Source organism: Halichoerus grypus, chromosome 5, assembly GCF_964656455.1.
Source record: "Halichoerus grypus chromosome 5, mHalGry1.hap1.1, whole genome shotgun sequence".
Lineage (NCBI taxonomy): Eukaryota > Metazoa > Chordata > Mammalia > Carnivora > Phocidae > Halichoerus > Halichoerus grypus.
Window position 1 is genome coordinate 8665851 of NC_135716.1, and position 141945 is coordinate 8807795.

A 141945-nucleotide genomic window follows, 5' to 3' on the forward strand; every position below is an offset into this window, starting at 1 on the left:
TTTCAGGGATGCAGCCTTGAGAGAGCCAAGTGTTGCTGAGACCACCTGGATGGTGTGTATGACTGAACCTCATTAAGACCTCTCTATAAACTTTTAAGATTCTAGAAGGTAGGTTCAGAGGTCTACTCATCTTGAGGCCCCCAAGATAAGACTTTACAAGTAAGTTCTCTTGCTTATTAAACCTGCCACTCACCAATCTCTTTCTTCCATCTCTCCCTGTCTTCTGTGCATGGGGCCAGTTTCAGATTTCACCCCAGTTAGCTCCTGAGCTCATGAACCAACACCCTCTAAGTGCCCACCTGTTAGCCTATCACAGCATGGCCCCAATGTGCTGAAATTCCCAGCAACTTCAGTCCCTTGAAAGATTGTGGGCTCCCGGAGGGTGGGGGCTGTGTTCTGTCCATCTCCACATCCCCAGCACTTAGCAGAGTATCTGGTAGATTAGGGTGGCCCTAAGTATCAGATAGCAGAGTATCTGGTAGATTAGGGTGGCCCTAAGCCAGAGCCAGAGTTAGAAAGACCAGCTGTCTGGTAATGACCACTGTCCTTACCAGAGGAGAAGATAGACAGACACATACACACACATACACATATAGACACATGCAGTCATGTGAAAAGGGAGACAGACATCAAGGGGATCATTTACAAGCCAAAGAAGGCCAAGGACTGCCAGGAGCCACCAGAAGCTGGGAGAGAGGCACGGGGCGGATTCTCTCTCAGAGCTCCCAAAGGAGCCAAGCCTGGTGGCACCTTGATTTCAGACTTCCGGCCTCCTGAACTGTGAGAAAATGTATTTCTGCTGCTTGGGGCCACCCAGTTTGTAGTAATTTGTTACCGCAGCACTAGGAAATGAACACATTCAGGAAGACTGGACCCAAGGACAAAAGTGTTCCCAGGTCTGGCAACCCAGAACAGCAAAGGCTCTACTGATACAGTGAGGACTGCTAGGAAGCAGAGTTCCCACACACCAGGCCTTGCATGAGACCTCCAGATATTTATATACTGCAGGGGTTGAAGAGCCCCATGATGGCTGTTAGTGAAATCTTCACCGGCCCAGCAAGATGGAGATCCATGTTAATTTCAAGGACATACATGTCATTTAACCAGAACTTCTGGGCTGCATCATGTCTGTTACACAGGGCTCATAAAGAGAAATATTGGGAGAAAATGAATAAAAAACCTACATTGGGACCATATCAAGGAGGACCTTCACTGCTAGACTCAGAAGTTTGGATTTGCATCCTTAGACAATGGTAACCATTGAAGTTTTAAGGGTTTTGAGCTTGGGAATGTCTTGTAGCTTCGGGAAAAATGATCTGGCTATAGTTATGTATCAGTTATCAAGCATCTGGCAGCAAGTAACAGGACCATGATATAAAGTGGCTTAAACAAAAGAACTGTACTGACTAATACAGCAGAAAGACTAGAATTATGCTTCAGGTATGGTGTGATCAGGGCTCTAGATCTAAGCTTCAATTTGGCTCCCCTCATGGGCACAAGATGTCTTCCGGAGGAACTGAGTTACTGAGTTAAAAATACTTTCATATTCATGTACGGTTGGAAATAAAGAGAAGCTTCCCAGGACTCTTGAGGACTCCTTTCCTAGAAGACACAAGTATATTTCTCTCTGTATCTTCTTGATCCAAACAGGGATTAAATCTACATCTTCCCAAGCCAAATTCTGGCAAAGAGATGAGGGTGGTCATGATTGGACACGATTAATCAGCTGCCTTAGCATGGACGCTGGGTGTAACATGTTAGTGTAGAGAGTGATTCTGGGTTAGTTCTACTGGCTCAGATGCCCCCAAGATTCCCAGGGGTGGAAAGGGGCTTAAGGGTCCTGCATCCGGCATTCCCTGTGATGCAAAATATACAACTCTCCTTCCACATGCTTACTCTTGAGATGGGCACACGATTGCTGACCCATGACCCAGTGAGGCCTGTCAGTCAGATTCCTCTTCCGGAAAAACTCAACCCCAGAACAGATGAACAGGGGGAAGTGAAACTGGAAGGAGTGTTACGACAGTCATCACGACGTAGAAGGGCTGGGGCTGCAACCACCAGGAAAATGGTAGGGCAGACCCCAGGGCTTAACAGAGGAAGACTGTGGGCAGGGAGAGAACAGAGCAGAGAGGGGGCGAGAGGAGGGAGAAAAAGGCGAGGGGTGGGGGGGAAGGAGGGCCACAGAGCCAGAGCCAGAGTTAGAAAGACCGGCTGTCTTTCTCCTTCCAGCTTCTGTCAGTCCCTCCCTCTGTTACTCCTTTCATCTAAGGAAAGTTGGGTCCCCCAAACCGTGATAAGTAAAACACTGCCCCAAACAAACCTCCATGTGTGCACCAGCCCGGAACTCACCGCTGACAAGCCAGGCAGCCCTTTTCTGCCCAATCACCCAGATGGCATCAGGGCCCATTAGGATCCTTCCATTCTGATGCGTGAAGAAAGGGGGTTGGGGGGGAGGGAAATCAATTTCTTTCACCATTATTACTGAGAGCCTTGCAGTTGCTCGGAGTACGTGGGGGAGGGTGTGTGTGTGAGCATTAAATCAATGTCAGTGCTCCCTGGGGAGACTCACCGTGCAGACACTCCCAGCAATGACTATGACTGCTATTCCTGGGCAGGGTATGTCCGGAGACACACTCAGGGTGACAGTGGGGAATGCCCTGACACACAGCCCCGGATGCGGGCTCCCGGAAAGGTCCAGGGGTCTCAGAAGTGCTGTCTCCATGGCCTATCACAACACTAGAATAAACAGGAGGGGGGGGGGGGCCCTCTCTCCTACCTGGTAAGAACATTAAAACAGAAAGGATGTGGGCCAGAAAAAGCCTTGCCAGGTTACCCCATCGGAGCCTGGGATGCACATCTTTATAGATAAGGTGATGATTTATGCATGTTTCACCATGGAGTCACTTAATTAGGAATTCCCATCTCACTGTGGAGTCACCTAGGGGAACTGCCAAGAACCTGGGGCTGAAATTAAGAGCTGACTTTGGTTCTTGGCTGCAAAGTGGAACAAACCTGGATAATCAGCGTCCACTTACTTGCCCAATCTGGTCTTCTCTCCAGACTCCGCTAGGAAAAGATGGCACAGTCCTAATTACTAAATGGTTAATTTTCTAGTGGTGAATTTTCTCACTCTCTCCTCCCCCTCTTTTTCAGTCTGCTGCTTTTCTACTTCTCTCTGCTCTGAATAGCTCCCCTTTCCTCCCCCAAGGAAGGCTGAGAAGTCTCCTGGACCAGCCTTCACCCATTCCCTGGGGCAGGCCACCTCTCCGCCAGGGGTGGGGGCCCAGGTTGGAGGCCCACCATCAAAACAACTAATTTTCACTGGGCGCTTACTACATGATTGGCATAGTTTTAAGGGTTCAGCATGTATGAATTCACTTGATTATTACAACAACCTATGGGATAGACATTATTAGGCCCATTTTCACAGAAGAGGAAACTGGGGCACAGGGCTACCTAAACTAGTCTAAGATCACACATCCAATGAGGGTAAGGCAGGATCGGAAGCTGGAAGTCCCATTCAGCTGGCCCTGGTCTGAAGTACACACTACAGTGTCCCTCTGATGAATGATGTGCTAGGGAGCTATCCCCCTTCCGCCGCAAACGGCTGACCTCTCCAAGGAAAGCAATGGAAGCTGGAAGAATTAAGTGCCCTCCAGAACACACTGTGCCTCTTTCCTCTTAGCATTGCTCAGAAAAGTTGCAAAAGAGGTACAATCCCTGTAAGGGGATAAAAGCTGTAGTCACATTTTTTTTTAATGCCTCTTAAACCTTGTGTCCAGCATTTAGTCTCTAAGACTGGCCTTCTGCCATTGAGCAAGATGTCTCCAATGCCCCCACTTCCCTCTAAAGGAGAAAGGGCAAACCCTCCCCCCCAAACCTGAGCCCGAAACGGGGTCCGGTCCCAGAAGCCCCAGCCCCCGGCCGCCCCGGGCCCGGCCCCTGCCTGGAGTCCCCAGGCCTGGCGCTCGCCCTGCTCTGGACCGCGGTGCAGCCTCCGCATCCGGGAGGAAAAAGCGGTGGCGGGCAGGCGAGCCAGGGCGGGGGCCGCGCCGCGGGGGCCGCTCTGCGGCTCGGGACTGGGCCCCGGGCTCGGGCCTTACCAGCGCCCCAGCCCCGCCGCGCTCCTCCCCTCCCCCTCCCCGAATCCCACCTCTAGTCCCGCGCCCTTAGAGGAAGTCGGCGGCTTTGCCCGGTCGCCAGCAGGGGATCGGCCCCTTCTTGCTACGGTGCGCGCCCATCTCGGGCTCTTCGGGGCACCGCCACGTCCATCTCCTCCCGGGGGCTGACCGCCCGGGTTCCCCGGAGGTTCTTCCCTGGTCTCGCCAGCCTGTGGGCGGCGGCCTCGGCGCGGAGTGTGGCGGAGCTGTCCCCGCAGAGCCCTCTCCGGGCGGCGATCCGGTCCCCGCGCCGCCTCCGGCGTCTCCCCAGTCTGGCCTCCGCTAGCCGGCTGCGGTCCACGTGGCTCCGGAGCTCGCAGGAAGCCCTGAGCGAGCGGAAAGCCGAGCCGAGAGCTGGCGGAGGGCGCGCGGGGGGAGCGCGGGCCCGGGGGGCGGGCGCTGGGCGGAGGAAGGGGAGGGCCACGCGCCGCCGAGGCGCCCGCCCCGCTCCGGCGCGCCCCGCTCCCGGCCCCGGCCGGCCAGGGAAGCGGCCCCTCCCCGGCCGCCCGCCCGCCCCTCCCGTTACACCCGGGGGAAGGTGTTCCCGAGACCGCTCCCATCCTCACCCCGCCTCCCCGCCTCCCCGGCTCCAGCCTCCGCCGGCGGAGCTCCACTATGCCAGACAGTTTCGACACTTTGCAAAGACAAAGACCAGAGGGAGGAGGAAGAGGAGGACGAAGAGGAAGAGGAGGAGGGAGAGGAGGACGGAGCGATGTGAGCTGGGAAGGGGGCGAGTGTTCGGGACACCCCCCCCTTTATTCTCCTCGGAGCCCCTCATCCCCAAAGCCGCGGAAACTCCAGCGTGTCTCCAGCTGCGGTGAGCGAGCGCGCCGAGCCCAACGCTGCCGGGGTGCGCGGGGGGCTGCGTCCGCCGGAGTTGGGGCTCGGGCAGTTTCGAGTGTGTTCTCCGAGTGGAGGGGTGAGTGCCCGGAGCCGGGAACAGAAGTGGTCGGGAGAGGTCTAGGAGGATGTCACACTGGAGGTGGGGACTGAAGACCCCAGGCGCCCGGAGGAAGACACACGTAGGGAGACCCCTTCCCCAGCCACAGCGTCACCGGGGTCTTTGGGAGAGGGAGGAGGTCCAGGAGGAGGCTGGAGCTCCGGGATCTTCAGCCGTTATTAGAAGAGCTGCTGGGACCTCGGCGGGGAGCCTGCGCCAGGTCCGGAGCAGCGGTCCCTGGGTGGCCCCAGTGACACTGCACCGGCGCCAGGCTACAGTCTCCTGGGTCGGGGCCGCCAGAGGGCGAAGCGGCCAGCGGGGCCGCGGGTGGGATGAGTCCCCTCTGGGCGGCTGGCTCTGGCGCTTCCGAGTGGAGCGAGGGGCGCGGGGGCGCGCGGAGGCTGCCGGTGATCCGGTCCCGCGGCGGCGGGACGGGGTTGCGATCGAGCCTCCAAATCCGCTGCGAGCAGGAGCACATCCGGGAGGTGGCCATTGCCCCCGGGGACGCCGCCGGCCCACGTTGCTCCGGAGATGGTGGAGAAGTTGGCGCGGTAGCTGGACGTGGCGTGGTGGGCAGGGAGCGATTGGGTGGGCGCAGGGGAGGCAACTCGAAACTCTTGAGTCCGCCCCAACCCCGTTAGGCGCCGCAGCTGCAGCGACATAATCTGACAAAAGTTAGCAACTTGTCTGTGTTTCTCGGGTGTGTGACCTGCGCGGGGCAGAGGCCGCTCCTCGGGAGAGCGCGGGGGCTGGCAGCCGCGGTACTGGGGCAGAGCGCCCGGATGGGGCTATGGCTAGATTCGGGATCGGGACCGTGGCGCAACTTTGGGCTCCTCCTTTCGCCGAGCGTGTGTTTGAGCGTGACCTTGCGGGAGGAAGCGCGGCTGAACTTGAGATGGGGGTTGAGGCTGCGCCGGGTCTGCCTTCTCCTTGCCCCGAGGCCCCGTCTCTGGGGAAGGGCGTCTGCAGAGTCTGGGTTCTGCTCGGCGGCTGGCGCCCGGAGTCCCTCCAGCCTGCCGCCCCAAGGTCCTGGCCAGCGCCTGCCACTCGCGGGGCTTGGTGGGGGCGCTCGGCGGGTGGACACGTGCGCGCCCAGAAGTGCACGGGTGGTGGGGGCTGGGCGGGTCACTGCGTCTCGCGGGCTCTGCGTGTCCCGCAGCTGGAGACGGCCCCGTCCCTGAGGGCAGTGACCCCTTTGCCGCGGGGCCGCGTCAGGCATCCCCCTGGCTTTCGCGTGCCCACCTCCAGGGACTCCTCGCGTCTTCTGGCTCACCCTCCTCGCGGGCCCCTTCGCCCCGCGGATTTGGGCCGAGATGGGCCCCCAGGGAGACAGCGAGCGCGCACCCCTGCTGGAGGCCGAGTGTGTGTGTTGGGACGGGGGGAATGCGGGGAGAACGAGGTTAGCAGGGAATGAGGTTGTCCAAGAGTTTTCGCCACAGCGCCTGACACACAGTAGGGAAAGGCTGTTTGCAAAGGCCTGTAGATGGAAATGCGTTGGCAGGGGCCTGACGTCCCCTTCTCTCCTTGTTCTCCTTATTTCTACTACGGAATTCACGTTCATCCAACGAATCAAGCCCTTTAGGCTTCTAGACGTGCCTTGAGCACCTACTACGTGCCAGGTTCAAAGCTGGGCTGTTCTTAGAAGCGGAGGGCGGAGCCGCCTGGTGTTCTTGCCCAGGAGCTGCGTAAGGGCACCCGGGACTTTCGCAAAAGGCAAGGTGCAGTGCCCCCTTCCGGCTGCTTTGGAAACTGCCGCTTGGCTCCGAGGTGGGGAAGGGGCGCCAGAGGCAGGGTGCCTGGGCTCCCTCCAGGTCCCTCCTTGCACCTCCCCTTCCTGCCCCAAATACCATGGCCTGGCCATTTTCAGAAATCCCGTGGTTGGCTGAAAAGACCGTCCAGAGTTCACCATTCCAGCCTTCCCCGCCCTCGCCCAGCTCCCGGTCTTCCACCGTCTCCCTCTCTGATGTTCAGGCGTGAGACTTGAACTCTCTGAATCTCAGTTTCCATATCTGTAAAATGGGGTCATTACTATTACCTTACAGATGTGTGGCACAGAGTGTTACATATAATTGTGTGAATGTGTGTGCACGGAGGGATATACATGTTCACACGTTCACAACATATGTACATATTCATGCGACCTTTGACTTCAAGTCTGGGAAAAGGAATCTCATCTTACAAAAAATTTAATTTTGCTGAATAAATAAATAACAATGAGTAGGGAGCTCCTTCCTCCATCTTTGGACAACCCTACAAGCCTGGAAATGTGCTGCCCCTGCGTTCTGCTGGTCCCGCATTTGCTGTCCAGGCTTTACCCGTGCGACAAGGCGAGGGCCTGGGCAGAAGCAGGGTCTTCCCCTCACCTCACTGGGTTGGCAGGCCACAGGGCGCCTCTTGAACACTGCCCTGAGAATGGAAACGGGAAATGTTGCCAGAAGTGAGGGCAGAGGGCTCTCTAGGGGGCGTGGATTCTGCTCCTCCAGGCTCTGCCTCAGCTGCGGAAGCTGACTTCTGAGCAGCCTTCTTGCTGACCGGAGGGCCGTGTTCCCACCTGGAGGCACAGACTGGGCATTCCCTCAGCTGGGTTTACCAGCACGCCGCTAAAGTTGGGAACCTCCATAGAATTGGCTGTCTGGAGCCTTTGTCCCCGAGGTATGGTGGGGTGGATCCATCTGTGGGCCTGGTAGTGAGGGATCCTTGCAGGTCCTGGAGCCTCAGGGGTGTGTGTGGCTTTGTGCCAGGTGGGTCTCTGTCGCCCCTCTGCACCAAGCAGCCCCCCAAGCCAGGATATCTCCTGGAGGCAAGCTCTCAGCAGTCTCCCATCCCCCAGGAAGGGGCCTCTTTGAATCGCTGGGTCAGTTCACCTTGCTTGAGTCCCTTGCTTTGTGGCAGGCTGCTGACTCAGAGGAGTTATATTTGAACAGGGCTTTTTGCCTTATGGGATTTAAACCTTAACCCTCTCCCTAGGCTCCCTCCCACACCATGAAAAGCAACCAAAGTAAAGTAAAAAAAAAAAAAAAAAAAAATCCACCAGTCATCTGCTTATCCTGCTTCCTAGTAAATCCTATATGCACTAAGGATGAACGCCACTGGCCAGTGGAAGAGCTGCTGGCCCGGTCACAGAAAATTCTAGAATAAGGTTCACAGGCACTTTGTTCAGTTGTGGAGCACATGTAGACCCAAGGATCTGAGGGCTCTCTCCTCTAATTTGGGCACACGAGCCCAACCTTGGGCCCCAGAGGAAACCCGTTCTAGTCCTAGGGCTAGTGCTCAATTTGCTTTGTAACTTGGCACCCACACTGTTCCAGGCTCTGGTCTCAGTTTCACTCTCTGCAAAATGAGAGGCTTGGAGTTCTGCTGACATAGCTTTGGGGCCTTTAAAGCCTTTCTTCAGGAAGACAGCCTGCACCCTACTTGCTTATGCTCCAGCTCCATCCTTAGAACCTTCCAGATATTCCTGGCATCGCAGACAATAGGGCCATCCATGCAGGGATGCCTCCCTTCCCTTACTTACTCACAGAGAGTTCTCCAGACGCGCAGAGCCCATGCCCATTTGGTGAAGTCACTCGCCAGCAATTCTCAGCACTGGACCTTGAGAGATGGCCCAGAAGTTTCAGACTCTGGGGTCTGAAAGTTGGCAGAGCCGGTAACATTTGTGGGGATCCCCAATGATGTGTGTGGCCAGTAAGAACCTTGGTGACTTCACCAGGACCAATTTGCTTCCCACTCCAAGAGCTGAGAATGTTCATAGAAATAATTTCATTCAATCTTTCATATTAATGAAAACAATACGGAGGCCCAGAGGGGAAATCATGGGACGCTGGGTGACAGAGCTGACCTAGAACGCTCGCAGGTCTCCTAAACTCCCAAGTAGGTGAGACCTCTCTGTTTCCCCTTCCCCACACCCATATTCTTTTCTGCATATTTAAGTTTCCTCATTGGAAACTGGCATTCCTTGGGAACCCTGGGGTTTTATTGTTTCTTGGGTCTTGTTGGTTGCATTGTTTTGATTTCAGTTGAACCAACATTTATTAGGAACTTATTATGTTCTGGTCACCATGCAAGATGCTGAAAATATAGGGTTGGAAGAACATGTGATGGATCCTTCTGCCTTCCCCCCACCTCTGGCCTGCCCCTCAGAGGTCACCGTGTGGTGGGGGGGGGCGCCCGGGGCATGAAGAGCATTTCGCAGGTGTTTGTACAGGGTGGACACGTGCGTGTGCTGACAGCTGGGACAGAGAAGGGAACGGGTTCCTGCGCCTTGTGGGACCCACGGAAGGATTCACTGAGGAGACAAAGCCTAAATACCTAGGAGAATCAGACTGCGGGAAAGTAAAGTTATTTTCTTGAATGCTTTGAACTGATGTCTAATCAAAGTGGTGTGCACCCTGCCAAGAAAAATTAAAGTAAAATAAAATAACAGACTGGGTGTTGGTCTGTCTGTTCTGCGTGGTTCTGCAGGGGTGAGGGAACTGGGATTTTAGGGGCTCAACGATATGGCCCCGTTCCTGTAGTAGGTGCCGATCTCTGGTTTACTTTGGTGGGATTTATCATTGCTGCTCAGCCAGAGTGCAGGTCCCCGAATTATGATCTTCCAAGGGTTATGGGCATTGCAGTGATGGTATGTAAGATAGAGATTAGCTGCTTTGCTTTCGCTTTAAGAAAAATAAAATTCGGTGCTTTAGCTTTAATCCTTGTCCTTATACTTGATCTCAGATTTAAATGGCTGCCTGGGGAGACGGGGTTAAAGGCATGGCAGGCAGTGTGTGTGGGGACAGTGCCCAGGTTTTCAGGCACAGGACTGTGTCCAGCTGGGTGAGCTCAGGCAAGCCCTGTAGCTCAGGGGCTAGGGTTCAAGTGCAGGTGGGTGATTATCTCCGGATGCACGGTGAGGATTAAAATTCATGCACGGGAGAGTGCCCCAGGAGGGGCCTCCTCATATCCCAGCTAAGAGCCTGTGCAGGAGGGTTAGCAGGGAAAGTGCTGAATGCTGGAGGCATGGTATCCGAACAGAGCATGTGGGAAATAGAAGAGTTGACGGAAGGCGGAACGTTCTGGAAAGCTCGTGGAGAAACACTTGACGTACAGGGCTGGAGTTAATGTTTAATGGTTTGTTAGTAACCCCCACTGGAAGGAGCAAGGCCGAATGACTGGGTTAGAGTAGCAGCTTGCTCTTCTCATTTCTGTGGATTGCATAAAGCTGACAGTTTCTTTATCCCTAGGGCATGACACAGGGAATTGCCAGGAGCAGGGGTATCTGGGGGCAGAGGGGAGTGCACAAGTGAGGGTGCTGTGTACCCTGAGCCCCTCCTGTGTGGCCTGGCTGGCTTAGCAACGGGTGTGATCTGTGTCAGGGTTGAAGGCACCCGGAGGAGACTCGGTCTGTCGTGGTTCACACTGGGATGAGTGTTAGGGACAGGACACTGGGGTCAGGGTATTTCCTACTGAGTCAGGTGGATCCAGACAGGGCAACCACTGGCCTAGGACTCTGAACTCCTAGCTCCTGGTCCTGATACTCCACCTGCTCCTGGCTGAGGACCCTGGGTACGTCCCTGAACCTCTGAAGAGTCTCCCGTTTGCTCAGTCCGTAGATGGCACTGTATAATTCCCACCCTTGCCGGGAGAGTTGGGAGGGGTCCACAGGATGAGGCCAGGGACCTGCCTTATTGTAATAAATACAGTAGCTTCGAATTTTTATTAAGCATTTAGGGTATGCCCAGAACAGTGGCAAGTATTTTAAACATTGACTCGTCCCGGGTTCCGGTAGGAAACATACACTCACAAATGGAGCAGAGTTTAATAAAGGGAATGTCTCCAGAGCTGGGAGCGGTATTTAGGGAAGTCAGCAAGGGATGTAGCAGGACCTGAGCCCAGTTACCACCCCCCACCGTCCCCTACCCAACCCCCCAAGGGGCAGATGGAGGGATGGGTGAGCGGGACCAGGACTGTGGCAATAGGAGCTGATCGAAGCCTCTGAAGAAAGCCTCTCTCCTCAGCCTGGAGGGGAAGAGCCAGGAGGATAAGGCTGCCACCTTGCTCTGTCCTGCCTGCTTTTCACAATCCTTGTGCCACCAAGAGCTGAGCTCACCCAGCAGCCAGAGGCCAGGGAGTTCCTTGTTGGAGCTTCTCGGGGACTGGACAGGACTGGAGGCTGATCCTGCACTCACCTGTCATCTCCTTTGATTCTACAGCAGCCAGGGGCGTGGGTGGTCACAGGATCCACAAAGGACAGAGCTGGAGGCAGGAAGGGAACTCCCTTCCTCGGGGCCATACCGCTGGTGGGAGCCCAAGTTTTAACCTCTGTGCTCTGTTCCCCTAGTAAGATGCAAGAATCAAGAGTAAGATGTTATTATTAAGACCTTTATGTTTTCAGGGCACCTGGGTGGCTCAGTCGGTTAAGCATCTGCCTTCAGCTCAGGTCATGATCCCAGGATCCGGGGATCATCCGGCTCCCTGCTCAGGAGGGCGTCTGTTTCTCTCCCCCCCCCACCCTTCCCCCATCCCCTCCCTCAAATAAATAAAAAAATCTTTAAAAAATAAAAAAGACATTTACAATTTCAGTACCGTCTTTGAGAAGCAGAGTAGCCTCAGTATTAAGGTTTCGGGGTCTGAGACTTATCACTTATTGCTCAGTGATCACGTCACTTACCTTTCCTGGGTCTCAGTTTCCTCTTTTGTCATGGGGATGATACTCCGTACAGTTGATGTGAAAAATGAACGAGTCACTGAACAGATGTTAGCTTTTGTTCCCGAGAGGGCCAAGGTTGTGAGTGTGTGTGTGTGGGGGGGTGGCGGGTTGTGCTCCCTCTTGTCCTTCTGGTCTCTTCCATATTCAGATAATACTGTTTGAATATTTTTGTCTTAAAAGTTTTTTCCTTCCAAAAATATCTGGGGATGTTTGGACCATTTCTCCTGACCCTATGTGTGTGTATTTTTTCTTCCTCCTCTAAAGTATGTAAAAGTTATCTAACCAAGTCTGATTCTGGAGCCCTTAAGAGAATATAAAATGCAAGTTAAAAATCTCAGTAATTCAGAGAAGTTGAGAAGGAAAGAACATTCATTCCAAATTACTGGCAGAATTAAAAAGGGGGTTTCAGATGACTTTTGGTAGGTCCACATGTGGGTATGCAAAGAAAATCGTTTCTTTGGATTTCACCAGCTATCTTCAAAAACTTCAAACCCAAATAGATATCACTGTGATAGATTTTGCTACATTAAAAAAAAAAAAAATCCATTTGAGTGGATTTATGGACTAACAGACCATAGTGGCTAAAAATTCTCTTCATGAATATTTACTTAGCAGAGGGCTGTTGAGAAAAACCCAACCAAAAAAAAAAAAGAAAGAAAAACCACAACCAAAGCAGACCCAGCTTCTTCTCTAACTGAGAGGGTGGAATGACTCCAAAATATTGTTTCATGCTCAAAGAGCCTAAAACAACTCCACATGAAAGATGAAAATCCATCTAATTGGGCATTTACCTTTTCAGAAATAAAAGGCTCAGCGGAAAGAAAAGAAAAGGAAAGAAGAAAAGAAAACCTCTTTCCTTGGAAGGCTAGACTGGAGCCCAAAATAAACCTCCCGAATCGCTTGGCCCAGTAACGATGGGCTGTGTCCCCACTCCCTGTCTTTAGTGTGATAGCCTCAGAGAGCCGCCCTCGGTCTGAGAGCTCAAAGCCCTCCTGAAAGCCCCGAGCTCTGCGTTCACAGCCCTTGGCATCTGCAGCCCTGACCCTGTTTGAACTCCGTTCCAGCTCGTCTAGGTGCTGGGCTAGGATGAGGGTCCTCCCCATGTTGCAGAGGAAGTGGCTGACCCAAGGTCACACGGTCTCTTGCACGCAGATCTTCCTTCCATGTGCCCCAAATTTCCTCTGTGCAGAGTGGGGAGTCATAAGCCCATGCCTCCAACAGCCTGGCTACCCCAGCACACATCTTCCTCAACTTACCCCTCACAGCCCCCACCTTCCCACCTGAACTGTCCAGATGAGTCGGATGACCTGGTCCACTCAAGGGCCTGTGCTTGGGAAAAGGCAGATCCAGGCCTCTGACCCTGATGGGGCCACCTCCCTTCATCCTCGCCCCTGGGGGCCTTGCTCTCTCCACCTCACCCTAGGCTCCCCCGATCTGCGTGGCTGAGTCTGAGAATAGTGGCAAAGGAACATAATCGAAGTCTTGGTTTCCTAAGTAGATCTTAGAGTCAACTTAAGGAGCCCAGCCTTTATCATCATAATACAACACAGCACAGGACAGCACAAGACCACATAACATCAGATAGCAGCCATGGCGAGTGCTTACTGTTCCTGTAAAGTCGGCCCAGAGAACCAGAAGCCGACTTGGTGGAGGACCAGCTTGGGCTTTAGGAAGCCAGAGTGAGCGCTCCATCACCGGGGGAGGCCTGGGGGAGAGGCCCAGGGCAGGTTCTGCTGGTGAGGTCCAGGGAGGCAGATCACAGAGTGGAAGCCCCAGGAAGAACCTGTCAACAAATACCTTGGACATTCAGTTAGGGGATTTCCCAACCATGTACTTATTTTGCATGTAAATACTCTTGTCAAGGGGAGGAAGTCAGCGAGGACATGGGGTCAAAGGCAAGGAACAAAGGCATAAACAGGATTTATGAGAGAAGGGGAGAGAAACAACCAGCAGAGCCTGAGAACTGGGACTCTTGCTTGTAAGTCTTTTGCAGGGTAAACTGATGAACAGAGCAAAGAGATTGTGTGCATTCTGTCCTTGAGGCTTTCAAAGAATATCCTTTCAGTTGATGGAGTTTCTAGAAAACCGCAAGAGTTGAACTGTGGAGCCTCCGTGATGGCTGTCTTGGGTTGCCTGTGGCCGGGGTCTACCGTCAGCATCTCCACGTGGGGCTGGGCCAGGGTGTGCTCTTTCCATCAGCAGGCTTGACCCTTCCTTTAATATTACTTTCCTGGTCTCCATAATAGCCCTATAAAATCACTGCTCGTACATTTTTCCCTAATCCCATTTTACAAATGTGGAAATTGAGGCTCAAAGAAGTGAAGCCACTTGCCCCAAGTCACATAGCTAGAAAGTGGCAGAGCCGGAATCCCTAACTGCCTCCTTTCTGCCCAAAGCCCCAAATCTCAGGCACCATGCTGTGTAATTCCCGGGATCATCCCATACCTCTACATGGGGGGACTGGGAAGGGTGGGACAGCCTCCCTAAGAGGTGCAGGTAGAGAACACATCACACTGAGTATCTGTCCCCAAGCCCAGCCCGCGGGTGGGGCTCCAGACCTCTTCCCGGATTCCCCATTTGGTGCTGGTTGGATGGATTTATTTAGCTAACCTTGGCAGTCTGGTGGGAGTTTAAATCTCTGCGCCGGGTCCCTGTGTTGGCTGATTACAAGCACTCATCTTTGGGGTTGTTGTCATACATTGAATTCAGAGAGCCCCACGGTGCCTGGGGATTGAGGAAGGGCTGGGAGCCAGCCGCAGAGACAGGACTGTGAGCAGAAAGGCTTAGTCAGTTTGTCACCAGGCGTGTAAACCCACCCAACTCCCAGGGCCTGCTCTGAGTAAAATGATTAGTAAAAGTTGCTCTTGCAACATTGGAAAATTCCCTTTTAATAACATCGTCACAATGGAGAGAAAGGTCTGCTTGCTGTTCTTCCTTGAAAACACTGTTAATCCTACCACCTGGTGGAGAGTCTGATGAAGAAAGACGGTTGCTTGGGAAACATAGGAGCTACCACAAACAAGAATGTCCTTGTGGGGGGTATTCCTGGTTGTTCCTAAAGCAAAATCTGAAATTTCAAACCTCAGTCTTTCGGCAAAAAAGGAAATTAAACCAAAGGGGGAGTTGAGAAGCCCGTGAGATCGTGCACCACTGCCTACGAGAAATTTCAAATGAAAAACACGCTTTTCTCGGAGTGGCTTGAAGAATTGGTTCCAACAGAAGGTCTGCTGTTATTTTTCCGTCTCTACCTGTGACCGGGAGTAAACGGAACTGAGCAAAACCGATCTGCGAACTCTAGGATTAGAAAAATTAAGCCGATGCCTAGATCTGCCATGCCAAACAACAGTTTTGGATATCGGAGTATGCCTGCCTCATTGGGAATCTGCCCTTGGGATGAAGTAAAGGAGGTTTCTCTTTTCTCTGAGCAGGAGCCCTGGTGTCCTAAGCTGTGACCATTACCGGAGGGAGGTTGGGGGGGAGGGGTGTGTGAGTAGATTGAATGATAACGAATGACAGAGTTCATGCATTTGCAGAGCATGAAACAAGAAAGAATTGTAGAATCCGAGCGTTTGCAAAGAGGCTTAGCAGTGCCCTTGTTCAACCTTCCCCTAGTCCAAGATTTCAATTATTCATCTACTAAGTCATTCATTGGTTGGCCCAATAAAAAATACTGGCTCTGCCACTTCTTAGCTGTGTGACCTTGAGTGAGTTGCTTTACCTTTCTGTGCCCCCATTTCCTTATCTACCTCCCACGGGGTACTAAAATGAGCACTAAAGGAGTTGAGCTGGTACTTGGAAAGGGTTTAGAACAGTGCCCTGCAGAGTGCCCACCCTAAGGGCTTGCTGAGTGTGTGCTCTGATCATCATCATCATCATCATCATCATCATCATTCAAGTTTAGAAACCCTTTGCTCAGTCTCCCACGAATTGGCTCCTCACTTCCACTCTCCCATGTGGTGGTTATTCTGTCCTCTTGATTGCGAGATCTGTGCCCCACACAGTGGCCTTTTGTCCTGGACACCTCTGTGGATAAAGAAGCTCTTCCTCACACAGAGCTTCCAACCATGGAGGACTGCCTGGAGGAGGTAGTAGGATGCAACTCTCCCAGGCTATCTGAATTTAAGGCTGAGAGAGTGGCCTGGGCTGTGGTGTGGCCACTGGACCATAGAGGCAGGTGAGCACACCTAAGACGAGACATTTTGGATATTCCCTGCCCTCTGTCTTACAGCTAAGCAGATGGCTCAGAGGCCCGACCTATGCAGTTCCTCAGCCTGTTAGCGGTCAGAGCCAGGGCTGGAAGCCAGCCCACAGTTTCGAGCTGCCAAGTCCTGCCTTCATGGCTGGGTTTCCGCCCGACTTGGGAAGCTCAGGGTGTCCTAGAGAGCGAGCCTCCCACGCCCTCCCCAGGCCCGCAGCCAGGGACCCCAGCGGCCGGGTCTCCCGCCTGACCCCCTGCACCAGGTTGTTGGCGTGGTGCTTACACCCCCATCTCCCAGACCACCCGCGCCCACGGGCTCCTGTAGACCTCCCTCTGAGCAAGTCTGTGCTGGGTTTTATGAATTCTGGTGGCTGTCTGCCCTTTTACCCTTCCTGAGTTTCTGCCCAGGAAATACCATGTACTGGACGTTTTGGACTCCTTTTAACCTTCTAAACAGGGCTCTGTGGTCATTCTTATTATCAGTATTTTGACAGTTGGAAAAACCGAAGTTCATTGGCATTGGCCATTTGACCTAAGGTCCCCCAGGTTGGGTCGAGTTGGGGGCTGTTATGCCCCCTCCCACACCACCATGGCTCGCTCTCGAAGGCCCATGGGCCAGAAGGTTCCCGGGCCCAGTGTGTCTGCCCTCACTGCCCATACCAACAGCCTGTCACCAACCTCCCTCCCACCTCCCTTCCCTTTGTTCCTGAGAATCAGGTAAGAGGCCAAAAGAACAAAGCCCCCCCTCCTTCCCCAGCCGTATTTCAAAGGGCTATAAATAGGATGGTTCTTGGTGGCGCTCTGGTCACATTCAGCACAGACAGACTTTGTGTGATGCCAGCCCTGTCCTCTGGCTCAAGGTTTTCCTGATCAGCACAAGCTTCCTTCTGCCCTCTCATCCACAAAATCTTGTTCAAAAGTCCGTGGTCAGGCCTCCTGAATTAGGCCCTGCTTGCCTGGCAAACAAACCCATGCGTTGTGGCTCCCAGTTCCTCCCAGATCGGAGCGCGGTTCTGGGCAGCCCCTAGGAGGCGGTGCAGCCCCCAGCGTCCCCCTGCTCCGAGGGCAAGTTCAGTGTCCTCGGCAGGGAAGGCCTGGGGGCCGAGGGGGCAGCCAGGGCCAGGAGAACACAGGCTCTGGGGCAACTGTGGGACTGGGGCAAGTGACTTCCATGTCCGAGCCTCAGTCTCTCCACTTGTCTCTGGGGTAGCACTGCCTGGCCTCCTGGCCAGGAGTTGCATGAAATAAAATAGGAGAGGACGGGGGAGAGCCCCAGAGAACAGACGGTCTTCCAGCTGGAAGACGGTGGGACCTGGTGGCAGCGGCGGTGAGGGTGGACAGGGCCAGTGCCCATGGGACCCGAGACAGAACCAGGGCCCCTCCCCATCACGTGCTCAGAGGAAGGGGGTGTAAGAGGAAAAACGGCAAAGCTGTGGTTTGGGAGTGCTGCACGGCCTGCATTCTTTCAGTAATGAGGTGTGGCCGAGGTATCCCTTGCTGCACGTAGGAGAGGTTCAGACAGACCCACGCTGGAGGAACCCCAGAAGGTGGAGGCTGGCGGCGGCTGGTGCACGTGGGAGTAATCACCAGCCGTGTTGGCGCGTCTGCCCCCCATGCGAGTAGCACCCACGTCTTCATTTCTCTGGGCTTTGAGAGCTGACTGTGCTTGGCGCTGGGAACCCGAAGTTGAAGCTGCTTGGAGAGAGCTGGGAGCGCAGAGCAGAGGTGCAAACCAGTAAACTGCACCGCCCCCAACTAGGGATCTGTGGGGGGGGGGCGAGGGGGACACGGACTGATGACCTTCTAGAGCCCAGCCAGGCTAGAAGGGGAGGAGAAGGGCCTGTGTACCTGGAGGAGGCAGCCCTGGCTTTGAACCGCACCTTGGCCCGTTTCCTGCCCTGTGGCCTTGGGCAGAGGACCTGACTCTTTCAGAGCCGCAGTTTGCACATCTGTAAAATGGGAGTCAGCCTGCACACCCCCGCCCCCCAGAGGACTGCTGCAAAGATTGCATGAAGTCATGCACCCGGTGCTGGCCTCCTCGTCCACACTCATCCATCCACCGTTGGTAGTGATAACCTCTGCCCTGGAGAAGCACCTAGCCTCCGAATCCAGAAATCCACTCAGGCCGAGGGCTGTCCCTGGGTGAAGCCCTTTCCGAGGGGGCGGGTCCGCATGGGAGGACAGCTTTCCTGCCAGCAAGCACATGTGCTTCCTGCCCCAGTTGGTGCTTTTCATATCAGTCCTCCAGGCCGGGTGGGGGGTGGAGGTGCGGCAGCACCGGGAAGGGGCCGCTCAGCCCCTCCACCCTCGAGTCAGCCCCTGCACCCCTGGGGCTCCCCTGCCCTGCGCCCTGCTCCCCTCACCGAGCCTGGCCAGCAGCCCTGCTCCGGGCATCCCAGCTCCTACTCCAGGTGTTTCTGGGTCATCTCACCGCTGGCTCCTGATCTGCCCCTGCACCTCCTACGTCTGGGTCACCTGTCCCCTCTGCAGACAGATCTGCCAGACAGTCTCCGTGCTGATCTCACTCTCCGCGGTCATTGTGTTCTGGACAGGAATTCAGATTAAGAAACTACCCACCTGTGTGCTGACCGTCTCCCCCTCCCCCCAGTGCAGGGTGGTGCGGCCGCTGGCTTGTGTGCCAAGAGCGGAGAGTGTGCTGTTGTCCCCGCCAGGGCAGGGCGTGGAGCCCGCAGGGCGCACCAGAGAGAGGCTCAGTGAGCGCCGCTGTGAAGTGCACCTCGCTCCACCGGGGAGGAATTGGTTTATCATTCAGGCTCCGATCTTGGCCATGACCTTGAGTAAGTTGCTTACCCTCTTCAAGCCTCTACTTACTCATCTGCAAAATGATACACATAACAGCTGAGGTCACATCACTGTGAAGATTAGCAGAGCTTTTGAGAACAAAGGGCTTAGTTTGGGAAAGCGCCAGCCAGCCCTTTAAAGTGATATCTGCCCCAATTCCTACTACTAGTTTCACTTTACAATTTTTGTTTTTAAAGTGCTTTCATGTTGGTTTTTACCCACTTGTTTTTCAGTACGGCCTTGCAAAGTAGTAGAAGCAGGAACGGCGTCTGTTTTAGCAAGGCGCAAACTAAGATTCAGAGCAAGACCGTTCGCAGTCACACAGCCTGGCTTGAGCAGCCTCTCCTGGTCGGCACAGCCAGCCGCTGGGCACCCTGTTTTGGGATAGGACATGACCACAGGCCTCTGAGAAAAGACGTCTGTATATTGAAAGGGCAGCACTATTATTCAGCGGGGCCCAGTGTTCACAATGATCCAGATGATCACCTCTCTAGTGGAGGAGGGAGAGGCTAGGATTTCTAAGCAATCTGGCAGCACTCCTCTGGGAGTGATGTGGAATTTCGCGTCTAGTCCTCTGCTCCGCTCCCCAAAGAACCAAAATCAGAGAACAGAATCTCTCAGGAGATTTGTCATGTTCTAGTGCATGATGGTGCGGGGAGCCTGCCGATGGGGATGTTTTAGTAGGGGCGAAGAAGGAATGATTTATGGGCTCCCAATCTCCTGTGCCGCAGATAGAGTTGGTGGAAATGTTTCTTGCTTCCGAGTCTCTGGGTTTAAGCCCAGCGGTTGGCTGCTGACGGCCTGGGCTGGTACCTGGTGGCTGCTGGTTATACGGATAGAAATGAAGGGGCGAACGGCCGGGGAAGGAAGGGAGGGAAACAGGTGGGGTCTCGGGAGATGAAGGATGGCAAGGCACGGGAAGAGAGCCACGGTATGGCATTCCAGAAGAAGTTTTCAGGGTGCGTGTTAAAAAGCAAAAGGCAGGGGCACCTGGGTGTCTCAGTCGGTTAAGCATTTGCCTTCGGCTCAGGTCACGATCTCAGGGTCCTGGGGTCAGGCTCCCTGCTCAATGGGGAGTCTGCTTCTCCCTCTCCTCCCTGCTTGTGCTCTCTCTTGCTATTTCTCTCTCTCTCTCAAATAAATAAATAAAATAAAATAAAATAAAAAAGCAAAAGGCAAGGAGAGTCTCAGTAGATCATTAGGCTGCCCCCTGGGATGAGCAGATAATAGAGTGGGATAATTACGTTTTCTGTGCATTTAGCATCCCAGCGCTGTGTTAGGAGCCGAGACACCTAGGGCCTGGAAGGTGCGTGACACCTGGGGAACGGTTCTAGCTTATGAAATCCCATAGTCGCCAGCATGCCAGTCGGGGTTGGGAATCCAGTGCAAAGGACTGAAGATAAGCACAGGAAGCCATGGGCAGCCGAAGGTGAGGTGGCTAATTCGGCTTGGCGTGTGCAAGGGAGTAGGCGAAAGAAAACATCTTGGGCGCGTGACACGTGAACGAATTGTTTTGTTCATTCTCTCATTCAGGAAATAGGAACCGACTTTCTCCCACGTGGCCAGTGGTGTGTGGGTGGTGGTGGCAGAGTGCGTGTGTGGGACAGGCACGCTCGTGCTCCCGTGGGGTTATCAGGCTAGTGACACATGCTCTCTGGGAGTGCAAGGACTCCTGGGTAGTGACAGTGCCTGGCCCCGTCTGGGCGGTCAGCAAAGATGTCCCTGGGAAGGGCCATTGATAGTGAAATCTAACGGGTGAGTAGGCAGTGCCCAGGGAAAGGGGACGGTGTGAGCTGGGGTTGGGAGGGAGGAAGGTCTGGGTTACAGTTTACAAAGGTCCTTCTGGGGGCTGCTACAAGCAGGGGTTGGCCTCAGGGGAGGTGGCAGGGGCAGGTCGGAGGCTGGGGCTGTGAGCGCCCCGTCTTCATTCTTCTGTCAAATATCAGGGGCTGAAAAGAAAGTTTCATTCCGGGAGCTTGCCTTTTCTGTGACACTGAGCCCTGACTGCTCTGGCTCAGGCCACGTTGTGTGTCTTCCGTGGAAACATCCCACTCCCTCAGCGAGCTCCAAATAGAATCTATTTATTGTCAACACCAGGCGCCTTTAGACAAATCTTGGGTCGGTCTGTAACTAAATCCTGTTGACTTTGCATCTAAAATAGCTCTTGAATCTTCCATCTCTCCTCCATCCCACAGCCGCCCTGCCTTAGTCCTGGCCCTCCACATCTCACAGAATCACCAACTCGGGGCTGATCTTTCTCTCCAAGTTGTGAGTTTATTGTGTTTTATCACCATTGCTGTGTGTGTAACGATTACTTGGTGGTTGTATCAGTGAGCTTTCTCTGCATAACAAACAGCTCCAAGCCTTCGTGCCTAAAACAACGAACATTTGTTATTTCTCCTGATTCTGTGGGTTGACTGGACATTTCTTGTGTCTGGGCAGTGTGGCTGGGACTCAGTGGTGTGGTCTGTGCACCAGGGGACCAGCTCAGCTGGGGTAATGTGGCTGCAGAATGATTCCTAGCAGCGAAAAACGGGGATATTCTGGACATAAGCACTGTTGAAGCTTTTATTTGTGTCTTTTGTTATTGGCTCATTGGCCAAAGCAAGTTACATGGCCAAGTTCAGATTCAGAGGGTGGAGAAGTGGACCTCAATTCATGTGGGGACAGGGAGCAAAGACACACTGCTAAGGAGGATGTGTACAAGGTGGCCTGAGCAAATGGGGGCCGTTACTCTATGAACCTGTCCCAGGGGCTAAGATGAGGACTGTGGAACTGGACAGAATGGGGGCGTCCCGTTGGGGGCTGTTCTCTACCACTTAACTGCCTTTGTCATCCTGGTCAGGGTTGTTCACAGGAGCTCTCCAAACCCCAGCTGCCCATCCATAAAATGGGATAGTCATTGAGACCACCTCAGGGATTTCGTGAGAAAACGTGTGGTCTGTCCATCTCTCAGTGCTTGAGACACAGTAAGAGCTCAACCAGGGGTCTCTGTTCTTTCTCTCAGGTGGGGCCTTCCAAAGCCTTCTCCCACCTGGCCTCAGCCTGGTGGTGCATCCCAACCCTGATCTCACATGTTCACTATTGTTCACTATTTGCATTTTTCCCTATCCTCTTCCTCAGAGACACATTCCTCCAGTTTTTTTCTTTTTGTCACACAGCATTTCACTCGAGTGAGGAGCAACTAAAAACCCACCTGCTCTTCTCATACTGAATTAGTCATTTCTCCCTTAGCTCTCCCAAATATCACTCACATCCTCGTATCACATTGCCCTGAGTTATTTATTTGTCTGTTTTCTCCACCAGGCTGAGCTTCTTGAGGGTATGAACTATGGTCTCCTCACCTTTCTGTCTCTGGTACTTGGCTGTGTGCATGCAACAGGATAGGTGTCTATTTAAAAAAAATACTTGATGTATAAATCATTGGGTGAGTTGGTGGAGCGATGGGCGAATGCCTTTGAATTGTCTTGAGTCATCTTCAAAAGACAGTGGATGAACTAAAGATCAAAACTGACTTGAACTTTTCTCCTCTTCCCTTCCAGCTGGGACCATTTTCAGAATCAAACTTTCTGACCTGGAAATACCAATAGAAGTAATAATCATCGCCAGGACCTGTGGTGAGCAAACACTTTGAGCTTTGTGGCCAGGACAGTTTCCTCTGAGGACCTGAGATGGACAGTCCCTCAGCCCCCTGAGGTAAATGACTACCCTCTCCGCCAGCACGAGTGAGAGGTGTTGCCTTTTCTGGTTTCTTCCATAGATTAACTTGAGTAGCGGGGGAGAGATGTCCCCCTATGTCTTGGTCTCTTTGTAATTTGGCCTGCTCTCCCAGGGATATGCCATTAAGAGGGAACACTTTCTACCTCAGGGAAAAATGCAGGGTCATTAGAATATCAAACAACCTCATTTTCTTAAAAGGAAAGCCTTCTGTGTTCTCATTAAACAAGTAGGTAGAAACTGGATTAGGAACAGCCTCGTATGACCAGTGCGGGCCACCCCAAAGAAGGTCTGGAATGACACTGTCCTGGAATGAGGGTTAGCACTCAACTCTGACCCACAGGACAAAACTGGCCCAGTCATTTTTTATAAACAAGCTTCTGTTGGTACCCAGCCACACTCTTTCCTTCAGCTATGCGTCACACCGCAACAACAGTGGTGACAGGGGCTGTGTGGCCTGGAAGCCACAAATATTTACAGTCCGGTCCTTCATGGAAAGAGTCTGCCAGCCCCTGGTCTAGAGCTAAGCTGCCCACATGTAGCCACTCCATGTGTGGCTATTTAAATTTTAATTCATTGAAATTAATCACAATTAAAAATTCAACCCTCAGTCACGCTCACCACGTTTCAAGTGCTCAATAGCCGTATGTGACTTATGGCTACCATTTTGGACAGTGCACATTGAGGAAGTTTCCATCAGTGAGGAAAGCTGGCTTGGGGAAACCTGTGGTCACCCTGGAATGCCTCTCTTCGCCCTGAGTGTCTCACTCAGTTTGGATGCAATTGCCACCATTGTGGAAGAAGGAAGGTTGGTCCATGTACGTGTGTGTGTGGCTGTTCTATATGATTATTGGTGAGGACATCGATCTATTTATCTACCTACCTATCCATAAAAATGGAATTACTTCTAAAATTTCTTTGGGCAGCCAAACTATGGCCACTGTATATGAGTCCATGTAAAAACTAAGCCACTTGGACCTTGAGTTATATCAGTTTTATATATGCAAATAGGTTGATACAAATATGAGCCTTTCCATGGTCATGGGAAGATCAGATACAGTATAGGGCCTCCTGTAAAGGGAACGAAGCAATGGCCATAGTGTTCCCCATGGGCTCAAGATGGGGCAAGAGAGATAAGAAACAGGGAGAGGAAGAAAGTGAGCTAAAGATACGGTGTTCGTGAGTCTTGGAAGAATGAGGAATGACGGAGACAAAAGATAACCGTGGGTTTACTTTCAAAGAATGTGTTAAACAGAGTAATGATGATTGGGACCTTATCCCATCTCAGAATCGGGCTGAGCACAACCAGTTCTATATAGCAGACCCATGGGGAGAAGCTTGGACTTGGCAATAGTCCCGCCATCTTGGATGGGTCAGGACTGGGGGCATAATAGGAGGTTCTACTTGTTGAATAAGGCAAAGTGCAGTGTAGAATAAGAGGGCCAGTCACTGAGCTGCACAGCATTTATGGGTGGGTCCCAAGAGGCAACAGAGAAGAAACTCTAGGTGGCCAGGAGGCCTATAGGCAAAGGCCCCACGTTGTGTCTTTAGGAGCTGGGCTTTCTCGGCCTTTGGTTGCACAAGAACTAGCAAGAACAAAGCAGAGATTCAGATGATGGAAAAGGATTGAATTGATATGTATCTGTACATCTAGATCTGAAATGGGCCCTGCCTCTCTTCTCTTGGTTGGTTTTTAAGCTCTTCAACATTGCTGGTGAGTGCTGGAAGCACTCGAAACAGGTGTTTCCATAGTGGACCTTCAAACAATGGAGCTTAATGCAGATATGAAGTAATTAGAAGTAACGATAAGAAAAGGTATTGATTTTTAGTATATAGTACCGAGCGTATCAGGGACAACAGTGGTGGTGATGAGGGTGATATTAACAGCGATGATATCGTCCATCCATTTCAAGCTTGTTATGTGCCACATGCACGATTCTGGTAATAATAATTATCGTTATAATAGCTTCAAATTATTGTGCTAAGCACTATATTCACTTTTTCTCAGTACATGAACCCAGAGTATGCTTTTCAATTACATTTTTTTTTTCAATTGCTCAATTTTGATATAATTGCAAATTTACAGATAAGTTGCAAGAAGAGCCAAAAAATTCCTGGATACCCTTCACTCGGATTCCTTAAGTGTTGACATTTTACCCTATATCCATTCTATCCTTTCCTCTCTCTTTTTTTTCTGAAATCTGAAGATTCTTATAACGACAGTAGAACCAAGTCAGAAACTTAGCATTGGTTTACTACTGTTACCTGATCCTCAGACCTTATTCTGATTTCACCAAGGGCCCCCAGTGAAATCCTTCCCAGCAAAAGAAAATCCATTTGGCACGTGGCCTTGTTGAAAAACTTCCTTAGTCTTGTATTTTGTGACATTCATGTTTTTGACATGTTTAAGCCAATTATTTTTCAGAGCGTCTCTCAGCTGGTGTTTGTCTGATGCTCCCGCATGATTACATTTAGATTTCATGCTTTTGCTGGGCATCCTGCAGAATTCATGTGGTGTTCTCGGTGCCTCATAATTGGAAGGCCGGTGCTGGTCTGTCCCACTACTGTGATGTTGGCTTTATCACTTGGTTAATGATGGAATCAGCCATTTGTCAAGGGGCCCTGGCTCCTTTCCATGGAGAGTGGTATCTAGAAATACCTTTTGGTCATGAGGTATGTCCGTTGCTACTGAGATACGTTGCCTCTAGGCCCTCTGAGCAGACAGAGCTGGGAAGTAGGGAGTGTGAGTGTGTGTGCATGCACACGTGTGTGAGTATATACCCATGCGCGTGCGCACGCGCACCTCCGTATTTGTAGACCCGTGTATACATAGCCGCATATACATGCATACCCATCATATACATGTGTGAGTATACATATAGGCACATCATCTAGATCATTTCTAAATCAGCCTACATATATATTAAAACCACCGTGAGCGCACACTGGTGATGCTGGCCTCAACATTCTTGAAATCCACATCTGTCTTAATGATGCTGACCCAGTCCCACTGCCAATACCCCAGACCACCGCATTTATTAAACCGTGGGTCAGGCCCTGTTTCAGATCCTTCCCTCACTGTTACTGCTCATAACAACCCAGCGGCCCGAGTACAGACGAGGAAACGAGACTCCAAAAAAGTAATTAGCTTCTGCAAAGTTGTACAACTAGCAGATGTGGTAAGCTTACAGTGAGTGCCTGTCCCTCATCTGCCAGCGTTGGATCCAGTGGCCCGCGGAGACACCGCTACCCCAGAAGAAAACCCGAGCGAAAGGGGAGGGAAGTGTTTGTCCCCATGGACCCACGGCCACTGCGGCTCCTAGCAGCAGGAAGGCGACGGCATGTCGGTGGACGCCCACGTCCTTCACTCCCGGCACGTGTTTGTGGCCTGCATCTCTGATGGGGTCCCGAAGCCCATCACACAGGGTGTGCAGAGACGCACAGGTGCAGGAAGGTGCGACCGTGGGCCACTGCGTGCGCGCGCGAGCGTTGTCCTGGGGGGAGGGGCGGTGCCTGGCCATCACCCTGTGCTTGCAAAGCCCTCGGTCAGGTTGAGGGCGTGAATGCAGAAGTGGGCCTCTCTGGGGAGAGGGCATTTCCTCTCTTGCCGTGGGGTATTCCCCCTGAGCCTCTGCTTCCCAGAGGCCTTAACCGAGAACACATTTGTATCCCTGGCTCCCAGCAGAGCATTTGTAGGAGGCGAACTTGATAAATGCTAGTTCCGTTCGTGCATCAACAACTATTTCTGAGCTCTTTCTCTGTGCCAGGCACTGTCCTGGGCAGCCAGAGACCCAGGGAGCTCACGTGCTGGCCGGGGGCGAGGAAGGGGAAGAGATGGACGATAAGCAGGAACCGAAATACACAGCGGCAGGGTGGGTGGGGTGGAGAGTGCCAGGCGGGGACTGGGTGAGGTGGGGTGGGGTGGGGAGCACAATGTGGCGTGCTGGTCCAGGAGGGGCGCTCGGAGGAGCCGTGGCTAGAATCCAGTCACACTACCCAGAGGAGGGAGCGCACAGTGAAGACGAGGAGCCTGGGCTGCTGATCAGAGGATGGATGGGGAACTCATTACCCTCCCCGAGGGACTGTGGCCTTCACCCTGGAAAGCCAGGCCTGCCTGCTCCAGTGGATCTTTTAAGGCCTCAGGAGTCAACGCACGTGGGCACTCTCCCTCAGAACTCAAACTGTTATCAGCTGGCCCAGAGGCGAACTGGAGGCCAAGGGCTCTGAGTAGATAAGAAGTGGTCTTGGTGGTCAAAGATATGGAAACGGGCAGCAGTGAGATGCGGGTGAAATTTCTGTTGCTGATCACCTTAAAGGAAAGAGCAACGGTTGTGGGCACAGGGACCGTTGCTCTGGAAGAGAGGAGACCTGGGGGCCAGCTTCGAGGAGCTGAAGGGCTGGCAGGTGCAAAAAGGTGAGCTCGTCCTGGGTGGTTTTAAGGAGGGAATCCACATGGAGTGAGTGGAATTAGCAGAGAGGTTCCAGTTCAGGCCGTGGTATTCCTTCCTTCCTTCTCATCCATTCGTTCATTCATTCAGGCAGCAGATACTCCTGGGTGCCCGGCACTGTGCCGAGGACCGGGGATGAAACACAGTGAGACAAGAGCTCTGTCCTCGAGATAGTAGTGATTCAGTGGGAGAAACAGACAAATTAACTGATCAGCGGTAGCACAGATGCAGTTCTGAGTTTGGGGAGGCCTCTTTAAGAAATAATGATACAAGTTAGGGATTTAAAATGAAAGACAAGCCCTAGGGGCACCTGGGTGGCTCCGTTGGTTAAGCGTCTGCCTACGGCTCAGGTCATGATCTCAGGGTCCTGGGATCAAGTCCCCGCATCGGGTTCCCTGCTCTGGGGGAAGCCTGCTTCTCCCTCTCCCTCTGCCTGCCATTCCCCCTGCTTGTGCGCACTCTCTCTCTCTCTGTGTCAAATAAATAAATAAAACCTTAAAAAACAAAAAAGAAACACAAGCCCTAGTTAAGTGGGGTGCAGCCAGGGGCTGGAGCTTAAGCTTCCCTGGTGTGGGCCAGGCCGCCTGCCGGGTGGGGGAGAATGCCTTTTCTCCGGGGGTACCTGGAGCCACAGGGGTGACTGGGCACAAGGGGTTCTTTGCAGCAGAAGGCTGAGGACGGAGACTTGGCGGGAATGCTGGTAGTGGGGATTCTGGTGGGGTCTTACCTTCGAGGTCCTCCAAGCCCTTGTTCTTGGGCTAACCAATGAGAGCTAAAGACTTTTGTGCTTCTGAGTGCTGCTGGGACTTTCAAAGGCACTTTCCTGGCCATTCTGCCAGGGGGTCTACCTTATGATCCCACTTCCGGGACTGCCTTCTGAGCAATCACCTGAACCTTGGGGTTAGCGGGGCTGGCAGAGTGTCTGCCAGCACTTGCAAAGGTCTGCTGTGGGTCACGTGCTCTTCTAAGAGCCCCAAGCGTCGACACATTTAACCCCCGCAGGCACCCTGGGAGCTTCCGTCCTTCTCCTTGTTTCACCAGTGATGGAGGCACGGAGTGGTTACGGAACTCAGCCGCAGAGGCGAGCTGTCAGTGAGTGGAGGAGGCGGGCTCTGTGCCTCTGGAGCCCAGGCCCCTCGCTGTTCCGCCCGTCCGGGATCCTTGCCGCCTGACTCTTAGAGCAGTGCGCCGGAGACGGTGCGAGGGGCCGAGGTTAGAAGGGCCGAAGGACATGCACAGAACGGGATAACGTGTGAGGGACCTGCACACGGAGCTTTACCAGCGCGCCGCAGGGCTCGCTAGCAGGTGAGGAGGGGGACACACGGAAAACCAGAGTACATGGTAACTGCGTGTTCACAGGGCTGGAAACCCCGCTCGGCCCTCCCCTGCTTCCCGGACAGTCCCCCAGGCTCATCTGTCCACACATCATCCGCAGGCGGTTTCTGAGAGCCGGACACAGGAGAACCAGCGCTGAGGAACGGAGACCTGGTTTCTGCTCTCGTACCACTAACAGTGCGGGCTTCTGCCTGCTCGCTCTGCTTGCACTTTCTCCCACCCTGTGGCAGGGCTGTATCTTCCGGCAGCAGCCCTCCTTGGTCCCTCACTGGTCCCAGCGCCCTCGGAGCCCGTGCCCCCCTGCACCTGTCACCTCGTTTGGAGAACGGAGCGGGGGACCCACAGACCCTCCTGGACTTGAGAGCACACGCTCTTCACCATGGCCGCAGGAGGCTTTGCAGGCATATGTCGCATCATTAGCATCTGCTAGAAAGGCCAGGCACCCTGCCTGAGACCGGGGCAGTTGACAACGGTGCATGCCCTCCCAGGGGGCTCAAAGATCCAGCCCTGGTTGACAACCGGGCTGGAAGTGGGAAAGCAACAAGCCTCAGCACAAGCTCACGCTGACTCCACTTACCAGCTGCGGGTCCCTAAGCTGATGAGCCTGGCTCCCCTGGGAGGATGGAGCCAGTCCCACCCACCAGGGGAGAGGGACCCCACAGGGATATGTGAGCTTTAAGGGTTCACCAGAATAGGTCTCGGCGTGAGGAGGGCCTGGAGGCTTCTCCATCTGCATCTCTCCGGCTCTGCCACCCTGATTCCCAGCCGTAAGGGAGACAGAGCCCCCCACCTGCGAGGGCCTGTCAGGGTGAGACGCTGCGCACAAAGCCGCGCCCGGTGCCTGGCCCGTAGTCAATGTGACACGTCACCCGTGTTGTTATTCCTAGCTGAGCCACCCTGGCGGGCCATGGATGAGCTGTCGCACAGCTCCGCTCCACCGCCCAAGCTTGGGGCAGGTGTCTGGCTGCAGCCGAGACATTTCTTCCATGGCAGGACGAACGTTCCAGAATAACCATATCTTCCATGGCAGGACGAATGTTCCGGAATAACCACTGCGGCCAGGCCTTGAGGCCTTGATGACATGCGTGGGGGGGCCACCAGACCACCAGAAGCATGGAAATTTCCTTTGTGCTTCTGGAAGCCATGCCCACAGATTGAGTCGACCTCAAATGACTAATTTTTATTCCAGTCATGCCTGGATGATAAGCATTTGGACATTTACTAATAACCTTTGTTCCCCAACGGCATCCAGTCATGTCCTTCCTCTTTTCAGTGTCCATGTCGCTCCTGGCCCCGGCACAGAGTCCAGATTCCACAGCAGGACGGACAAGGCTCACCATGACCTGGGCCCCACCCAGGACCCCGGCCTTATCACCACGCTCCTACGAACCACGGAGAAATTTTTAGAGTAGTATGGAGAGTGTAAACTGTTAAGACAGAAGGCCTGAGTTGAGATCCAAGTTCTGTGGCCTACTGTACCATGTTGGACAAGCCACGGCACCTGCCTTGATCTGTGTTTTCTCATGGGCAAAACAGACCCAAGAGATGACAATAGTGCCATCCTCATAGGGGTGTTGTGAGGATCAAATGTGTTGATATATGTAAAGATGCTTAGGATCCTTCCAGACACACAGCAGTCCTGACTTCCAATGCTGTGTTCCAAGTACTGTTCTGGGTCGGGCTAAGCCCTCGGACTGCTGGGGGCGCTCCCTTGGGGGATGCTCCCCTGGGCCCCGCCCCTTGTGGTGAGCCCCTGTGGTCATTGGGACATTGCCCCAGATCCGAGCCAGTGAGGGGACTGGGGTCCTGCCTTTACTGGGGTTGAGGGGTGGGGTGCCAGGTTTTTGCAGGCTTACTCTTTATTGGTGAATTGAAAACATAAAAGCAGGAATGAGGGCGTGGGAAGGGAAGAGTGGGGTCACTTCAAGCTGTCACCTTCGGCTTTCTAAAAGGGGAACTCCGTGGGTGGGGCGGTGTGCTGTTGATCTCGTTGTGTCGCTGGTGTTGCATGTCTTGGAGATGGATGTCTTTATTTTTATTTATTTGTTTGTTTTTAATTTAAATTTTACTTAGTTAACAGACAGGGCAATATTGGTTTCTGGAGTCGAATTCAGTGATTCATCCCTTACCTACAACACCCGGTGCTCATCACAACAAGTGCCCTCCTTAATGCCCATCACCCATCTAGCCAGAGAGAGAGGGATGTCTTCAAAGTGAATGTTTTGGCAATCAAAAGTTTAATGTCAGGCGCTTACTTACATCACAATCGAAAAAGCTAATTGTCAGGCGCTTGAATTATAGTACTTAGTATAGATGTGGCTTTGGCTGTGGGTATAGATGTCCCTATACAGATCTAGGCATGTTCTGTGTTTATCATAAATAGCATTCATTCTAAATGAAGTAATTTTCACGTCCCCAGGATTTGGAACGTGTGGTTTGCATGTGCTCATCCCTCCACCTGAACACCCTCCTCTTTGTACCTTCCTGTTGAAATCATCCGTCTTCATGCCTCAAGTGTCACCTCTTCTGGGAATCCCTTCCCCCAACTTGTCCCCTGACCTCCCCCTGGCTCCCCCAGAGCACCCCCGTGTGTGACTTGACCACATTGCCCATCATGCGGGTGCCCATGTGTGTTTTCTCTGTTAGATTGGCAGCTCCTTGGGGAGCAGGATTGGGATTCGCTCTTCAAGGGGACTTACTGAAAACCCACCTGTGCCAGGTCCAGCTCTGCATGCGCAGAGCCAAGAATGGATATATGAAGGCAGGCACAGTTGACCGCCTGTCTCGGCCACACAGAACCAGCCCCAGCTGCTGGGTTGATAAACATGATGTCCAGCTAGCTGACCGCTCAGCTGGGCTAGACGCAGACTTGGGCCCCCTGGGGGATTATTTCTCTCTTCTTCAGTTCTCTGGGGCATCCACCAGCCTTCCACACTTCTTGTGACTTCCGCCTCCAGCTTCTGAAGAACTGGAAATGGGGGGGATCCCATGTCTGGGAGCTCACGGTCCTTTCACTTTGGGACTAGCCACTGTTCCTGAGCTGCTCTCAGCTCCGCCTGTATGCTCGCTGGAAGAGCTGTTTATGATGCGCATGCCTCAGGTTAAGTTAAGCAAGCACACCTGGCAAAGTAGCCAACCACCCTTTCTGATCTGGGTAATGGGGAGAAGGAAGAAGAGTGTGGACGAGAACCAAAGCCAGCCTGTCTGAAATCCATTTGGTAAGCACTGCCTTGCATGGGACGTCCCAGGGCCATGCCACCATGTTGCTCAATGGCCTTCATGTAAACACTTCCTCCCAGGTGCTAAAAATATCCTCTGTGTTGGGGGATTGGCCAGCAGAAAACAAGAAGGAAGGGAAGGCTTTGGGGCAGGAGCCATGGATTTGTTTTCTGTTGGTTGAATAGAATGGCATTGGCTCTCTGCCCTTCAGAGACGCGCAGAGGGACAGTTAACTGGAACCTCCTTGAGGGCAGGGGCCGTGTCCTTCCCCATTTGCAGCCCTGGTACCTGGATGGAGTTGGGGTCTCTCAGGGAGTGCTTCTGGAGGTGACGTGAAGGGTTGTCACATTATGTGGCTGTGTGATGTTTCACCAGGTGGTGGTACCGAAGGACTTAACCATTTCTGTTACTGCGTATTTCTCTATGATGGGAGGAGGACGGTGCTCTCGGCTGAGTGCAGGTGGGACTGGAGCTGGAGGCGCCTCTCATGTTCATGTGTAAAGCTGGGATATTGGTAATTCACAGGGAAAAATATATTCCTGCAGCACGAACAGGGATGTTGACGTTCTGGGTGTCGGCAACATCTGCAAATCCTTTGCTCTGGTTCCTGGACCCTATAGGCTTCAGGAATTTTGCAGAACTCCAGGGTTTGAAAGTTCCATGGGTCTCCTTGGAACTCAGAGTGCCATTGGACTGTGAGGGGCACAGTATGCCTGCATTCCATGGAACCCTGGGGGCTCCCAGCATTCCAGCATCCAGTGGGAAGCCACAGAGCTATGGCCCGGAAGTCATCCCTCCGCAATAAAAGGAGTCAAGAATGGCAAATTAATGGACAGCGGCTGCACCAGCTCCTGCCCAGCTCCTACTTAGTTCCTCGGTGGTTTGAATGAATGGATACGAGAATGAGTGAGGGAGGGAAGACAAGATATCCTTTCAAAGCTGTGCTTCTCAGCCACACACACACATGAACACCAGTGAACACACACACACACACACACACACACACACACACACAGCGGGGAGAGGCATATTGACTGTCTCGGCACCTGGGTTATCTTCGGGCATTTTGCAGGTAGGGGCTTGGGAGGCTCTACCTCCTATAGCAGGCAGAAGGAGTCCTGTCCAAACCGCCAAGGGTGCCCTCTCCAGGACCCTGTGGGACGAGGCGTGGAGCCTCGTCGCCTGGGCTGTCCTGCAGTGGTTCTCAAGCTGCTTGTGTTCCGGACTCCTTTCTAGTCTTAAACATTACCGATGGCCCCAAACAGCTTTTCTTGACGTGGCTTCTCTCTCGTAACATGTCTCGCTTAGTTATGAACATTGAGAAGTGCTTTTCAGATGTATGCCTTCCTTGAAAAATAACAATAATAAATGAATCACGCGGTAACATACAGGTGATGAAAAACATGCCAAAACAGAACATTAGTGAGAAGACTGGTGTTTTACCGATCTCTCCAGTGTCTGGCTTAAATGAGAACAGCTGGGTTCTCCTGTCTGCTTCTGCATTCTATCTGTGCTGAAATCCCTTGTCACTTGCCTCTGGGAGACTCCCCTGTGCATTTGTAAGACACGGAAAAGGAGATAATGTCTTAGTAGTAGTATGAAAATGGTTTGCATCATGAACTCCCTGGAAGGGACATGGTGACCTCCGGAGGTCCCGGGAACATAATTTCAGAAGTGTAGGTGCGGTGGTTGAGAAGATGGCTTTTTAAGCAGCTTAGGCAGCCTAGGGGAGAAGGGAGCTTCTATCCCGGGTCCACCTGCCACCAGCTGAGTGGCCTTAGACGAGATTACTTTTCTGTGCCTCACTTCCATCCTCTATAAAATGGGATAATAGGACCCACTGCATAGGATTACTATGGGCATTAAATGAGTGGATATGTATACTCTTAGAATAGTGCCAGGCACATATTAAATGCTATGTGTGCTATCTATCTATACACACACATGCAGATGCATGCATATATGTGTATATATGTGTATACTCTATGCTAACATGCATGTGTTTGTGTGTGTAGGTACTATAAATAGCATATGCTATACATATACTAATGCCAATAAAATATTTTTTTAAGTTACTACAGCAAAAGTCACCCATTTCACATCATTTCTAAGAAACTGAATTTTTAACACAGCTATTTCTTAAGGCAGCATTTCTGTCCCCTCGCCAGCCAAGGCTGTGTGCAACGAGTGCCTCATGGAGCAGAACCGAAAGTGCAGGACCCAGATGAGAGGTCAGCTGTGCAGACCCCAGGGGGGCCGGCAGACTGTTCCCCTCCTCTTAGCTTCCCTGGAAACCAGATCAAGGGCTTGGTGACAACTTTTGACGACGTTCCTCATTTTCTCTTCCTCTGTTTACTGATGACATGACCATCTTCATTTAGCCACCCGATTGAGAACATCTGGCCACTGGGCAGGGCCGAAATCAAAGAAGGAGCCCACAGCGCCTGGGCCCAGGGATTTCCTGAAACCCCAGCTGCACGTCATGGGCAGCGCTGTGCTCGGTCAAGGGCGCAACTCACGCTGGGAGCCTTGTCCTGAAATACTTTTGTCTGGAAGCTCGCAGCATGAGCTTTACAAAGGCACATGCATCCTCTTAGTCTTTGAAAATACACAGAAGTTCAAAAAATAAAAAGATAAAAGGTTGGCTTGGATTATGTCGCCGTAGCATGGGACCCGCGTGAAGGAATCCGGGAGATCTCACGCTGAAATGCTGGCTCCTCTTCCATCTGCGCCGGTGTGGACTGTGGCTCCCCACTCTGGCATATTCCTTAATTCAATTAGCAAGTATCGACTGAATGCCTCTTCGTGCCAGGTGGGCTTCGGAGAGCTGGGAAGAAGGCCTCAGTAACTCACAAGCAATCCCTTGTGAAATGTACATTCGGGTGGGGGAACTTCTGGTAAACTCCGAAGTTAGCAAGTGGAGTCTAGCATTTGTAGGAGGGTGAGAAGTGCTGAGGGAGAGAGCTGCCAGTGGAGGGTGGCTGGGGCTGGCTGCTCTCAGGAGGCTTGGAGGAGGTGACAGCCTTGTCCACGTGGCACCTGGGGGACAGCCATTGCCAAACCCTAAGCGGGCAGGAGCATCCCTGGGCCATCTGAGCAGCAGACACCAGGGCTGCCGAGCAAGTGAGGGGCTAGCAGATGGTGAGGGAGGAAGGGGGAAGGCCCGTCGTGGTGGCCGCGTTGGGCTTTAGGTGACTGGCATCTCCCAAGTGTGACACTGTGCCTCTCAATGGACGGCAGTGACATCCTACGGCTAATTCCCTAAGCTCCTCAAATCACAGCATCGCCTCCTCTGGAAAACTACGCCTGCACCCATCACTGGGCCTGGACCCCTCCTCTGGGTGCCTATGCCATCCTGCGTAGGCAGGTTAATCTGCCTGCCCGTCTGTCTCCCCATTAGCTGGGTCTTTCAGTTTTCTACCTGCCAAGTGGGACAGCCCGCCGGTCCTGAGATTCATGAACTCTTACCTTTGTTCGGGAGCACCACCCCCAACATCTGAGCTCCTAGGGCCCTCCTCAAATGCTGGCTCTCCCCTGGGACCCTTTTTATCTTGGTCCCAAATGGACCCATCTCCTCCTTCCTCAGAACCCCGCTCACATTCTCTCTGTGCCCTTCCCAGGCACTCAGCTCATCTTGCCTGGCATTTGCCTGTCAGATTCCCCTGCTAGATGCTAAATTCTACAGGGCAAAGACTAGGTACACCTCTGAAACCGTGGCCTGAACTCCATGTATGTCACCTGCACTAGGCTAGAGAGCTGGGAAGTCCTTCGCTGGCTGCTCTGTTCCATCCGGATGGGGACTGGCGGCTCCAGGTTTGCCCCAGAGGCCTTGGTGCCTGGTTCCTGAGCATTAGCTGTCCCGCACCGCCCACGGGCCCCACTCTGCCTGCACCGTAGGTGCAACCAGCTCAGCGTTGGCACAGTCCACGTGTCCTCAGGCGAGCCGTCCCTCTGCCGGGAGTGCCAAACCCCTATTTCTTCAGCCAGCAAGTGTGTCTGCCCAGCCCTTACCTCCTCAACAGGAGGGCCACCTCCTTGGGCAACTGTCACGGATGCCCCATCTGCTTCCACGCAGGGCCCTGCCCCTGTCCCTGTCCTGGTGGAATGTTCTCGTCTAAACACAGTGGAGTGTGCCAGAGGGATTCAGGTGGCCCCACGCTTGCAGGGGCAGCCAACTTGGTCTCTAAAGGGCCAGACTGTAAATATTCTCGGCGTTGCGGGCCTGATGGTCTCGGGTTTGACTGTTCGGTTCTGCCACTGTGGAGGAAAAGAAGCTGCGGGCGGTGCTTAAGTGAGTGGGTGTACGTAAGACGGCATTTACAGAGACAGGAGGCAGGACAGGTTTGACCGTGGGCTGTGGTTTACTGGCCCTTGGTCTTGACTCCTTCTAGGCTGTAGAGGGAAAGAGTTGGATTAGCCTGTGTATGTACTGTCTGCTAATTCCTATGGCCCCTCGCGGGACAGGGGGCTCTTGGGGAACGTACGTTGTGCTGCACTCAGCTTTGCGTCCTCGGGGACTAGCCCGGTGCCGGGCACAGTGAGCCCGGGGATGGGTCAGCGAGCGTGGGGATGACCTTTCCGCAGCTACTGAGCCTAGTCTTCTAGGCTAGACCCGCCCCTTCCCTCTAGGCACCTAAGCTGCCCCCCCCACCTCTGCACTAGACTCAATCCCCCCCTCCAGCTGCACCATTTCTGGAATGAGTTTAATGAGCCCTGGGTGGGGATGGGCGCAGTCCCCTCGAGGTTCCCCTGGGAGGATTCGGCTCAGCCCTCTAGACTCTGACATCCTGGGAATGCCTCCCTTCTGGAAGCCCAGTGGACAAACCCACAGATTTCTAAGCACCCAGCCTTGACCAGCGCCCACCTGGATTGACCTGTCCACGGAGCTGGGATGAGGGTCGGGGCAGATGGAGCTTCCTGTCTGCTGTTAGTCCCCCAGAAAGGAGGCACTGAGGTGTGAGACCCCCAGCAGGCAAGCTGTTTCCCTCCTGCATTGAGATTGTCCTGGGCTCTGCGTGGCCCTGCCTTGAGTCCTGACATACACTGAGGCAGGCTCTGGAAAACCCCACGTGCTCCACACATATTATCTCACTTAATTGTCATTACAGCCTAGGCCCCGGATATCATTATCCTCATTTTATACAGGGCAGACTGAGTCACAGGAAAGTGACTTGCTTGAGCTCACTTAATGCAGGGGCAGAGTCGGGACTTGAACCTACAGACTGGACGCTGGGGCCTTTGCTCATAACCCTCAATGCCAAGCTGACATGAAGTAGATAGGATCCAGAGCTGGAGGGAACCATGTAGATCGAACAAGCTACCACTCCAACCCCCTCTCTCTGGCTGAGGACACCATTGCACAGAGAACTGAAGTCATCTGCCCAAGATCACACAGCATTCATAGTAGAGGCAAGATTTCTTTTTAAGGATTTTATTTATTTATTTATTTGAGAGGGAGAGAGAGCACGAGCAGGGGTGGGAAGGAGAAGCAGACTCCCCGCTGAACAGGGAGCCCATCCCGGGACCCTGAGATCATGACCTGAGCCGAAGGTAGACGCTTAACCGACTGAACCACCCAGGTATCCCTCATCGTAGAGGCGAGATTTAAAGCTGCGTGATTCGATTCCTAATCCAGTGCTTTATCCACACACTCAAACCCCTTCTTTGACTTTTGACCTATAAATAAACAGAGCCAAGGTCCCTCCCTCCACCTAGAGTAAAACAACCTCTCACCTCATCCTTTGCTAAAAAGCAGCCCCTTCTCCTGGGGGTGACAGTGCAGATATACACCTTAGTTGCTATGGGTGGGTGTCCTGGGATCTGGTTTCCAGATCTGGGTTCAAGAATCAGTACTCGGGTGGGCTTGGACAGGTCCACTTGCCTCTCTGGCCCTCTCTTTTCTCTTCTGGCTCCTGGGGCTGCCAGGCCCACCTTGCCGAGGTGTTCTGAGAATTAAGTCCCCCGATGTACCTGAGTGTCCAGCCATCCCGACGCCCTGGGTTTTCAGCAAATGTGGCCTCTTGTCCCCACTTCCTGTCTCCCTCCCGAAGCTCCCCCCGCCCACGGTGCCCTGAGGAACGGCAGCACATCCCACCCACTGCACTCAGCTGCAGAACTTCATGCGGAGACTCCTTGAGAGCAACCACTCTGACCTCTTCCGGGCAGTGTTGCAAGTCTAGGAAACCACATTGGGCTCTCTCCACCCCGGAGGCTGTGGCAGCTCCGTGTTTTTGCTCAGCCTGTAATTGGCAGGGTTTTACGTGGTTTCTCTGTTGCCGGAAAGTCCCAGTCTTCTCTCGTTTCTCTCTGACATGTAATCGTATCTCAGTAACCCAAGCGGTGAGGCTCCTGGCCCCTCAGTGGAGGTCTTTTTCTCTGGAGACAGATGTCTGGGTAAAAAGGAAGACATTAGCTGATGGAAGCCAACGCTATGATTAGCCAGACCCTTTAATGAGAACGCCACATGGATTGGCTGGCTCTGGATGTGGGGAGTCTTAAAGTTCTTCATCGGCTCTGTCTTTTTCTTCCTGATCTCGAATAATCTACGGGAGCCCAGACCCTGAGTGCCGGCTGGGGAGTGGATGATAGGAGAGGGAACAGCAGGGGTGAGGGTTTCCGGCATCCAGGAGCCTCCAGGGCTGGGGTGAGTTGTCATGTGTGAGGCCAGGAAGGGATCCTCAGCTCAGGAGCTCGCCCCACTGCAGGCCGCCCGGAGCCCAGGCTGGCCTTCCCACTCAGCGCTGACGTTGGGAGAAGCGGCGGGATCCACTCGCCTGCAGAACAGTGCTGTCCACCGGGGGTGGTCGTGTTGCCTGGTGGTTAAGAGCTCTGTCCTGGGGGCACTGCCTGGGTCTGTGTCCTGGCTGGGCCGAGTACAGGCCGGGTGACCTTGGACGAGTTCTTCACTTCTTCTTGTGTTTCTGATTTTCATCTGAACAATTGGGATGATTACAACTTGTTCAAGCCTCATTAAAGACAGATATTTTTTGAGCGGTCCACAGTCCATTACGTGGGGAGAGTGCCGACCCTGCTGCTGGCCCTAGGGAGGTCCTGGGAATCCCAGGAGAGCGGACTGTGCATTTGACACAGAGCAGGAGAGGTGACTGCCCTGCCGATCTCTCCCCTCCCTTCCCCCTCCCATCCGCCCACCCCATGGCATGCCTCTTCTAAGTCTTGGCATAAACTCTCTGGCTCGTTGAAATGCGGCTTCGTTTCAGCATGGCCACGCCTGCTTTACAGAGGAGGACAAGGATGCAGAGATGGGAAGACACTTGCCCAGTGGTCCCAGCAAAGATTTGGCAGAGCCAGAATCAGACTCAGGCAGCATGGCCCTCATCCACGTGCCCTCATCCATCTTGGCGTGTGGGGAGAAACAGGCTTACACCCGTATGGTGGTTGTCACCTGATCGTGTGGGACAGAGACACGCCTGGGGGATGGGGTCTGTTCATCCTTCGGCTAATGCAGGTCTAGATCCCCCGTCTCTGCCTCTGTGGTGTTAGGAGGAGCCAGCAAGCCCTCAGAAAGGGCTGTCCCTCCCCCGACCCTGCGCAGCAACCCCCCCCAGTCTGGTCAGAGGCAGGAGGCCCCTGGAGCAAGGGGGGAGGGAGGGGTGGGAGGCCACGGAGGAGGAGTGGGGGCAGGGCACAGACCCATCTGTTTGGAATTAGGCATTGAACACAGTTGGCCAGCAACCGGCTCTATTAGGCCAGAAAGCAGTGTGGAAACAGCCTGCCAAATGTCTAAGTGCAGCCAACTCTCCTCCTGAGATTCCATCCCGGTCTCTTTGCTCTAACGCCCGTTTGCCCGGCACCTTGTCTATGCTGAACGGGGGACCTCCAGTTCGCAGATGAAACCTGGTCTCCTGGGGGCTAATGGGCAAGGCCCACAGCCGCCGAGCGACCCTCTGACCTGGATCTGATCCCAGGCTTTTGGATGCCAGTGCGTGGTTCCTGGGCCAGCTGTGCTGTGGGTTAGAGTACCTCCGGGTCAGATCAGGAGGCCTGAGTCCCATTTCCTGCTCCGTCCCTGACCAGCTGTGTGGCCTCGGGCAAGTGGGATGACCTCTCTGAGCCGGACCTTCAGCTCTGACCTATAACATGTGACATCGTGTAACGTCCCCACCAGGAGGGCATGAGGAGGTGCAACCACAGTGAGCCTGGGCCGCAGTGTTCAAAGTCTGGGAAGGACCTGTCTACATTCCTGAGGGGCAGCGCCGCCTCCCACAGACTTTCCAGCTGGGGAGCATGGGGGTCCGGGACAATCTTTCCAAGCCCTCATTCCTGGGAGCCATTTGTATTTTTTTTTTTTTTTTAATTTAGAAAATTCTGCTGGGTCTGTGCGGTCACACGTCCCTTACCTTCTGTCCCTGTTGGTCTTCTTTACCGCTCCCTGCTTTTCCTTCTTTGCTTTGGGCCTAAGTCCCTGGAAATGAAATCCCAAATCCTGGGAGGCTTTCTCCTTAAATACAGCCCTTGGGAGCTTGCTAGGTCAAGGTTCTGGGGAGACGCCAGCCCAGCATTGGGATGCGAGAGAAGGTTTTAAAGGTGCCATTATTTGTTGAGGGTTTTTTGGTTTTGGTCTCCGTATTTTACAACCACGAAAGCAGCCATGACCACTGAAGAAAATCCTGAAAATAGAGAAAAGTATAATGGCCTGGAGGAAAACAAAGCAAAACAAAACAAAACAAAACAAAGCAAAACAAAACTGTCCCAGAAAGTACTGATTTTAGCATTTTAGAGTATTTCCTTTCTCTCCATTTTTGGTTCCTTTGTTGTTAAGACTATAATTCTGATTCTGGTATTGTTTCTTTTGTTTGTTTGTTTTTTCCAATTTAACAGTACAGCAGATATTTCCCCGTGTTATTTTAAATTCTTCATGAGCATTCTTAATGACGGAGACTTCTCCGTCAGAGGACGGGTACTTGAACATACCACGCTGCTCTTCATGCTCTTCTTCAGGTGGGGCACGCTGGAGCCCTCTGGCATTTCACTATTAAAAATAACATGGTGATAAATCTCTTTGGGCACAAAACCGCACGTCAGGCCATTTCCTGGAGCAGAGATTCCTGGAGGAAATTACAGAGTGGAAGCCAGAACCGTCTGAGGCCTTCGATGCCCCACATGAACGTCCTTTTGTTCTGGACAGAAGGCTGTGGTCTTGCACAGCAGGCAAGAGCAAGGCCGCCTCCTCTGCGGGGGAGGGAGGGGCTCTCGTGATGCCCCTAAGCGAGGTCAGAATCCAAGGGAAGGCTCGGGAAGGCTCCAGGTGGGGCCAGGCTCAAGCTCTTTTCTCGAAGCAGCTCTGGGAGTCATGGTGGTCCAGGTTAAGTTCCGCCCGAAGCTGGGACGACTGGTAGTGGTTGGAAGGCAGAAGCATCAGGACACGGAAGGTTCTGTGATGCTGGCATAGGCTTGCTGTAGGAGCTCCCCGGAGACTATGCACGAAAAGGCACGCACCCCCAAGCCGCGGGCTCCTTCTGGGCCCTACTCTTCACTCTTCGTCACTGGTCTCTGCACCTCTGACCGATCACGCATTTGCTTCTTTGTTGAGTCTCTGGAACACCGCGCATCTAAGCTGCTTCATCCACTTGGCTCCCTGCTGCCCTCCTCCCGCCCGGCGCATTACCTGGTGCTCAGTAGGTGTGCACTCCGTATGTACGGAATGAATGAACGGTGAGTGGGGGCGAACGTAAAGACCTTCTGGCAGGCCCCCAAGCACGAGTGTTGGAAGTAACAATCCTTGCCTGCATTCCTTTCTCGAGTTCTTCTTCTGGGCCTGGCATCCAGTCCCGGACACCTCCTGGGCCATCCTACAAGGGATGCAGGATGTTATCAGCCTGTTTCCTGACTCCTGCCGCCTTAACATTATAACAGAAACATTTTCCTCATTTTTTTTAAAAAAAAATTTTCTATGAACCATGATTTTTCTTCCTCTCACACATGGAAGAACATTCTGGAATGCACTTCGTACTCTCCTTCATACGCTGGAAGGCTCTGGCGTTCACCTTAGAGTAGGATTGCTGGGGCGTAGAGCCTACCTCTGTGTCGCTTGCCCCAATACTGCCGGTGGCTTCTGGTATGGCTGACGAGTCTACCTTCCCGTTAGCCCGGCATGAGGTTCTGTGTCTACACGTACCCTGGACACTTGGCATCACAGCGCCTGCTAATTCGTGCCAGGCTCATCGCTGTCAAGTGATGCCTCCTCCTGTCTGCATGTGCGTTTCTTGGATTGCTAAGGAGGTCCCGGACTTCTGTGCCTGCCCTGCCCTCAGCCCAGCCGCGCCCCCACCCCAAGCTCACTCGCTCTTCTGTTTGTCCTTCAAGAGAAGTGTAGACATTTGCCCCTTCAGCAGGCTCTGGTCCCAGGCCTCTCCTTTCTGCTCCCCGCGCTGCCCTTCCGGAAGAGCAGGATAAAGTCGTGTGTACAAATCCAGTTCTGGAGTCTCACATCACTGGGATCAAAGTCTGCTCCAGCACCCTACGGGCTGTGCAACCTCCACCAAGGGCCTTAACCTCTCTGAGCCTTAGAGTCCTCCCTTGCAAACCAAGTATGAAAAATGGCACCTCCTGGGAGAGTTTTCTTGAGAATTAGGGGAGATTATTTACGGGCAGTGTTTGGCCCCTCATATGGCTGAGTGCCTGGTAGCTGTGGGGTCCCAGAGCCCTTGTAATCCTGCACTGTCATTACCTGTTTATTTTCCTGGCCTCCGCAGCTTGGGAGGACTCCGGGGCGGGGGGAGGGCTCCTTTTGCCGCATCTTAAATTTTTCAGCTCCCAGCGTGCTGGCCCAACAGCAAGACAGTAATGATGGGTTGGTCTAGATGCCATTTTAAAGTCCCTTCCAACCCTGAAATTCTATGATCAGGAAATGGAAAAAGCCCTCCTTCCTAAGGTCTCTCAATGGGGCTTGATTACAGGCTGCAGGTCATTATAGAGGCCGCAGCGGCGGCTGGAGCTCTGCGTGGCCCTATGGCTGCTTGGTACGCTCAGGAGCTATCCTCTTTCCGCTGACCAGGGGATGGGAATCCTGGCAAAGGCAGGGCCTCAGCCTTCAGACCCACGAGAGACAGCCCTCCGCTCCCTACCCCAAGGGATGGCAGGGCGGCCTCTGGTGGCGTGTGAATATCAGGAACGTCACGGAAAGCGAGAGCAGAGGGGGCCTTTAGAATATCCAGTCCAGGGGTCACAGTCTCCTGGGTCCGCAGGGGCCGTGTGGAGAGTACAGACGGATAAAGAGGCCTGGTCAGCAATAGGGAGTAGTGGGGTCTGTGACAGACCGGCAGACTGACCAGGTTCTGACCAAAGGAGATGACTGTTGCTTAGCCCCGGGGGAATGTGAGCCCCGGGCTTCTGCATCTTCTCTTCCTTTAGCAAAGGAAGCCAGAGGTCCAGATTTTTATGTGAAGTTTTCTGATTTTTAAAAGTGTTAGCAGGACGCCTGGGTGGCTCAGTGGGCTAAGCGTCTGCCTTTGGCTCAGGTCATGATCCCAGGGTCTGGGGATCGAGTCCTGCATCGGGCTCCTTGCTCAGCGGGGAGCCTTCTTCTCCCTCTGCCTGCCACTCCCCCTGCTTGTGTTCTCTCTCTCTCTCTCTCTCTGACAAATAAATAAAATCTTTAAAAAGATAAAAGTGTTCGCTAATTCAGAGTTTTGTCAATTGCTGTATGGCCCAGACAAAACAGGCCCATGAGACAGCAGTTTCAACACCCTCTGATTTAACACCAGATTTGACAGAGTGGGAAACCGAGGCTCAGAATTTGGGAACTTGCCAAGGTCCCCCAGGGGGTGGTGACCCGAGGGATATAAAACACAGTCCTTTGTGGCTTAGTGTAGGCGCATTTTCCACCACCCTGAGGGGCCCCTCGGTGCTACCTTTCTCTGAGGCAGGAACTGAAGCCCAGAGAGGGATCGGGCCTGTCTCTAAGTCACACAGCTTTGCAATGGCAGAGTCCGGAGGAGGGCTGGGGCTTCTGAGCCCTCCTGCATGGGACTACCCAGCCACTGTGCTGCCAGAAATGACCCTGGAATGGTTCCAGCAAAAGCCTGGCCAGGAGCTTGGCACAGGGCACATTCTGAGTGGCAGCCAGTCAACAGGAAGCGGCTGGCCCACCCGTGGGCAGTCATGGCGAGGTCCTGCTGCAGCCTGGAGAGCAGTTTGTGGGCAGTCTGTAGGCTCGCGGAGCTACTGATCTCAGCCCGACAGTGCAGAGAATGCCTTTGGCCTCTTTCTGAAGGGTCCCACCAACTGTGTGCCTGGAGTCTGATTGAAGGACGTGTCCTTACCCTGGAACCGGCATTCTTAAAGAGTCTGCCTGTGGGGGAGTGGGGGATGTTTATTCTCCTTTGTGGCCAGCCTCGTGGCCTAGGAAAATGAACCTGGGCTTCGAATTATGAGAGTTGTGAGCAGTTCCAGTTCACGATGTCCTAGCCGTGACACTGGCTGGCCATTATAGTAATTGTTGCCCTGCTGACCTCACAGAGCTATTTATTATGAGAGTGTAGTCTGGCAGATGGATCCAGATTGCCAAAGAAAATGCTAGAGAAATGGAAATTATTTTCGGCCTTAAATTCCTCTTGAACTGGAGCAGGAATAATAGGAGTCAGAGCATTCAGCAGGTGCAAAGGCCCTGAGGCAAGAATGAGCTTGGAGCATTCAAGAACAGGTATGGAGTTAGTAGGATTGGAACAGAGAGGACAAGGGAGAATGTGGGAGATAAAGCAGAAAGAGGTGGCCCATGGACAGGCAGGAGCAGGGTGCAGTTTCTGGAGGGAGGGCCAGCTGGCTGGTGGCATCTCATGGGAGGGTGCTGCCCCCCAAGATGGTGGGGAGGCGCTCACCCCTCTGAGGCACACCTTTCTACTGGGGCCTGCCGGGCAGGAGAACAGAGAGGTCCAGAAAATGGAGAAGACAGTAGGGTGGGGGAGGGGGATCACCCTGAAAGACATTGAGGAATAGGGGGTGGATCATCTGGGCTGTGAAGTGGGAGTAGGGTTTAGCTGGATGGTGAGAGGTAGATAGATTTCCCAGGTAGGGCTTGGTATTAGCTACGGAGCCAGTATGGAAATGAGCAGGCTTGCTTCCCTCTCTGGGAAAGCTGTCGTGAGATGCAGGAGTGAGGACAAAGCATAGAGAGCCCTGGATTGGAAAGGCCAAGAACCCGGAGGACCTCGGGGGTCCTAACAGGCACACCCATGTCATATCTGGACTCCACGTGTCCACCTGTGCCCCGAGAATGCAGGGCCCCCCCATTTCTTCCAGCCTCACTTATTTGCTCCAAAGTCACAACCCCAGGAGGGTATCTCACTGCCTGAGAACGCAGAAGTCTGAGGAGCCTCCTGGGACCCTTCCACTCCTGCCGTGGAGAGGCAGCCTGTGTAGTGACCGTCCCACAGAGCAGGCACGCAAGGGAGAGAGGGGACTCACCGGAAGGAGACTGGGCACTTGCTAGAAGGAAGAAGGGCAGCCACAAGTGGCCCCTTCTTTCCTGACCCCAGGCCATTTGCTTCCCTTCCACAGCATGGAAGGCGCATCTGCTCTGTGCGCCATGCTGGCAACACGAGAGAGAGCCAGTGTATGTGGCTCTGGGGCACTCTGAGCTTCCTGGTGACCCTGAAACTACAGCAAAACACACCCATTCTCTGTTGCCTGGGAGCATGCTGTACCCGACGGGAGACGGGCAGAAGAAGGATGAACTAAGGGTTGGCCAGTCCTGTGGATCATTCTTGAATCCTTGAGATTCCCGTAGGTAAGAAATGACATCTCCTTATTGTGTGTATCACTTCGATTATTAGTGACCTGGAGCCACTCTTTATAGCTAATTGGTCACTTGCATTTCTTCTCTGTTGATCTGCCTTTTTTGTCCTTTCCTCATTTTTAGAAATTGTGTGCGTATCCTTATTTTGTAAGCGCTCTTTATGTATTATGAATATTAGCCAGGTGCCTGGCAGGCTGCAAATAGGCTTCTTGGTTCGCCTTTATTTTTCACTGTTGCTCAGGGCGTTTGATCCCATATCAGGCACCAGACACCTTTTTCTTTAGAGGGTCAGGTCGTAGCTATTTTAGGCTTTGAGAGCCACAGCCTTTCTGTCACAGCTATTCGCCTGTCGTCATAGCAAAAAAGCCACCACAGGCACTATGGAAATAAATGTGCACAACTCTGTTCCAATAAAACTTTATTTACAAAGACGGGGCCAGACTCCAGTTTACAGCTCCTGCCTTAGGGAAGTTTGCATTTCTAATGTGTTCCATCTTTTCCTTTATGTAAATATGGAATTTTATGCTCAACAGAGGACTTTCCCACTCCAAGATAAAATGGGGCGGGGGGAGCTAGAATAAGAAAAAAATACTCAAAAGTAGTGTGAGCCAAATGCCCCATGAGTGATTAATTCCGTCAGTTGGTTCTAGACAGAGCATCCTGGACGTGCCGACACGGCCCTGCACCTTGGCCAGTCCCAAGTCCCCTGCAGGGAGAGGCACAGGACTGGGTCAGGGCCAGCGGCATCGGGACCCCAAGCACGGTGGCCCAGAGTGGAGGATGGCACTCCAGAGGGGTTTCCTCTGCCCCGTGCCCTCCTCTCTGACCTTTGCTCTCACCACTGACCTTGAAAAGTGTGTTCTCAGGGGACACTTGAGAGACCTGTCCAGTCAACTAGCTAGTCCTAGGCAGCCCCAATGGGACCCCAAGTGAGAACCCCCAACTTCCACAGAAGCAGCCAGTCCCCTTTGCCCCCTCTCCTCCCCCCAGATCTGGACCCTTCTGTGGACCGGGTTGTCAGCCTGATGTTAAAGGATCGCATGTGAATTTTATACCAAGCCAGAGGAGACTGATTCCTCTAGCCTTTTCTTCCGATCTCGCAGTTATTTTTTACACCCAGTGCTGCACGTAGGATACAGCTTGTCTGTCAAAAATTTTAATTAAAAACTCATAAACCCCACCTGGTGTTGCAAAGAGCAAACGGGGAGATGTATTTACTTCCCTGGATTTGCGGGGTCCGTGGCTTTTCTCCTCCTTCCCTCCCTGCTTACCTCCCACCCCCTTGGCTTGCTTAGCCTCAGGGCCCCCTGCAGACCCGAGGCTTGGGGTTGAGGCTCTGAGGACACTCACAGACAGATCCTTCACCTTTCTGCACCTCAGTGGGCACTCCTTAAGAATTTAAGTGATCATGTGGAACTCTGTAGGTCTGTGGCCAAGGGGAAGGGAGATTAACTAAGGTCATGTATCCCTGCTGGCGTCAGTCCCAGAGCCTGGCAATCTGGATTCAGGCACTGACTCTGCCACCTGCTGGCCGCGTGACCTTGGACCAGTGACTTCCCCTCTCTGTGCTTGCCTAATGTGCAGGGTCACTAGGCCCCGAATGCTAGGTTGTTCGGAAGATGAAATGGCTTAATCCACATCAAGTGTTTGTAACGGTGCACGTGGGAGTAGGTAGTAAGTGGCAGGTGTTGTATGTGACGTGCTGGGCACATAGTAGCTGATCACTAAAGACAGTCGCCCTTCTGTGGTACCAGGTATGCCGGAATGTTTCCACCATCTTCAGCTTCGCCGCCTCCCCAGGGATTTCAGATCCCCTGCCTATCTACCTCCTCATACACCTGGATAACCTTGCTTCTCTGTCCTTAGCAGGCTTTGGCTTGATGAGAATTTCCAAACCGTGTTTGCTGATCTTTTAAAACCCCTGAGATGAGTATTTACTGCCAAAATGGGCAAGTCTATCAGAAGGATTTAATTTGGGCACGGGATAATAATGCTGGAGACCGAAGGAGGGAGAACGGCAAGGGTTTCCTTCCTTTGCCCTCTGAGGCCACAAGCCACGAGCACCTCTGTTGATCACTTAAAATCCTATTTGAAAAGGTTACTGGTTATTATGGAAGAATTGCACAGCGTAAGGACTCAGGAAGAAAGAACCGGAGGCTGGCCTCCTCAGACTCCTCCTCCATCCCCAGTCTTCCCTCATGAGGGATTTCACCCTGCATCCCCAAGCTGCTCCCAGCCATGGTGGCCGCCCCTGGGCAGAGGAGGAGCCCCCCGCTCCCGGGCCCAGGCACGCGATGCTGTCAGTGGTGATGAGACCAGGCTCCTGTGCCCCGTGTGCCGAGTCCATGAGCTGCCTTCACTCCACTCTGTCAAGGTTACTGGTGTGCCCATTTTCCAGAGGAGGAGACTGAGGCTTCTGACGCTCTCAGCACTGGTTTCAGGTTGTCTGGCAAGCAAATGGCAAAAGGTACAGCTAGCTGCCTTCTGATAGCCTCGGGCCCCTCCCAAAGTCCACCCTCTGCCTCAGCTCATCTCCGATGACTTCCAGCCGGTCTTCCCCATGCCTCCTGCAGCCGTGTCTCATTTGATGTGGGATGAAATGAAGGATGATGAAATATTTATTGGCCTCGTGTCTGATGGGCACCTTCCCAGGAAAGCCCGGAGAAGCAGTTTGGAACATGGAGCTGGTGCTCAAAATTGCTCAAAAGGCTACTAACTGGTTTATTCACGAGGCTTAATCTCTGGTATTGAAAATGCGATGTGAGAGGTGGTCTTGGCCTGGGAGCTCCAGTGGGAATGGGTGAGTCTCCTGGTTTCCCAAGGACGGAGCCAACTCAGAGGAAGTGACTGGAAAAGGGAATCCAGAGGAGTCACCTTTGCCCATTTGTTGGCTGACAGGTCCCTGCACTCCCGGGCTGACATGATCAGGTCCTGTTTCGCTGTCTGACCTCGTCTCGTAAAATCACCCCTTCTGCTGGGCACACTCACACTGCACTGGCCCCCGCGCTGAGGACGGCCGGCTTGTTTCTGCCCTGTGATCTCGCTCTGCCTCTCCCCTCTGCCTGAACTCTGCTTCCCTCACCCCTGCCTTTGCACAGCCGACTCATTCGGAGGCTCGGTTGAGCGTTCACTCCAGTGCCACCTCCCTGTCGTCCATGGTCTCGCTGTCTGCTTTTGTTTTCGTTTTCTTTTTTTTTTTTAAAGATTTTATTTATTTATTCATGAGAGACAGAGAGAGAGAGAGAGGCAGAGGGAGAAGCAGGCTCCCAAGGAGCAGGAAGCCCAATGTGGGACTCGATCCCAGGACCCTGAGATCATGACCTGAGCCGAAGGCAGACGCTTAACCGACTGAGCCACCCAGGCGCCCCTGCTTTTGTTTTCTGCAGAAGTGTTCGCCATGCTCTGCTGTTTGATTTGATGCATGAGCTTCAAGAGGAGAGGGGCTTTGTCTTGTTCACCATTGTATCACCCATATCCAAAACAGGGCCTGGCACATTCTGGGCCCCGAGGAGTCCTTGTTAAATGACCGATGGCTCCTGGTTGCTCATTATATAAAGCCAAGGGCTTGAACCAGGTGGTTGCAGAAGAGATTCCTTGCTCTTGACAAGTTCTGGGCACTTGAGAGCATTTCACTCCTGAGGCTTTCTCTTACTGGCAGTCACTACTCGGACCAGCCTCATGCAGGGATCTCAGTTCCCTGCTAGCAGAGCCTGAGGCAAGCATTCGGTGTGCGTGGATTACTAAGGAGGTGCTCCAGGAGAAGGCGGGGTGAGGGAGACAGGGGAGGGCAGGGAGAGGAGAGAAGCCGAGCAGGGACGTGCCTCCAGCTGCAGTCAATCCTCAGCTGACTCCACGGGAACCCTGAGCACAAAGTGTGCCCACGACAGGTTTGGCTCCAACACGGAGGCAAACGATGCCAGCATCGTGTAATCACAGGCACCTCAGTCATTCCGGGGGCTGCCCAGGGTGAAGGGGGCCAGGCTGTGGGTTCCTCCCAGACAAGGTGGCTCCTGTCTAGCTGGGACAGTCCTCTGGAGCCAATAGCCACAGCAGTTGAGGGGGAATGGCCATTCAGGCTGGGTGCCAACAGCATCTCTGCTCTACAGGGACCCAGAGCCTTCCAAGTAGCCTGACCCCAGCTAGGCAAATGAAAACCTGAAACCTGCCTTTCCAGGTGAAGGGAGTCCAGAGGTCACTGGGAGTAATCTGCTACCTAAGGAAAGCCCAGCAGCTCTTGGTTACCATCACCTGCCCCTTGGCGCCACTCAGGTTTCCTGCTCATCCTCCAGGCCAGCCTTTCTCTCCAGAGAGGAAAAAAGGAATGGAGTTTCTTTCCTTAGTGTCCCTACTGTGTGCCAGAAACTGTTCTGAGAGTTTTGCACATGGTACCTCACTTAACCCTCTCAGTAACCCATCGGGGTGGGTCTTACAATGCCGGTGTCTGCAAGGCATAAGCCCTGGCTCTCGAGGTCCGACGCTTTGCCCAGGGCCTCACAGCTCAGAGGTGGTAGTGGGAGAATCTCGCCCATGTCCTCTGCGCCAAAGTCTGTGATCTGCCTTCTCCCCACACTGCCTCGGTGAGCTTGGGTAGGGCGAGAAGAGGCATCCCTCTGCCCACAATCTTCGAAGGCTCCCACTTGCCTTTGGGGTAAGGCCAAACCTCTGGGCCTGGCTTCCTATGCCCCTCTGTATTTTGCCACCTTCCTTCCTGTTCCATCGTATCCCTCGTGTTGCCCGCCGCCACCCTCCCTGTGGTGTGAAGGGGCAACTGGCATTTGCTCAGTGCCTCAAAATGTTAGCTCTTGTTTGGGGAGCCCTCCCCATAGGCCCAGGCTAGGTATACTTTGTAGGGGTTGTTTTTTGGAATCCTCCCAAGAACCCACGAGATCAGCCCTGTTTTTCTGGTCTTAGAGATGAGGAAGAGGAACTCAGAGAGGTGACGTAGCTTGCTCACATTCTCATGGCCAGCAAGTGGTAGGAGGAAGGATTGAGCCCCACACCCTGAGCTCTTATCTACTAGACCAGGGCTCACCGAGAGAACTTTCCCAGGCATGGGAATGATCCATAGCCGTACTGTTTAGTCTAGTAGCCACCAACCACCTAAAGCCAGGAAGTGCTAGAAATTTGGTTAATATACCTGAGGAACTATATTTTACGTTATATTTAATTTTAATTAAAAGTCGCCACATGTGGCCAGTGGCCATGCAGAACTGTGAAAATCTTGAGGTGTTACTCTGCTTGCTGCCTAAGACATCAGCCTGATGGCAGATATGGGCAGAAGACATGAGTTTCCTGGATCAGAGACAAAGGACTTTATCACTCCCAGCACAGCTGGGCAGCCTGAGCTTCATGTTTGCGTCATTTCAACTTGCTCCCCAAGTCCCGTGGCTTTGCTTCACAGCTAAGGGACCGTGATCTTTTATAATGGCCCACAAGCAGACCTCCCCAGCTTTTCCCCCTGGAGGGAGACATTATGATACTGGATGGTAAGCAGATCTGAGTTCTGCTCCAGAGAGACCCACGACCTCTACCTTCCGTTCTCTATACATCTTGGAGTTGGCCTCAGTTTCCCCCATTTTTCAGATGAATAAACTGAAGCTCACTTCAGTTACGCTCCCTGAAAGTTGAAATTGTGGACTGTTCTATCTGTTACTCATTGTCAGCTCTGCCCCTACCCTGCAAAATAAAAACGAAAACAAAAACTTGAGACCTTTGTCCTCCTTGCTCCCTTTCAAAACTTTACCCTACAAGATTCTGGAATTCCTTTTCTCTTTGGCCTTGTCATGTTCTTCCCATCTTTCTAGAGCCAGGGCCAGGGTTGCCTCCTCCCTGAAGCCCTCCCTGTCCAGCACAGTCTGTTTCTTCTCTAAAATAGAGCATCCAACTCTGGAAAACAGTATGGAGGTTCCTCAAAAAGTTGAAAATAGAGCTACCATATGATCCAGCAATTGCACTTCTGGGTATTTACCCCAAAGATACAAAAGTAGGGACCCGAAAGGCTACGTGCACCCCGATGTTTATAGCAGCAATGTCCACAATAGCCAAACTATGGAAAGAGCCAAGATGTCCATCAACAGATGAATGGATAAAGAAGATGTGGTATATATATACAATGGAATATTATGCAGCCATCAAAAGGAATAAGATCTTGCCATTTGCAACGACGTGGATGGAACTGGAGGGTATTATGCTGAGCGAAATAAGTCAAACAGAGAAAGACATGTATCATATGACCTCACTGATATGAGGAATTCTTAATCCCAGGAAACAAACTGAGGGTTGCTGGAGTGGGGGGTGGGGTGGGAGGGATGGGGTGACTGGGTGATGGACACTGGGGAGGGTATGTGTTCTGGTAAGTGCTGTGAATTGTGCAAGACTGTTGAATCTCAGATCTGTACCTCTGAAACAAATAATGCAATATATGTTAGGAAAGAAAAAAAGAAGAAGAATTATGTAGCAGGAGGGGAAGAATGAAGGGGGGGAAATCGGAGGGGGAGAAGAACCATGAGAGACGATGGACTCTGAAAAACAAACTGAGGGTTCTAGAGGGGAGGGGGTTGGGAGGATGGGTTAGCCTGGTGATGGGTATTGAGGAGGGCACGTTCTGCATGGAGCACTGGGTGTTATGCACAAACAATGAATCATGGAACAGTATATCTAAAACTAATGATGTAATGTATGGGGATTAACATAACAATAAAAAAATTAAAAAAAAAAAAAATAAATAAAATAAAATAGAGCATCCAGTCTCATACTCCTGACTGGCAGCTCTGGACAGCAGAGCCTTACCTTCCTGTGCTGAATTTCCTTGCACAGTGCCTGTTGAAAGCCTTGGGGAAAGCAAACCAGTAAACAGAGACCCCCCCCCCAAAAAAAAAATAAATCTAGCAACCACCAACTCCTGCTTTATGCCCTGAACAGTATTCACAGCAGATTACCCCACTGCCTACTCCAGGAGCCAGGGTGTGTGAAGAGGACTGAGTTTCCCAGAAAGAGAAGGGGGAGTTTTGAAGTGACTTAAAGAAAAGCTTGTTGAATTGTGGAGTTCTAGTAAATCCACCCACGAGGATAGAGAAACTTGACATTTGTCTCCTGAGCCAGCGCAAAGAATGAGTCTCATTTCTTCCTAAATGAGCAGGAGGCAGTGGAATGATGCCCAAGCTGGTCTCAGGAGACCAAGGTTCTAGTCCAAGTTCTGATGCTAACCAGCTGTATGACCGTGGGGAAGACACTCCCCTTTCTGGGCCTCAGTTTCTCCTCTAAGAAGTGGGACAGGAATGAGAGAAGAGGAACCAGCCCCTCAAAGTACCTTTTTCCCACCCTTCTTTTCAATTCGTGCTTCCACAACTCTGGGCCTAGGAGAGCACATCTTCCCCTTCATAAGAACCAAGGGCCTCCCTCCTCCCCCCTCATCCTGCTTCCTGCTGCCTCCCTGAGCAGGACCAGCCTCTGGCCCTCCTCCTGTAGAACATGGACCTCCACAGTGGCTGGCCGAGGGAGCACTAGCTGTAAGATGGGCTGAAAAAGGAGCACTTGATTTGAACCCAGGCATGTTTCTTCAGCTTTAACACATCACGCCGTCATCCTACGTGGCAACCGTGGTCATAGTGGGCCTTTACTGTGTTAGGCACTGTGCTGAGAACTTCATATCATCTCCTGCAGAATCCTTGCAAGAACCCCAGGATGCAGGTGCTATTATTACCCCGATTTTGCAGATGAATAAACTGAGGCCCAGAGAAGTGAAAGCCACGGAGCTGGTGAAGGACAGAGCCTGTTCTGGAAGTCCGATCTCATGAGCACCTACTGCATTCTTACAAATGGAATGTGGGTTGGTTGGTTGGAGATAGGAAAATTATAGAATGAGCCCTAGATGTGTCCACTCTGCTGCATAACAAATAATCCTCAAGTCTCAGTGACTTACAACAAATGTATATTTCTTGTTCGTATTACAAGTAGACTGTGGGTCAACTGCAGGCCAGCAATGTGCCTTGAGTTATCTCTAAGGCCCGGGCTAAAGGTAGTCATTTTTTAGGGCATGCCACAATCATGCCAGAGCTGAAAAATCCACATAAAAAACCCTCACATAATCAAATTTAAATCTTCTGCTTCGAGATGGTACACATCATACCTCTTCACATCCCACTGGCCAAAGCAAGAGATAGGGCCAAACCCAACATCAATGGAGTGGGGAGGTATAGCCTTCTCGCCGTGACAGGGAGGGGGCAGGGAGGGGGAAAATAAATATTTGCATAATACAGTTGGCCATCAACTATTGGGCTCTGCAGCCAGATGCATAAGTCTGACCACCTGGCTCTACCACTTAGTAGTTGTGTGGCCTTCAGGAAGGTATGTCTCCTCCTGATGCCTCAGCTTCTTCATCTGCAAAATGGGGATGGTTATTACAGCCCTGCGTGAGTCTCCTGGGGCTGCCATCCCAGAGTTCTACAACTGGGTGACTTAAACAACAGAAGCTTATTTTCTCCCAGTTCTGGAGGCTGGAAGTCCAAGATCAAGGTGCTGTCCAAGTCGGTGTCTCTTGAGACTTCTCTTCCTGGCTAGCAGACAGTTACTTTCCCACTGTGTCCTCACTGGCCTTTCTTGTGTGGGTGCACTGTGAGTGCTCTTCGGTGTCTCTTCCTTTTCTTACAAGGCTACCCGTCTGTGGGCTTAGGGTCCTACCCTTATGACCTCATCTAACCTCAGTTACCTCCCCATGGGCCCTGTCTCCAAATACAGTCACATGGGGGAGTAGAGCTTCACAAGGAAGCACTGAACAGAACCTAGGTTGCTCTTAGTGCTTGGTTGTTGCTTGTCCCCCATTATACTGATTGCGTATTTCCCCATAGTGGTGAATCCTCATTCCATTTATCTTTATGTCCTTGGCACCTATCCCTTGGTACAGACCAGGTGCTCAGAAAATACTTCTTGGAATCCTACAGGGAAGCGGTAGGCAGTTACTGGGAGCCACCCAGGTTTGGGGAACCCTGGGTGTTGCTAACCTGCTGTGACTTGAGGCACATCATTGTCTTGTGCCAACCAGGATCCAACACATCAAGGCAAGTGTTTTGCAAATGGCAAGATTTCGTTCTTTTTATGGCCAAGGAGTATTCCATTGTGTATATATACCACATCTTCTTTCTCTGTTCTTCTATTGATGGACACTTGGGCTGCTTCCATGATTTGGCTATTGTAAATAATGCTGCACAGAGTAATGTAGAGAATTGTTGAATCACTACATTGTACATCTGAAACTAATATAACACTGTATGGTAACTACACTGGAATTTTTTTTTTTTTTAAAGAAAAAGGCCAAAGGTTGTGCCAGCAAAATCTAAGCAGATTTCATTTTCTCAGGGCCTTTGATGCCTACACCAAGGCAACTGGGCAACGTTCGGAACCAAAATTGACTCCAAGAGATTCTTTTTACAAAGATGCTTTTGTAAACTCCAAAGTGGTAGTATTTCGGCAACCCCCTCCCACAGGTACTGTCTCCCACCAATAAAGCACCATAATGACCCCGCATGACAGTGCTGGGTGTGGATGGGCATCAGGAGAACTCACTCTTACTGCCTTGTGTCCAGGAAAGTTTCTGGGTCTTGCTCATGAGTCTGGGTATTCATCTTGAGTAGCCACTCAGAGACAGAACCACCAGGCTCAGAGCCACCTCTTGGGATTCAGTGGTGACACTCCAAACTCCATGTTTGTTTCTTCTTCCCAATTCACATCTGGCTTTGCTTCGGAAGAGCTGTGTCTGAGGGTGTTTGTTTAGCAGAGGGATCCACCAGCTAAGGAGAAAAAGATCACAGGACATAGGGACAGCCCGCCTTTCGAAGTTCTCTGCCTGATGTGGCTCAACTCAGCTCAGCTTAACAGTGTCAGGGTGGATGGCACCATGTGAAGTTCTCGGCTTCCTCCCAGCTCACTGCTAATTAATTATTGGCATGATGAATAATTCAGTGCATTTTGACTCTCTCAAAGGCTCAATTTCCTCATCTGGGAAATGGGAGCAAAATGACACTTTCCATAAGATGTGTCGCATCTGGCCCAGAGTAGATGATCATGATGGTGATGGTGACGGTGTGTGATGATGATGATGGTGATGATATGATGATGTTGATGATATGATGTTAGTGATGGTCGTGTGATGCTTATGGTGATAATATGATGATGATGTTGGTAGAGACAGTGAGGGATGATGGTGATGGTAATGACGGTGATGGTGATGGTGGTGGTGATGATGATGATGATGGTAATGGTGGTGGTGATGATGGTGAGGACGGTGATGATGATGTTGATGATGGAGATGATGATGATAGTGATGGTGGTGGTGATGATGATGATGGTGATGAAGATGATGATGTTGATGGAGATGATGATGATGGTGATGGTGGTGGTGATGATGATGTTGATGGTGATGGTGATGATGATGGTGATGATGATGGAAATGATGATAATGATGGAGATGATGGTGATGATGATGGTGATGGTGGTGATGGTAATGATGGTGATGATGGCAGCTTAGCCCTTAGAGAGCACTTACTACCAGCCAGGCATGCCTTAAACACTTCGTATGTGTTGACCATATTAATCTTCTCAGCAACCCAGGAGCTAGGCACTATCCTTCTCCCCACTTTACAGATGAGGAAACTGAGGCACAGTGGAGTAAGTGGCTCACCGAAGGATGCACGGCCAGGAGTGACAGGCTGGTGGTCCCCCAGCCACTGGCTCGATGGGTGAGGCTCACCAGTGTTACTTATGCAGGGCTGCGTTCCCTTCAATGGTCCCCTGCATGCGGCGGGAGAGAGGGTGTCCCCAACCCATGTTGCTTATTCTGGAAAGTAACTACTTTTAATTAAACTGTTTTATAGTTCTTAAAAATGTCTCCTTTCATGTTGTGTCCATGGAGAGTCAGAGGCAGGCCAGCCCATCCTGGGCACTGACTCCCTCCTGCTGGCCGGGGCGGCTGCTATGTACTATTAACATCCATGGGCTTCTGGGTCATCCATTATTGATGTGCAGAGGTCAGCGAGCTCAGGTCCACGGACGCAGGTGCGCTCAGGTGAGAGGGAGAGAAAGAAGCCCAGGTGGTCTTAACTATTCAGGAAGTGCTTTTCTTGCTTGCCTTGGCAGCACACATACTAAAATTGGAACGCTACAGAAAGTTCTCTTCAACCCCACTCCCAGAGGGAAAGCATTTTGCATGCCTCACAGGTGACAAGAGCCAAGACAGCATGCGGCTGAAGCTGCTGCAAGCTGGGGGTTATTATTCATCCCACGGGCAGAGTGGGTATTTTCATCCGTCCTTATTACTGTTTAGGAAGGGCCCTCCCCCCACTCGGCATCTAGGAAAAAAAGGCTAAAACACCTCCCTACTTCTCAGATTCAAGTAACTTCTCCCTTTGCAAAATGCCCAGCTGTCTGATTCCTGCCAATTAGAATATTCTAGAATCAGACCTTCCCCCACTGCCATGTGATCTGGGACTCGCCACTAGTCCCGTTGCAGGTGCACCTGAAAATCCTCTGTCCTCTGTCATCCGGGCAGAATGGCTTCCAGCCCCGTCCTGTGGCCCCACCAGGCCACTCTGCATGAGCCTCAGTTTCCTCCCCGGTCTGCCGGGAGGCTGGAACTGCCTCAGGGACTGCCGGGAGCGGCGGGTGCAGAGCAGCTAACCCTGCCAGGTGCACGAGAGATGGCCGAATGAGCACACACCACCCCCCCAGTCCTCCACCTGGGGCAGGAAGTGGTCTCAGAGATCAGGCAGTATGGGGCTCTCACTTCTCCGCTCGGAGCACAGTCTTGCACTCGTTCTCCTGACTCGGACCCTGCGCACTGAAGGTGACTTGTTCTCTCCCCTCACCAGGGGCCTGCCGGGGCTTGGCCATCAAAAGAGCACTTCATGCGTACTCTGTGCGTGTGAGCTGAGCACGTTGCCGGCATTCTCTGGAGAGATTGTCATGCCTTCTCCCTGCAGTGAGTCTGAGTATTTTTTTCCCTGTTTTTCAGATGAAGAAACGGAGTCTCAGAGAGGTTAAGGAATTCCCCCGAGGTCGCACAGCGGGTAAGTGACAGAGCTGGGATTCGAATCCCGCTCTCTGTGACTCCAGAACCCGTGTTCTCAATTGCTTGCTCTCTCTGCCTTAAACTGTGTTGAAATGGTTGTCCCCCCGCCACGCATGTGGGGGAGACCTGTGACCTGGTTTTTGTATCTCTCGCTGTTTCTCCTGGGGTACCCAGAACACAGTAGGCTCTCCAGACAGACAGGATGTTTCGAAGGCAGAGTGCTTTCTTACCCCAAGCGGTTGGGCAGTGCTCGGGGAATGGGAGGTTCCTCTCATCATTGGAAAGTTCTGGTTAACCGAGTGTGTGCCCTTTTTGCTACGTTCAAATGCATCAACAGGTCACCAACAAATACAGCACGAGAAATGCATTCTGCGCTGATTATAAAGCATGTCTCCCGTCCCACATGCACACTGTAGCGGTAGATTATTTCGGCCGTGGATGTGTCTTTGTGATTCAGAAAGTAGGACACTTGACTTCGTGGTGAGAAGGAGGGCAGGGCGGGTGGCAGAGGTGGGGTCCGGCCTGGGGCGGACACCCACTGGGGCCCCCAGCACCCTCCTCCCACATGCCGTTGGGGGCCGGCCAGAGCCTAACCCTCTCCCTCAGCCTTTTCTGCATCGTCCCCGTGGCTCTGACCCTCCCTGTTTTCTCCTGGTCCTGCTGCTTCTCACGTCCCCTCCCTCCCGTCACTAGGGGTACCCGTCTCCACGTCCTCATCCTTGAAACCCACTCTTTTGTTTTCAGAAGTTTTCCTAGAACCTGTTTCCTAGAACCTGAGAATGAACAAGACCCATTTAGTAACATGACCCCAGATGAACTGCCTGATTTGGTCTCCTGAATCCTCAGAGAACCCTCTGGACTGGGGGTAAAGGGGGTGTGACTTTGATTTGCAAACCAGCTTCGGGGGTGGTGAGACCCAGCAGCTGGGCTGGGAGTTCCCACCCCCACCTCACCCGGAAACGCTGTTTAAGTGGCTAGTTTCTGCTTGGGGGAGATTCCAGTTTAAAGAAAATTTGAAAACCACAAGCTAACAAATGTCCTCTTCCTGAAGTCTGGAAAGCTGGTTCTAGGCCTGGCTCTTACACATCACAGTGTGTGAATTTGTAAAAATTTTTTATTTTATTTTATTTTATTTATTTATTTTTTTGCCAAGTGCTTTCCCTTTGGAAGTCACTTCGAGGCTCCAAGCTCTCTGGGAACCAGGCCTGTGGGCCCCCCAGCAGAGCAGGTGTCCCCGTCCCATGCTGTGTGCCCCACATCCTGCCGCAGCCACAGAGGACCGACCCCAGGAAGCAGGACTCGGGCTTGTGTGCCACCTCCCTCGGCAACTGCACAGATGCACAGTGTGGTTTTGTAATATTTTTGGTTTTGTTGTTTTTGCAAAAGCCAAAGGAAGTCCATAGGCTGAGCTCTGCCTTCCCTTCCTGGGGGTGGCTGATCTGCTCGGTCAGGGACAAAGAGGCCCCCAAGACAAGGTCCCAGGTTGAGAGGGCACCTGCCCTGAGCTGGACACTGCCCTGGGCCATCCGTGGGCAGGACTGGTTTGAGGTTGTCACTGTCACCATCCCATTTCCCATGTGAGGACACTGAGGCACAGAAATGACCAAGGGCCGCCCCCCCTTCTCCCACTACACACAAACCCAAATGAACCTCTGCTTCCTGAGCTCTGAGCACTTTTCACCCTGCCTCCAGCCTGTACACATTGTGGAGAGCCCACTGTTGTCCTCTGCATGGGGGACCCAGCAGGCAGGGACACCGGTGACGTTCCTGCCCTCCTGGTACAGGGAGACAGGCACACAAAGAAGGAATTCTGTATACAGTGAAGTGTCATTTTGTGATTAAGTCTGTGATGGAAAATGCAGCTGAGCAAGCGGACAGTGACAGCGATGCTATTTTAGGTTGATCAGGGAAGGCCCCTCCAAGGAGGGCATTTGGGCAGAACCATGAATATAGCCAGGGAGCAAACCATGTGGATTCTAGCGTAAGAATGTTCTAGGCAGGGGGAACAGCGTGTGCAAAGGCCCTGGGGCCAACACAGCTACCAGTCTCTATTGTTTCCTCCATCTGCCACCCTCCATGTGTCTGCGGGGTGAGGCAGGGGGTTGTGGCTGTGTAGCGAGAAAAGTCAAACAGAACTGGATGGGGCAGAAGGAAGGTGTATATCTAATAGGAAACTACTTGTCTCGTTCCTTAATCCTCTTTGTACCGTCAACTCTTGGGTGACATTTGAAATAGTTCCATAGTTCCAATAGTGCCTTGCTTGGTATTCTTTTCTCAAACCGTATGTTTGAACCAGGACTCTGATCCACTACTTCAGGCTTGTCTTTCTAAGCAGGGCGGGAGCCTGGATTCCAAAACTACAGAAACAGAGCAAGAAATTGTGCTGGGGCTGTACCACTGACCTTGAACTGACCTCGGGAGAGGGAAGTCCAGCAAGCAGAACCTGGGGTGGGGGTGGGGCTGGGGGAGGGGCAGAGGCAGACACATCTGTGTCCCGGCAGGGCTGGTAGTGGGCTGTGATCTCGGACAGACTCGTCCTGCCTGGGGGTCACTTCTTCTGCCATCTGTGTGGATACTGACACCTGTCTGGCGCCTGTTGGAGCAGCTCATTGACCAGGTGTGCTGGAAGGGACATGTTTGGAGAGTTAGGGACCCCAGGTTTTAGTCTTGGGGCCAACACAGACTCATGTACAACCTTGGGCAAGTCGTGTCCCCTCCCTGAGCCCTGGTTTCCCTACCTGGAAAAGGAAGCAGAGAGGTATGGTCCTTCCTACGTTCCTCTGTGATCCTGAAATGCCGCAAGCCTTTGCCTCCGAGGCAGGAGGCAGCCAGGCACTGAGACCGAGCCTTCCAGGAACTCTCCTTTGATTAGGTAGGCCTGGGGCTCTCAGCAGAGGGATGCCCAATGCTGAGGGCATGACCTTGGCGATCCTGCCTCAGGCATTCAGTTAAGAGCTTCAAGCAGTCCTCACCTCTCCCTGATCTGAGCTCTGTGGCTGTGGAACCAGAAATTCATTTCCAGGAGCAGAGAAATGTCTCTCTTTCCTTGGGGCCCAGAAGGACTTATTAAGTGTTCCATTAACTGAATCTCATCCAGCCGGATAAAGAATAATTAGAGAGCAGTTCTGCCTGGTTCCTGGCCTGTGAACCCCTTGAAAGTTTCCCAAAAGGAATTCTCAAAAACGCATAAGACAGCCCAGCCCCTCCTGCTGGTAAGGAGCAGGTAATCTGCGGGTCGACCAGCAAGCCTGTCGCGAGTCAGCATCGTTGACTCATCCCTCTGTCCATCTACCCATTAAGCAGGCCCCCATGTGGGTACAGTACCAGAGACCTTGAACAAAATGAGACACGGTCTGTGCTCTCAGTGGCAGGTTAGGCTCAGCCTGATCAGCTTCTTCATTTGATCGAACTCCAGAGAGTTCATGGCTGAGCCGCTCTCAAGGTCACAAAAATGTGAACATTCAAAACTTTCTCCTCTCTGTGTTAATTTGTCTTCTACAGTGTCTGCCCCAAATTCATTGGCTTAGCCTTCTTCGATCAAATCAAATTTTCTTTTGCTCCCTTCCTTCCAATACATAGTCGTCTCACATGAATTTGAGGGGAAGGGAGGGGGAGGGAACCAGGGAAGTGTTCCTGGGCAGGTGGCACTTGAGACACAGAGTTCACCAGCCAGGGGATGCATGAGCCAGAAAAGTGGCTCCGTCAGCAACGGCATTTTCCTGATTATAAAATTCAGCATTTTGTAGCAAACAGTAAGCGAGCCATCTTTTGGTCCCAGAGAAAGATATTACCTCATGTTTTGCAATTGGTTGGTTGCAGATGCAATGCTGAAGAATGATCCAGATATAGGACTGGTGGGGCCTTGCATTCTTAGCCTGCCCAGTAAGACACATGGGAATGCCAGAGACCCATGAAGTAGCATCTCTTGACAATAGGGTGGCATTGAAAATGTCTGGATTTGAATCCTGGGTCTATCACCTACTAATCGTGAGATTAGGTAAATTGCAATTGCTCAACGTCTTTTAGCCTCAGTTTTATCATCTGTAAAATGGGATAGTACCTACCTTTCAGGTGATTATTCAAGATTATATAAGATCGATGTTCTAGGAACATGTTGGGGAACAAAAACAGAGTTTGAGTTCAAGGAACCTAGTTGCATGGAGAATCTTTTCAGATGTTCATAAGTATATAATGTTGGAAAACAGGTGGGCGAAATGCAGAGTGTGATAGACATCATTATTCAGGGATGCAGAAGGTGCAGGGATAGTCTCTCCAAGGAGTTGACATGGGACCCAGCATCCTGCGTTAAGTGATGGCTAGCCTCCTATCTGTGGGAGGAGCATCTGGGCAGTGCACATAGCCTGTCCCCACGTCGTGTGCTTGTCATCTTGTGGAGGGCACGGGGCTGGTAAATAGAGTGAGCAAAGAAAAGGCATGGAGAGTGGAGTCAGAAAGTAGGCAAGGGCCAGCTCTAGTAGGATCTTGCAGGCTGTGGCCAGAGCCTTGGATTTCATTCTTGGCATGGAGGGAACTGTTGGAGACTTTTGGGTAGTGTGAGGCATGTGCAGAGAGGGGCGTGGAGGGGCTGGAAAGCTATGGTCCAAGCTTTGCGTTTATCCTGTCTCCCTCTTGCTGACTGAGAAGCTAGCCTGTTCGTGTGTCATGGATCCTGGCAGGTGCCATGAGGCTCCGGGGTATGGGCAAGGGCTGTTGTGAAGGGGAGGGGGAGTGCGGAGATCTCACACCTTTCACGCCCGGAGTCAGGGCTCAGAGTGACCCCTTCTAAATTTGGGGGAAGATGACAGCTCAGTCAACACTCACAGATTCTGAGCTCCAGAAACAGGAAGGAGTGAAGGTTCTTGGGGCTGGATCCAGGTCACGGCTTATCAGAAAGCCCCCATCTCTCTATGTCTACCTGTCAAATAGGGAGAAAATTAGCAGCCAGGCATACTGTGTGAGCCTCGTAAATATAAGTTGAATCTGAAGATGGTGTGCTTATTTTCTGCATTGGCCAGAATATTTTACTCAAGGCAAATTATGCTCGGAGACTGAGATGCTCTTTGGCAATAATTTAACACAGGTTCACTGCGGGAATGGTAATTTATAATAGTAGTATTTCACAAGCCAGTAGTCTATAGGATGATGTCTCTTAATAAGCCATTAAAGAAATAACATGCTCAGAAGCAGTGATTGATTACACTGTTGTTTCAGGCAGAGTCAAGTCCGAATTTAGTTGAGGTGTACCTTTCTACGAGCTGTGTGTCTGTGGAGTCAGTCCTTCCAAGTAAAAGCTGCCGGCTTGGGTCCCTCGATGCTGGGGCACGTGGCTAGTGGGCGACAGGTGGGCTGCGCCGAAGGTTAGTGCCCCAGGGACTGGTACCCGGCCGGCGCCCCTGCCCACGGGGGAGCCTCGCCAAGGCAGGAACAGGCGCCCTTCTCCTCCGGAGACCACCGAGCGGGTTAATGCCACTGCCAACCAGAAATGGCCTGGTCAAGGCAGAAGCAAGTGTCCCAAGGTCCCTGGAGAGCGACTCAGGTCAGCAAAGAGGAGCCTCGCCCGGACCACACACTCAGGGAGTCCTCACAACTCTTGGCATTTACAGTTCAAAGGTCCATTATGTCACAACCACTGCTCCACGTGTCCTTATCACCACGTCCCCAGCATCTCGGCCACCAGGCACCGGGCTCCCGAGCGCCAGCGGAACCAGATGTCCATGGCGATATCCTGACACATCCTGACACGGCTTCCTCAGCGGAAGTGGCTCACCCCGAGATCAAAACAACTGCACTGAAGTCCTAAAGAAGTAGAGTTGAAATCCTAACAAACCACAACACAGCAAAGAGGAAGGGAGCTCAGCCCAATGGTTCATCATTCTGGGTTTTTGATTATTCGTTTTCTTTGCAGAACATAGCAATGTTTGATATGTAGCTCTAACAAACTCTAACAACACACACACACACACAGACACACGCACACACGCACACACAGACACACACACACACACACACTGATGCAAAATTCACCCACCAGTGTCTTCCATGGCAAAGGATGCTGTTAGTCACTCACTAAGGCAGGGAAGGAGAAGGTGTAAAGGGTCGGGACCCCAAAAGGCCAAAGAAAAGAGCAAAAGGAAGCCTGTGGGACACCCTGTCTCGGGATCTGGTCCTTTGCCCCATGCCGTGCTGTCCATATGGAGGGAGCGAGGCTTATCTCGGCGTCCCTCACACACAAGCTCGTGTGCTCCCTGCGTCGGCCCAGGATGCTCAAAGACAAGGAAGGCTTCGTGAGGTCCCCCAGCGGGCAAAAGAGAAGTGCTGATAACTCGGATCGCGAGTCCTGCCGCACACTGTGTATGCACCACTACACCCGGGTTTGCGCCAAGGCCAGCCTGTCTAGCCTCGGTCTCTGCGACCCCAGGATAGCAGGCAGCCTTTCCGAAGCTCACCTCTCTCCAGTGCACTGTAGGAGATCAAAGGGCACCTGTTTTAGAGCAAATTGGGCAGAGTAAGAAAGTGCCATAAAGGTGCTGTGTTCCCCAAGTGGGGGGGGGCCCTTTGATGGGGAGCCGGGGACAAGCTGTGCAGTCTCCCACCCCAGCACTCAGCAGAGATGCAGGTGGGGGTGCGCGGAAGACTCCCAGTGTTGAATGCCCACTCGGCGGCCGGCTCTGCTGGGGCAGGGGCACCCCGGCCTCAAGGGCATTCACTGTCCTGTGGGTCATCGGGACTCACTCATTCCCTCTCTCCCGCTCGACCTGCCTCCTCCGTTGATAGAGGGTGAGTAGCGGTTGTGTGCACCTTGCAGGGGTCAGGGAGAGCAGGGCTGAGTGGGGACAGTCCCCCTGCTGGTGTGGGCACACCCTCAGGGGAGGTCATAGACTCCATCACCTGAAGGGCAGACACTTAGCTTGAAAAGCTCCATTTTGTGGCTTCCCTTGGCTTGGACCACCTTTGAGCTTCACTCTTACACAATGTATGATCCTGGCTTAACCTCCCTGGGCCTCCATTTTCTCATCTGTAAGGTGGACAGATTAACAGATTCAGTGAGTTACCAGGAATAGAGCTCTTCGGCCAGCTTTTAGAGCTGCACTGGGCAGAAGTCAGTGAGCTGGAAATGCCTGCTTTCAAGATCCATACAGAGAAGGGATCAGATAGATCCCAGAGCTCTACACTGGCTCATGTTCTTTCCCAGAACTCACAGGGCATGTGCTGTTACTGTTCTGGTTTTGCGCACAGGGGCAGGGGATGGCTCAGTGTGGTCAAGTGGCTTGTCCAAGGTCACACAGCTAATCAGCCTTTGGAGCTGCAACCCCCGTTGACTCTCCACTTTCCCACATGGCATCTAGACCTGAGGTCTCTGCCTCCATCCGCTGTTTCCCAGGTGAGTGACCCTGAGTGGGTCCTCTAACCTGTCTGAGCCCGAGTGGCCAGCAGGTGCTAGATGATGAGGCATCTTCATGATGGCTAACGACACGAGGCAGGAAGTAATGCCGAGGGGAGAGAGCTGCCTGGATGTTCCCCAGGCCCCAGCATCCCTACGTGCTTTAAAATACAAACACCAGGGGCGCCTGGGTGGCTCAGATGGTTAAGTGACTGCCTTTGGCTCAGGTCATGATCCCGGGGTCCTGGGATCGAGCCCCGCATCGGGCTCCCTGCTCTGCGGGGTGTCTGCTTCTCCCCCTCCTTCCTGCTCGAGCTCTCTCTCACTATCTCTGTCTCTCTCAAATAAATAAATGAAATATTTTAAAATACAAACCCGGCAGGGGATCAGCAGCACCATAGGTGCTTCGCATGTGCGCCCAGCCCAGGCTGACTCCGGGTTGAATCTGGAGCCCGTCCCTCGCTGTGTGCCCTTGAGCTCATCCCCTCGGCCTTTGCTACGCGAGACGAAGTGTCATCCCCTTGCAAAGCTGTTGTGATGACTGAATGAGCCCTAGGAGAAGCGTCCAGCTGGATGCTGGCACCCAGTTGTGGACATTAGGGACAGGTGCCCATGCCTCCTTCCCTGACATGCTTGTGCATGGATTTCTCCAGGACTCACCAGCTCTGGGATGCCAAGACTAGTATCTCCTTCTCTCCCTGGCTCTAAGCCCTCCTGTTCCCTTGGCTGCTCCCAGCTCTGGGGACGCCTCCCACACGCTCACCCCACGTGCCAGGTCACCACTGGCCACTGCGCCCTACTCGCTGGGCCCCCGCTGACCAGGCTTGCCCTGTGCTGTTGTATTTGCTGCCCTGAGCCTCACAGGGCTGGCTGGTTTCAACTGCTCTGAAAGCTCCCCAGCCCATGATGTGAGCCTTGCCCATCTGCTTCAGGCACCCACGTTCCCGGTCCCCCCAGTGGGCTCTTCCAAAGTCCCTTGTCAACGAGGCAAGATGTCCCTCCTTTCCCAGTGTGGGCTCAGGAAGGCCCCACACAGGTGGCTTGGGCGCAGAGTGCTGGGAGTTGAACAGGCAGCTCTTTCTGATGGTAGCTGCCCTTCTTCTCCTCCCGAGTGGGCTCTGGGGGTCTAGGTCAGGACAGCGGTATCCCAGTAACCCCACTGGACATCATGACACCCCTTCAACCCTTGGTTGCTGGGATGGTTCATACCAGACTCATGCTTGCCGTCTGGGGCTCCTGCCCATTTCCAAACCCTGGAGGGTGCTGGGCTCCTCCCACCATATTAGCCACTGCATTGATCCTGCAATCGGAATCCCCATTCTGGACATCACCAGAGATCGTCCCCCCTCGACCTCTTCAGGAGCCTACTGGATGCCCCTATAAATGGTTAAAAAAAATCTCTCCTTGGAAGTCGGGGGCCTGGGAGGGACCTTACCTCAACTATCTAAACCTTCACTCTACACCAGCCAGGACTCCAGCCTGTCACTTACCCGGGAGCCCTTTAAAACCAGCGGCAGACCCCCGAGGCAGGGCTGGGGTGGGGGTCTGGGTCTCAGAGTTCTGAATAGTCTTTCCTTTGCCATGACTTAGACACCACTGAAATCGGGGAAGTCCCCCCTTTTTTTCCGGGGTCGGAGGTGGGCTCAGTTATCAGCCTGGCCACGCAGATGCAGTCCTGACCACATTACATGCCCTGCATGTTGTAAGGGTGTCTTCAGACTCTGAATTTAGCACCGCTCAAGCTACACACATAAGAAGATTTGTGGATTTAAATTCCTTTTGTGCAGCTCAAAATATGAAGGTATATCCACTGCTTCTCATATGACCCTAATCCTGCTTAATCACGTTTCTCAGACGCGCTTCTCAAAACCGCCCGCTCTGAACCCCTCACTATTACTGCTGCGGGGAGTCTTTGTTTTCCCCTCCAGCAAGCAAGAGGTACCAGGGTAAGGAGAGGAGGATTGTCGAGCCCAAGAAGGGGGCTCTCTCAAGCGGTCAGCACCGCCTGGGTGTGGGGGACCTGGGCAGACAGATGGTCAGGTCAGCACAGGAAGGAGTCAGGAAACAGGTCCCGAAGGAGATAGGCTTCCCAAGGCACCAGGATGGACACAGGGCTGGTCTCAGACTCCACCCCGTCCAGTCTAGCTTCCTGATGCCGGTTGCCTGTCACTGCTGTGTGCTGCTCACAAACCATCAGTAGCTCGCCGATGCCTTTATCCCAAAGTCCACGTTCCTAAAGACTTCCAGGAGCTCGCCCCACCCACTCAGGGCACCCTGATTCCCGAAACTGTGCCAGGCGCCCCCTATCACCGCGGCCGCCGCCACCATGCACTTTTGGGAAACTGCCTGCTCTACTCCACCCTCTCTACCTCCCTCAGTCTCCACGACCACCTCCTCCATGGAGCCCTCCCTCTTCTCCAGTTATCATCGGCCCGCCACTTCCGAGTCTCCAGGGCCCTTGGGGTTCATGTCTTGGAGGTGCATGTGCCTTAGGAGCAGGCAGGTCCATGTGTGAACTGCCATGTGCTGGTTCCCGGCGCTGGCGCAGCCTGGCTTCACTGGCTCAAGGTGAAGATCGACATGCCGCTGGGGTGTGCAGGGCAGTTCAGGTGTCCTCACAGGTGAGAGGTAAGAGGCCGGGTGAGAGGTGCGCAGGTGAGGGGCCAGCCGGAGCAGCACTGAAGAGCAGACTCGGGAATCCACCCTGCCCTTCCTAGCCGTGTGACCTTGAGAAAGTATCCTGAGGCCACGGGCCTCAGCTTTCCCATCTATAATATGGGACTGATAGTACTGCCTTCCCCATAGGACCTGGAACTGCCTCTCTCACCCCCTGGCTAGTCCCGAAGAAGTTGTGTAGCCTCTCAGAGCCCAATGGCCTCCTCCCCCCAAAGCAGAGGGAAGGGTACCTGTGCCAAAGATCCTCTGGGCACCTTGCTAGGAGTCCAGCACAAAAACGTGCCAGATATTGACACTGCCGATTGGGCAGACTGTGCATGGGGAAGATTGGGAGGCGGTTGAGGCTGCCAAACCATTATCGAGATAAGGAGGAGACCCCGCCAGTGGCCACCGAGCCGGTTAGAGATGTCCTGTGGGCCTTTGTCCGCCGGCAAAACCAGCTTGATATTGAAGTCTAGCGGGAGTCCGAGGGCCGGCGGATGGGAGAGGCAGGGGAATGGGTGGCAGAGAGGGGCTGTGCAGTGGCTGGGGGTCAGGCTGCCGTCAGCACCGGGAGCCGCCCTGGGCTGCAGGGGCCTGGCCCTGTGTCTTGCCTACAGTCAGCTGTGGGTTCCTGTGGGAGGCGGGCCCTGGAAGCAGCTGGTGGTTGTCACCTGCCGGGGCCTGTTAGAGGGCCCCCTAGTGGGACCTGGAATGTGGTGAGTCTGGAACCTGAAGGGAGCCCAGGGGGAGCCTCTGGCTCTGTGGCTGCTCCAGACCATCTCAGTGGAAGACCTCCTGATGGGTGAGTTCCTGGGCTGCAGGGTTGGGAAGTTTCCAGAAAGATCAGCTACCCAAGGCGGGAGGGGAGCCAGGGCTCTGGGCGTCCAGCTGGCCCAAACCAGCTCTTCGTGCGAATCCTCGGAGGCTGCCAGGGCTGTTCCTAGAGATGCAGGGCTGGCGCCTGCAACAGGCAGGACCCTGGGGCCACCCGCGCCACTCAGCAGCATGCAGATGGTGTCCTCAGCATGGGCCACGGGGGGCAGCTTGTGAAAGGGGGGTTTATGAGGACGTGGTCTGGGGCAGAGAAACCACAGGGACGGGGCCATCCCTGGCGATGGAGACCGTGGGATGTTTCCAGCCCTAGGGCTAAGGAGGCGAGAGGATGAGATCAGAGGTGTTGCTAAGACCCCGAGACACAGCCAGTGTATGCAGGGAGGGGCCGGAGCCCCCAGTCCCTGTCCCCTTTCTCTCCAGTCTCCCACCGCGTTCCCATGGGCCAAACCCACAGGAAGCCAGCCAGAGTGGGAGCCCACTGATGCAAGCACTAAGGCTAGCCCCTGGGTACGGAGCAAGGCGGGAAAGGTGGAGGGGCCCCCCAGATGCCCAGCTTCCCGCCGGAACCCCCCGAAGGCATGGGTGCACACATCCAGCCCTCCCCGACAGGCTGGGCCGTGGGAGGCTGCTGCTGTGGGAGGAGCCATTTCTCAGCCCTGACTCTGCATCCTGGCAGCCTGATGTGGGCAAGCCTTGACCTCCCTGAGCCTGATCTGGAAACCTCACTGTGTCCAACCCTGCTGGGACTTCCTGTGGCCCCAGCCCACTGGCCAGCTGCACCTTGCATCTTTCTCTCTGGGGTTCTGCTTGGCGTGGCCTCTCTCTCTTTCAGTTCCTTCAGACTCACCTGCTATCCCCGACAGACCTCTTGCACCTGCAGCTTCCCCAGCCCAGAGCTTCCCCAGCCCGGAGCCTCTTGTCTTCTCTGCCGTGCAGGCCTCAGGCCATTACCACTTCCTAGGGCACCTGCCAGCCCCACCCCATGCCCACTTTCCTGTAGCACTGAAGACGGTTGTATCAGTCAGGGTTCTCTAGGGAAACAGACCCCGTAGAGTATAGGTGTATGCATGTTAAGAGATTCATTTTCAGGAATTGGCTTATGTACTGTGGAATGGGCAGCTTCAAAATCCATAGGGCAGGACAGCAGGCTGTAGACTCAGGCAGGATTTGATTTCTCTGTTGCAGTTTTGAGACAAAATTCCTTCTCCGGGAAGCCTCAATTTTTGCCCTTCAGGCCTTCAACTGATTAGATGGGGCCCACCCACATTTTGGCAGATCGTCTCCTTAAAGCCAACTGATTATAGATGGCAACCACATAGATTAAATGCCTTCACAGCCACACCTAGACTAGAGCTGGATCAACCGACTGGGCGCCATGGCCTAGCTGAGTCGGCCCACAGAATTGATCCATCACAGCCTTTCTTAATTCTTCGTGTGAGCCCTTAATGATCTCAGCCTCTGCCCCGCTCTGTAAAGTTAGGTTTCAGGAGGGCAAGGATGAAGGCCATTTACTTTCTCTAACCGTTGTTTTGCCCAGCACTGGACAGAGCTGCTGCTGCATGCCCAGTGCACAGTAATGGTTGTGTGAGAGAATCAAAGGGAGAGAGAGAATCTGCAGAGGGAGTGGCGGGGTGCAGATCAAAGGGGGGTGTCTGTCTGGTGCACGGTAACTGCGTGGTAAGCGCTCCGCTTCGCACAGGCCTTCATCCTGAACCCTGCCTCCTCCCTGCAGCGCACACACATGCTTCTTAGTTGCCCAAATGTACGCTGACACCAGGGCAAGGTGAAATTTCCTCAACATTAATGTTGATGACAGCCATCGTTTACTGAAGGTCAGGATCATTCTAGACACTTTTCTAGGTCCATAAACCCTTAGCATTGATTCTGATGCATGTTACACATTCAGTACTCTAGGTAACATTCTTATTACGTGGGGGCTACCTGTTATGGTCCATTTGGAAAGTGACCGTCAGTGCTAAGCATGTCATATGCATTAACTTTTTTTCTCTTAGCGGAGTCTGGGGTGAGCAGGGGCTGCCATCGTCGTCCCATTGTACAGAGGAGGTGCTGAGGCCCAGAGATGAGCACTGGCCTAAAGTCCTGAGGTGCCTCCGTGTCGCTGCCAGACCACAGGGTTGCTGCCCCAGGGCGGGGGCTGTCTCCTTTGTCCCTCGTCCCCTGGGAGGCACAGGGAGGAGAGAGGCCTCAGGGTCAGCGCACCTGCTGGCTGGGTTAATTAGAGACCTAGTTTTTCCTCTGGAAGGAGAGAAGCAGCCACTCCCCACTCTGCAGTGTCCGGGAGCCTGTCACCCCTATTTACGTCTGCGTGCCCGGGGCCACCTCTCGGGCCTCACCTCACTGTGGCCAGGTTTCTCTCGGGTGATGTTTTGTGCCGGGAACAGGGTCGGGGTGCAGCGTGGCTGGTCCTTCCTGGCCCAGGGGAGGAATGAGACATTGAGGGCATCCAGGTCTGGGCCAGGCCGTGGGGATCCAGCTGCCAGCTTCGGGGCTGACTCACAGCGGGTGGAGCTGAGCTGGAGCGAGCCCACCAGGAAGAGAACCAAACAAGCAGGGAAGGCCCGAGCTCGCCCCGAGCCAGCTGCTGAGCTGGGCCCCATGCAGACCCCGTTGGGACTGCCCGGTGGGGCTCCTCACCTCTCCTGCGGCTCAGATGCCAGGTCCAGGGCAGGGCAGACCCCTGGACACCCCCCACTAGGCTCTGCCTCGCCTGCAACTCCTCTTCACCACCTACCAGTGGAGGGTCTTGGGCGGGGAACTTGACCGCTGGGGCCTTTGTTCCCACCTCTGAAAGATGGAGGTAATCCCCGGTTCCAGCACCACGACTGTCGTGGGCTCAGGCAGTGTGATCTACAGTCCTGCTTAGAATAGGGTCTGCCAGAGAGAACCCCTCCTTCCTGTTGACAGATTAACTATTGCCCTGCAGCTCCCTCAGAGGCAAGGGCGGTGTTTACCCCCCGTTTATGGACGAGGGACTCGAAGCTCAGGCAGCTGAGGTGCCGTCCCTGGGGTCACACTGCCAGGGGCTCAGGACCTTCGGACTTTCCTGCAGGGCCTCACCCCGGGCCGCAGCAGCTGGACCAGCTCCCAGACCTCTCTTGCTCTGTTTGGGCTCAGCCCGTGACGCCTTCCCAGCCCCTTCCCGGGGAAGTGTGCCAACAGCCCCGCCAGGGGCAGCCGTGGGAACAGAGTGGTTCCATCTCTGAGGCCAGGCGTGTCGTGGAATCCGGGGCCTGGCTCCCCTCTCAGCTCTGGCGCCATATCTCTGGGTCACTGGACAAGTCATTTCCCCTCTCTGAGCTCAGCCTCCAATCTGTCAGCAGAAATGGGGCAGAAATGTAGGGGTGGGGTGTTGGCGCTCCATGCGGGAAAACAGAACCCGCGGCAATAATAACACCCCACACTCAGGAGCATTCGGGGTGTGCCAGGCGCTGCTCTACACAATTGACCTACCTTGACTCATGTTTTTCTCGATCCAACCCTGGGAAGTGGGTACCATTCTTATCCTCGTGCTACGGACGAAGAAACTGAGGCAGAAACTTTAAGCTGAAGGATTGGATTCAGGGGATCTGGTGCTTGCAAAGTTGTTGGAAAGGTGACAGGAGAGAAGTCCTCGTCCTACTACTCTAGGCCGAGGTCCTGAGGCTGGGAAACTACAGGAAGCCAGCTCGGAGGTGAGGGAGGCAGGTGGTTCTGGGTCCAGCACTCGGAGCACGAAGCAGCCTCCACCGCGGTGGGAGGGAGGACGGCCCTGCCTCCCTTTTGCCAGTCCAACGAATCGCAGCTGCATCCAGAGCCCTCCGGGCAGGGGAAGCCGGGAAATGTGGTTTCCAGACTTTCAGGCCCTGCAGTAGGGGAGAGGGCACAGAGGAGGGATGGAAGAGTCCTCACTGCTGTAGACTGTATCCAGCCTAGGGGCCTTGCAAGCTGCAGGAAACAGGATGTCCTAACGCCCCCAGGGGCAGACGAGGTCGGCACTCTGAGCATTAACCTTTGCACAGAGAACTTGGGCCACATGAACTGCACGTACTCTGCTAACCCCTAGCCCCTTCATTACTTAGGGGCCCCTTCCGTGCAGGTTCTCAGAGGTCATGGCCAGTAGAACAGGAAGCAGTCCCTGGATGGATGGAAGCAACTCATGGAGCAAGGTGGGATCATCATTGTCATAATGCCCCTCGGTGCTTTCATGCCTGATTTCATTTGTTCTTTTAAATAATCCTGCCAGGAAGGCAAGCCGGGGGTCCTGTTGGATTTTTTTTTTTTTCCCATAATGAGGGCCTAGACCTTGGGGAGGGGCAGAGAACTGGCATTTAGAACCAACTCTGTGCCACATTTAGAACCAACTCTGTGCCAGACTGGCTGGTCACTTCTGGGCACGTCCTTTAAATCTACCACAACCCTCCAGGTGGGTGCTATTAGTCCCGCTTCTTGGATTCAGAAACCGATATCAGAGTGACGGAGTGCCTTTCCCATGAGCCCACAGCTAGGAATGGGAGGAATCGGGATTTGAACCCTGGTCTGTCTGCGCCATTTTCTTTTCTGACAGCTGTTGACCATGACCCAGTAGCAGGTGCCTCACAGAACCAGACTAGGTGGATGCCGTGTGTCTAGGGAACAGGCCAGGGCTGGATAGCAGTTCAGGAAAGAATAGATCTTCTTTGATAGAAAGCTTAAGGTCAGTTCTTATTCCATGCCACCCTGGGCCACCATGTGAAGCAGCCAGGACGCCAAAAGCCAGGACATAGTGGGATCAATGATCAGCAGGCTCCTGGATGCTAAATCCCCGTAACTACTCATAGTGTTCTCAGGATGCGTTGAGCTGGGAAGTCATCCTTCCTTGTGTCCTGAAGCTGGTGTGTGTGGAGACAAAGTGAAAGCAGATGGAGCTGGGGGTGGGCAGGTGGTGACAGACGAGAGGCTGCGGCTGACGCCCTCCGCCTGTTGATTTGCTGCCTTCCCTCCCACCATCTGCTCGCTTGGCTGGTGTGACGCGATTTGCTTTGCGTGGCACCTTCGGGGCTTCTCTGGGCCCCGCCCTCTACTCCGGATTTTCCAAGCTCCCCCCACACCCAGGACTCCATTCCAGGCACCGGGCATCCAGAGAGGCAGAGGAAAGCGAGTGTGGCCTCCACGTCCAGCAGTGGCAGAGGCTTGTAGACCATTTCTCCCACCAAGGACTAAAAAAGCTGAATGAGCTAGAAATCCAGCTCTTTGGAGGCATTAAGAGAACAGCCAAGGCAGCCAGGACTTGAGAGGTGAAGATCCATGAGAGAAGGGCGATGAATGGGAGGCGGAGCCCGATACTCCAGCTCCCTTCTTGCATGAGGGATGTGCTGGCTCGTAGGAGGCTCCAAAAGCAGGCAGAGAGCACGGCAGCTCAGTGCTGGACTGTCTCACGAGGCTGGGAGTAAAGCAAATTAAATTACATTAAAAATAGAACTCAGGACTTCCGGGTCAGCACAAACCTAAGCGACCAAGAACCTAGAGCAAAGGGAACCACAGAGAAAAGAGGGAATGCTCTGCATCTCTTCTTCCTTCCAAGGCATCTACCAGTATTTCAGCTGCCTGGGACCAGAGCCTGAGAATCCAAGCTACAAACAGCAGCGGAGAGACTAAAAGGCTAGACCCAGCTTTTGACAACCTCACAGTGCAGAGGAGATCAGAGGTGAGAACATGCAAGGAGGATGCGCCTCGGTAGGCATCCCAGCTATCCTTTGAGAAGGGCTGTGGCCTATTAGTGGGGGCAAACCAGAAATAAGTGGGAGCAAATTGGAAATAACCAGTCACTGTGAAAACTGAAGTGTGGCCCCAGTCACCCTGGTACCTGGAACAAAGTAACATGCCCCTGCTCCACCTGCCGACCAGGAGAAAGCACCTTCCTCTCTGAATAAGGACAGCCTGCTCCAGAGTCTCTACGCTTTTGGCTCACACAGTATGCATCGTTACCAGGCATGCCAGGGGACAGAACCAAATGACCAAAGAGAGATAAAGAGAGAAAACAGACAATAGAAATAGACCCCTATGCTATCCAGATGTCACAAGGTGCAGACATAATCTTTAAAATAACTGTGATGAATAATTTCAGGAAGATGGACAAGGTGGGGAATTTCACCTGAAAAGAACTAGAGCTTATAAAAATTTTGCTCAGGTGGAAATTCTAGAACTGAGAAAGACAATAACCAAAATGAACGCAATACCCTAATTCACACAGCAGAAGAGGATGTGAACAATGTAGTATCTGTCTCAAGAAATTGGAAAGATGACAGATTTCAAGCCCAAAGGAATGACAAGAAAGGAGATAATGAAGATGAGAGCAGGTATTAATGAATTAGAGGGTCAGCTATGGCTACGTAGAAAGATCCGGGAGGAGGCAGAAGCCTGGGTCAGAGTGCTGGCTCTGCCACTGTCTCGCTGTGTGACCTTAGTCGAGTCACTTGCCTTCTCTGGGCTTCAGTTTTGTATGTCAGGGAAATAAGCATGATTATCCATTTTGCCCAGTTGATGTGAGGATCACACGGATGACAGTTGCAGCACCTCCTTATTAGACCTAAGTGCTGATGTTACCAGCAGCCCTCGTGCAGGGGACTCTGCAGAGGGCTAGGAGGGCATCCCAGCCTGGGGAGAGTCGTGCACTTGAGCAGGTGTGAACTAAACATTCAGAAACCCATGCTGTTCATTCACCTCGTTTTCCAAGCATTTGAAACAGCTTATCTATCAGTGGCTGGTCATTGCCAATGTCTCCCTGTTGCCCGGGTGGGTTTATCTTTGTTAGGGACCCTCTTTTGAGAAATCTTGACTTTCTGGACCCTTGAAAGGGTGCTAATGTGTGTTCAACTTTGTGCCGGTGACCCCGTTAGACTGTCACATACGCATTCTCCGTGCCTCCTCCAGGACAGGCGGACCTTGGAGATAATCGTGGGTTCAGTTCCAGACCACCGCAATAAAGTGGACATTGTAACGAAGCGAGTCAAATGAATTTTCTGGTTTCCCACTGCATTCAGAAGTTGCGTTTGGGGCATCTGGGTGGCTCAGTCGGTTAAGTGTCTGCCTTTGGCTCAGGTCACGATCCCAGGGTCCTGGGATCGAGCTCCACGTCAGGCTCCCTGTTCGTTCGGCGGGGAGCCTGCTTCTCCCTCTCCCTCTGCCTGCCGCTCTGCCTACTTGTGCTCTCTCTGTATCTCTCTGTCAAACAAATAAATAAAAAACTTAAAAAAAAAAGAAGTTGCATTTATACTATAGGGGTCTATTAAAAGTGCAATAGCCTTTTATCTTTAAAAATCAAGATAGATACCTTAATTTGAAAATCCTTTCTTGCCGAAAAGTGGTGTCATCTGAGCTTTCAGCCTGTTGTCATCACCAATCACAGATCATCTCAACAAATTCAGTAATGAAAAAGTTGGAAATACTGCGAGAATTACCAGAATGTCACACGGAGACGCAAAGTGGGCGAATGCTGTTGGAAAAATGCCACGGGTAGATTTGCACGACACTGGCAGGCTTGCCACAAACCTTCTGTCTGTAAAAAGCTCAGTATCTGCAGAGCAGGACAAACAGGATATGCTTGTCCTCCACTATGTGGCTGCGAGACATCAGCCACTCTGCAGGCAGGACAGGGAGCCGTGTCCTCCCCCTACTTTGTTTTGGGGAGGCGGGGCCGGCCTCCCTCGCCACGCACATGGCATCTTGGTCTGGGTTCTGTTTCAGGGAGCCAGGGCTGGCGTTCCCCTAGGTGCTGCAGGCTGCCTCACTTACCGGAGTGCGGGGAAGTCACGCATTCCTCGTTGCTTCCCTGGGGCCAGGGAAGGGGTGGAAGGGTGTTCTTGCTTTTCCACTGCAGCTTATTTCAAAAGGCTTTGAAAAGCACTAATTGATAGCAGCTCAGAAGCCTCTGCAGGTCGGTGGGACCCGAGCACGCACTCTGGCCTCAGAGATGCGGCTCCCACCACGTGCTGAGTGGACGGGAGGGGGGTGTCACAGTTCTCCTGCCTCTGCAGCCCAGCCTCGCCCTCTGTCCCCACTCTCACCCCACCCCAGCATCAGCTTAGACCATGAATACCTCCCTTGCAGAGCCAGGACATTGTCGGGAACCTGACCCCTCGTTCAGAATTGTATTTGGTCTGTGTGGTTCAACAGTCATCTATTTGAGTGACCTTGTCTCTGACCTTGGCATCAGGATGCAGAGTCAGCGAGAGCATCTTGGGCTGTGCTCATTACCGAGACAGATGCAGTGAGACCGTGTTGCCCCTCTGCTCAGACCCTTCAGTGGGTCCCACGTCACTCAGAGCAAACTTAGTCTTGCTTAATGGCTTCCACAGCCCCACGCTGTCCACCCCACCCCACACATGCCTTCTCTTCTCCTTTCCTCTCCTTTCCGTCGATCCAGGGGTACCAGCCTCCTTTCTCCTGAAGGCATCAGGGTCTTGCAGATGCCTACAAAGCTTCCACCTTAGAATATTTCATGATGTGTCCCAATCACCTGTCCCAGAGCCTGGCCCACCACAGGCCCCTAGAAAATAGATAGTGAGTGAATCAGACAACGAGACAGACTTTGCCCGGTTGACAGCCCAGAAAAGTGGACAGAATCGGTGTTATCCTCATTTTCCAGTTGAAGAAATGGTTCAGAGAGGGCAGGTAATTTGTTCACAGTCACACAGCAAATGGGTGGTGCAGCCTGAGAATCAGAGTCTTCTGACTCTTGGTCTGTGCTTTTCTGCTCACATCTCTCCTCTGAATTGTTGGCCCTTGCCTTTCCCTTCATTCGCTTCTGCATTCCTTCATGCCAGGTGACAGGCGCCCAACAATGAGTGAGACTGAGCTCCTATCCTCATGGGGCTCCCAACCCAGGGAAGAGGCAGATAAGTAAACAGTGCTGGCGGAGGGGAAGCCACGGCACCGTGGAAGCCAAGAGAGGACCCTACTCCTGCCAGGAGAGGGCAGGCCTTCCTCCAGGAGTCAGCACCAGCTGATTCCTGAAGAATGAGTAAGAACCAAGCAGGATGGGATGGACTTTCTGCACAGTGGGGGTCAGCCTGGGCAGGAGCAGCTGTGACCTGTGGGTCAGTCACATTGCTTCAAGTTTTATATAAGTAATGTGCTTTATGCAATAAAGGGGATTTATTATCACATGTCATTAAAAATTTGAGGTGTAGGGTAGACTGCAGGTATGGCTAGATCAGGGAGTCAGCACCACTTGTCTCAGCCCTGTTCAGCTGTTACCTCTTCCACATGAGCTATTAAAATGACCAGCACATATTATATGTTGGCTAATTGAATTTAAATTAAAAAGATTACATAGTAAAAAAATAAAATGAAATGGCCAGCACAAGCCTGACTTTTATATGCAAAAATCAAATAGCTAGAACAAAATAAAGTTTCTTCCCTCCCTACAAGTCAGGGGTTTCAGTGTGATTCCATGAATTAGCACACATACCCATCCCAGGACCAAGAGGACCAGGAATCTCTGCCAGCCAAATTAAATCAGAGCCCACCCTTGAAAATAAGCAGGTTAATCTCACTCCAGTGACAGAGCTGCTTCTTGCCAGAGGAGCAAGGGGTGGCTGGAAAGGATGACCCTGGACACCATTAGGTTATAAATACGAGTCAGGTTGTTTTGAACAATGAGAAATGGAGAAGTGGGTGAATCAAAATGCCCTTGCCAACTGAGCTGAAGAGTTGAGGGAGTAGACGCACATTTGGACCTTGGATGTCTCCAGGAAGCACTATGGGTTTAGCCTGATTCTTGAGCACCCCCCTCTTTTCCTACCAAAAGGTAATTAATAACCCTTCAACTGTCACTTTCCTAGAAAAAATGCATCCTGCTCATTGACATCTACATGTTAAGGGTGGGGACGAATTGACCAGACAAGACTGGGTCGCGGACAGGGGACACATTCCAAGAAAAGATCAAAGGCATCATGCTCAAGTGAAGAGATGTGACAGCACAAAGGCAGTGTGGTCTGGGGGCTCATGTTATGGACATCTGAGGAGGTGCTCTCTTTGATGGAAATACACTCCCCCTTTCTCTCTGTTCTTCCCACTGAAGACCAGTTGAGAGACAGGGTGTTGCTCCCAGAGTAGACCCTCTGCCCCCAGTTCCTGGTGCCCCCTCCCCTCCACGCACATGGAATCAGACGCCTGTGGATTTGGATTCAGGTCCTGCTTCCTCCTTTCCCCGTGACCTTGGGCAAGTCATTTAATCTCCTTGAATCTCAGTTTATTCTGAGGACAAAATGGGGACCCTCTATCTGGCTGGCAGTCTACTTTGAGGACTGCTGGAGGAAGTAGATGTACATGCATGGCCCATCGTGTCCGGCTTTGAGTGGATCATTCAAGAATACTCATTCATGTAGGCATTGAAAAAAGGAAAAGCTTAGCAATTGCCTAATAGATCCCAGCAGCTCAGCCTATAGCATTTTTTTTTTTTAGTCCAGATATCAGAATTTTATTTTTTTTTGTTGTTTTTTTTAAATTTTTTTATTGTTATGTTAATCCCCATACATTACACCATTAGTTTTAGATATAGTGTTCCATGATTCATTGTTTGTGCATAACACCCAATGCTCCATGCAGAACGTGCCCTCCTCAATACCCATCACCAGGCTAACCCATCCTCCCACCCCCCTCCCCTCTAGAACCCTCAGTTTGTTTTTCAGAGTCCATCGTCTCTCATGGTTCGTCTACCCCTCCGATTTCCCCCCCTTCATTCTTCCCCTCCTGCTACATTCTTTTTCTTCTTTTTTTTTCTTTCTTAACATATATTGCATTATTTGTTTCAGAGGTACAGATCTGAGATTCTACAGTCTTGCACAATTCACAGCACTTACCAGAGCACATACCCTCCCCAGTGTCCATCACCCAGTCACCCCATCCCTCCCACCCCACCCCCCACTCCAGCAACCCTCAGTTTGTTTCCTGAGATTAAGAATTCCTCATATCAGTGAGGTCATATGATACATGTCTTTCTCTGTTTGACTTATTTCGCTCAGCATAATACCCTCCAGTTCCATCCACGTCGTTGCAAATGGCAAGATCTCATTCCTTTTGATGGCTGCATAATATTCCATTGTATATATATACCACCTCTTCTTTATCCATTCATCTGTTGATGGACATCTTGGCTCTTTCCACAGTTTGGCTATTGTGGACATTGCTGCTATAAACATCGGGGTGCACGTACCCTTTCGGATCCCTACTTTTGTATCTTTGGGGTAAATACCCAGTAGTGCAATTGCTGGATCATATGGTAGCTCTATTTTCAACTTTTTGAGGAATGTCCATACTGTTTTCCAGAGTGTCAGCCTATAGCATTTTATCTTATCTTTGTAACCATTGGTAAGTGGAGGTATTGTTTTCTCACTTTACAGAAGAGGAGGCTGAGGGCCAGGCAGACTGACTAACTTCCCAAGACCACAGAGCTGGTAAAGCGGCACTTGAACCTGGGCCAGCTAAAGCCTACTCTGTAGGACTGAGGCAAACAGGCAGAGCTTGAATGCCGAGGTGGGCAGGAGCCTACAATTCTTATTGAAATTCAGAATCCAAAAGAGAGTGAAGGAGAGAGAAAGTAGCATGTACTTGGCAGGTACTCAGCAATCTGTATGCATTCCACTGTACGTGCATCATTGACTCATTTCACGACTTTGGTGGAATGCTTAAATGGACCCAGTTCTGGTTGCAGGAAAGATGGCAGGGTGACCCCTGTGTCCCTTAGCAGACCTTGCAGAATGGGCGTTAACATCCCATCATACACATGCACACACCAAGGCTCAAGAGGGTAAATAAATGGTCCAGAGCCACTCACCATGTTGGCTTGACGCCAGAGCAGAAGATCACAGAGTTTATCCTGGAGGAGGTGGGGAGAGAGAAAGATTGTTTTATAACAAGGTAATAGAATTTCATCCTGTTTTCTTCCTCCTTTTCTGTGCAGATGACAGGCAAGCCTCAGTGCCTCCATCCGGCATGCTGCTTAACGGCCACATCTCTGGTGACAGCATGGGAAAGACCCGGTTCTAATTAAGCATCGTCACCCATCACCCTTTCCGGAGGACAGTGGCAAAGACATCGTGCCTCTGTCCTGCACCGTGACCCTTCCTCCGAGGTCCTCACCCCCGAGAGTCCCTGCACTGTCACCAAGATTAATTACCCCTCAACCCCTTTGGATGGGAAAGGAAGTCATTTTATTAAGTTTGATTAAAGCTTCAAGAGACATTGTTGGCTGTTCCAGGACTGCTGACAAAGCATCCTACTTATTTCCTGAAAAGACAAATTATATGCAAGAAGGGCCAAGCCCCCCAGAGGGGTCCTCTTAGCCTCAGACCATCACGGGGTGATGTCCCGCACACAGGCGTGGCCATCGCCCGGCGGGAGTGAAGTCGGCCCTAGCAGGCCTGGAGGCCCCCCTGGGAATCCCTGCCTCACCTTGTGACCGAGCCTCCATCTCCGGGATTTTTCTTCCAAATTCCCCCTGGACCAGGCGTGATTTCCTCCAGCCCAGCCAGCCCCGGGAGGCGCCCGTCCGGACGGCAGAAATGGTGACCATGAGAAAGAGGACTCTCAAAGTGCTCACCCTCCTCGTCCTCTTCATCTTCCTCACCTCCTTCTTCCTGAACTACTCCCACACCATGGTGACCACCACCTGGTTTCCCAAGCAGATGGTCGTCGAGCTCTCGGAGAACTTCAAGAAGTTCATTAAATACACGCACAGGCCCTGCAGCTGCGCCCGCTGCATCGGCCAGCAGAAGGTGTCGGCCTGGTTCGACGAGAGGTTCAACCGGTCCATGCAGCCGCTGCTGACCACGCAGAACGCGTTCTTGGAGAAGGACACATATAGGTGGTGGCTGGTGAGAGCCGGGGCCGGGGCTGGGCGGGGCGGGGCGGGGCGTGGCTGCAGGGGGCGGGGCGGGGCGTGGCTGCAGGGGGCGGGCCGGGGGGCCCTGCCAGGTGCCTAGCAGGATTCGGGGTGGTGGCATTCATTCGTTCGTGCAACCACCGTTTATGGAGGGTCCACGATGTGTAAATCAGAGCAGGGCGTTCTGTATTCACTTCCCGTGTCTGCCTTAGCGGGTTGCCACAAACTGCGTGCCTTAATACGACAGACCCATCACGCCACCTGACCCTCTCCTCTCGGCCTCTCTGCGTCTCCCGTCTCTCTCTGCCTTTCTCTGCAAGGCCACCTGTTACTCCGTTCAGGGCTCCCTAAATCCAGGATGATCCCATCTCGAGATGCTTAATAACCGCCGTGAAGACGCTTTCCCACCAGGTCCCGTTCACAGGGAGTTGGGACTTGGACATACTTGTGTGGAGGTTCGTTCCACGCAGTACAGATACCGAGATGCAAAAAAGAGACACGGTCCTCACTCTCACAGAACTGTGTCCTGGCTGAGAGAGACAGATAAGAAACCAAGAAGACAGGCTCAGGTGGAAATGCCCTGAGGGAGGTCATATGAGGTTTGTGATGGAGAGAGGCTGGGGGTCCGGGGCCTCTGTAAATGGGGTCATCGGGGAAGGTCTCTGCAGAGGCAGGACGTGAGCTAAGACCGGAGGTAGAGAAGGCACCGGGCATGGAAGGATCCAGAGAATGTGCCACAGGTCACACAGCAGCGAGCGTAGGAGCCCTGGGGAGGCATCCGCTGGGTCTGTCGAAGGAGCGGGGGCCCCGGCAGTGGGCAGCCCCCCGGTGGGGCTTCTGGTTGGTTCTTTGTGCAGCAGGAAGCTGCTTTGAATCTGAGGGGAGTCCCATGATCTGATCTAGTGGTTTGAAGGTTATTCCGGTGGTTGAACCCCAAAATGGAGTGAAGGGGAGTAAGAAAGAATTTATTCCTTGCAGATTTATTGAGCACTTACTATATGCCAGGCACCGATATATTGAGATCGAAAAGACAGCCTCCCCTTTCTGGTCTATGGGGTGGCGAGAGAGAAGGAGACAGCCAGCCGCACGCCGGGGTGATAGGTGCTGCTTTGGAAGTGGCCCAGGAAGTGCGGAGACCCAGAGGAGGGGCGCCAGACCCACCTTGGGGCCGGGGCGGGGGCTGTCAGAGAAGGCTTCCCAGAGGAGACTGTGGTGGAGCTCCTCCTAAAGGACCCAGAGAGGTTGTCCTGGCGGGGACTGCAGGAAGGGCTCTCCAGAGGGACCAGTGTGCGTATCAGCCTGGAGGTGTGAGAAAGGCCTGTGTGGTTGCTGGAGGCGCAGAGCATCATGGCTAAAATCCGAATGTGAGTGAGGGGTGGGGTGTGAGCAATGAGGCCATTGATGTAGCTCATGAGGCTCTTCCTATATCATGTTAAGAAGTTAGAGTTGCGTGTAGGCTGAGAAAATCAGGGGGGCCTTCCTGCAAGAGGCCGGCTTTCCCAGTCAGCAACTCTTCAAGCAACTGTTGCAATCTGGGAGCTTACGGTCTCTTTGAACAGCTTAGAAGAGTCTACAGTGACTCAGAAGTGAATCGGAATGTCCGGGCTCAGTCTTGGTTCACTAAGCTGGGTTGAGCACCTCAGGGTGCAGGTCCTGGGGTGGTCCTGGGGAGGTGACAGAGAACAGAACAGGCAGGGTCTTCACCCCCTCGAAGATTCTAGTGTCTGCTAAAGGAGGCAGCGGACCAGGCTTGACAAGGATTAGGGCAGCGTTTCAACCTCGCACTCGTGACAGTTGAGGTTGGATACATCTTTGTTTCTGGGACTGTCCTGCACATCGTAAGATGTTTAGCAGCATCCCTGGTCTCTACCCATGAGATGCCAGAGTCTCCCACCCCCCAGCTGTGAGAACCAGAATGTCTCCAGATATTGCCAGTTGACCCTGGCAGGGGACAGGGGGTGCAGAATTGCCCCCATAACCACGGGGGGAGGGAAACAAAAACTCGGAAAAGAAAGTGACTTGCTCCAAACAGCACGTCCCATTCAGCCCCTGGAAGTAGTGATGAGAAACTTCTAGAGTAGGTAGCCAGGACGACTTCATCTACTTCCTTCCTGAAGGTCCTCGGGGAGGGCAGTTTCTAAAACTCTCAGGTTGGCTTAGCCCAGGACGGATAAAAAGGTACAAGAAAAAAAACAAGAAACAAAAAACCTCGGTTTCTTGCTATAACCTGTGTATCTTCACAGGACCTGCTCTGTGCCTTCTAGACTTAGGAATTAGGATGTGGCATCACGGTCCCTGGGTTTTGCTCCTGATTTTCTAGGTCTTATCAAGAGTGCTTCTGAGGAACCTCTTCGTCTGGCTGAGTCCTCAGATTGAGGCTCTAACAGCCGCCTCACCAGCTTCTCTATGACACTGCAAACATTAGGTTTTAACACTTGTATTTATTTTTGCTGGCTGAATGGGCAAGTAATAATGAATGTGCTTCCCCCCTCCCAGCGCTTATCAAGGCTGAACAAAAATTTTTCCAAGTGACTGTTGGTATTTTATTAAGTTTTCTCCCATGTCCCCAGCCCCAGCCCTTATCTGCAGCCCTTCTTCCCTGGAGCTCAGCCCCCCGTGGCCACTTGGAAGGGACGGGTGGTGGGGATAGAGAGCCCTTGTGAATAGAAATCAATAGAAAGGAGCAGGGCTGTAGAGCTTCTGGGCTCCCGGACAACACAGAGGTCACATGTCTTGAGTAAAGAATCATACCACATGGGACAAGATCTCCTGTTCTCCACGTAGAGACACAGAATATTTGAAATCAAAACCACCCTGGGAATTCCAAGATGCATCATAGATCTGCATGCAGGCAGCTGGGACAAGCGCGTGGGCAGATCCAGACCCAGTACCCCGACCACAGAGCCCCTGCCTTTCAGACATTCAGAGCCTGGGGGGAGCCCACTGGGAGCACAGAACCAGTGGCAGGTGGCTGGTGCCACGGGACCAGGAGGCAGGCCCAAACTCTCCCTAGACTCACTCTGTCCCAGACCCCTCAGAGCCCTGGGGTAGAGCAGACAGCTAGAGTCCCTGTTCTCCCACTTAGTCTGTGCGAGGGAGCCCCCAGGCCAGTGAAGACTGAGGCCACTCGGCCATCGGTGCGGAGCCCGACCTGGGACTCGGCCGCCTGTCCCAACACCCCTGCCTCCCCTTCCGCTTGCCCACGGCTGCTCATCTGCTCCATGGAAGGGAGGCCAGGACTGGGTGGATCAGAGAAGGAGCGGTGGGAAGCTGGAGGCTAAGGGACTGAGGTGCCTTGGGAATGGCAAAGCACCTGGTGAGTGCAGCATCAGGGTGCTGACTCCATTGTCCCCTTGGGCACGGCCCCCACCCACACCCATCTGATCCTGATGAGAAGCCCTGGGCAGAGCCAGGCCCACAGACCCTTCATGCCTCCTTCCCCAGGAAACAGGGGTGTATGTGATGGGCCGGCCAGCTGAGCCAGGAGGAGTCTGAGGCCAGAACTGTGGGGTCCCGAGCTCCCACCCCGCCTCTGAGCTTCAAGGTCGCCATCAATGGGCATCGCAATCCCAGCAGGCGAAGGAGACAAGGCAGGTGTGAGACAGGGCAGGTGTAAGCTCCGGCGGGAGCAGGAAGACAGGAGCGATCCCACGGGGCCACCCCCACCCGCCCTCAGGCAGCTTGCGGACCCTGTGGGCCTCTCCTCCCACCTCCGTCCCAGTCACCAGGACAAGGGTCCCCTCTGCCCCGGCCTCATTTCCGCACACTGTTGGACCCGCCCACGGGAGACAGCTTCCTGCCCCAAGCATCGTGCTCAGTGCACAAAAGACAATCATACCCCCGTCCGATGCCAAGTGCCACTCTGGCCAGGCCCCAGGCCAAACTTGCCAGGCAGAGCCCTCCCGCCCCCCGCCTTCACCACACCCTGTGAGGACACCTTGCCTCCGTTTCTCACTTGTGAGGCCCGCCTCATTGGTGAGGGGCACAGTCGGATGACATTCTAGTTCAAGGACGAGCTCTGCAGTCAGGTCGGGGTATTCAGGCTATCTTGGGGGCTCTGGGCCATCCACTCCACCTCGCTGAACCTCAGTTTGCTCAGCTGTAAAATGGGTACCTCATATGCCCTTGCTCATAGGACGGTTACGGGGAGTAATGAGAAAATGCCTGTGAAGTCCTTCGCGCGGGGCCTGGCGTACAAGCACAGAACACACACTGCCGCCTGTGACGAGCGTTCCCAGGCTGGCACGCCTGCCTGCTCTCGCTTGCCCTCCGCACGCGGCATCTAGCACACGACGGGGGCTCCGCAGCGATGGGTCCGGTGGATGTGTGAATGCGTGTCAACTGTGGCAGAGGTCATTCACTCACTCAGCACACGGAGCGGGTGTTGTCTGTCAGTCCGTGCTTGCTGCTCGGATGCTCGGGGCCAGACAGACAAGCCCACGGCAGCTGCCGATTACACTACGCCCGTGGCCGGGGACCTGCGTGCCAAGCACATGCATAAGGCAAAGACCAGTATTTTGAGGGGATTGTGGGAGGTGCCGCATGGCGAGCTGGACATGGAAGGAAGAGCAAGTTTCACTGGGCGGAGCAGAGAGGAAGGGTGGGAGGAGAGGGTACCTCTTTCCAACACAGGGGTCTGAGACGGGGGGTACAGAACGCCAGACGTCCTGCCTCCAGGCTGGACAGTCTGGGCCACAGTTACACCCCCAAGCTCCCCATGCCATCAGGCAGAAGTGCAGGAGGAGTGAGTGAGGCTCTCCCCATCTGTGCCCTGAGTGTGTGTCCTGGACGTGCGCTTCCCTGGCCCCCGCCCGCTGAAGTGGACCGCGCCGTGGAGCCCGTGTCCCCCACCCTCCCTCGCTGCGGCCAGCGCCCACCCCACGCACATGTACCCCTGACTCCAGCCTCCGCTTGCTGGCCCTGCCCGAGGTCACGGTGCAGCTTCAAGGAGCCCTAACCCCCAGTAGGCAAGCACTTGTGGAGTGCTGCCCAAGAGGGATACTTGGAAGCTCCTCCGGAAGAGTGAGAGGGGGAGGATGTCTTTGAACTTTTCAACATGCCCTCCCATGTGCAAGTTAGCAGCCTGGTGGTCCTTTTGCTATCACTTACAAGAGTCAGGGACATCGGAGTATCCCTTCCCAAGGAGGACAGGCACAGGGACACAGATCAGCACTGAGTGCCCTGCCCCGTCTGACCCAGCGGGCAGGTGCGCGAGTTAGGATTCTAACCTGCAGAAGCACAGCTCGGCTTTCCCACCCAAGCTCTTGCCGGCTCCGCACGCACCCGATGGCCTAGCCCTTCTCCTCCCTGGGCCTCAGTCTCCACTCCTGACAGCAAAGCACTGTAACAGGTCCGAAATCACCAACGTGGAACCACACGCCGCCCGGGGCTAGGGTGATGGCGGGGCTGGGCGTTCAAGAACCGCACATCCCAGCGCGAGGACTGGAGGCCTTGGTGATTCTCTGGCTGTGTTTGCGGGTGCAAGGACTTTAATCCGGCCCGATGTTTGGTTATGCACTTCTCCAGTCCTGTGCCCGTCTTCCTTCTAACGAAGCGTGGGCAGCGTGCCCGGGCCAGCAGCAGTATGAGCGGGAATCAAATAACGTTGTCTTGTTTCCATGGTTGGGTGCGATTACTTTTTTTACTTCTGCCAAGTAATCCTTGCCTTCCACTTGTGGCAGGGATGTGAGATTTCCTTTGAAAATGAACTTACTTTTTTTTTCCTTCTCTGAAATGAGCCATTAAAAATGAGTTCAGTCAGTCAGAACCAGGTGAAGACATTGCCTGTGCTGTGCTCCCAAGTCACGTCTCCTGGGGCCTCAGGACTTCAAACCACGGGGACGTCCGTGGAGGGGCCTGCAGGAGAGCGTGGCGGGGGCCCTCCACCCGCACCACCAGCAACATTGCCTGGGAACCTGTTGGAAGTGCAGGATCTTGGGTTCAGCCCAGCCCTACTGAGTCAGGCTCTTTGAGTTAGCAAGGTCCTGGGTGACCGCCCATCCGGGAGCTTGGAGCTGCCCCGGGAGATCTTATCGCAAGCAGGTGTTTAATCTGGGGATTGTTATGCTTTATTGTGTTGAAATGTACATAACATAATTACCATCGTAACCATTCATAAGTGTACAGTTTATCGGCATTGAGGATATTCACACCGTTGTGTCACCAACACCACCCTCTAGAGCCAGCAGTTTTTCATCGTGCCCCCAAACCCTGCCCCTGTTCAGCGCGAACTCCCCTCACCCCTCCCTCGGACCCTGGCAGCTAGCTGCCTTTCTACCTTCTGTCTCTATGAATTGGCTCCCCTAGGGGACCTCATATAGTGGAATCCTACAATATTTGTCCTGTGTCTGGCTTAGGTCACTAAGTGTGTTTCTAAAGCCCAGCCATTCTTTTTTTTTTAAAGATTTTATTCATTTGAGAGAGAGAGAAATCACAAGCGGAGGGAGGGGCAGAGGGAGAGGGAGAAGCATAGGCTCCCTGCTGAACGGGTAGCCCGATGCGGGGCTCGATCCCAGGACCCTGAATTCCCTTCTTTTTTATGACTGCATGACATTCCACCCTTGTTTCATACGCTCACCTGCCGGGGGACATGTGGGTCGCTTCCACCTTCTGGCTCCGGCAACTAATGCAGCTGTGAACATGGGTGTGCGAGACTGTGCGTGACCCTCAGTCCTTCCGAGTGCATCCCTGGGAACGGAAGCGCTGCCTTTCGTGGGCATTCTGTGTGTGTTCTCCATGGTGGCCACACCATTTTCCGTGCCCACAAGCAATGCACGAGGGGACCACTTTCTCCGCATCCTCTCCAACACTTGTTCTTTCTTTCTCTTTTTTATTTATTATAACCCTCCCAGGGGGTGTGCTGAGTGGTCCAGATGTTGCTGCCCACGGGTCTCCCATGGCATGTTGGAGGAGACGCTGAAGGTTTTAACTAAAGGAGCCACACTCCTGGGGGGCCTCTCCTTTGGAGATCTGATTCCTCCTGTCTCAGGGTGGGGGGCTGCATGCCTCTGGATCTCCGCATATGCCCCTCACAAATCTCCTAGACAATGGCCACAGCGAGTTCTAACCTTCCTTTCCCAGATACTGCCCTGGGCCTGGGGCTGGGAGAGGCTGGTGGGACTCACCCCACAGCCACTTCTCCCCTCCACCCCCACCAACCCACCCCCTGCCCAGGCCCTGCAGCCCCAGGGACTGGGCTTTCTGAAGGTCCAGGTTCCAAGGGTCTGAGACGGGCAGTATTATGGGAGAGAATTTTCAGTGGGTTTCTGAAAGCCTGGGTTCAAATCTTGGTTTGGATGTGGGACATGTGGTTCAACCAGTCTGGGCCCCATGGCGTCCTTCTCGTCTACAGTTCAAATCTGGTATGGTATGCACTGCGGCTGGTGACAGGGTCAGAGGTGATACTGCTTAGGAAATGTCTCCAGGTTTTACCATGAGTGAGGAAGTCAGAAGTCTGGAGCTCAGTCTTAGAGAATGAAAACATTTGCTAGGCAGACGTCAGAAGCCTTGATGCATCTAGCAAAGGGCTGGTTTTTTGGTCCTGCTGGAGCCCAGTGGTCCCCGGGGGGTAGGCAGGAGGATGAAGGGAGCCGAGGCTGGGGAGGTGGCCTTGGAGGGTCACCTGTCCCTTTTCCTCTCACCCGGTGTCATTAGCGAGCACATAGTAGGTGCTCAAAAAGCATTTGCAGAATGAGGAGGTGATCTCTTTCCCATCTCCTTGAGCGGCCCCTGGGCTTCGGGAGGGGGAAGTGGCTGTCTGAGCCCCCTCAGTCCGTGTCCAGGTGCCCAGCAGAGAGGGGCCCCGTGAGCACAAGTGGGGAGCTCGGGGCCCAGCACGGGGGCGGCTGAGCGGCCCCGGCCAGAGACAGCACAGCTGGGCTGACCTTCCTCCTTCCGTCCTCGGCCCACAGAGGCTCCAGCGGGAGAAGCAACCCAATAACCTGAACGATACCATCAGGGAGCTGTTCCAGGTGGTGCCCGGGAATGTGGACCCCCTGCTGGAGAAGAGGTCGGTGGGCTGCCGGCGATGTGCTGTGGTGGGCAACTCCGGCAACCTGAGGGAGTCCTGGTACGGGCCTCAGATCGACAGGCACGACTTCGTGCTGAGGTGAGTGCCCGGCCCCTCCGAGCTCCCAGAGGCACCTTGGCTCAGGGCCAGGAGGTCAAGACCCCAGTGCTAGCATGCCCAGACTTCCCCGCAGACCCCAGGCCCTGCCACGACCCCCTGTGGGCCTCAGTTTCCCCACCTGTGCATTGTAGGAAGGAGGCAGACCAGCCGTGCCTCTCTGGACCCCAATGGGAAATCCTACACGGGAGGAAGCCAGCGGGGCTGGAGCTCGGCACAGAGAGGCCTGGCGAGAGGGCAAGATTTCTTTGAAGACTGGTTTAATCTTTAAAATTCGGCCCCATTTTGCAATCGAGGCCATAATAAAACTATATGCTTTTAACGTAAATACATTTCGCTGTCACCCAATAAAATAGATCCTCCGGGAAGCTGTGTATCCTTGGTTTCTTGTCATCTCCCCCCGCCCCCTGACTGTTCACTTGGCGGTGGGACTGCTGTTCCCCAGGCGCCTTCTGGAGTGGTCTCCTGTTCCTGTGATCTCCGCATTTATGTCTCAGACCACACGCCTGGCTTCTCGGGGCCTCGGTGTACCTGGCATGCAGCAGGAATGTCCGTGGTGAGGGGAGGGGTGTCAGGTTCTGGATCAGACAGACCTGAGTTCAAGGCTGCCACCCACTAGCTCTGTGTCCCGGGACAAATTCTTTGCGTTCAGTTTTCTTCCCTCATGAAATAGGACCACAGAATACCTCCCGGGCACGGTTGTCATTAAGGTGCAAGGCGCTGCGTTACTCGGTCAGGATGGTGCTTTGTACACGGTAGGTCAGCAATGGTGACAATGGCCGGGCTCGCTCGAGATCGAGAAAGAGAAAGTAGCACAAGCTTTCTAGCTGCGTCTTAATCATCCCCATTTCCCAGCTGAGGGAGCTGGGGCCCAGAAGCAGCGCCCATGTGATGCGATGCGTGTCCCTCTGTCCCTTCTCCCCCAGGATGAACAAGGCCCCCACGGCGGGCTTTGAGATGGACGTCGGGAGCAAGACCACGCACCATCTGGTGTACCCCGAGAGCTTCAGGGAGCTGGCGGAGAACGTCAGCATGGTCCTGGTCCCCTTCAAGACCACCGACCTGGAGTGGGTGGTCAGTGCCACCACCACGGGCACGATCTCTCAGTGAGTGCCCCCCCCGGGGCGGGGGGGGAAGGTGGGGGGTGGAGAGGCCATTGCCCCACCCCCTCACTGATCCTCCGTGCCCCCCACCATGCTGTTCCCACACCCGAATGCCTCCCCTGCCAGACTTCCTTCTGGAATGCACCAGCCCTGGGCCCGCAGCCGCCCTCTCCTCCCGCCCCCTCCCACAGGATCAGGAGAGTGAAGTGCCCCCCTAACTAAGGCCAGATGGCCGGGCATTTGCACCTTCATCTTGGGGCACACATAACCTTGTAGATGGAAAGGGGGACTTTGTGGGGCTCATCATTCAGTGCCTCAGCAGTGAGCTGTGCTCCTTCAGCCTCCTTCGGGCTTGCTCGGAGCAAGTCCCCTGGTCTTAAGCTTTGTAGGGGGAAAGCGGCATTTAAAAAACATTCTCGAATTAGCCAGGAGCGCCCTCTGGTGTCCATACTGGGCCACTGCTACAGGAGCACGGGGCTGTGGCAGGGAAGGGGCGTCCCTACCGCCCTCTCCCTCTCCAGGGTCCATCCCCAGAGCTGCATGCAGGCAGCCCGGCCCCCTCGCCACATTAACCATCTGCTCTTTCTCTTCCTGCAGCACCTATGTTCCTGTCCCCGCAAAGATCAAAGTGAAAAAGAATAAGGTAAGTCGAGGCTTAGGTCCTTGTCCTCTGAGCTGAGGCTCAGTTTGATGACAGAAAGCCCCGTCTCCCCTCTGCCAGCAACCTGGGTGCAGAGAGCCCTTGGGGTCCCTGGGCTGCTGGAGGCCAGAGCCCCTACGCAGCTTCCCTGCTCGACAGACTGACCCTGGCAAAGTTTCTCCATGTGGGACCCCGGCCCAGCAGCATCCCTGGGATACGGTCCTAGATGCAGACACTCAGGCCCACCCCAGACCTGCTGCATCAGAAACTCTGGGGCGAGGGGACGGCCCAGCGGCCCTCCGGGGATGCTGATGCGGGCTGCAGTGTGAGAACCGGTGCTGTACGGTGTGAGCCTCTCGAAGCCAGACCTCACCTCCTGCCCCCCGTCTCCATCTGCCCCAGTGGGCCCCCGGAATGGGGTTGGCCAAGACCTGGGCAAAGGGCAGAAGATGAAAGAAGTGACGTGTCCACCACACTGGTCCTTTGCACACACTATGAGATCAGGGTCAGAGAGGTCAAGGGACTGGCTCAGGAACACACAGCTCGTTCATGGTGTGGCTGGAACTGGAGCGCTCCAGCACCTGCCCTTCGCACTGGGGTGCAGCGCCCAGGGGAGAAGCCACATGGGAATCCCTGGAGGGCTGAGTGGGTAGAGGGGAGAGCCTCCCGGCCAGTGGCTCAAGGCCAGGCGGAGAGATGAATGGTTCAGCAGAGACCTCATGGTCCTCTGCTCCAGTCTATTCCTGGGGGCTGGCGTTGGGCCTCCTGGACCTGCATGCACACCCTCTACTGCCTGAGAAGCCCCTTCGCTGTCCTCAAGGCGGGGGGAGGGGGCAGTCAAGGGCGGGTCTGCTACCAGACAGCCTGGCTGTGTGACGCTGGGCACCTCGCTTAGCCTCTCTGAGCTCAGTTTCCTCATCTGTAACACGAGGAGGGGGACGGCTAGCACGTAGCCCACCGAGCGGGTGTCCCCATGCCTGTGTTTCCTGCAGTGTCACAGGGATGTCCCCAGCCCCAACTCATACTGTTCCCTGGAACCTCCCTGGCCTGACAGGAATGCGACTCGGATGTCTCCTTCTCCCGAGGCTTCTCCCCTCCGGTTTTACTGTCTGTCTGCTTAAGTTCTCTCCACGTTCCCATAATGGTTGTGGTTCAGCATCCTCTCGCCCCGTGGTTAGGCTGCTGCCCGTCCTTCCCACTAAACGTCAGGCCCACGAGGGCGGGGGCGCTGGTCCTGTGCACTGCTCCGTCCCCCGAGGCCACGACAGTGGGGGGCACCCCGCAGGTGCTCGGGGCCCTTGGCAGCGGCTCACGAAGGGCTGGGTCCTCCTCCCGCAGATCCTGATCTACCACCCGGCCTTCATCAAGTACGTCTTCGACAGCTGGCTGCAGGGCCACGGGCGGTACCCGTCCACAGGCATCCTTTCCATCATCTTCTCGCTACACATCTGCGATGAGGTACGCCAGCCTCGTCCCCGTGCCCACCGGGCCGCCCGCAAGGGCTCCTCCTGCCACGTCTCCCAGAGCGTAGTGTGAGCGTCTGCTGTCGCATCGGGGGGACCTCCTCCGCCCCCGCCCCGGGGCCCCGACATAGGTCTTGCTGCGGAAGCTCCGAGTGCTGGTCTCTGTGCTGGTGCTTGTAGTGCGTCTCTGTGCTACTCTCAGGGTGGGCGGCAAGGAGTAGTGATGTTCTCCGGAGCAAGAGTCCCCGCTCCCTCCGTGCGGGCCCCCAGGCAGAGTCAGAACCAGTGGGCGGAAGCTCAGGAGGGGCGGGGTGGGGGGCAGAATCACGGAGCAGATCGTAATAGGGGCAGCTGTGGTTTCAATCTCGGCCCCTCCTTAGAATCGTCCCCGGAGCTAAATCCCAGCGCCCAGACCACGCCCAGGCCCACGTTCACCAGAAAGTGGGAACCAGGCACCCGGGGGTCCCGGTATTCCCCGAGGTGGAGAACCAGTGATCTTGCCAAGCGTCTTCGTGTTCCCCTTCGTGGACTTGCCTGACCGTCCTCCAGGCTGTGCCCGCGTCTCCATCAGTGATGTGGGGGGCTCGCTGCAGCCCCGGGCAGAGAAGCAGCAGGGGCCACGGCACCCCCACACTTCCTCCCCGGCCCCGCGTCAGGCAGAGCCATTGAATGTGCCTTCAGGTCACACGCAGCTGCCCCCCCACCGCCAGCCCGCCTGGCTCCTGGGTGAAATCCCAGGGAGGGTTGTTCTGTCACCATCCCCCAGCCCCCACCCCGCAGGGCCACCGAGAACCTGGTGTCTCTGCCAGAAGCCACATCCCCCTCTTATCTCCCCTGGCTCCCTCAGAAATGCTACTCTCGTCTCTTCGCCCCTGTTGGGGGGCTGTGGTCCTGCTGGCGTTCCGGACAAAGCTGCACTTGCCACAGAGCTGTCTCCAGCCCCCACCCCCAAATCTGCCCTCCACGCTGCAGCCCAGAGAGCAGCTCCTCTCCCTGGGGGGCCCTCGAATATTCCTTCCTGGACATCTTTAGCTCACCTCCCGAGACCCAATTCAAATGGCACCTGCTCTCCTAGATCCCTTGAGTCCTTGGCCCTGCCTTCCTCTGTGTGCGGGAGCCCTGAGGTTAGCCCCCGTCCCTCACTGGTGCTCATGGTCATTCACGGGCTCCGAGGTCTGACAGCTGACTCCTGTGTCCCTAATTTCTCTGGCACCCACGCAGGTGGCCCCGATGAAGGTCTGCCTGAACTCTGATGTATTTAGTGCAGTGCTCAGCACAGAATAAGGGCTCAGTAAATGCTTGTCATGTGTCGGAAAGCCCTCCCAGCCCGGCCACTGGCCAGTAAGAGCCCCTGGACCACGTGGAAATTAGCGTCAGGGGAAAAAAAAGATCAGCTCCTACCACCTGCCTCAATGTGGTAGTTCCTTTTGGCCCCATTTTCCAGATGAGGGAAGTGAGGCTCAGAGCAGGGGTTTGGCAGTCCCAGGCTCTACCAGCAGGTGGCAGAGCTGGGAGCCCTGCTCTCAACCCCGCTCTCCTCCCCCCTCCACAGGCCTTGGAGAGGAGGTTCTCCTGCCCCACCTCCCTCAGGGCCTCCCATTGTGCCTTCTGGCATTCAACTTGACTTTCACATAACTTGCTTTTGCTGCACGAAGCCCCTGGGAGGTCCAGTAAGGAACTAGAAGGGTTCATAGGGAGAAAGGCTTATATGAATCTTCAGACATGGTGTTTGCAGATTCGAGGATTAACCTGCAGGTGCCCGCTTCTTAGAGGTTCTACCCGTGGCCCCGCCCTCTGGATCTGACCTGTGCTTTGTCCCCGCAGGTGGACTTGTATGGCTTCGGGGCAGACAGTAAGGGGAACTGGCATCACTATTGGGAGAACAACCCATCAGCGGGGGCTTTTCGCAAGACCGGGGTGCACGATGGAGACTTTGAGTCCAACGTGACGGCCACCTTGGCGTCCATCAATAAAATCCGGATATTTAAGGGGAGATGACGCTGCCAAAGAGCCCCAGAGCCCGCCTCTCCGTGGCCAGCCCCAGCCTCTCGCTGGAGCCGTCCTGACCCGGGAACTGAGGGCCGGTCTCGGGGGTGTGTTCAGGTGCCCCTCGCGGCCTCTTGCACCCCAGCATTTGGCAGCATCTACTCAGCAGGGCCCCCAAGCCCTGCCGGCTCTGCAGAGCGAGTGTCAGAACTGGCCTTGGATGGGGAGACCCCCCTCAGTGCTGTCCTGCAGCTGGGGGAAGGTGGGGAGATGCGGGGGAGATCCAGTCTCCAAACGCTAGAGTCATTTTGGCTTCTGGGGAGGGGGCAGATACTGAAGACTCTGTGTTCCCAAGTGAAGGACAGTTTCTCAGGGAGGATGGGCAGAGACCTTCCTTTTCCCCGGGGGTCTGGGGCTGCTGACTCCCAGACTCTGACTCTTGCTGGGATCTTTCTGAGTGAGGAGGAATTCAGGACAGAGCCTCTTTGGACCACGTGGACACCGGGGCGAGATGGCACCTATCTTTGCACGCTGCCTGGCCCCTCCCTCACTTGGTGTGACAACACCCCCCCCCCCACCCCGCTGTCTTCCCAAAGCTCATTTCTGGTGGCCAGGAGAGGCTCCCCAGCCCGAAGGTCTTCATAGACACTTGGCAAAGAATTTTGGACTCCAGCGGATATCTTCTTCCCAAGCTGATGTCTCCTTGAGTCATCGATCTTGGTGGCGATCATTACGGCTGAGAGCAGATCTGACTACTTCCATGTGCCTTTGTGTTTGGGGGAGAAATGTGTGCATTGGCTGAAATAAGGCAAAAGCCTTGACTCGGGAATGGGGGGGACCCCCGGCATCGTACCCCCTTGCTCTAGAGCTGGGGACATCTTTTCTAGTTTCCTGAGGCAGTGCCTGAGCTGGGACGAAGCTAGGATGATGCTCAACGCTGTCCAGAGGCGCATCAGCCGGGGAACGTCACTCATGTTCACAGGCTATTGGATTTGGTGCCCATGACCTTCCAAGGCCACACCCAGAACCTCCACCAGCCAGCACTTTCTCCAGGAGCCCACGCTCGGGGCCAAGTCCCTACTGGCCACCGGCACAGCGTCCTGGGGGCTGCAGGGCCATCCCAGGAACATGACCTTCAGAGCGGGAGAAGACATACCTCATCCTCTCTCTCCCAGGCTGCTCTGATTCATCCTCATCAGCCTACCTGATTATTTATTGATTGATTGATTGATTGATTTTTTTTTTTTTTTTGGTAATTCAACTGACATTGCGTGCACTTTGTGGCTCTGTGGCTGGTCCTGAGTTTTAATTAAGCTTGCTCTTTCTTCACCTGGCGGCCGGGGTGTGGGGAGCTTAAATCAAGCTCAGACGTGGGGTGGGGGGCATCTAGGGCTTGGGGGCTCGCCGCTGGGTGGATCCCGGGGTTTCAGGTTGGTAGGTTCGTGGAGTGCTCTGTACCTCCTTCCCTTCAGCTCCACCTTCTTTCTCCGTCATTGTGGACTGGGTTCAGTCTCAGGCTACGAATCTCCAGAACGCAGCGGGACTGCCTTGGGGCCAGGTGGGGAGTGGGGTCACACACGCAGGAGGACAGTGATGGTTGGCTCCAGTTACTGACATTGAATCGGAGAAACCACTTTTCCTGTCCAGAGCATTTCCTAACAGGCCACTGCTACTTTGAGGACATGTGACAGTGTCCTGGTGGAGTGGGAAGCAGGCCAGTGTCGGGAGCCACGGGTCCTGTCCTCTCAGCTCCTTGCCGCACTGTGGCAAGCTGTGCTCCCGGCTTCAGCCTCTCCCTCTACAAACAGGGAGGGAGGCATCTGGGGAGCTCGGGGCCACAGGCGGTTTCGTGCGGTTCACAGGCGGCCCCAGGAATAGCATGCCACGCTTGTGTTTTTTTCCCCAAGCCTGTGCGTAGGAGCATTTTCCTGAGAAGTTCTTCAGTAGCTCTTACTAGATTCTCAGAGATGTAGAATCCAGACAGTGGTTTACAAAAAACAAAGTAACAACAAGCCAACAAACAAAAACCTGTTCCAGCTTTAAAAACCTCCAAAACGAAAGACTCCCTTGACCGATAAAGGCTCATACATCACTATGAGGTCATTGTTCTGCTCGTAAATCCCCAAAGAGCAGGCATCTGTTGGTTGGCTGATTCATCCCTTGAGAAAAGTGCCCACTGAGACAGGGAGCAGAGAGGACACCCGAGCTCCTCCCCGAGTCCTGGGAGCTGAGTCCCTTCAGAGATGGCACGTTCAGAGCGCGCCATCTGCATGTGGGCTTGGTGGAGTCAGAACAGGTCCCCAGAGCGAGCAGACTGTGTACCGGCTGCCTGGTCCTGGCCATCCGTCCCTCCCTCCCTCCCGCTAGGCAGTTCAAGCTGTTGAGAGGCCTTCCCGCCTGCCTTCCCATTTCACAGAGGAGGAAAGCAAGGCCCAGAGAAGGAATGTGACTTGCAAAAGTGAGTCAGTTGTGACAGAGAGGGCAAGTCGAACATTTTGAGCAAAAAGAGAACACCACTGGCTCTATGTTTAAGGCATCCTGGGTGGCCTTTCCCAGCTGGGTTCCATCCAGCATCTTCGATAACTGTGACCTGGTAGAGGTTTCTGGCAGCTCTGCCTTTCCCCACCGGGCTCCTCCTCAGGCTGCTGGTGGTGGCCCTGGGAAGCTCTGGTGTCTGCCTCTTCCTGCCATCCCTCCCGTGGGGGAGACAACCTGGCTCTTCCCACCACCCCAGCAGACATCTCTGTGTTCACTGGCTTAGCCAGGGGGTCTTAACCAAAGAGCGCCAATCCCCGTGGGGGACGACTGAATGCACGATGGGCTTAAGCCAGTTGGCGTCCATACGTGGGGCGAGGGTAGCTGAGAATCAGACAGGAGTATTTCCCACAGAGCGTTTGCGTGCTGTGGGCAGGATAACGAGACCCCCGCCCCCCCACCCCCAGAGGAGGCTCTCGAGTGTCCACCCCATTGTTGGGCTCCCAGCCCAGGGCTCTGCCTGCTCCCTGGAGACCAGTCCTGGGCCCCGGGCAGAGAGCAGTCAGTCCCTGCCTGCAGTCAGTGCTGAGCCTGAAGCCAGAAAGACGGGGCTGAGGAGGAAGGGAGAGCTCAGCGCCCTCCCCAACCCCCATGGAGCCAGGAGACCGATTTTTCTCGAGCTGGAGTTACCTCTGCAAATCAGCACCTGGTTCCACATGCCCTCCCCCACCCCGAGCCCCTGCCCTCACCCACCTGATAGGGCAGAGAGCGGGGTGGGTTCATAGCTTCTGGCTTCCAGAACCATCGGGCAGGAAAGGAAGTTCTTAAAGTGATGCTTTTAAGGGTATGTGCTTAATGGGAGGAGCCAGATTCAAGAAAATAGGACTGAAAATGGGAAAGCCAGACAAGAAGGTGGGGAGGGCGATTCTTGCAAGTTCTGGGGGCCAGAAGGACTGGGCCTCTGGGTCCAGGGTGGAGTGGAATCACAGAGAATATTTAGAACCGTAATGTTTGCTTTAACAGTTCTCTTCAAGGCAGCCTGAACACAAAGAAAAATGGAAAACAGAAAAGAACTCACTGTCCCTCGTGTGGGCATGACCAAAAACGCTTTCTCCAGGGGAGCGCAAGCCCAAAGGTGGCTGGCCGCGGGCCACGTGCCATAGGGGACCAGCCGCTGCTTCGCCCCTCCGGAGAGCTCGGGGTCATCATCGTGTCCATCGTGGACATCTGGTTGGAAGCAAACGTGCCCACAGGCCACTGGCTGGTCATCCTCCCCTGCGGTCCGGGCTGACGGGTTTCGAGAAAGAGAGAGAGAGAGTCCCCTTTCGTCCGGCCCTTGCATTGAACGTGTTGAACTTGACCCCACTGCCCGGCTGCTCGCCAAGGACAGGACTGCCGTGTGTGCCCAGCTGCAGTCGGCCCCGAGCCAGTCGCCAGGCTTACCCCGGGCCCGTGACGGGAGGGGCCGTCCCACAGGTGCCGGCACTTCACCGGATGCACGTCAAAGCCAAAGTTTCTCGAGCACTTTTTGTTCTTTGCAATCATGTTTGGTTCGTTGTTGGTATTTTAAAATTTGCTTTCTTTCCCCTCTTGCCTCGCTCCCATGTTTGTGTGGTAGCGGAGCGCTACTCTGGATGCATTTTGAATGAAGTTAGCAGGAGTCTGCCTTCCCCAGCCTCGGCTCTGTTTTATTTATTGTGGAATATTTCCAGTGATCCAAATCAAAGTGAATTAAAACAAAGCTATTTTATCGTTCTGGGGTGGTTGTCATCTTTCTGTGAGGGCCGTGCTTTCCTGCTGCCCCTCACAGCTTCCAGTCGGGTTTTTCTCAGTCCTAAAGAAGCCCCAAAGGCTCACCTGCTGGGGGGCTCCTCGGTTAGTGTCCGCCCCGACCAAGTGCCCAGAGGTTCAGAGCGGGAGCCTCTCAAATGCCACGGTGCCTCTCGCTATTGTGTGACTATGATGAGTCCCCTAACCTCTCTGAATCTCGACTGCCCGCTCTGCTAAATGGGACATGACGGTACTGGCTGTCAGAGGGGGTGGGAGATCAAGAATAAAAGCAACTCGGGGTACCTGGGTGGCTCAGTTGGTTAAGTGTCTGCCTTTGGCTCAGGTTATGATCCTGGGGTCCTGGGATCGAGCCCCGAGTCTGGCTCTCTGCTCAGCGGGGAGTCTGCTTCTCCCTCTCCCTCTGCCTCCCCACTCCCCCCCACCAGCTCATATTCACTCTATCTCAGATAAATAAATAAAATCTTAAAAAAAAAAAGAATAAAAGCAACTCAGGAGGCCTGCCCGAGGAGATCTGCCCCAGCTGCTCTAAGCATTTGCTGAGTGAAACAGCCTTGGCCAGGGCCCCATGTGGGCTGAGTTAAGGTTCATCTTTTCCCCAATAAATGGGTACATCTGTGGATGGATCCAAGTTTGATCCAAAGTTGGCACAAATCTCTTGTGAACAGATCCAGAAATCCAGGATTGGGGTTCTGTAATGTAAAATTGGTGTAAATCATAATACCTTCCGATCGGTGTGGCAGATGACCCTTTGCATGACGCCTCCCTAGACATGATCTTGAATTCTCACAGCAGCCCTGTGGGGCTGGCCTGGTTTCCATGTGTGCAAATGGGTGCAGAATTAAAGCCAGCTGAGGGCAGAGGTGGGGTTGAAGGCAAGCCTTCCCTCTGCAGATCCAGGGCTCCCTGTCACTCTGCCGCCTCCCAAGAGGAGTCTCCCAGGTTCATCCGGGAAGTGGGTCTGCGGTGACCCTCTGGAAGGCAGTCCTCAGAGCAGAGGGCCCCCTTCCCTTCTTTCTTGGACCTCTTCCCCGGCTCCTACCCCCATTGCTGGGGGCTTTGGGGTTACTTCTGATTGCTTTCCAAGTGGTTGCTTCAACTCTTAGCATTCCTTTTCCTTTTTTTCCCCCGCATCACTTCGTTATCCTCACCCTATCAGCTCCCTGCTCTCAGGTATTGTTAACACAGGCCCCCATCCCCCTCCATTAGAGACCCAGTTTCCCCCAAGTTCTCTCCTGGGAGAGCTCCCATTACAGCTGCAATGTGGGAAAGCTGCCACCAGGTGGCGACACATGCAGGCAGAACCCATCAGGAATGCTCACTCAGCCAGGTGGGGGTTTGTCCACCTGGTCGCAGGCAGGAAGGAGCCTGGGAAGGAAAAGGAATTAGCCAGGGCCCTCCACAGAGAGACCCGAGGACCTAAAGATATTTCTTTAGGACCCTCTGGCACCTGCGCAGGTAGAGGAGCCAAGAACCAGAGCCCCCTTTGCTGTGCACCCTCCACGCCTCGCACAGATGCAGGTCCTCCAGGATTTGGTGGTGGGGACCCTAGGAAGGTCCTCCCCGGCGCACCCCTCAGGCTGCTCCAAACACACACCTGACTGTTCAGCAAAGAGCTAATGGAATCAAAAAGAAGTTCCTGGGAAGAGATGTTCTAATTGCTTCTTGTTTTAAAACATGAGGGTTTTTAAATATACGCGTGGATTGAGAGTGTATGAACCCCACGGGCTTGTTCTCCAGATTCAACCATCATGCATGTTTTCCACTTGTGCTACTTCTTTTTTGTTTTTCCTTTCCTTCCTCTATCATCATTATTGTTCCCGCAGTATTTAGATGTCTGCCTCAAAGGTCACTTTGTCCGCGTCTGTGAGTGAGTGCCACAAAGCGTGCCTGTCCTGGGAGACTACAGTGTCACCCAGCAAGGGGGAGGGTGTCCCAGGACCTCCCCAGCTGTCCCCAGGCATGCCTTAGGCAGTTGGTTTATTGACACCAGGATTCACTACAGGTCATGTCACAAAAGAATACATTCTATATATTCAGAGACCCATCCCCTCCTAAGTGAAGAAGTCTTGTGAGGTCTAGGACACCTGTGCTCTAGGGCCTGGCGAGGAAATGCCCCCGACTGATTCAAGGGTCCCTCTGCACCTGCTGGGGAAGGACCCGCCTCTGTTTCTGCTGCTCCTTTGTTCACTGACTCAACACCTACCAAGTAGAGGCACCTGTGGGGCTCAGGTCCTGACACAATAACCATCTGTAGGATGATGCTGATGTATTCATGTGCCCCTCTCGCTCCGTCCCCTCTAATGCCCACCCTGGACCTGCCCACGCCCTGGAGCCCCGTAGAACAAGGTGAAGCCTTCTTGGTCATCTTCAGCTGAAACACTGGGTCCTCACAGGATAGGTGAATCCCAGGTAACCTGCTTCTCAGAAATGCTGGCTACACCTAACACTCTGCGAGCACACGGAATGATTCAGAGACGGGCTGTATTCAACTCCAACCCACTGCTATGGACTGAATCGTGTCCCCTAGATTCATATGTTGAAGCCCTAACCCAAATTCATATGTTGATGCTACTTGGACAGGAGCCTTTGGGAGGTGATCAGGTTTAGAGCAGGTCATGAGGGTAGGACCCAGGATGAGATTAGTGCCCTCGTAAGAAGAGACAAAAGAAACTGCCCCCCTCCACTCCCACCACCTCCTCTACCACCATGTGAACGCAGCAACGAGGAGCTCAGGAAACCACCGCCATATTGGCTCCCATCTCCGGGGCTCCAAGGGGCTCACTCCAGGCTGGCCTGCCTGCTGCAGATGGGAGGCCACATCCAGGGATAGAAAAGTCAGCTCAACTCGATGAGATAAGCAAGAGCAAACTGGATCTTTTGCCGCAATTCTAAGCCGTGTTCTCCAATTCAGCCGGACCCAAAGTACAAGTAGCAATAGGCTCCTGAATCAATCTCTCTGTTAGCGCAGAGCTCATTGCAAGAAGGCGGGATTGTGGCCCTATGACCCCTGCCCCTTGGACACAGAGACTTGGACCTTGCCAGGTTATAGACCGTGGAGGCTGTGGGTCTGGATGAGAAACTGCAAGAGGTGAGTAGGGACAGTCTCAGGAGGAGGAACAGGACAAGGAGACTAGAAGGAGTGAATAGAGAGGCCACAGGTCCCTGGGGCTCTGTGGTGCCCCAAGGCCAGGGCCAAGAGGACTTTAGGGAGAAATGAGGCATGAGGTGTCTGAGTGGCCTTCAGGATGGAATTGTTCCAGGTGATGGTGAGCCAGAAGGTGGAGGGAGGAAGTGGAGGGAGTGTAGATGTCCAGGGCCCAGAAGGGCAGGTTCTATACATGAGCTCCCCAGGGACACTAAAGTCACCGGAATAAAGGCACAAATTGGGTAGAAACACACTTAACGAATTTGCAAAGTCCACCAGGAATGAGGGAGAGTGGGCAGCAAGATGGCGGGTACCAGGGCACGAAGGGACAATGGTGTAACCAGATGGCAGGTGCAGCAAGAGAAAGGTTTGGGGAGAATGGGGGGGTGTAAAGTCCAGAACCATAAGTGTGGGCCCCTAGGGACGTGGTCCTCATTCCAGCAGCTGCTGCTGGGAGCCAGAGGAAAGCAGCCAGGGGCTGGGACGGCAGCAGGGGCCTCAGGACCCCCAGGCATGCCTCCAAGGTCCGGGCAGTGAGCCTCCCTCTTGGCAAGGCCGGGGAGCTCCCTCTGTGTGCCTGGTACACTTCCTGGAGCACAGAAGACCAGAGCCAGGGGCTGTGATTGCTATCAACTGAGAACATCTTTTCTCAAGCCTTCCAGAAGCTTACCGATTGTGTAAACTACACTACAGAAAGCTGAATGCCCTGAGGGTGTCTGCGGATCTGCCCATGTCCAGCCTCGCCTTCCTGTAGCTGCTCATGACTTCTGAGAACTCCTCCCCCTCCATGTTTTATAACCTCTGGACTGGCTTTCCTGAACCTTTATCCAAAACAGGGAGCTCTGGTTGGTGTAGATGTGTAGATTCCTGAAGCTTTCTTCCCCCTGAAGGCCCCCCATGAAGAGGGCTTGGTTGGATCACGGGCCCCCACACGCCCCGGGAGTCCAAGACCTAGATCCAGACATGGGGCTTCTCGGCAAAAGTGGGAATGATTCCTGATCTATCTGCCTCATGCGATAGTGGGGAGAACTAATACACTTTATGTTTACATACATTTCATTTGATGAATACCCACCAAGGGACCCTGGGGGCTGGGGCTGGGGCTGGACAAGACAAGGTCTCTGCCATCAGGAGACCACAGTCCAAAGGGGGGGATAGGCAGGTAGCCAGACAGCGGCAACAACAGGAAAAGTGGGAGATTGTTAATGACCATGGTTCCCTTTCGCAGTGGGTCCACATGGGCCAAATGCTTTGCCTACATTAATCTCATTTAATCCTGCATCAATCCTGCCAAGACGCACAATCCCCCACTAGAGGAGAATTTAATGAGGAGGCTGAACCCCTAGGAGGTGGAGTAACGTGCCAGCAAGGAAGGGGTGTACCCAAGACTTCAAAAGCAAGGTCCTGAGTTCCTGAGTCCTGGCTGAGAATGAGAAACCTCCGTTTCCCACAAGAGCAGGGGGCCAGGGGACTGTCAGCTTTGCTCCAGACTGAAGCACTTTGGAGACGAGCCCCCGCGGGCTGGTTGCAGGTGGTAGAACAGGTCCTGCCCTGGGAAAGCCCAAGCTGCCAAAAAGCTTCCTGTTGTGACCTTGGCCGAGAGCGCTGACCGGGCCACCCAGCGATGGCAACCACCAGAGGGCGTAATGGATTCCACCGCCCCCCCACCGCCCCCCGCAAACAGCTTCCCACTCAGCGTTTTGTAGGGCCCCAGAAAGCAGATGAAAACCACAGGAGAAAACACACACACCCATCAGAACTTTAAAAAAAAAAAACAAAAAAAAACAAAAAACTTGGCTTTAAGTATCAATTCCAAAACCCTCCAGATAAGGAGACGGATATCTCTGCACTCAGCCAAGAGAACTGGGTCAGGAGGAAGAGCATTGGCCCAGCTGGAACAGGTCAAAACCCCCAAGCGAGCGTGGAGTGGCTGAAAGTTTTCTGTGCGCTCACCACACACGACATTGTGGGCCTGTGGGCCGGACGGACAACCAGATCTTGGAATTTTGCTGGCTTCCCGCTGCGGCCCTTCTCCGTGACTCATTCGCTTTGTGAGCTAGGGGGAAATCCTGATTTCTGGGAACCTTCGTTTCTTAACCTGTAAAATGGGCATGTGTGTATTTGAGTGACGGAGTGCGTGCAAGGCAAACGGGGCAGTGTTACCGCTGTCTGAATCCTTTCTGTTTGCCAGGCATTTATCAGGCCTTTTCTCCTTGAAGTCTCCCCACAGCCGCATGAAAAAGATAGTGGTGCCATCTGCATGAGGCTCAGAGACTGGTGGATACTTGGATGGAGGCGTGACTCGCATCCCCTCTTTCTCCCTGGAGCCCACACGCGACGGGACCTGGAAATCCAGGATCGAGGGACGGCCATTGAGGTTAGCACACATTTAATCCACATAACAGAGGAGATGGGCTACATGCTTCCTTCGTGGCCCGGCCTGGCCAGGGGAGGGGCGGGCAGCGTCCGGGGCATCCTGACCCTGGCCCCGTGCGACGGACCGAGCAGGCCGGGGCACGCCGGCGTGAGGGCAGAGGCTGGCTGGGAGGGCTCCAGGGCGGTCAGATGAGAAGAGAGCCAGACTCTGCACATACCAACTGGCCCCATGTGCGTTATACCTCGGTCTGGCCCCTGCCTGGGGGTTCAGATGTCCTAGGACAGCCTGGGGTTAGGGACCATATTTATTCATCCACCCACATTTGTGGGGTATAGGGCACTGTGACAGCCGTGGGAGGACGTTCTTTACTTCCCTGATGTAACCATCTTGTTTTTCTGGTGGAGATGGTCAAACAAGCCATCAGAAAACAGTGTGACGTCAAACAATGAATCATGGAACACTATATCTAAAACTAATGATGTAATGAATGGGGATTAACATAACAATAAAAAATTAAAAAAAGAAAAAGAAAACAGTGTGACGTGTGGCTACAGAGCTCAGAGTTCCCTGGAGCCCAGGGCCTGAGCCTGTCTAGGGAGATCAAGGGAGACTTCCTGGAGGAAGAGGCCACTCGGGTGAGATGTGAGGGGTGAGGATGGTGACTCAAGCAAGGAAGGGGTGGGAGGGGGTGCCAGGCAGAGGGAGGAGCGTGTGCAAAGGCCCGGAGGTGAGGAGTGTGGCACAATCACAAAGCCGAAGGTGCTCATGACACTGAGGAAGGGAGGCAGGATCCCATTCTCTTGGGAATCTGGGGGATATTGGGCTTTATCCTCAGGAAAATGCAGAGCACTGAAGGGTGCAGACCAGACTGAGTAGGGAAATCTAAAGTGCCGTCACCAAAAGAATGCTAGGTGTGGTGGTTGAAAGCATATTTACATAAAATGCATATTTTATAAGGTGCTTTACATTCTTGCTCTCCTTGAGCAACACCCAGCCGGCAACAGGTGAGCAAACTCGAGCTGACAAGTGAAATATCTGGCTGAGAACAACACCCCATGAGTCAGAGGCAGGCAGGGCGGGACTTGGGACTGCGGAGGCCGGCCTAAAGCCCCTCTGCACTCCCCAGCTCTGCACACAGTCCCACCGCTATCTCCCAGCTGGACAGTGAGCACCTCGTGACTGCAACCACCCTGCATTCCCACAGTGCAAGTGTGAGGAGCTAAGTGGTTTGAATGGAAGGGATCTATGATGGTAAGGCCCAGGTTTCCATTGCTGGGGCTCGCTCCTGGCCAAGACTCGGGCAGGGCTTTGCTGCACTCCCAGGCTCAAGGTCCTCAAATGGGTGGGAATCACGGATCACTTGGAGGACGACCAGCTCCATTATTCCATAAAGGAACAGTTTGCAATGTTCCTCTGTGAACCATCCAGGCATCCCAAAGGAGTTGAAAACTTCTGAAAGTTATGACTGGAATCTCTTACTGGAGAAGAAGGAGAAGGAGGAGGAGGGGGAGAAGGAGAAGAAGAAAGAGGGGGAGGGGAGAGGAGGGAGACGAATTGGGAGGGGAGGGGAAGGGGGAGGAGGAGGAGAAGGAGAAGGAGAAGGAGCAAGAATAAACAGAAGGAGGAAAAAAGGGCTAGGGAAGGAGAAAGACAGATGAGGGAATGTTATAGCTACCAATACATAATAGTTTTCTTTTAAATTATTTCTAACTGGTACTAAAAATAAATTATTTTAAAAAACCTACAGAATGGAAGAAATTATTTCCAAATCATCTCCCCGATAATTTCCAGAATATATAAAGAACTACCACTCAACAACAAAAAGGTAAACAACCCAATTATCCAGTTTATAAAAACTGTCAAAGGATTTGAATAGATATTCCTCCAAAGAAGTTATACGAATGGACAATGCGCTCAGGAAAAGATGCTCAACATCGTTAGTCAGGACTTTGATTGCTTCGACTTCACGCCCACTGGGATGGCTGTAATCAAAAAGACAGAAAATGACAAATGTGGGCAAAGATGTGGAAGCACTGGAATGCTTGTCCCCTGCAAGTGGAAACGGACCTGCCACGCAGTAAAGCGTGGTGGTTCCTCAGAAAGTTCCATGGAATTGCCATATGGCCCAGGTATCCTGCTCGTAGGTATATACCCAAAATAACTGAAAACAGGTATACAGACATATGGACGTGAATGTTCTTAGCCGCACTATTCACAAGGGCTGAAAGGTCCAGGCCACCTAGTTGTCTTTCAACAGAAGAGTGGATAGATCGCGATGTGTCCATACAATGGAATATTCTTCAGCCATAAGAAGGAATAAGGTACTGATAAATGTCATGATGTGGATGCACCTGATATTTAAACATCATATGAAGTGAACAAAGCCGGACACAAAAGGCCACATGTTATAGGATTCTATTTATGTGAAATAGCTGGAATTTGTGAATCCATAGAGACGGAAAGCTGAGCAGTGGTGGCCAGGGCTGGCGGGCACCGTGCGGCCACGGGCGGGCCATGGGAGTGACTGCTTCATGGGCCCAGGGTTAGATTCTGGGTTGATGCAAAGATTCTGGAACTATATAGAGATGGTGGTTGCAGAACAATAAAAGTACTAAATGCCACTGGGTAGTGCGTCTTAAAATGTTGATTATTTGTTAAACGGATTTCACCTAAATTTAAAAAAAAAACTAAAAAAAAATTAAAATACTAATACATAAATTTTTTCCCCTATATCTTCTCATTTGATAAGATGAGCCCTATGAGGTGGCAGAATACGTATTAATAATAATCCCTTTTTATGGATGTGGAAACCAAGGCTCAGGGTGAATAGACAACTTGCTCAAAGTCTCTGGGGTCTTAGCAGCAGTGGAAAGATCAGACTGTCCGGCTTTGGCAAGAATCTAGGGGCCGGTGTCTGTATCTCTGGGCCCATGGCCCGAAGTCAGGGAGGCATGAGACCCCTCTGGGCCCCGTTTTGGGGCAGCTGTCCAGCCCTGTGTCCGATGGTGGTGATTTGAACTCAGGGGTGCGGGTTACACATTCCCCGCAGTCCGGCTTTTGGGATACAAGAACCAAGAACAACGAAAGAGAAAAGCTGAACCCTTCCATTGTCTGCTGGCCTGTGGGGTTTCACTGGAGTTTTCTAAAGAAATTAGAGCCCGTAGAATTGTTCCAGAAATAGGGCTGTGATTGCATTGCATGTCCTGGAAATCAAGCTTCCTGTTACATAAACGTGGCTTCCCTTTACCAGCTGAACTTTCCTATTAAAGATGGCAAATGCGTGCACGGCCTCCCCGGCTCAGTGTTGTGAGGCTGTGGCCGTGTCCTGGTCTGCTGCACGTACGCGCGGCTGAGCGGGGGTGTCAGAAGCAGCAGGGCTGGGCAGACTGGTCACACTCTTCCCTGAGCCCGGGGCTCCCTGGAAAACGGATTCCCCCTCCTGCCCCTACCTCCAACCTTCGGCTCTGGCCACACATGGATTGCCTCCTCTCCTGCTGTTATGCTCGCTGGCTGGACTGGGATGGAGCAGCCCTCTGGACCACTGGAAAGCCATCTGCTGTCCTCTCAGCCTTGGCTGGAGGATGAATCACCCCCTCCCCCTTTGCATCCCTCATCCCAGGGCTCATCAGGCTTCCAGGGCCCCCAGGACAGCCGGCACGCTTATTCTACAGAATTATTCCTTCACCTTTCTGTCTACCTCATTCCATGGGGAGCTCTTAATCAGACACAGGTGAGCTCTTGTGTTCTCCGTGTCCAGCGCTGTGCCTGGCAGCGAGCAGGTGCTCGATTATGCGGGCTGAGTGGAAAAAGGCATCGTTTCAAAAAAAAATACCAGATGGCTGGGCAGCAGGGTGAAGGGAGGTGTTGATGCAGAATGTGAAGGGCCGGGGCCTAGGTCAGAAGATCAGAGAGTCCTCCCTGCGTCATTCCCAACCCCCTGGAAAGCACTAGGACCTCCCTGTCCCTTCCCCGACCCCCATTTTCTCATCTATAAAAGAAGAAGTCTGGGTGACCTGATCCCCCAAGGCCTTTCCTGCTCCGATCCTCTATGAGACTTGCCCTAACCCTAACCCTAAAATGGTGTGCTTCCCTGTCCCTCTCACCTCCCTATCGCTCTGTACACAGAGACTTTAACTTTGTACCCTCAGAGCTTAGCACACTGTCCTGTGCATAGCTGATTCTGGAATGTATGTAGTAACTTACTGGGTGCAAACGATGGGCCAGGCACTGTACCAGCGTCTCCCACGGGTGAATTCACTGACCTTCACATCAATGGGCAGGGCTCCTGCTGACCTGTTACACATAGAAGCAGTCTGGAGCAATGAGCCATCTGCATGACTGTCCTGTAGACATCACCATCATCCTCATGGAGATCATCATCATCATCATCAGCCCCCTTGTATAAATGAAGAATAACAGGCACAGAGAGATTCAATAACTTGCCCAAAGTTACAGGCTAGTCAACACCAGAGTCAGGATTGGAATCGGCCACCTGGTTACAGGGCTCAGGCTCTTAACGATTACATTCTGCTGTTTTCTCCCCCATGTGGCTGCCAACATGTACGTTTTGGGTGTTGGAAGGCAAGAGCAAGTGGATTTGATGCCTTTGGGAAGAGCGAGAATGAGAAGGCATTTCAGGCATTAGCCAAAGCATGTGGACGCGGATCAAGATGGCGCCCCTTTCAGGACCCAACAGTCCGGGTGAATTGATGTTGCCCCCTGTTCTCTGACTTCTGCCCTTCTCCCTACCTGCCCAGAGGGCTGAAGCACCTCCTGCTGCTGTAGGAAAGACCTGAGCCTGACACATACATACTTCCTGTGTAGCATGTGGGCACATTTCTTAATCTCTCTGAGGCTTAACGTCCTCATGGGTAAAATGTAGAAAAGAATCGCGCCTTCCTCAGTTTGGTTAAGGATCGAATGACAAAATGCCTATGAATTGCTTAATATGGCGCCACAAACATTGTGAGGGCTCAAGAAATGGTTGAAGTCTGATATGTTTTTGATAAGCATGATGAAATGTATCGTGCAGACAAGGGACCCTTGTCTACTCTGTCCCCGAGGGCTGACCCTTGCAAACTACATTTCCCAGGCTCCTTGGCCCATGCTGTGGGCTGGGTTCAGCCATGGGAGGCCCTGAGGGATGGGGGGGGTGCAGGAGGAAGGGGGGAGCAAGGGCGTTTCTCCGTCTGCTTCAGGTAACATCTCTGCAGTGGCTCCATCCCTTCCCTGGTCGCAGCCCCAGGCTGGCAGAGCCCTGGCAGGGTGCCAGCTCCAGGGTCAGCCTCAGCCCCCGGACCCTGGTATCAGCCCCTCCTCCCTTGCCCCCCACCCCAGGAAGAGATGCTTTCTGTGTTGCTAAGCAAAGAACCCCATGGCGTGGTCAATAAAAATGCAGGATGTCCAGTTCAATTTTCTTTTCAGACAAACGACGTGTCCTTTTTTAAGAATAAGTATTCCCAAATATGCATGGGACATACTTACAGGAAAAAAAAATTCATTTTTATCTGAAATGCCAATTTAACTAGCCTTCCTGTCTTTTATCCAGCAACCCTCCATGGAAGTCTTCTCAAGTCTTCAAGACACCATTGTACCTGTTTCTCTGTATTAATTGTCTCTCTTAAACTTCCTGATAAGGGCTCTTTTGTTGCTGGATCCTGCTTCATATAAATGCCTGGGCAGGAAGGAGCCAAATGCCTATTTCTGGAATCCAAAAGTTACTCCCTTACCCCAGCCTTTTATTCACCTTCCAGCTCCCCGGGAGTTCAAAAAAGAATACAGAATTTCAAAATAACATTAATCGAGCATATGTATGCGCCAAGCACTCAGACACTTGGCAGACATAAAACGCTTTGCTATCTTAATTGCTGGCATCAGAACACCTCTCAGAGAGAAGTTTTGTTTAGAAAAATACCTTAACAAGACACTTGGGGTGGAATCTGAGACCCTGAGGGCAGAGACAAACAACAAAAGAAACAGCTAACTTGCCAGGCTTAAGAAAATCAGGGGAACATTTTTTCTTTCTTTTTTTTTTTTTTTTTTTTGCCTCTGAGACAGCAGGAAAGAGCCGTTCCAGTTTCTACGTTAATGGATAGCAAAGCACCCCCAAACCTGGGGGTGGAAACCCTCAATTTGATTATGCTCAGTAATTCAGTGAGTTGGGAATTGGGATGGAGCCCCGCAAGGGTGGCTTGGGTCTGATCCACGATGCCTGGACCTCAGCTGGGAAGACTCAGCAGAATGTCACAACATCAGGGAGCTGGAAACATCAAAAGGCATGTGCACGGGCCAGCTTGGTGGCCGAGGCAGCCTCAGCTGGGGCAGGCGACCAGAGCCTCGGGCATGGCTTCACTAGGTGGTCTGGGCTTCTGCAGGGGAGGGTGGCCTCGAGAGAGCCAGACTTGTCGCGTGTCAGCCCAGGCTTCCAAGAGACAAGGGTCCCCGCGGGAGAGGCAGAAGCCACCTTGCCTTTGTTGGCCTGGGCTCAGAAATGACTACTGCTCCCTCCTCGCTCTCCCTGGCGGATGCAGTCACAGGCTGCCCAGAGTCAGGAGGTGGGGACGGGAGGGTGGGAGGTCACAGAGCTCAGAGTGTGCACAATGGGAGGCAATGGGAGATATTGTCGCAACCGGGGAAAAAAGTACAGCACGCTGCAAGCAGAGAGAGAGAGAGAGGAGGAAGAGGAAACAGAAACCAGGGAACTCACAGGCCGTTGGAACATGTGGCTGAAATGGCAGTGGAAATGTCTGGATGGAGGTGGGGAGCGTGAGAAATTGAAACCGGGTTGTTGACTTCCTTTGGAAGCTGTGTGCATGGCGGCGGGGGAATGCGGTCCTCTGCCTTCCGCAGACCAAAGTCAAGTACCCAGGACCCACAAAGGCCTGGGCCGGCGTGTGCGTGCGCACCCGTGTGCGTGGGGCTCCCCCACAGGGGCACACAGAAGGGGATGGGGTTCCACGTGCGGCCTGTCGTCATGCGGGTAAGACGGAATGAAGACACCTAAATGTAAGGAACCCGGCAGAAAGGGTGGCAAAAAGCCACAACCCTGAGCCCTGGAGCCCAAGGGCCTGGGAATTTGCAAAAGCTTGGGGTGGGCTTTGGATTTTTCCAGAGTATAGAAAGGAGAGCCAGGCCAATTTTATTTGTTCACTCATCTATTCCTTTGTTCGATAGGCTTTGGTCGTCCGCCTACCTGTGCCCAGAGACAGTGCCAGGAGCCGAGGTGTCAACAGGGACCCAGACAGCCCTGGGGCTCTGCCTCACGGAGTGGGCATTTTAGCGAGATGGACAGTAAACCAGGAAATGCAAATACAAAGGTCAGCCTCGGCCGACAACCCCGAAATCTCAGCACCTCACACACTGGAAGTGCATTTCTTACTCGCAGAGAAATCGAGCATGGATATTTATCAGGTCTTCCCTGATTTGCGGGCACGGCTCTTCTATCGTGCCACACGTCTCCCCATCGGCTGGGGCCTCCCAGCCTTACAGACAGGGGTGGGGGAGCAGAGAGGACCATGCGGGAGATTCTTAGAAGCCAACCCTGCGAACAGAGCACATCACTCCTGCCCAGGCCATTATCAAGGGCACAGTCACACGGGCACAGCCCAGGGCCGGAAGGTGGGCAGGTGTGGTCAGCTGGGCGCCCAGCAGGAGGAGAAGTGAGGCAAAGGGGTTGAAGGAAAGAAGGGAGGTATGGTGACGGTGACAGGGAGTTAAGTGGGGAACCGATCACACTGTGCGGGCGAGTTGGGCCTGTCTGAAGAGATGGGACCTGAGCTAAGATCTAAAGGGCAAGAGGGTCCACACTCCTGGGGATGCGTGCTCTGCATGGCAGGGAAAGCAAGGACCGGTCCCAGAAGGTGGGCCTGGTTGGTGTGTTCAAGGAACCAGAGCAGCCAGTGTGGACAACCTGGGGTGAGGGTGGAGAGCTGGCCAGGGCCGGACCGTGCCGTGTCTGCAGGGGTGTGTGTGGGGGGTGCTCGATCTCAGCTGGGAGTGCTGCCGAAGCCCCTGGTGGATATAAGCCGGGGAGTGGCAGACTCTGGGCTGCATCCCCCAGAGATCTTATCCTCCTTCCAAAGGGCAAGGGGGCCTTTATGGGTATTTGAGTTATCTGAATTAGAGTTTACCGCTTCAACCCATCCTCATGATCGCTTTGGGGAGGAGATGTCATGGACCCTTTTTGCAAGGGGGAAACGGAGGTTGAAGGCAGCAGTAGTTTTTCCAAGGTCCCTCGTGACCTTGGCATAGCCAAGTCTAGTTCCAAACCCAGGGCTGAGAGAGGAGTCATGGCGGACAATAGAAGCCAAAGTTCCATCAAGATCCAAGAGTGAGGAAGCAACCCCCCCCCCCGCCCCCAGGAGACTGACAGGGGCATATTGTCACCCTCCCAGACAGCAGGAAAAGTTCAGAATGCCCATGCCTGTGAGTCAGTGGGAAGGAAGCTTGGTGACCTCAGGACATAGTGTCTGTCAGTGATCATTGCAAAGAGCACTCAAATTCACCGTGCTCAGCGGAAGAATGGCTTCCTCCCCAGAGATGTCCGTGTCCTAACCCCAGAAACCGGGACCATGTTACCTTACAAGGAAAGGGGATTTTGCAGATAGGATGACGTTCAGGATCTTGGGATGGGAAGATCATCCTGCATGACCTGGGTGGGCCCAACGGCGTCACAAGGGCATGTATAGGAGGGACGTAGGCGAAGCAGAGTCCCAGACACAGATGTGACACCAGAGTGACATCACACTGAGCCAAGCAGTAGTGGGCAGCCTCTGGAAGCTGGGGACAGCAGGCAAATGCATTCTCCCCTGGAGCCCCCCAGAAGGAACGGAGTCCTGCTGACACCTTGATTTTAGCCCAGAGACCCATTTCAGACACCTGGCCCCCCCAGACGATAAGACAACACATTCACGTTGTGTGGAGCCCCTAAGCATGGGAGCTTGTTATAGCAGGCCCAGGAAATGCATGCAAGCATCAGCTAAGATGGAGCTGTGGGGGCTCTTGAAAGATTCCAGAACTGTTCAGTGGTTGTTTGCTCCTCTCCTTGGCCAGTTTCCTCCCCTTTTTCTGTTTCTCCACATGTAGAATGCATGAAAACTTTGAAGCCAAGAATACTTGTGGGCTCATCATGGGCATGCCAGAGGATGTTTGCCAGTGTCCCTGACTCCGATCCAGCTTAAACGCCAGGGTAGAGGTGGTAGCTGAGGCCCCCAGTCCAGTGGGACGGGAGACAGCCACGCCCCAAGTACTCAGAGGTAGGGGGTAGGAAAGCCAGTTTCCCCACAGGGGCTCTCCTGGGGTCAGAGGAAGCAGAACTCAAAGGATGCCTTCCCTGAAAAATACCCTCAACGGGGACTTTTGGAGACTCCACGAGTTGGCACCAAAGTCAAGTGGCACTTGGCGCTGCTGGTTCTCAGGATTCCTGACAGCTGGGCCTGAACACAAGGCCAGGCTTTGAGCCTTGGCCACCTTGGCCAAGGTGGCAGTTTTGGCCTCTCTGGGGTGGCAGAGGAGTTGGTAGGCCTGGAAAGCAGGGCTGGTTAATCAGTAAGGTTTTTGTTTATCTGGCTTGGCCTTTTGGTGACTTAGCACTCCTTGGCCTATTTATGAGGGTTTGCGATATCAGCATTTAATCAAAGGTAATGAGTAACTGGGGTCCTGAGGCCTCCACACCTGCCTTTTCCAAACACAGCTGATTGGCCCCCGTCTCCCCAGGGACTTCAGGCAGGGGACAAATCCGACATGGTTGAGAAGAGGTGGCCTCCTGTGGAGACATGCTTGAGCCCTGAGCCGGCTGGCCTTGGCTTCAGGGCCCAGGTCTCCTCACTAGCTGTGGGTCACCCAGCCTCTTGGAGCCTCCCGGTCTGTGTCTACAAGGGACACGCCTTTGTCCGTTCAACAAATGCTTCTTAACCATTAACTCTATGGCCTGCGATGAGCAAGGAGAATATGATACAATGGAAGAACGGCAGTTGAGAGAATTTGGGGTGCCTAAGAAGTACCCAATAAATGAGAGGTTTCCTTCCCCTTAGTCCCAGGACAACAAAAGTGACCTGAGTTTACCCTGAGGGTTCCCAGAGGCCCGGAGCCTCTAAGAGAGGTGTGCTGGGTGGGAGAGGGGCACATTCAAGGTGGGCATGACCCAGGGACTGTCACCTCAGTGGTGGCAGGTGTACCAAGCATCTGTGTGTCCTCAAACAAGTGGCTCAGTGTCCCAGAGCATCAGTTTCCTTGTGTCTAAAATGAGAATAATTAGCCATGCCGCCCCAAGTCGGGACACGATTTTTCTAGAAAGCTGTCTCCGTGTGGCTGGCACAGAGAAAGCGTTCAGTAGAGTTTGGCTCCCTGCTCTGCTCCCCAGCTGCATGGCCTCACCCCATGCTCCCAGAGCTCCCCGGCAACGGAAAGCCTTATTCTGTAAAGTAGGGAGCTGCCCACGGCTAGATGTTCTCCAGCAGAGATAAGACTTCCACACATGGGGTAGTAAGGAAAGATTGACGTCAGGGGCGCCTGGCTGGCTCAGTCCCTGCAGCGTCTGACTCAGCTCAGGTGTCGATCTCAGGGTCCTGGGATAGAGCCCCGCTCCGGCTCTGCACTCAGCACGGGGTCTGCTTCAGATTCTTTCTCCCTCTCCCTCTCCATCTGTCCCTCCCACTAGTGCCCTTTCTCTAAAATAAATGAGTAAATCTAAAAAAAAAAAAAAAAAAGGATTGGCGTATATGGGCATGCTTGTTGGCTTGAGATGTGTTGGGAGCCACTTGGAGGGGACAGTGTGTTCCAGGGAGGCTGACCACTGGGGAGATGGGGAGCAATGGGGAGAAAAGTAAGAGAGGTGATAGGGTCAGGGAGACATCCCTATTCCTCAAACCTGTCTTCTACCAGGACATAGGGGTCTAGAGTGTGTGTTCTTGCCAAAGGCTCTTTTTTTGTGGCCATGTACAAGGTACAGCTTGTTCTTGAGGTCCGGAGAGTTTGAAGACTTCAAAGACATTTAGGAGAGTGTCTCCTGATATCATCATAACATGTTAGGGCTGGAAGGAGGCACAGACACTCTTGGGCCTAAATCCTTCTTCTACAGATTAGGAAACTGAATTCCCAAGGCTGGTGGAGATTTCCCCAAGGTGATAGCCAGGAATCTAGCCAGGTCTTCATCACCCGGGCTGTGCCCAGAACAGATCTGTGGCCTCACACAAGCCAATTCTAACCCTGTAGCCTTCCTCCCAGTGTCCGCAGGCTCCCGGGGCCACCTCTGATGGAGAGAAGACCCAATGCTCCATGCTGGAACATTCCAGAGCATGGATGCGGAAATGTGCAGAGGCCTCAGCTCAGCCACCAGGGCTGTGGTTGAGAGAGAGACCCCTCCGGGAAGCTGTGGCAGGGCCACTGTGGGGGTCTCCACAGAGGGCAGAGGTAGAGGGCAGGAAGTCAGAGGCGACTGTGACAAGAAGTGGAGCCATTTGAACTGTGGTGTTCATGATATTTGGTTGCAAAGAACAAAGAAAGGAAACGTTCGGTACCACGTAGTGAGTACTTTCTATATAGCGGCCACGTGCTACATCCTTTAGATACATAGTTTCTTTAATTTCTAGGTATCTCTTCCCCAGGGAGGCTGTCTATGGAGAGACTCGTCCCCTATTCCTCTCCACCTCTGCATTCAGCTCACTTTCACACATTTTGTTTTTTATTGAAGACATTTATTCATTCATCTAACACATGTTATTAGGTACCTGCTATCTGCCAGGACTGAGGATAACACGGTGAGGAAAAATTTTCTCAAAAGTAAACAGTTGTTCCTGCCACCCTGATGCCACTAGTCTAGAGGTAGGACAGATAGATATTCAATAATTTTACAAATAGCTCTTAGTTTCTTCCCATGAAACCGTGAGCCCATGAAGACCAGAACCAAGTTTTTCCTCTGGGGAGGAATGGTCGGAAGAAGCTCATAAGATCCTGAAAACCGCTGGTTAAATATGCAGGAGTCTTGCCAACCCGTTTGACTGTTGGTAGCTTGAAATCGATGACAGTGGGAGTATTCACACCACGGAAACTGGCGAGGGCCACGAATCAGGGCTTTTTTTCTTCTTTTTCCGAGTGTGGTTTATGGGCACAGCCTCTTCTGTGTCTTGCTGGGCCCCACACAGCAAGAACTCGGGAAATGCTTATCAAATTGATGAGCACCCATAAATTCCTTTTCTTGAAAGAAGCACTGGATTATGCCCATTTTTTAGACAAAGAAACTGAGCTTTAAAGGGGTTAGTAATTTGCTCAAAGGTCATACTCAAAGTTAGTAATTTGCTCAAAGGTCGAGGCTGGATTCAGGCTCAGGTCTCTGGCTCCTACACCTGGCTCTCAACCTCCTATGGGCAGGCCAGGCCTTCCAGGGAAAGGGAGCTGTCTACACCGCTGGAAAGAGGACGGGAAGAGTGCCTGGTGCTGGGACACCCAGGGCTGCCCGGGTAGGCGAGGGAGGGCTCTGTGACGGAGCCTTGTGAGATCAGAGCTGGGTTTCTGAAAGTCAGGACCAGGCCCCTGAAAAGTGGAGGCAGAATACGCTTTTGCCTGTTGTTGATTGGTTTTGTTTCTAAAAATATGAAGGCCCTCCCTAGGGGCCTGGAGTCCTTCCCGGGAAGGCACGTTTGAGGCCCATTCCAAGGTGAGGTCAGCTGGCTCACCCCAGGGCCAGTTGCTTAATGGACTGGTGTTGGCAGAGCTCATGGGTAGAACTGTTTCTTTTAATCAGAAAAGATGTTCACTAAAGGTTCCAGGTCACCTAGGCCCGCTGCAGCTGCTGCCTCCTTCAAAAACCCGAGAGCTTCTCGAAGGGGTTTGCACAAGGGCTTCCCCTCTGGCTGGCTCCTGACTTGATTGGTGCTCACCGCACAATAGGCATTTGGTGCATGTCGTGAATGAACGAGACAGTGCATCTCTAATACGGGTTAAGTTAATAGCACTTGTTTATTCTGGTTTAAAAGTAGCATAAACTTCGGGGCACGTGGGTGGCTCAGTCAGTTAAGCATCCCACTTTTGGTCTCAGCTCAGGTCTTAATCTCAAGGTCGTGAGTTCAAGCCCCATGTTGGGTTCCACACTGCGGGTGGAGTCTACTTAAAAAAAAATAATTAAACTAAAAGTAGCATAAACTTGATATAATGTTACTTTGGAAAACACAGATAATTATAAGAAAGAAAATAAAAACCACAACCCAAGCACAGAGATAACCACGCTTATCATTCTGGTGCAGTTTTTAAAAAATATGTGTGTGGGTGTGTAGGTACATGCATATCCTTACTGAATTACACAGTGTATACACATTTGTATTTTATTTTCACATAATCCTGTCTCAGAAAAATTTCTCATGCTTATTAAAATCCTATAAAGAACAGGGCACCTGGGTGGTTCAGTTAGTTAAGTGTCTGACTCTTGATTCTGGCTCAGGTCATAATCTCAGGGTTATGGGATCGAGCCCCGCATCAGGCTCCATGCTGGGGGTGGAGCCTGCTCGAGATTCTCTCTCTCTCTCTCTCTCCTTCTGCCTGCCCCACACCCCACTTGTGAGGTCTCTTTCTCTAAAAAAAAAAAAAAAAAGGAAATAAATAATAAAGTAAAAAAAAATAATGAAGTCCTATAAAAATCTTCATTATTCAGCATACTGAGATTACCAAGATTTATGGAACTGATCCCCTAATTTTTGACATTTCTTTTGTTCCTTTTTTTATTCTTATAAATCACACTGTGTGGTGATGATTCTTCTACATCAATCATTATCCAGATGCCTATTTTGGTTTTGCTTCCCTTTTTATTATGATTCCCTAGAGATGGAATTAGTGGGTTAGAGAGTAAGAAGTTTTCAAAATAATATGTATTACATAATAAATACATTTTAAAAATACTATATGATAAATCAATACTAAATTGATCTCTAGAAAATGTGTTCCAGGACATTCGAGAGCCGTTGAGTACTAGCATTTTGAACTTTGCGAATCCAGCGGGTAACCGGTGTGTGTTTCTTTGATTGCTGGGGCGGGGAGACCACATTTTCCATGTGCTCGTGAGCCCTTCACCCTTCCTCCTGGTCCACTGTGCTCCCCCGCCCCCGGGCTCTGAGGACGCAGGTCTCCAGCACGGGCTCTGAAGCGGATACCGGCGGGTGCTCGCCGCTGGCCCCCTTCTGCCCCGAGGCCCGGGGGCTGCCTGCTCTCGTGGAGGCTGATCAGAGCAGCAGAACCACCACTTTGTGTGGCACGGTGGGCAGCCCAGATTCCAGGAGAAGATTGGCACGGTGTGAAGATTTCTGGGAAAAGCCACAGCCCACCTGGCCAGTGCCCGAGGCCAACTTGGCACCCTAACGCCTCCCCTCCTCCATGGGAGGCAAGGACTGGGGGGCGGAGGGGGGCGAAGGCAGGGGTGAGGGTGCAGCCTGTCTCCAGGCTCACTTGGCTCCCAGCAAGGACAGACGGCCGCAGCTCCAGGCTGCCGGCTTCCTCCGCAGGAAGAGGGTACGAAATGGAGGAGGCGAGGAGAGGCTCCTGCCTCTAGGGTCTGGATTAGGAAGGAGCTAGAATCATTTTAGATCCTCCCTCAGAACTGACACCGAACCAGTCCACCAGTGCATTTCTGGATCACAGAACCAAAGGTCCCTTGCACCCTGTTATCCAAGGGGAGCAGCTATGGGCTGGGGCTCTGGAGCCAGACTGCCTGGGTTACAATCCGCACCTGCCCCTCGCTGCCCATGTGACAGTCACTTCTCACCTCTGTCAGCCCTCAGGCGCTCCATGAGACCGCAGACGTGGTGGGCTGAGCACAGTGGAGACAGACGGGGAACCCTCCCTCAGAAGGGTTAACCACTACTTCTATATTGGGGTCCTATTGCTGCTGTAACAAATGCCCGCGAAATTAGTGCCTTAAAACTTGGGATCTTCCAGGGGCTCCTGGGTGGCTCAGTCAGTAAGCGTCTGCCTTCGGCTCAGGTCATGTTCTCAGGGTCCTGGGATCGAGCCCCACGTCGGGGAGTCTGCTTCTCCCTCTCGCTCTTCCTCTGTGCTTTTCCTCTCTCTCTTGAATAAATTAATAAAATCTTTAATAAAAAACAAAAAACTTAGGATCTTACAGTCCCAGGAGTCCAGAGTCCTAAACGGGACTCGATGGGCTAAAAGCAGGGCTAGGTCCTTCTGGAGGCTTCTGCCTGCTTTCCCTGGCTGGTGGCCCTACTTCCATCTTCAGAGCCTGAAACCGCAGCCCTCTGACCCCCGCTCCCATCATCATGTGTCTGGCCTGGGTGCCTCCCTCTTCCAGCTATTAAGGACCCTTGTGATTACCTCGGTCCTACCCAGATAACCCAGGATAAAGTCTTTATCTTAAAATCCTGAACTTAATTGCATCTGTGAAGTCTCTTTTGCCAGGTAAAGTCACATAGTCACAGGCTGTGGGTGTTAGGATATGGACATCTTTAGGGGGCATTATTCTGCTTATCACACGATTTTATTTTCAGACGTATTTACTGAGTACCTACCTACCTGTTCTTTGTCAGGAGTAGTGTCCTACTTTGCTCTGAATAAGATTTAGGACAATTTTCTCCAGGAACTCACAGGCTGGTGCAGGGGACCTGTAGGTAAACACATAACCAAACTAAAGATTTTGAGGTGTAAAGATGTAACGTTATACAGGGAACAGAGAGCCAAGGGAGGAGAAAAAGATCTGAGGGAGAAAGAGGCCATGTCAAGGGGTTTGCTGTAATTCTGGCTTAGAGCCTGTCTAATCTGTCTAATCTAGCTAATCTGTGTTGAGTCAGGGGCTGAAGTGGCTAGAAAAGTGGCTTGAGCCTAGAGAAGAAGGAAGACACTAGATCATAGAGGGCATATATATCACGGTGAAGAGTTTGGACTTTATTGAGCGGGCCATGGAGAGAAGATGAAAGATCTAGAGCATGGGACATGGTTAGTCTTCTAGTTTACAATAATAAGATGGAGTGTGGGCTGTGGAGGTTGATAAGTGCACAAGGGGGACCAGCTTACCCACCACCATCCATCCATCCATTAAATGTATTTAGTACCTATTTTTCCGCCCGGCACTGTGCTCAGAATGCAAAGACATAAAAAACAATCTGTGCCTTGAATAGCTCAGCTTCTAGAAGAACTGGCAGTTGAATGAAAACCAATTACGATAAATGTGGTAAGTATCAAGATAGCAAAAGTTCTCAGGGGCGAAGGAGATGTGACTGAAGGAGGCACATTAGAAGGATACCTAATTCAGCCAGAGTGTGAGATCAGGGAGGACTTCCTGGAAGAGGCAATGCTTAAACTGAGTATTTAAAGTGGAGTAGGCATCAACAAAACAAAATAGAAAGGTGGGACAAGCATTCCAGGCAGAGAGGACACTTAGAAGCATGAACAAGCCTGGTGGATTCTGAAGTTCGCCGAGGGATCCAGAACAAGACCCCAAACTCAGCAAGTAGCAGGAATTTTTGTCCCAATGCCCAGCAGAATATGAGGTGCGCAAGGGCTGCAATTTTGCCTTGCTCCATGTTTTACCTCCAGAAACTAGAACAGGATCTGACACATAGTAAGTACTTGACTAATACTTGTTGAAATAAAGGAACGATGAATGAGTAATGATGAAAAGGATGTTTGTGCCCTTATGTATGTTTCCAACACTCCTCCATTGTCACCAGCTGGTGATCATTCTTACTAGTTTTCAATAGTGAGTTTCCTACAACTTGCATTCTATTTCAGAACTGTAACTCTCACGTTTGTTGTGAATTACTTTGACATTGAAATGGACTCAGTGTTCACCATCAGTCTGTTGACACCAGCTTGTCCATCTCCTGATGTATCGTTTGGGTGACAGGAACTCCTATCAGCTGGGTTTTCTCTTGTTCTCATTTTCTTTCCCCATGGAGAGCTCATGGACACTCTGGTTCCTAATTTCTTCCTTGGCTGCAAATGTCTGTCTGTTGCCTTCCTATCTGAAAGTCAACTTGGCTGGAATTCACATGTTTGGGCCTCCCTTCCTTCCTTCAAAATTTCATTGCCATTGTTTCTAGCAATTAAAAGTGCTGGAGAAAAATCGAGAGTCAGCCTGGCTTTGTCCCTCATACTTAATTGCTTTTTCTACCTGAATGTGTCCAAGGTCCTTTCCTTATCAGGAAAATTCAGGAACTATATCTTGGCATGGATTATTTTGCAGGCTTTGTGTATGTAGGTGGGGCAGGGCAGGGAGTGGGGTGGGGGTACTTTGTCCATTAAATCTGCATATTTATTTCAGGAAAGTTTCTTTAATACATACATGTGAATAATTTTTCTCCCATTTTTCTGTTTTCTTTCTCAGAAACCCTAATTATAATATTCTGGCTGTCTTCTGTTTGTCTTCCTCCTTTCTCTCTGCCCTGTGTGACCCTATGTTTCACTGCTGGAGCCAGGACAGAGGGGAGAAGATAGGATCAGAAAGAAAAGAACGCCAGCACACATCAATTTGTAGCCAGTGGTTTATGGCTTTCCTTTGAGTGAGATGGAAAGCCATCAGAAGGTCAAGAAACAACTGTTATGTTTACTGATGTCTTTGTTTTTATTCTCGGCAAAATAGCTACAGTATCCTGGAACACTCCAAGGTGATTGTCGGCTGTCTGTTGAGTTAAACATGACCCTATTTGGGGGCCACTGGGAATCCATCCAACGGTATGATCTCTGTGAATGTAGCTTGGGTCGTAATCCTCCGCCCACAAAGCCAGTCTGCGCTGCCTCCCTGGATCCCCCCCTCCTGGTCCCAGGTCCCGAGTAAGCAGCAGGACTCAATCCAACTCATGGGCACCTGGCGGGCACTGGCCCTGTGCTTGGCTTGTCCATCCGTTATCTCCTTGAATGTTTCCAGCAAACTCCTTGCAAGCATCCATCCTCATCACCAGGCTTAAAGGAAGAGGGAGTGCATGGGGGCAAGCGAGGGGTGGAGGGCAGCATCTGAGGGCCTCTTACACAAAGTGAGAATGTCTGGCCTCAGGGAAATGGCTGGAGCAGAGAAGCCGGGGATAATGGCTGCCCGTTTTGCAAAACGTGAAAGACAACGCAGGTGGGTCTTTGCACAAAGATTAGGGCCATGGGGGAAATGGGGCGCTCATTGTGTTGGGAGCCAGAGACATGAGGGCAGGCCAGGCCAGAGATACGGGACAGGAGTGAGTGGGACAAGATGTTTGCCTGTGCTGGGCCCCTGGGATAAGATGGAGGAGGAGCAGAGGATGTTCAAAAAGTCAGAGCAGAGCCGTTGAGTTTCCCAGAATGAGACTGTGACACAAGGATTTATGTGCGGGGACTTTATTGGGGAAGTGATCTCAGGAAGCACCAGGGAGTGGGAAGTTGAGGCAGGGAAGGGGATGGATGTCCGGTACATCCATGAGCCGTCTCCCACGATGGGCACCCGGGGCTCGCTCCGACTGGGGTTCCCTGAGAGACTGCAGAGAGCACCGAGGGGTGAGAGAGCAGGACATCACCCACCAGCGGCCATGGTTACAGGTGGCTCCTGAAACTCCCTGGCTCCTCCCTGGCCTGCTCCACACGCAGGTTGAGCCTGCTCCCGCTCAGAGGGTTCGGCAGGTCCCGGGAAAAGAAGCCATCGGCCACCGAGAGAAAGTGGGTGAGCATTGACAGCATCCACCTGAGCATTGACAGGGGTGCAAAGGGTTCCCTCGGACGTGGCTGTCAGTGGGGGGCACCACATGGGCTCTGCGGGACTCATACGGCCCTGCCCCAACCCCGGCCACCTCTTCTACTTCTGATCATCGAGGGGGCTGTGGGAGATGAACTCCGGTCTAAGGGGCTCAGAGTCCCACCCCCTCCACTGTCGGCAGTTTTCTGGGAAGGATGTTCCTTTTCAGCTTGAGCAAGGGAACCATAAAACCGGTCCATAAAACCCCAACTCCACCACGCCCCATCCAGGCAATTCAGCCTGGGTGAAGCGGTGTCTCCTGCCAATCTTTCCTTTTTATGGCTCTAGAAGCAACACTTTCACATTACATAACGTAGGGGAAATACAAAAATGTGGAAAGAAGGAAATGAACAACACCTGAAATCCCATCACCCGGGGACAAATATTGTTAACATTTTTGTCATTTACCTTTCAGATTGTTTTTATGACACATTATTTTTTAGATGATCGAAGTCATCGTTTTATGTATATAGTTATCCATCCTGCTTTTCTGAAACCTAACATACCCTGAGGTTTTTTTTTTTTCCTAGTTAAATAAACATTTGCAAACATGACTTTTATGACTGCCTATCAGCCCGACAGGTGGTTTATCATTATCTTGTCCGCTCAGCACATAAAAGCTGGTCGTCAGGTTTGTATCAAATATTTGCATTCTAGGGAATGCTCTGGTGCTTCTCCTTGTGCTGGGAGCTGTTGTATCTCAGATCATTTCCTTAGGATTCCACCCCTCCCACTGACTCTAAAGAAAGGAGAGTATCATGATGGAGTCTACAATAGAACTGAAACAAAACAGAGTGGAAGAGAAACCAGAAATGCATGGCCAAGTCCACTGGAAAACTTCTCTGGAACAAGGGATGTCACACTGATATGTTTTAGTTTAGTTTTTTTTTTTTTTTTTAATTAGTATTATTAAAGGGACACCTGGGTGGCTCAGTCAGTTAAGCATCTGCCTTTGGCTCAGGTCATGATCCCAGGGTGCTGGGATCAAGCCTTGCATTGGGCTCTCAGTTCCACGGGGAGCCTGCTTCTCCCTCTCCCTCTGCCCCTCCCCCCCACTCGTGCTCTCTCTCTCTTTCAAATAAATAAATAAAATTTTTTTAAAAAATTAAATTAATATTATTAGGGACAAAGCATGCTGAGGGAAAGGAGAAAATGCGCTATCAACAATTTCTTCATATGTTCTCTTAGGAGTAATGGAAAGAGAGGCTAGAAATGACTTCTAGTTGCTAATATCCATCCTTTTGGGGATAGAACCCCAATCTTTAAATGGACATATTGCTGAGCAGTTAAGAAACTACATTCCTGGGTTCCTTTGCACTGTGGTGACTATGGGACCAGGTTTTAGCCCATGGGAGGCTAGTACAAGTGTCATAGGGGATATGGTCGACAGACTGTCATAGTGGCATCTGTGACCCTTGCATCCTGACATTCACATCTGTGTGTGATCCCTTCCCCTGGAGGAGGGCAAAACTCTGCCTTGCTTCTAGACATGGAGAATGCCGCAAAGGTCATAGGATGTCCTTGATCACATGTGTGGGATCACGTGTACACATGCACATACTTACATACATAAAATGGTAATGTCTGTCTTACGAGGAGTCTCTTCCTTGCTCGTTTGATGAAGTAAATAGGCCAGTTAAGGAAGCCCACGTGACAAGAAACCGCATGTGGCTTCTAGGAGCTGAGAGAAGCCAGAAAGAAATGGAGGCCCTTGATCCTACAGCCACAGGGTTAGAATTCTCTCAACAAAGCCCCCTTAGCTTGGAAGTGGGTTGTTCCCCAGTTAAGCCTGCAGTGAAAAGGTAACCCTAGCCAACACCTGGATGGAGCAGTCATGAGTCCCTGAGGTAGAGAACCCAGCTAAGCCACACCAAGGCTCCTGACCCACAGAAACTGTGATATGACAGATGCACAGTGTTTCAAGGCACTAACTTTGTGATAATATGTTATGCAGCAATGAAAACATGCATGACACTTCCAGAAAATTGCCTTAAAGAGAGGATTGCCTTCTTCTGACCCACCTCCTCCTGCTGGTGACTTTGAATTTGGGTGGTGCTGTGGCTGGAGCTGCAGCAGCCCTCTTGGGACAGGAGACCCTGAGACTGAAGCTGTGTGCTGAGAATGGAGCAGAGAAATCAGAACCCTGGGTTTCTGGGGAGACTGCTTCACTGCCCTGCTGACCCGGGCTGCCTGCCTCTGGGCTTCTTTTATGAGAGAGATAGCTTCTCTCCTATTTAGGCCACTGTCACTTGGGGTTTCCTGGCACATGGCAGCAAGACCTCATGCTAACTGATGGAGTACAGCGGATAATAGCCCAGGCTTGGAGCTGGACAACCACGGCTTGGAGCCTGGTCTGCTATTTCCATGTGGGGGACTCTAAATTTTTCTTTACTCCTCTGAACCTGCGTTCCCCCATCTGCAAAATGGAGATTAGCATAGTCCCTACCTCGTGGTTTATTTAAAAGACCGCGAGTAAAGAGCTTAACACAGCACCTGGCTCAGTGTAAGTGTTCAATAAATGTTAGCTATTATTATTCTCAGCTATATTATTCACTCAACAAGATATATATAATGCTCGCTAAAGGCATTGTGCAGGTGGCAGAGAAGAGCAAAATCCCTGTTCTCCAAAAGCCTGCAGGCATCAGTGAAATATTAAGATACAAGTGAATGTGAGCAGTCGAGTGCCATGCTGGAGAGGTGCAGGCGCCCTGGGACCAAGGGGGAGGCACCAACCCTCCTTGGGGTGAGGACTAGTCAAAGCAGGCCCACAATGGATTAAACTCCTCCTAAAAGACTTAGATTTGCTGAATACATAAACAAAGAAACGGGTTCCAAGGATGTGCTGCCTACAAGAGACTCTTTATTTATTTATTTATTTTTAAGATTTTATTTATTTATTTAACAGGGAGAGAGAGCCAAAGAGCAAAAGCAGGGGCGGGGGAAGGCAGATGGGGAGGGAGAAGTAGGGAGCCCGATGCGGAGATCGATTCCAGGACCCTGGGATTATGACCTGAACCCAAGGCAGATGCTGAACCGACTAAGCCACCCAGGTGCCCCCAGAGACTCACTTTTGATGTGAGGAGATATGTAGGCTGATAATGAAAGGAAGGAAAAAGATATTCTGTGCAAATGGGAACCGAAGGAGAGCTGGATCCGCCACACTGGTATCAGACAAAAGACACTTTAAGTCAAAACTGACGACAAATGGATTAATTCACCAGGAAGAGATAACAGTTGTACATGTTGATGCACCCAACACCAGTGTCCCTAAATATTTGAAGCAAACACTGACAGAATGGAAGAAGAAACAGCCACACGGAAGGAGTAGGAGATTTCAAAGAAGGCTCCGTGGGAGGATTAACACTGGAGCTGAGATTTGAAATACCAGAAAAGATTCTCTCAGCTAAAGAAATGAGTTGGTACTTATTTTGTTAAGGCTATCAGTTGATATTTTTGGTGTATTTTTTAAAAATTTTATTTTTAAAAAGTCAACAAAAAACCTTCAAGGGTGTAAAGTTTTTTAAATTAGTTTCAGAGGTAGAGTTTAGAGATTCCTCAGTTGTGTATAATACCTAGTGCTCATTACATCACACGCCCCCCTTCATGCCCATCCCCCGTCTGGCCCATCCCCCAACCCCCTCTCCTCCAGCAACCCTGGGTTTATTTCCTAGAGTTAAAAGTCTCCTGTGGTTTGCCTCCCTCTCTGTTTTTTCTCTCTTTTTTTTTTTAAGATTTTATTTTTATTTGACAGAGAGAGAGAGAGAGCGTACCAGCAGGGGGAGTAGCAGAGGGAGAAGGAGAAGCAGACTCCCCGCTGAGCAGGGAGCCTGATGTGGGGCTCGATCCCACGACCCCAGGATCATGACCTGAGCCGAAGGCAGATGCTCAAACGACTGAGCCACCCAGGCGCCCCCTGTCTGTTTTTAGCTTATTTTATTTTTCCTTCCTTTCCCTTATATTCATCTGTTTTGCTTCTTAAATATTTAACACATATGAGTGAGATCATATAGTGTTCACCTTTCTCTGACTGACTTATTTCACTTAGCACAATACCCTACCTCTAGTTCCATCCACATCATTGCAAATGGCAAGATTTAATTCTTTTTGATGGCTGAGTAATATTCCATTATATATATATATAATGGACACACACTACATCTTCTTTATCCATTCATCTGTTGATGGACACCTGAGCTCTTTCCACAGTTTGGCTATTGTGGACATTGCTGCCATAAACATTGGGGTGCATGTGCCTCTTCGGATCCCTACGTTTGTATCTTTGGGGTAAATACCCAGTAGTGCAGTTGCTGGGTCATAGGGTAGCTCTATTTTCAACTTCTTGAGGAAGCTCCACACTGTTTTCCAGATTGGCTGCACCAACTTACATTCCCACCAACAGTGTAGGAGGGTTCCCCTTTCTCCACATCCTCGCCAACATGTGTCTTTTCCTGACTTGTTAATCTTAGCCATTCTGACTGGTGTGAGATGGTATCTCATTGTGGTTTTGATTTGTATTTCCCTAATGCCGAGTGATACTGAGCATTTTTTCATGTGTTTTTTAGTAAGCCCTATTTCCAACAAGGGGCTCAAACTCCTGACCCTGAGATCGAGAGTCATATGCTCTGCCGACTGAGCCAGCCAGGAACCCCTGAGATAGTATTTATATCATGTCACATCTGTACCAAGCGCTTTTCCCTAAGCTCTACCTGCAAAAATTCATTATATCATCCGCTGCCCTTCAGAAGGGGGCATATGATTTTTCCCACCAGACCAATGAGGAAAACAGAAGCCCAGAGAGGTTGGGCCGTGCGCCCATGACCACACGATTAGGAGGTGGGAGAACTGGGATTACGACCCCATCGGAGCTCACCCCATAACCACCGCTCTCCACACCTGCACCGGCTGGCATGGCAGGTAGCACGGCAAGGGGGGGGGGTGGAAGGAAAGGCACAGACACCTAAATGTCCCAAGGTGGCGTTCCAGGTGGCACGAGCAAGGGGTGCATATGGGCCCATGGGGGTAAGGGGCAGGGCCCGAGCAGAAAGGGCCTTACTAGCCATGCTTAAGAGCTGGGTCTTTAGGCTGAAGTCAACAAAAAACCTTCAAGGGTGTAAAGCAGGAGGTGATCAATGCTCAGTCTTGCTTTCCTGACAGATCTCTCCTGCTTCACAAGAGGAGGGGACGACGGAGGCCAAGGGAGAAGGGTGTGGGTAGGGAATAAAGATGGTGGGGAAAGAGAGCAAACATGACTTCTAGAGTTACCCTGCCAAGTTCAAGCAGCAGACACTCACGGCAGTGACTCTATGCTGGGCCCAGCGCTGGGTGCTTTGGGTAGAGTCAACACCAAGAGGTCCTTCCACGGAGAGCCGCTCCTGGAGGAGACAGGCCGTGAAGGTGGTATTACCCCACCCCACAGCTGAGACAAGCCAGAACTGGGGAGGTGTCCCAAAGGTCAAGCCATGGGTTGCACTGGAACTTGAACTTAGACACAATGTGCTTTCCTCTGGACCTTCCTAATCATTTTTGGTAAATAGAAAGTGCTGGAGATGCAAAGGATTGCCCCTGCCTACCTCAGGGGAGGAAGCCTGAGAAGGAAAAGCTTCCTCCTGAGGATGTCGTCGGGGTACTGACCATGTGCCAGGCCCGTGGCTCGCGCCAGGAGCTGAGGACTGCAGATGAAGGTGGACCTGCCCCTGACCTCCAGGAGCTCACAGTCTAATGGGAGAGATATGGAGTTAAACAGGTAACCAGAGACGCTTTGAGAGCCTTGGTCCTTGAGCATCCGGAATTCCACCATAGTAGGGCAGCAATAATGACATCAGAACTGGAGGGAATGGCCTTTGCGTGGCCTCCGTGTGTCACACACACACAATCGCTGCTTTGCTCCCTTCAAACGCACAAGTCTTAAAGTGGGGTGGGCCCTGAGATCCACCTGCTCTCAGAACTCATGCAATCTGGAGTCTGAAAGGCAGCTCAAGTCACCTGAAAACGCGCTTTTGCTACATCGGCAGAATACTCTGGCTTTGCGCACTTGTGACAAGTCCCAACAGACCATCATCTACACATGTTTTATTAGCTATTATGAGTCAGAACCGCCAACCAAAGTGGGGAATAAACGGCCAAAGGAGCATCCACCGTGGAGTAAACAGCCCCACACATGGCAGAGAGCACGTTCCACTGGGGAGCCCAGGGGAGCCCGGGCTGGTTGCCGAGAGCGTGGGCAGCGTGGACTCTCAGGAAGCTCTCAGGAAGCTCTCGGAATAGACAAGAAGCCTGGAGGAGCAGAGTCAGGGCAAGGGCCGAAGCCAGGGAGCTCCGGGGGCTCAGTGTGGATGTCTCCTCAGGGCTCGTGCCAATGTCCTGTGGCTGCCATCACAACTTGCCTCAAACTCTGTCTTGAGGCAATTCACGTTCATTGTCCTAGATCTCTGCAGGTCAGAAGTCTAAAATCAAGGTATCGGCAGAGCTGTGTTTCTTCTGGAGTTTCCAGGGGAAAAATCTGATCTATGCCTCTTTCCAGGGGCCGCCCACATTCCTGGGCTCATGGCCCCGTGTCTCGCTGCCTTATCTCCCTCTGCTTCCCAGGTCATGTCCCCTCCTTCCACCCGATGGACCCCCTGCCTCGTTCTCTTAAGGACTCCTGTGATTGATTCTATCGGTCCATTTTGAGATCCTTAACTTAATCACACCTGCTAAGTCCCTTTTGACATTGAAAATCACACACGGCCAGGTTCCGGGATGGAATGTGGACATCTTTCCCGGGGTATGAAGCTGAGGGTGAGGAAGGGCCACCCAGAGCAATACCAGCCTTCCCTGTCACGCTATGATCATGGGCCCCGTGCCAAGGACCTTTCTCCAGGATTGACTGCTCCTCCTCGACCATGCCGGAGAGGCTTTGTTAATATACACAGAGGAAGCAAGGAAATTGAGGCTCAGATTAAAATATCTTGCCCAAGAGCACCCACGTAGTAGGTGGTCAAGTGCAAAAACCCAGCTGTAGGAGACTTGAAATTCCAGGCAATAATTAAATCAAGTGTTAGGCGACTTTGTTTTTTTTTTTTTTCTTTCTCTATTTTGTTTTCCATGAAATTCAAGGTTGGGTGGGTAAAGAAAGGAATCTGATAAACTTGCTCAGGCCTGGAACTTTTCCCAGAGCCCTGGGGGCAGAGAACCAAATTGAACAGACACACCCTCTGGGCCAGAGAGTTCTTTTCAAAAAGCCACTCCGGCCGGCTCAGTTCCTGTTTGTACCTCTGGGAAAGGACTGCCCCGTGGTCGGAGCGGAAGGAGGATCTAGCTCTCCTGGAAGGCAGGAGGGGACTTCACTCCCGAGCATCCCTGGGCCGAGCATGCCGGAGACACAGAGTACAGAGAGGTCAAGCAACCCGCCTGAGGTCACATGGCGGGGAAGAGGGTACTCTGGTACAAAGGCAATTTTGCCAGACCACAGAGCACCTATGACCGGCCCTGCTGAAGTGACTCTTGGAATAGAAGTAGCTTTGGAATCAAAGACCACGAGCCAAGGACTCCTCCCCAGGGGCTGGAGGAAGACACCCTCATTCCAACCAGGACCCAGAGAAGGAACACGTTTCTCCTCTTCTCCGGCTTTTGTGACCTCAAGTTCCAAACAGGAACTTCATGCCTAGAATCAGCAACTCTGAGGGACTCAGCAAGCTCTGTCCTGGGAGACCTCAGCTTGTGAGCAAAACAAGAGTCTACATAACATGTTGTTTTATTGTTTTGTTCCCAATCTGACAAAGAAACATTCCGTGGGCAGCGCCCTCTTGCTCATCTGTAAAAGGAGAACTTCGGGGCTGGTGGGGGAGGATTCCAGGGAGAGGCTGAACACGTGCTCAAGGAGTCCAGGGCACCTGGAGGCCACTCCAGGCGGCATGACTTCAGGCAAGTGGGGTCCCTTCTCTGAATCCGGCTGCCCTGTCTGTTGGAGGAAAGGAACAGGAGGGGGTTCAGGGGTTTTCTACGGGTGACACCATCTCAGAGTCCTCACCTTAAGAAGGCTGTTCCTCTGAAGAGGTCAACCGCGACCCTCCCCATCACCCTTTGTGCTTAAGCATGAGGAAGTTCCTGGCATCTCCACCAAAAGCAGGCTCTGATCCAGGAAGGTGGACAGGGTCAGCCCCAGGGCAGATCACAGGGCAGGAAGCCTGTCTTGTAACAGAGGATCCTCCTCTCCCACTGGGTGCAGACACATTTCCCTGTTGAGGCCCTTTCCCCGCCTGCCTGCAAACTCCCTCAGTGCCCATGGCACCCGGGCCACACTGACCCCTTTTCAGTTTCTCAAACCAGGCAACTCCTTTCTCACTTCTGGGTCCTCTCCTTGGCAATGCAAAGATCTAGAACCCAAGCCCCCGGCCGGGCTCTCAGCTTGGTCAGTGACTCCCTGTATGACTTGAGTTAACTGTGCTTGGGCCTCAGTTTTCTCTTCTGTTCCCAGGGGGGCAGCTGCAAATAAGACCCTTTTATCCTCCAGTTGAAGGACCCACCTCTCGCCGCCCCCACCCACCCAGCATCCGGGAGACAAAGCACTCTCCCTGAACCCAGGGCCAGGCCATTGTCACCCATCAGTAATGGTCATAGAGGCAGAAATAGAGGCTGAGACGGGTTGAGGGACCAGTGAGTCCCCACAGCCCCATCGCAGGCACTGAGCCTTGCCGGCCTGTGTCTCCATGGGCACCACACCACCTTGCTCACAGCCTTTTGGGGAGGACGCCATCATGGTTCCCGAAGGTCCGGCCGGGCTTGGCCTGGGGTCTCTTCCAAGGACATCTGTGTCCCTCCAGCTGACCTGGCAGTGGGTGAGTGAAGCAGTGCTCAGGTGTCCTGGCCACTCCTTGCCCCCAGGCACCACCCCCCCCCCCCCCCGGGCCAGGGGCTTAGGGAGGTACCTGATGACTGACCCAGGGCCTTGCCATGTAGGAGGAGAGGACTGTGGGTTGTTGTTAAAAATACCGCAGGGAAGTCACACTTCCCTTTTGTGGTAGCAGCCGAAAGGCCTGACCTGAGCTCTGGGGTCTCAGAGCTTACACCCAAGAGATAAGTGACTGGCCCTGCCCCCCTCCAGCTTAGGGGGAAATAGGAAGCTTCTCAAAGGGCTCAGTCCCACAGTCCCACACACACACTGGGGGCTCACAGATGCCTCAAATAAAAGCTCTGCTCCTCCTCACCAGCTCTGGGGCCCTGGGGGGGTGGTCTGGCCTCCTGCCCCTCTTTATAGTCAGCCCCCCAGGCTCCCCTGCCCACTTCCCTCCTGCCACCCACCTGGGCCTCCTTCTGACCCCTCCAGCCAAGCCCCTTCCCTCCTCCGCCCTCTCCCCTGTGACCCTCCCCTGAAACTCCCTGCTTTCACTCCCATGCTGTCTTTGGTTCGTGCACCGTGCCTTGGCTGAAATGCTTCCTTTCCAGAGAAGCTTTCCTTTAACCATGTGGTCTACATTGGCTCCCCTCCCAGCCTCATCATTTCCCATTCTCTCTGCAGTCCTAGTGTTTTCCTTCATAATATGTGTCCTGAGCACATGAGCCTCTATATGCACTTGTTTGTGAGTTCACTTACACACTGTGTTTTGCCCTCACAAGAGGAAGCTCACCAAGGGCACGGATTGTTCTTTCCTATGCACCAATCTAGACCCAGTGAGTAGTTTCTGGTACGTAGCAGAGGCTTGGGTCAGTCAGGATAAATTAAGTTATGCTGCAGAGACAAACATCCCCAGGGCGCAGGGACTTAAAGAAACACTCAGAGGTTCAGGATGGTGTGAGTGCCGACCTTGACTTTCTGCTTTCCATAGTAGAAAGAAGGGAACGTGGAGAATCACACACCAGAGTTTAAAATATTCATCCAGAAGTGACATACCTCGCTTCATGTCATTGACCCAAGCAGCTCATACAGCCCTGAAGAACGAGGAGGAAATAGAAGCAGAATATTTCAGAACAGCCCCAAGGGAAACAGCAAAAATGGTCCAAGTTGTCCAGATGTTCTGCATCCATGGCCCTTACACCAGGAATTTATAGCTCTGCCATCAAGGCGTGGAGTCCATCTCTCCCTCCTGGCCTCTGGGCAGCCTTATGACACGCTATGGCAAACAGAATGAGGCAGAAGTGATGCTGTGGAGTTTGCAACCGAGGCTCAGAGGCCTCGACCCCTTCCACCTGTTCTCTCAGAACCTGGGCCAGCCTGCTGGGAAAAGACACGTGGCCCGGTGACACCAGCAAGCCGACAGCTGGACATATGAGGGAGGGGGCTTGGAATACCAGCCAGCCTCCAGTGAATCTGCCAGAGGACCCAGCCAAGTTCAGCTGACACCTGACCAGATGATTGCCGCTACCCCGACCCATCGGCTTACGAGCAATAATAAATGCTTGCTGTTTCAAGCCACTGATTTGGGGGCACTTTGTTACACAGCAGCAACAAACTGTTATAAACCCTAAGGACAATATGGTGCTTGGTGAATATTTGTTGAATGAAAGAGGGACAGCAAAGCAGCTTCTTTCCCTCCCTTGCTTGCTCTACCAAGCCCAGGCTGAGCTTCTAGGAATGAGGAATCCTGACTTAAAATGCAAAGCCCTTTGTGAATTGGTGGCAAGATTTACTGGAAAGTCTAGATTACATTCTAACTCTGCCACTCCCTTGAGTGGGTCCTTGGCTGGGTTCTTCTTCCTGGTGTCTTAGTTTCCCTAGAAGGAAAGTGAGGGGCTAGACTTGTTCCCCAATGGCTCCACCAACCCTGTGGGCTCCATCTCCCAGAAGACAGAGACCACCGAGGGAGAACAAGATTCCGCTGCTTCCCAGTGGTGTCTTGGGGCAGCTGGATTGAACTGGAAACCATGGTACCATCCCAGGCAGATGGGTCCGTGTTGCCCTTGAGTATGGGAAAGACAAGACAGGGGGAGATTTCTAATTCCCTGGAGGGCTTCCTCTGCCCCTCAAAATCTCACAGCCCAAATCAGAGCCCACTACCACTTAAGCAAGCCCCTCCACTGAACCCACGGGATATAGAGATGGTCCTCCCAGCCCCCAGACTTCCATGAGCCCTTGGTGCATGCAGGGGGCAGGGAGGACTGCACCTGGAATTAGGATTATATTTCTTCTACTGAGCCCATCCACTGGGCTTTTTATTCCATTTATTGTGTTTCCAGTTCTAAAAGTTTCATTGGCTTCTCCTTTTCTATCTTTCCGTTTTCCTTGAGATTTTGTTTCTTTGATGAAGCTTTCTATTTTTTTTTTTTCATCTGTTTCAAGTATATTCGTAGTTGATCGCTGAAGTATGTTTAGGATTTCAGCCCTAAGATTTTTCAGATAATTCTAAAACCTCTGTGTTCATGGTATTGGAATTGATGGATTACCTTCTCTCGTTCAGTTTGAGAGCTTCTTGGTTCTTCCTGGTTCTTGGCATGAGGGACTTTTGGTTAAACTCTGGACATTTTTTTGTATTATGTTATGGAGCCTCTGTATCTCATTTACACCATCTGTTTTGCTTGGCTTTTTCTGACACCACTGCAGTGAGGAATGGCAGGGGTACTGCCAGATGGAAAGGGAAGTTTAGGTTCACTCTTTGGCCTCCAGGCAGGGACACCCGGGAGCTCCTTGTTAATTGTTTCTCTGTTAGTCCTGCTAAGACCCTACAGGAGAGGGCAGGAGGGTGCAGTTCCTGCCCCAGCTGTGGACTTGAAACTGAGGAACAGAGAGGTTCATTACTTGCTCAATCACACACAACCGCAGTGTCATATGATGAGGGCTGGAAGCTGCATCCGTGTGACTCCAAAGCATGAACTCTGACCCGTTCTTCTCCATGGCCTCTCCATAGAGGCTGTGATCATGCCTTACTCATCCCTGTGTCCCAAGGGATTGGGATGGGGCCTGGATCAGTACCTATGACACGTTGAATCACCATCACCAGAAATACTGAAGGAAGTTGATACTCAGGCAGCAAGGAGAAGCCTTAATGCAGGGCCAGCCCACGAAGTCAGTGTATGCTCTGTCCACCGGGCCCTGAACAGCTCACTCCACCTCTCCTAGCCTCAGTTTCACTCTCTGAACACTGGGGCTAAGGAGACTTCAAGTTTCATTAAGGCGATACCTGTAAGATCATAGCAGTTCCTGGGGTTGCTGTTGGCCATCAGTGTGTCTCTTCTTGTCCCATGGAGTGAAGTCCCATGGAGTCTAGAGGAAAAATTGCAGGCCCAATGGATGATCACCCACCAGAGAGACGGGGCTCTGAGAGCCTGGGAGGTGATTCAGGGTTAGACCAGAAGAAGCTGTGGTTGGAGGCCGTGGGGTTGAGAGCAGGACATTCAGAACAAAGCAGGAGTGGGGAAAGATGCTCTCTGGGGACAGGCTCTGTGTGGAGGAACCCTGGGCTCTTAGGACATCACTGGATTCCCACCTCACTCTGAGAAGAGCCCAGGACGGGATACCTGGATGGCTCAGTTGGTTAGGCATCTGTCTTTGGCTCAGGTCATGATCCCAGGGTCCTGGAATCGAGTCCCATATTGGGCTCCCTGCTCAGCAGGGAACCTGCTTCTCCCTCTCCTTCTGCCTGCCGCTCCCCCTGCTTGTGCTCTTTCTGTCTGTCTGTCAAATGAATAAATTAAAAAAAAAAAAAAAGAGCCCAGGACACTGCAGCCTGGGAGGCGGACCCTGCAGGATGGAAAGGCTTTGGACTTCCCTCCTCATGCGGAGAAAGAAGGGACAGGGAGGTTTGCCAGCCCCTGACTCCCCGTCCCCCTGGGGGTGTTGTACCTGGACGGGGGTGAGTGCTGGGGGCCTGATGTCAGGGCAGTAAGGAGCCTCAGGCCAGTTTCCAGCAGGGACCCGCATGCCTCCTTGGAATTCCTGGGCAGATTTTCAAGAGCTCAGGGCAGCTTCCAAATGAGATCTGGGTTCAGATCAGGAGAAAATGACAGTTGTTGTCTGCTTCTATGGAAGGCAAGGAATGAGGAAGATCATACACACGGTGGCAAGTGCCTATTCAAAGGCATTTAAAGAAAGCTTGATTTTCCAGTAGCTTCCCAGACTCGTTGACAATCCTGCAGCCTCCAGGGATTGCTGCCTCTGCTCCAATCTTCTGCTTCTCCCCGATTCCTGGGCCCCACCTCAAGGGCCTTCTCTTACTTCCTCCAAACAGATCAGCTCCTTCCGGCCTCAAGACCTTCGGTTATCATCCTCCCCCTGCCTGAAATGCTGCCCCCTGACTTTCCAGGGACAAGTCCTGGTCCCACTTAGATTTCAGCTTCAGTGCCAGCTCAGCAGGCTTCATCCAGATCTTCACCACTGCCCTCTGCAGAGTCCTGCTTGTCCTTCGGGTCACTGTGAATTTTGTGACTGCTTTTCGTTTCTTGCTGTTCTTACTAGTTGTGGTCTGGCTCCAAGTTCCTTGAAAGCAGAGACGTTCCATGTTTCTGTTCACCAGTGTATCCCTATCATCCAGCGTGGTACCAGACCCCTAGTAGATGCCCAGAGACATTTCGGTTTTTTGTTTTTGTTTTTTTAAGATTTATTTATTTATTTATTTGAGGGGGGAGGGACAGATGGAGAGAGAGAGAGAGAGAATCTTAAGCAGACTCCCTGCGGAGCATGGAGCCCAATGCAGGGCTCGATCCCATGACCTGAGCTGAAATCAAGAGCTGGACACTCAACCGACTGAACCACCCAGGCATCCCTGCCCATAGATATTTCTTGAACAAATAAAGGAATCGTGCAACGGAAGATCTGCTTTTCCTAGAAGGGAGGGAACTGAAGAGAAGTTGCTAGAAGGGGAAATAAAGTAAGCTAAATAGATAAATACATTTAAGACAACCCTTGGCAAAGTCAGGAATTTAATCCAATTCATAAATTCTCTTTTTCCTCCTAACTTCGTAACTTTTTTTTTTTAAAGATTTTATTTATTTATTTAATTGACAGAGAGAGAGAGAGACAGCGTGAGAGGGAACACAAGCAGGGGAAGTGGGAGAGGGAGAAGCAGGCTTCCCGCCGAGCAGGGAGCCTGATGCGGGGCTCGATCCCAGGACCCCGGGGTCATGACCTGAGCCGAAGGCAGACGCTTAACGACTGAGCCACCCAGGAGCCCCTAAGTTTGTACCTTTTGACCATCTCTACCCATTTCACCCACCGCTTACCCCCATCTCATCTCTGGCAACCACCAATCTGCTCTCTGCATGAGTTTTGGGGTCTTCTTTTCAGATTGCACATCTAAGTAAGATCACATAGTATTTGTCTTTCTCTGTCTTATTTCACTTAGAATAATGCTTTCAAGTTCCACCCATGTCGTCACAAGGCAGTATTTCTTTCTTTGATGGATGAATAATATTCCCTTGTATATACAGACCACATTTTCTTCATCCATTCATTCACTGATGGACATTTGGGTTGTGTTCATGTCTTGGCTACAGTAAATAATCTGCAATGAACATGGGAGTGCAAGTATCTTTTCAATTTTGTGTTTTTTGTTTCTTTAGGTTAAATACCCAGAAGTGGAATCGCTGGATCACACGGCAGTTCTATTTTTACATTTTTTGAGGAAACTCCATCCTATTTTTCACTGTGGCTGCACCAATTTGCATTCCCACCACTGGTGCACAGGGGTCCTTTTTCTCCACATCCTCGCCAACACTTGTTATTTCCTGTCTTTTTGATAATTCTAACATCCCCATCCTGACAGGTGTGAGGTGATATCTCATTGTGGTTTTGAATTGCGTTTCCCTGACGATGAGTGATGTGGAGCATCTTTCCATGTACCTGTCAGCCATCTGGATGTCTGGAAACATGTCTATTCAGATCCTCTGCCCATTTTTTTAAGGGGATTATTTGGATTTTTTGCTATTGAGTTGTACATAAATTATTTCTTAAAATTGATTAAAGGCCTATTGTGTTTCCACTACGTGACAAGGAAGAATGATCAGTTCAGTGGCCGAGGCTTCTCTTTAGCCAGGACATTCCTATGGATGGCTACACATTTTGAGTATTGACCCGGACACAGAGTCTGTGTATGTAAGTGAAGAAGCCAAAGTCCTTGATCTCTAGTTAAGTGGAAAGAAACTGATACATGAATAACCATTTATCAGGAGAGTAGTGATAAGGTATATGAGAGAGGTCCAAAGGGCTACCAAAATCTGGGAAGGGAAGGTGAATTTGGAGTGTGGGCTTTTGGAAGGTTCCTGCTGAGAAGGTTAATCCCATTTGGACTTCGGCAGGACATGGAGCTGAATGGGGGTGTAGGAGGGGAGCCCCTGGAAGTTGGCTGGTAGAGTTCAAAATGGTTCGAGTTTAGGTACAGATCAATCTATGATGTGGAATGTAAATCGAGAATTGCTCTTCCTCCTGGTTTTTCACGTCTTTCTGGCTGTGTGCCAGAGAAAGCCACAGAAGGCCCTAGAGCAGGTGAATGGTGTGCTCCAAGCTGCCATTAGGAGGACTCTTTGGAGGACGGAGCCAGAGCAGGAGGTGCCAGGGCCAGCAAGGCAGCCAGAGAAGGGGAAAGAGGACCAATTCAGGAGACAAGGAACAAAAAGATGGGACAGGATGTGACATCTGATTGGATGAGGGGTAAAGAGGCAGGGAGAGGGGTCTCAGCAGCTAATCTCGGAAATAACACAGGACAAAGCCAGTCCTATGGGCAGTTTGTGCGGAGGTGAGACTGAGGAGGCCCATTTGGGACATGCTGGGTTTGCAACTGCACCTGCAGAACATTCCAGAAGGAGATGTCCAAGACTGAGCCAGCACCAAAGCTCAAAGAAACATAGGCAGCTACTTCCACAGGAGGTTTTACAGTTTCTACTGGTATCTGGCTTCTCGGCCGTGACAAGCCCAGTTTCGTGTCTTGCCAACAGCTGGAAGATGGATGGCCTCCAGCTCAAGCCAAGCAGGGTCTCCATTTCCAGCCCCTGTCTCTAGGGGGTCACTTTGGCTCCTGGTCTTGCTCACACCCATGACCTGCTGGAGTGTTGAGGTCTTGCTGGCCCCCAGTTTCTGATTCCACGTCTGAAGGGTTTCTCTATTCTTTCTGCCGCTCAGTTCTGTCCTTTGCTCTTGACTCCTCGTATGTTGGGCCACCTGGGCTTTGTCTCCACTGAGCCCTTGCTGAGCTTCAGAACAGACTTTCTGTGAGTGGGTGGTATCACCCACATTTTACAGACGAAGAAAATTGAGGATTCCAGAACTGAACTGCCTTATTGAGGCCCCCAATCTCTGTCCTCAAGGAAGTTACCTAGTGACAGAAACAAATCCATAAACACTTACAACACTATCACATTCTAAGCAGAAATGAACTCTGTGATTTTGAAGACACGCAATGGAAATATACAAAACATTCACAGTCAGTGTGCCAAATGTGAAATAATTCGAATTTCCGACCCCCATTCAACCACACATCAATCACATAATTTCCCAGTTGGCAGGTGGAGTGAGCTACAAATTGTGTTATGCTCCTGCTATGTACCTGTGCTACTTTAGCTGGAGAACAGAAATGCTTATCACCACCCTTGGGGGAATTGGTCTTGCATTAATTACACATGTTCACAATCATGAGTGATCTTCAGGAGCACATTCCTCTGATGATCTTGATGGTGCTGCAGAAGCATCTGTGTCACATGGGCCACCGATGGTCCCAAGGGACAACTGGGAGAGGAGGGAAGGTCAGGGAATTGCAATACTAGTTAATGCTTGCTGAGTGCTCACAAAGTGTCTGGTGCTTTCCATGCATTGTCCATGTTAAATCCCCCTGCAGCCTTATGAGTTGAATGTTACTCTTATTTTATAAATGGAAAAATTGCATTTTGGCCAGCAGGGACGACTAACTTGCTGTTGTGATTTAAAAATATGTCCATAAATTCTTTTATCTTCCTTCCTTCAAAGGTGGGGCATCATTCTCCAACGTTTGAGTGTGGGCTACACTTAGTGAATCTAATGGATAGGATCTGGCAGAAGTGATGGTGTTAGACTTCCAAGCGTAGATCCTAAAAGGCACCATGAGCTCCTCTTTGCTGACTCTGTTGGGTCACTCATTCTGGGGAAGGCCAGCTGCCATGTCATGAGGACAGTCAGGAGCCCTAGGGAGATAAGCACGTGACAAGGAACTGAGGGATCCCACCTGCAGCCCTGGGAGCAAGCCATTCTGGAAGCTCCAGTCAAATCTCCGGTGATTACAGCTCCATCCAATGTCTTAACTGTGCCTCATAAGGGACCTTGAACCAGAATCACCCAGCTAAACTGCTCTCCTACCACCCATCCCTGCCCCATCAAATTCCTGATTCACAGGAATTGTGAAATAATAAACATTTGTTGTGTTCAGGGCATAAGTTTTTGGATAATTTGTTACATGGCAACAGATGACTAATACTCTTTCCTTAGGCCACACAGCTGGGAAGGAATGGAGCTGGGATTTAAGGTCAAGTTGTTGGGGCTTCAAGTCCATGTTCTTAACCTCTGTGACAAATACAAGTTATTCTCCCATATCCATTTTTCTCTTCTTTTGGAGTGATAGACTTTTTACTGGCCACAAGAACACCCAGCTAAAATGTGCATTTTCTGGAGTCCTTTGTAGTTAGGTCAGGTGACTAAACTCTGGTTAATAAGATATGAGAGGAAATATTATGTGTAACTTCTTTCCCCGGCTCATGAGATGGAATGAGAATGTGATGGGTGGAACCAAAGCAGCCTTCTTGGAACATGAGATGTCGGTTTCTTATGGAAAATGGCAGGGCAATGAGGTAGAAGAATTCCAAGTTCTGATTACTGTGGAGTTGCTATACAAGCCCTGGAGACCACCTACCCAGGTGATCTTTATATGGGAATGATCATTAAATTTAAATTTTTGTTTTAAGTCATGATTATTTTAGGGCTATCTGTTATAGCAGCCAGACTAACACACTATGCAATCACTAGTTCTGCTGTCTTGCAGCTTCTTAGACTCAGTTAGAGCATGAAGGGGGCACCAAAACCACATGTGGCCCTGGCATTGCATGTAAAGTAAATCAGTCTTGTCTCACACAAAATTTATTTGGAAGTGTCACTTAATTTAAAAGTCTGCATGAAGAGAAAATGAGATAAATAATACAAGCAAGCACCTGACATAAAGTATTCAATGAAGATTAGTCACTATGAGGTTATAAAAATGTTTCCCAATCAATAATTAGTACTGTGCAGGAATTCACAAAATGTCTTGATGATAACAGGGCATCTTAGTGAAAGGGCTGGGTGCTGTCCTGGTTGGGGACCTGTTGTGGCAGACATCAGCTGATGATCTGAGGAGGTCCTTGGTCACCCACACTCACCCCAGGGAGCAGATATCTTTCAACCCTGACCAAAGCAGGGGTCAGGCTGTTAGTCACTGACCACTGACATGGGATAGGCCAGGCCCACGACCTCAGGATTCTGGTCCAAAAAAGACCAAGATCTTGGAAGGTAAAGGTGCAGCCTGATGTGAGCTGGAGTCTGGCTGCAGTCCAGCCCCCAGCCGGTGTCATCTATATGGCCGTCTGCATTCCCCTCCCCACCTGAAGCAATGATGAAAACCTCAAGTCCCCAGTGGCCCCTTGGACTGGGTATTCTGACTGCCTGCAGAATTGCTCCCCAAGAAACCTTTGCATCCTCACCACCAGGAAATGTTATGAAGCATTTCACATCCAGGTTGGATAGCACAAGAATTCTTCCTGGAGGTAGGGAGGGCTTTAGAACCCCCAGAGAGATTCTAAATGCTCAGAGAGGTTAACCGAGTTGGCCCAGGCCACACGGATGGTTAGAGGCAGAGCTAGGACAAGTTTAAACTCCTTTCCTCTTCATTGATTGCATTTGTCCTACCGTCGCCTGGCTTACAGCAAGTGCAGTTAGCCAAATCTGTGACCACACCCATTGGCTTGGTAACTTCATAGGGCATCCAGGCATCATTGGATTTGAACAAAGCCTCAAGGGAAGTGTTGGGCCCCTGAAGCTGTGCATAGACTTGTGCCTTTTCTGATCCACTTTCTTTACATCTTACCTTCTGAAGATTATTGCACATTCTCAGTCACCTGGCAAGAATGAGGGGAATGCTCAGTGCCCATGCTGTGCCAAGTGAAAATACAAAGAGAGAGAGAGATCCACAGG

General features: G+C 52.6%; 1 protein-coding gene across 10 annotated transcripts; it reads left to right on the plus strand.

The window, feature by feature from the left end:
* Positions 1 to 4680: 4680 nt before the first annotated feature.
* Positions 4681 to 98606, plus strand: ST3GAL1 (ST3 beta-galactoside alpha-2,3-sialyltransferase 1). Of its 10 annotated transcripts, none has more exons than XM_078071980.1 (10): positions 4681 to 4980; positions 20987 to 21059; positions 22334 to 22487; positions 57268 to 57322; positions 80139 to 81051; positions 88970 to 89166; positions 90111 to 90290; positions 90885 to 90930; positions 92266 to 92385; positions 94215 to 98606. In XM_078071980.1, the coding sequence occupies exons 5-10, from the start codon at positions 80740 to 80742 to the stop codon at positions 94386 to 94388; spliced, it is 1029 nt and encodes a 342-aa protein (XP_077928106.1). In that variant the 5' UTR covers positions 4681 to 4980; positions 20987 to 21059; positions 22334 to 22487; positions 57268 to 57322; positions 80139 to 80739; the 3' UTR covers positions 94389 to 98606. The 10 variants fall into 10 exon arrangements, with proteins under 10 accessions (XP_077928106.1, XP_035947063.1, XP_077928105.1 ...); XM_036091170.2 differs by lacking the exon at positions 20987 to 21059 and adding an exon at positions 45026 to 45254; XM_078071981.1 differs by lacking the exon at positions 4681 to 4980 and adding an exon at positions 20426 to 20546.
* Positions 98607 to 141945: the final 43339 nt, after the last annotated feature.

Coding starts and splice junctions, on each gene's coding strand:
- ST3GAL1 (XM_078071979.1), top strand. CDS start 80,740: ATGGTGACCATGAGAAAGAGGACTCTCAAAGTGCTCACCCTCCTCGTC. Junction 90,931..92,265: donor TCAAAGTGAAAAAGAATAAG/GTAAGTCGAGGC, acceptor CTCCTCCCGCAG/ATCCTGATCTACCACCCGGC. Junction 92,386..94,214: donor CGCTACACATCTGCGATGAG/GTACGCCAGCCT, acceptor TTGTCCCCGCAG/GTGGACTTGTATGGCTTCGG.